Genomic DNA, 144,179 nt, shown 5'->3' on the forward strand with positions numbered 1-144,179 from the left:
GAAGCCGGACAAAGAGATGCTGTAACCGCAGACCCCGCATCCCACACTCCCAGCCAGTGATGCGCAAACCCAGCGGCCCCTTGTGGTGTCTCCAAACTGGACCCGTGAAATTGCTGTTGCGCACTGCAAATCAAGCAATGCCCACACCAACACACATGTATAGGTTTCCGGTAAACATCTGGAGAAAGAAATGGTGTTAAGACCATGATTGATAGGCACCCTGGGCATCATTCTTCCCTTTACACCAGACTTGGCCGAACATAGCCCGCTGAACAAATTCTGACACCCAACACCCCACTTTTTTGATTGCATCAGCTGACAAACTTATTGCAGCTTCTGTAGTGGCTGCCCCTATTCGTAACGCCTTCCTACATACCTGAATAAACTGATATCTTGTCACTGGCACACCATCCCTGTGCACTAAAAGCCTGCTTGAGGCCACCAGGGTAGACCTTAAGGTATTCTTTTGTGAGATCAACTGGACAATACGCTACCTGATGGGCCGCATATAATTTAACCCAAGTGCCCTTTCCCCGCAAATCAGTTTTTGACCGACGGATCCTTATGTGCACCGCTCGTTCTTCTAGTAAGACATCCGCCAGTCCCAATCCACCCTCATCTTGTTTGGATGCGGCCACCAACTCAGAGACCCGCAAGACCCAGACTGAATAACTTAACCTCATATTGACAAAGGCACACTCACTGTAGGGCCCCCCCATCCTCCCCAACCTCTCTACATTGATAGGTCACCTAGTGCCAAACGTTCCCAACCCCTGATGGCCGTTTGCACCCTAAAATCTTTAGTGGAGTCTCTAATACCATGCAACCCCGTGAAGAAAGCGATGGCAGACAATCGCCTACGTGCTGAGGAAAGTGACTTTTCTTGCTGCTTCTGTTCCACCAGAAAACCCAGAATGCCTTCCGGTGTGAATCTGTTTTGTTCTGTGCCTGTGACGAACGCCGCGCTGTACACTTCCCAAGCCTTCTCGTACATACGTTTTGTCTGGGGTGCCAATGACGTTGTAATTAGGTGTGCGGCAATGGGGCACCAAGCCTCCATAACTCCTCTGGGAAAACCGTCATCAGTTCATCTGCTTGCGGCCACCGTGCCCTGAACTCTGCCATAAACAGGTAGTAGGGCCTTCTGTTTTTTCCTCAGCTAATGGAACAGCCAGTGCCTGGGCAAGCTGCCGGAAACCTTGCAGTGCCCTCCCACGCGCCTGCTCACCCGGGAGCCCCATGAACAAGAAGTCGTCTAGGTAGTGCACCACATCGTCCGATGATACCAAGTCCTTCACCGCCGATTCCAGGTATCTTCTGAATGTCTCGAATACTGAGCACAATGTAGAACATCCCATGGGTATACACAAGTTCTTAAAGAACTGTCCCTCAAAAGTGAAACTCTGCAAGTGAGTAACCTCTGGCTGTATAGGAAGAAGTCGGAAGGCGGCCTCAATGTCTGATTTTGCCATTAGCGCCCCTTTGCCTAACTTCTGTAATTTCGCAATGGCCTTGTCAAAGGTGGTGTACTGCACTGTGCAAAGGGCCTGGTCCAAACCATCATTTACTGAGAGCCCATTAGGGTGAGACAAATTATGGATCAGGCAAAATTTGCCTGGATCCTTCTTTGGCACCAACCCCAGGGGTGAACACACAAAAGATTCACAAGGTGGAGAATTAAAAGGACCAGCCAACCTGCCCGCAAACACCTTCCCCATAATCTTGTCCCGGACCAACTCCCGCTATTACTGTACCGACTGTTGATTCTTTGGCGGGACTTATGAAGGGGGTGCAATTGGAAGGAATGCGAAACCCATCCTTGAAACCATAATACAACCTGTAAGCATCTTCATGATTATTGTATTTACTGAGTAGATGCGTGAGAACATGCATGCAGATTGGTGAAGGATGCCCGGTCTTATTGCACGGGCAATATGCTCTTAAAAGGTGTGCGCTCTCTTGACTTGCCCTGTTTTTAAAAGCACTTGTACTCCGGATGTCCCTGTCCCCCACGGAATGAGCAAATGTGTTTAAATTTACATCCTGGTCCTTTACTACATTCCTTCTTGTTGTACTTCCAACAGGCCAATTTTTTGTTCCCTAAACTTTTGTTGAAACAAAAGGACTGAGTTGTCTTCCCAGGTGCCTGAGTCATATTAAACTCAGCATGCCACACATAGATTTCCCTTTGGTCCCATGCTATCTCAGGCCTGACCACTTTCATCTGCCTAAATTTAGTGTCGTACTGCATCCATACAGACACTTGGAACCCGGAGGCCGCCCCATGTAAGAGGGATATGTATCCAAACACTTGCGGGGCTAATCATGGTGTCTTCTCAGTTAATATTGCTGCATAAATTGAAAACCCGGTCACCCAGTTCTGTTTGGACCACTCTATCCTCACCGTTTTTGGCTTAAACACACTCTCTTTAACTGTTTTGGGATGACTTGTGACTACCCCCGCATTGATCAGATCAAAAACATTCACAAATTCACCCTCGTGAATTTTTTCCCTTGTCTCCGATGGAACATGCCATGCAATCGCGGAAGGGGGCGCCAGCACCAATGACGTAGATCCAAATATTAAAGGGGTCACCACTGGTGGGGATTGGAATACACTCGCTCCCACTGCAGGTAGCGTGGTATTAGGCTGTCCTACCCTCAGGCCCGCTGTTATTGGAGTCCCACCGGTCTGTGACCATACTTGTGCCGCCATCGTCCCTTGCGGCCCTGTTACTAACTGCAGGCCGTGGGATGTTGCAGCTGCCCTCCCAACACCCCTGGGGCCCGACGGGCAACCTATGACTCCGCCACTTGCAAACCCCTTTGCATTCCTGAAGGCCCACAGACGGTACCATTAAGCCTGCCATATTGCCCGGGGGCTGTGTGGCCGGAGCACTACCTGCTGCCTGTGATGCCACTGGCGCACCCACCACCTAAGGTGCCGCCACATATGCAGCTGTTGTGGATATTGTCATGACGCTCTGCCCCACCGCCCCCACTGTCATATTGAGCACGGGCCTCTGTGCTGCTTGATTCACACTACGCGCTGCCATGTCTCGAGTGCTTGACTCACCCCCCACAGCTGCCACTGTTTTGGCCTGTGTACGTGACTTGTCTTGTTGTCCCTCCCTAAATCGGACTTTCCTCTGCTGGTTCGGTGCCCCGCTGTCCGGCTGCTGCTCTGGTTCGCCGGCCAACTTTTGGAGTGCAGCTTCCATGCCTTGCCTCTTTGTGGCCTTCCAAAGCTCATTCAGTGCGTGAAACTCCTCCTGCACTGCTGGCTTCCCAGACGCTTGGCGAGCACTTTTAGGCACCATATAATCACCTGGAGAAACTTAACAAATTTCTTTAGTGTCTTCACACACAAACCCTGAGTCTTGATATAAGTTTATAATGTTCATTTAATGATCCATTTTTGGGAAGAAACCAGCCAACGCGTTTCGTTCTGAAAACAGAACTTCTTCAGGGCGAAATAGTTGTTCCAAAGCGTGTTAGGTTCCAATCTTGAGAAATAACGGAGGGAGGAAAGAGAGCTTTTTGTCCTTATACTTCTTTTCTTTTCTTTAAGTTATAGCTCTCCCCAAGCCGAACTCCGAATTTACAAGAATTGTATATATCCCACTCTGGTATTATTCCTTATATTAATGAATAGGAGGACCGGAAATCAGTTAATTTCCAGAGATTTTTTGTATAAACTTAATAACCAATATCTTAAGCACGAGATTCCATCCTATGTCATGTGGAATATGTGTCTTTTATAATCTGAAAAAACGATAAGTAACGGAGATGGCGGCGGTTTGAAACGGCGGAACACCGCAGAGTTGATGCATCGTGATCAACAATACCAGGTGACTACCATATGAACACATATTCCACATGACATAGGATGGAATCTCGTGCTTAAGATATTGGTTATTAAGTTTATACAAAAAAATCACTGGAAATTAACGGATTTCCGGTCCTCCTATGCATTAATATAAGGAATAATACCAGACTGGGATATATACAATTCTTGTAAATTCGGAGTTCGGCTTGGGGAGAGCTATAACTTAAAGAAAAGAAAAGAAGTATAAGGACAAAAAGCTCTCTTTCCTCCCTCCGTTATTTCTCAAGATTGGAACCTAACACGCTTTGGAACAACTATTTCGCCCTGAAGAAGTTCTGTTTTCAGAACGAAACGCGTTGGCTAGCTTCTTCCCAAAAATGGATCATTAAATGAGCATTATAAACTTATATCAAGACTCAGCGTTTGTGTGTGAAGACACTAAAGAAATTTGTTTAGTTTCCAAGCTGGATGGGATTGACTTGTGAAGCGGTGCTTTTCCATATTGGCCAAAAAATTGACTGTTGAACCCAGGTTTGGGTGATGCTCTCAGGACAGGGAGCATTTGGATAGAGCACGCTAGATTTCGAAAACTAATTTTCCTGGTGATTTCAGGATTGGTGCCTTCCTTTGAATGGTCCACTGTCCAAAGTGTTGCTGTATAAACCATACAATCACCTGCTAGCAAAAACAAAAACAAACGGTTAAAATCACCAACTCAACGCGGCCCCATCCCCCCGTCCCACCCAATGGGTATCCCCAGGTTGGTCCGCCAGCATCTTCGTTAAGCTATGGTTAAAGTGACACCTGTCCACTACCAGCCGATGGCTATCAGATGATGGGCGCCCAATCGTGAGCCTGAGACAGACCTTCCAACTGGGCACCACATATCCCAGCTAATCTTAATAAATGGGAGGTAGACTGGCAGAGACCCAGTGTGCCAATTAAGCTGCATCACTCGCTCCTCCTTATCACATGATTTATTCGACATTCGCTGCAGGGGCATCAAAACCATACAAAAATGCATTGGAATCTGTGCTTGTTTAACTTAGCAATGGTCTAATATTGCATACTTTTTCTAGAAAAACGCAACTGGCTCTCTTGTACAGCGCTCTGACAACTCCGACGCTCTAGCAAAGCAATAACATAATTAAATTGCTCAAACGAATACCAGCTGCCCCGCCGGCACCGATACTGTAACTGGCGCTATTGTAAAGGGCTCTGACACATTCGCACTTTAGCACATGCACTAAGTAAATAACAGTTCTAATATGAACACCAGCTGCTCCGCTGGCACCGTTGTCGTAGCTGGCTCTATTGTTCAGTGCTTCTGACACCTTCTGGCGTGCAACTCCTGCGCTACCATTGCTGATGCTGCAATCCTCTGATCGCGCGAAGCTTCTTCCTTCACCGGTGTACAATCTTACTCTTTCTCAACAAATCCTCCCACGATTGTTGCTCCAAATTCCTCTGGTCGCTATCCCCTCTCGACACCAAACAGCTCTCAGTAATCTAGCCCCACCCCCTGGGTCACGCTGTCTCCCACCTATTGACGAACTCGATTACGAGTCCCAGAAGGCATGATTAAACACCTGGACTGGAGATGCCTTTCAAAGACCTAGCCAAAACAATGTCACTGAAAGGAACCGCGCCGGCCTCTCCGGCCCACCCAGACACACGCTATGGCACCCATCAGCCTCAGCCGTCACCGGAATGTTGCCGAAAAGAACCGCGTGGGCCTACCCGGCCCACCCAGACACACGCTATGGCACCCATCAGCCTCAGCCGTCACCGGAATGTTGCCGAAAAGAACCGCGTGGGCCTACCCGGCCCACCCAGACACCCGCCATAGCGCCCCTCAGCCTTGCGCCACAATAAATACCCACATCTCCATAATACACAAAAGGGTCTTTTATTAAGCCGTGCTGCTGACAGAGCCCCTGATATGGACATTGCCATGGCAACCGAACTCCACAATGAATGCCGGAGTACATAGTTGTGTCGAATACACATGACTGTAGCTGAGTCAAAGGGCCGCGGGCACACCTTAGAAGTGCCGCCACCCTCAAAATAAATCCATACAAACCGGTGTGTTGAGAGATAACTGAGTTTTGCGTCAGCCCGCACACCAATGAAACCCATATCTTGAACTGAGCGCATTACACGCGGTCACAGAATTAAAGGCGCATACGGGAATTGAACCCACCACGCTCTAACTAACTAAGCTAACAGTCACTTTCTAACAAGGCGAGTCGTTCTCAAATTGTCAATCAATCAATCAGGTCATTTGTAAAGCGCACTACTCACCCGTAGGGTCTCAAGGCGCTGGGAGGGGGGGGTGCCGCTACTGCTCGAACAGCCAAGTCTTGAGCTTCTTCCTGAAGGAGAGGTGGTCTTGGGTCAGGCGCAGATTGATGGGAAGTGAGTTCCAGGTCTTGGCGGCCAGGTAGGAGAAGGACCTTCCTCCTGTTGTCTCTCTTCGGATGCGGGGGACGGCGGCGAGGGCGTGGTTGGTTGATCTGAGGAGGCGCTTGGGAGTGTAGAAGTTGATCCGGTTGTTGAGGTAGCTCGGGCCTTGGTCGTGTAGGGCTTTGTGCGCGTGGGTGAGGAGACGGAAGGTGATTCTCTTGTTGACCGGGAGCCAGTGCAGGTCTCTCAGGTGTCCGGAGATGTGGCTGCGTCGGGGGATGTCGAGGATGAGTCTCGCCGAGGCGTTCTGGATCCGCTGGAGTCTCTTCTGGAGTTTGGCCGTGGTTCCGGCGTAGAGGGCGTTCCCGTAGTCCAGTCGGCTGGTGACGAGGGCTTGGGTGACCGTCTTCCTCGTCTCGGTGGGGATCCACCGGAAGATCTTACGTAGCATGCGCAGGATGTTGAAGCATGACGAGGAGACGGCGTTGACTTGTCTGGTCATGGAGAGGGAGGAGTCCAGGATGAAGCCCAGGTTGCGTGCGTGGTCCGTCGGTTTGGGTGCGGCGCCCAGGGCGGGGGGCCACCAGGAGTCGTCCCAGGCGGAGGGCGTGGAGCCCAGGATGAGGACCTCCGTCTTGTCTGAGTTCAGTTTCAGGCGGCTGGTCGTCATCCATTCGGCTACGTCTCTCATCCCTTCGTGCAGGTTGGCTCTGGCGGTGGCGGGGTCGTTGGTCAGGGAGAGGATCAGCTGGGTGTCGTCGGCGTAGGAGATTATGTTGAGGTTGTGTTGGCGTGCGATGTACCGAGAGTACAGTTATATTTTATCATTTAAAAGGAACACATCAAGAAACACTCCATTACAGCACTCCAAAATCACCATGGTTCCTACATGCACCTGCGCGGGAGAGCTCGTGTGGCAAAAGGGAACATCGAACTCCAAAAACAAAAAAACTGCAATAAATGGAGGCAGAAACCAAAGCAAAGGAAATAGCTCTGGGGAGATTATTTAAACGTGCAAACTCTATTAATCAATCCAGCATACCTAAACAGATGACTCAACTTCTACACCCCCACCCGCCAGCTCCGCTCCGCCAACCTCGCCCTTGCCACAGTCCCCCGCATCCGAAGAACGACCGCCGGCGGCAGATCCTTCTCCCACCTCACTGCCAAGACCGGGAAAACACGCTCCCCACCAACCTACGGCAGACCCAATACCTACAGGCCTTCAGAAGACTCCTCAAGACCTGGCCCTTCGATCACCAGAACCACCCCCCCACCAGCGCCTTCAGACCCTCATGTAGTGCGCTTTATAAGTGTCATGATTGATTGATTGATTGATTGAATCCCCCCTTGCCACTGTCCCCTGCATCCGAAGAACAACCGCCGGCGGCAGATCCTTCTCCCACCTCACTGCCAAGACCGGGAAAACACCCTCCCCAGCAACCTACGGCAGACCCAAGACCTACAGGCCTTCGATCACTAGCATCACCCCCCCCCCACCGGCGCCTTCAGACCCTCATGTAGTGCGCTTTATAAGTGTCATGATTGATTGATTGAATCCCCCCTTTTATCACTATGCTGGCCCCCCTGAACCCACCGCTTTGCCCTCCTTGGGCAGAAGACCGGAACCCGCACTCCTGCTGTGGTTTCTGACGCCTCAGCTTCGCAGGTCCAGGGAGACAAAGACTGGGATCTCCACGAGGCACTGCCTTAAATACCTGATCCCTTAGGATTTGGTTTGGTTTTGGCCCTCTGACCCAACTCGAAACCGCAATGTCATCGTCACCCTCCCCAGCTTTGCCTCTATAATGTCTGCTAGGTCCCATGGCGCAACTAAGGGCGCCCCTTCTCTAGGCGTGGGGGCGCCTGCTCATTACATTCATTCTGGTAATGTGCCTCACTACAGAAACACTTACCACTCCCAAAAATACACAATTCACTTTGCCCTTTTATCAGCGCACCCCAATAATTGGTGACATTTTGTATTACATGTTTTCTTACTAAATCAATTGACCTCTGAGTGATCTTTTCTGGTAGCTCAAATAGTTTTACTCTCCACCATTGACACAGTCTACTCTATTGACTCTGCTGATTGACTTCTTCTGGCTACAAATTTCTCATTGTTTTCCCTGAACTCCATTTTACTAACTCAATGCTATTCTCTCATTTGCTTTCTGTACCCATTCTCCTTCCTCTTCCTCCTCACTCGGTACCCTGGATACAAAATCCATCTTCTAGCTCATGTATTAACTCCCCCTGTGATTTTCTGGGCAACACTCTAATGTTTCCAAAAATATTGTGCATATTATAGCTTTGATTATTATGTTTCATATGCCAGGTTTCAATATGCAAAGTGACTGTATGGTATTCACTCACCATAAAATCAGTGATTCCATTCCTCATTTCAAAATGAATGTTACTCTGCCCTGATCCATGGTATTTTTTATTGATATTATAAGTATTTATTATAGAGCTCTAAGGGCTCAAGTTCAAACGTGCAAGTTGCAGATTAATCCTTGATCACTAATGAAAGCGCTTTAACCCACCACACTATGGGGCCAATTACGATGGCGGGCGGACAAAGTCCGCCCGCTATCGTTGGTGTAAAAGGGACCGCCCGCCATAGGTGCAGCGTTCCCGCAAAACTAATTAGGATGTGCCCGCCACACTGGCGGGCGCATCCTGTATTTTAACAATGCGGCGAGTGGCAGCACCCGCCACAATGTTAAAAAACATGTTTTGCATATACATGTACAACGTGGCAGGCACCGCGCGGTGCCTGCCACCTTGTGCATGCATATGTAGGGGGGTACCATAGGTCCCCCGCACGTGCAGCATCCCACTCCCCCATCCCCTGGGGGCCCGTAACGGGCTCCCAAAAGGCAATCTCGCTTGTCTATTTGCGGTGGCGTCGCCACCGCAAAAGACAAGCATTCTAATGCCAATAGTGGTGCCTGCACCGCACCGCCTCCATTGCCCCATGGTACCGGGTCCTGCAAGGCAGGTGGAAAAGGCCCGCCTTGCCGGACCATGGCGGACGGTCTTTCCGTCCGCCGTGGGACCTTTCACATTCCCACCACCATCCTAATTTGGCGGAGGGAATTTTCAGGGTGATGGTGGGAAATCCGCGACCGTCGGCCCTGTGGTCCTCACCACCGGCCCAGCGGTTGCAGATTTCCCGCCATCGTAATCGGCCCCATAGTTACTGCAGAGTTTAATATGCTTTTTTAACTGGATAACACATACGCCCATAATTATCATTTGTCACTGCCTTCTTATTACTTCCTACTCTGACACTGCACTAGAAACCCCTTCCACCTGCTACATCATTTCATACAGCCCTTCCTTTCTTACAAGCTATGTCATGAACTCTCCATTTTTAATCCCTTGAATGTAAGGCTTCCACTGGAGATTTGGGGTTTCTCCTCTGCCTGCAAAATGTATTTATACATCTTACAGGGAGGGTGATACAACCAAATTCATTTATCTACATCTAATACAATTATGGCTAGAGGGTTACAAGTCCACACAAAGTATTTTCTGTGAATTACTCATGAACTCTCCAGTGAAAAAGCAAGAGCCTTGAATCAACGGGTAGCTCCAAAATTCTTTGCAGCTAAGATGCACTTCCTTTGAATATGATAATTTATATTCAGGAAGAGTGCTGTAACCTTTGTATGAACAGCAAATTGAAGGATTTTTCTTCTAGAGCACTTCATTCTCTGTATTCAAGGTATGAGTGTTGTTTTGTGTTACTAAAATCAATAATTTGGAACCACCTTTGTTTAGTCCAATGGCCACACTCACTATCTGATTCTTATACTTATCATTTTCACCAATGAGTCAATAAATCTTGATTAAGTATACAAGGAGGTGGAAAACCAAATCTTTCATTTTTCCTGTTGAGTCAGTTTTGGTAGCCACACTCAAGTGTTCCCAGTGCTGCTGGTACAAACATCAAAAATATCTGACTTAAACAAAGCAAAGTCCTCATGGGGCAAATGCAGGCTATTGTTAACCCACTGCTAAATAAGCCTACAGTCAACCCATTTGAGCTTGTCAACTGCAGAAGGTATTGTACCATTACATTGAGTGCTGAATATGGACCTGAAACAATTTCAAGGACAGCATATCGACCTTCATAAAATACACAATGTAAGTATACATAGGTAAGGCTAGAGCCCTTGTTCCTAATTCCACTTGCATGTTCCTTGACAGTATATATATCTGCAAGGTACATAGATGCCAAGGTAAGAGTATTAAATCTATACTTACCTATACATACTTACCTTGACAATGTACTGGAGGTTGATATACTGCACTTGGAAATGTTGCTGGGCAATGTTTTGTTATTCAGTATTGTGACACACAACCCACAGAAACATCTACAACCTTCCAATTATATATGAAATAATGGACACTAGAAATCCTTCTTGACTAACCAATACCTTGCAACACAGCGGACCACAAATTTCCCCTGCAACATTTGGGAAACTTGGACTGGGTCACTAAAAAAGCTTTCCAGTGGTGTTATTCAGTCCTGTCTGACAGAAGCCAAAAGATCAACATATACCCACAATTATCATCAACACAAACCACCACTTGTGATGTCCCTCTGGGATCACTACTATAATCATTACTCGTTAATATCTACCTGCTAGCTTTGGCACCAGTGTTAATCCTTTGCCACATTCCATTCCAAATGTACACAGATGATGTTCAACTCCACATTTATGAATGTAATGATCCTAACAAGAAAAACAACATTATTAAAACATATGTTTTTCTGAGTGAAGATGTGGTGTGGAGTAGTGTGGCTCACTGGTTAGAGGCGGCAGGCCCGAGAGCAGAAGTCAGCCTGGGACCAGGGTTCAATTCCCGACGCGGCAGGGTCGTGGACCTTGGTCAGCGGACTTGATAATTCTCGCTTTGGTGCTTACTCTAATCAGGGGTTCCACTCGGCAACTCTGGGCATTAGCTTGCCTAATCTCCACAACGGCCCCACCAATTCCGGGGATGCCTGGCTCCACCTTGGGGACTCCCAGCAAGGGACCATCCCACAGGGAAAGCCAGGACGGGTTCCCCAGAGTTATACAGCGCCGGGACGCCCCGTTGCTGGGGCAGCTGTGCGCTTTACAAGTATACTACATTTACATTTACATTTACATTCCTATAATTAGTGTTACTCCCAAGTTAGAGTTTAACATTCAAATGGTCTGAGGAAACAGGAAGTACCCAAATTCTAGTCTAAGGACCTTATTATAAGACCGGTGGTCCTCTGGCTGCGATATTCACGGTGGCGGTTCGACCGCCGTATTGTGATGGCGGTGATGGGACTGCCAAAAGACCCCTGCGAGGATCCCATAGTGGTGGCAATGTGGAAAGCAGGCAAGAATCGTGGTGATGCCAATGCCAGCACTGGGCCCCCGGGCAAATCTGCCAATGGGTGTGCATGTGGGGGGCACATGATGGCACCCCCAAAAATGCGCGGTCATGTGTGCACTGTGTGACATGCACAACATGTTGCATGCTCCAGCATGCACAAATGTGCTGTAGGTGCTGTCACGTCAAACTAATAATTGGGCCCTAAATCTTGAAGAGTGGTTTAACGTTAACTTTTCGTTTGTGCATCAAATTTCACAACAGTTCTAAAAAAGACAATCACCATCTCTGCTCCATTAAAAATGCCACATAGAACCTAAGAAAGGGACCCAGAACGTCAAACAATTTCAGATACACATACAGGAGTTCTTTAACACTTAAACGATCATAGTACATCATCCTAGCACTCAAAGAAATTCATTGTTTAGTGGTTCACAATGAAGAAAGTTCAAACATATGCATTTAGAGCCTGATTACGAGTTTGACTGTGTGGTAGCAGGCTGCCAAGCCAGCGCCCCACTCCTACCATGTCAAACTTGACCGCCGTCTACCCACCAGATCACAAGTCTCCATGTGGTCTGTCTGGTGGTTCTTTGACGGTCCCACAGCAGTGCCAATTAGAGAGGCACCACAATGAAACACCATAGCCTGTTCCTGCATGGCATGGACTGTGCAGTGCATGCCATGCAGGAAAGGGGGGTGCATACACTCAGGGGGAGGGTGTGGCATGTATCCCCAGGCCCAGAGGCAACAGGGAGCCCTATAGGGCTCCTTTAGTTTCCTCATTGCCAGCTTTTTCATGGCAGGAGCACCACCATGAGAGCGCTGATGGTGAGGCAACTCAATACATGCTTGGTGGTGCCGCAGCAGCAATGCCAAGCATATTACGACCACAGTGCCACCACCAGGGATCACAGACCCCAGGCTGCTGTTGTGGTCCAACCGCCTGAGTCATAATACAGTGATCGGAGGGCTGGCACAGCTGTGCCACTGTGGTTTTGGTGACTCCTAATCAGGCCCTTAGTCTTCAAAATGTGCAAGAGACTAATGACCAGCTCAAGTTGGCACCACACTACATTGCCAATTGAAATTTTAGTTCAAGTAGAGCATACATTGTCATAGAAATGATATGCAGCATGAACAATCAGTAGGCAAAACAGCCTGGATCATGGGAATCTAGGTCGGGTACTGACTCCGATCAGACCTGAAGGAATCAACCAAACTAGCTACCATAAAATGAAGTTCTGTAAATTCTTCTCCCAACACAGAGTCAAGCTATTCTGAGTTATAACTTTTGAAAGACTCAGACCGACCTGCTTCCGACAGTCTGAAAACTAATGGTCAATAGAATCAGACTGCTGATTACACACTAGTGCTCCATAGTGACTGCTGGTCAAATGCCAATGCTAAAAAAAACAAAAAAATAATATGACTTAAGTGGTGTGTTTTGCACACCATGGCTACAGGGGATCTGCATCCCTATTCTGTTTGAGAAAGGCAGCTCTTAAAGTAAATTGACAAGTAACATGTACTGAAGAATGTTGTGTGATGGAAGGTGCAGTAGAGTGTCCAATGATATTCTATTATGGCACATTGGAAATGTGTTGGCTGCTGTGTGGTGAGCTCTATCTTCGGCATGATAACTGGGTGGTAGTGTGGTAGATTTTGGATTGGGGTGATATTTGAGGCATGGTGATAGCCAAATATTTGGCAACTCTGAGGTGATTGATTTGCTGGACAGGAAGATAGGAGAAGAAGAGTCAAGTTAGGCATATGTTGGTGGTAAGTAGGAGAGACAGAGCGAGAAATAGAGAGGGAAAGAGAGAGAAAATAAGTATGTGTAGGTGCGCTTGAACAAGAGTGTGATTGTCTGAGAGAAAGCATGATTGTCTGCCTGTCTGATATTGGACTCTGGACCTGTTGTGACAATAACGTTGATAGTAGTCTTAGAGGAATACTAGGCAAAAGAGTATCTCAGGGGAGTAGTATGTTGACACCCTCTCACCTTCTGGCAATTCCTTCACTCATACCACAGCTAGCTGCCTCTGACTGATCAATACATTTGCCTTTGGGGACCACGGGCTGAGGCGGAACCTGGTGGAAGTTCGAACCGTGGGCAACCGGTACTGTGCTCATCATTTCACTGGGTGCTCAAATTTCCCTGAAAGCAGATGTGTCAGGGTTTGAGGATGAGTACTTCTCAGGATGCTGAAGACTATGCTCTGGCACTCAATTTAAACTGGCCTCCGCTAGGCTACCCAAGTGTAGGGCCTCATCCTTGATTATCTAGTTACCTGCTCCAGTGAAGCTCCTTTGCTTTTAGGCCTAGAAGCTCAAGGGCCAGGCACAGGCACATTAGAGATGCATATAAAGTGAGGGAACTGAAGGAAGTGACCCAATTAGGGCCACCTGCGTCACTCGCAACCACCTCACAGCCTTCCATACAAATGAAGAGTCGGTCAGACAATAGAGAAAACAAACCAAGTATATTTGATTCAGGTACACTCGAGCGGAGTACAGTCGGACCAGCCTCTTAGGATTGCTGCAGAGGGACTGACTTCAGTAAACGTAGAGATACATTATGTACATTTCTGAACCACTAAAGTCCGGCCCATAATGGAATTCTACTAGCAGGAGCAGCTAAAACATAGAAGTACAGTAAGATGAGTTTCGACTCTGGGGCCGGGCACACATTATCTCTATTCCAAGGTCGTTCTGTTTGTGCTTACTGCTAGACTAGTGGGAGAAAGCCTCTATCTATGGGAAAGAAATGCATTAATAAGAATAGTGTATTCCTTAGCAGAGCAAGGCCTAACTTTGGAGAAATGGAACTTTCCACAGCCTACTTCTCGAGAAGGGAATACGCAGCTGACAACATGAATCAAATGGCGGCTACACATAAAATGGTGCAGCGAATGCTAACTTAACATAAGAACAAAACACAAACTAGATAGCAAAACATATTCATTTCATCAGACCCTCCTTTTAGCATTTGCTAATCCATTTTAAATTGTGGGTGGAAAAAGTTTTCTATTCTGAGAAGCAACAGGACATCAACACTTGAACAATCCATATACTCAGTATCAGGAATAGAAGTTGCAAGGGACGATGTAGAACCAAAAATGCTCTCATCGATATGCATCATATTATTAATTGTTTTTTTGCAGCATGACCGCAGCACTAGTATCATGAACTGGCATCTTTTGTTTGGGGTTGAGAACTTTTATACAATAGGTGCATCAAGTTGCAACACAGTGTATGCAAAGGCAACATGTGAAGAAAATGCCAGCAATCAAAGCTAGAAAAATAAGGATCTTCCAACCCCAGGATGTGAGCATATTCCAGAACCACCCTGATAGAGTCCAAGTATCATTTTCTTGGTGTATGTCAGATGAGAGTTTATGCAATTTCTGTATAGCAGCATACATGTTGGGGGCGTGGTCAGGGATGTAAACGCAACAGCTACTGCCAATGATGTGACAAGTTCCACCCCATCTGCAAGTATCATGTCTAATACCATCCTGGTCTGCAAGGTAACTATCCTCATAGCCTGAAGCACAGCAATGATGTTTGTCAGTATACCAGCTGTTGTATTAATAACTCCTTCAACAGCCCTTTTTAACTGACAAATTTTAAGGCTATTGGACATGGAGCCCCAAAAGGGTAGGAGACCCCTCAAGGCATCTTCAAACTGATGTAAGGTTGTATCTGTCTGATCTATATCCTTTGTGTCGATGGCCCTTCTGACTCAGGGCACGTATACAGTCCTACGCTGCAGCTGATGATCTTTATGGTGATTGGGCAGAGCAACATACATCGGGGGAAAAAGAAAAGAGAGGTAACATCTAACTTACCATCCCCTAGGAAGCCAGACGTAAGCTTGGGATCCACAAACAAAGTAGACATTAGGGAGTAAGATCCAAGGCGGACTATTATTCATGCTGAGTGGGTCGGTGAAATTGCATTTACTTTCCCCCACCTCTATCATGCTGTCCCTTGGACACAAAAAACAGCTGCTGAGCTGACTACAGACACTGCCATTGGTTTGCCCTTAGGGAAATTATGATCTTGGAAAGATTGGAAATACTCGGAGGTGTTAAACTCCTGAAATCAGTCATTTCCAATCGAAGCCCCATGGGCGGATCTAGCGGATCTCGCGTACGCGAACTTGCGGATTTACGGATTCGCAATCCGCGAAGATCCGCGAACTCTAGCGGATTTGCGGATTTTTCCGTTTTTTGTGTTGGCGCGTGTTCGCGCCGATTTTGGGACAAGTTCGCAACTTACTTTTCTGCTCGCAACGGCCGCGACTATGTTGTTTCTACGTCTGGTTTATCATCACAGGTTCACAGCACCCTCTGTTTCACCACTGCCACCCTCTGGGACACCCATGCCACCCTCTGGTACATCCTCACTGGCACCTATTAGGTTTATTTATCACTGTAGATTATGGTGGTTGAAAAAAGCAAGCACACCTGCCCTTCTTCAACTGCCATCAATTAATTTGTGTTTCATTAATGTGTCAGTAATTTTGAAAGTTCCAGTCTGGCTGGCACCTGCTTCCTTCCTTATCTGTAATTTGCTTTTTGTTGCAGTGACATTTTTTTTTCACAGGACCTTTATGGTGCTATTCTATGAGCCTGCTGTTTGGGTCATAGCAGGGTCATAGAATAGTTGCAAACTCTGGAGGGGCCCATCAGGAAGCACTACCTTGAATGTTACTAATGTTAAGTTTGAACTTTTGCACCTGCTCATTGCTTTCAGTTTAGCTAAAATCGTTTTTTCTGCAATTTCGCGCGTTTTTTGGGGCGCGAATCCGTGCGAGATCGATTTCGGAAGCCGCGAATACGTGCGAATACAAAATTGTTTTTGTTGCGACATGTATGTTCGCGTGATCTTGCGCGTGTTCGCGAGGCGCTTCTAGCTATACGTTTGCCAAGTTACCCTATCGGTCGTACACGGGCGCGGCCATCTTGTTGGCGTGACGTAATTCCGTTTCCGCCCGCTATGTGTAATCTCGCAAAGTGTGCTGCTCGCTAGTACAATTCCACGCGTACTCGCAAGGAAAATCTCGCGCGAACTTACCCACGCGGTCGTGAACGGGCGCGGCCATCTTGTTTCTCATTCATTGCTATGGTTCTGGGCATGCTTTCTCTATCCTCTCTCAATCTCTGCCATCCTTTGCTTGTTTGAAGTTTTTTTGATCTAATTTTACTTATTATCTATCCCTCTATTTTTCTACCTCTATATTTTTGTGTTTTCTGCAGCTTTTAGTTACTTTTAAACTACTTTTTTAAACTCTTTTCTTTTCTTCTTCACTATTCTATTTCTTCTTTATCATTTAAGTTTATTTCTGCCCAGACCATGGTAAAGGGAGCCGGGAAGCACCCTGAGAAGGGGAAGGGTCCCGCACCCCGTGCCCGGCTCCCGCGCGGGCGTTTAAGGGGGGAGCAAGTGGTCCCGAGGGAGATCTTCAGCGCGGAGGAAGTGGCGGCACTGATCTTCCACGTCCAGCGCCGCCTCCCCAAGACGATCCTGGGAGGCGGCAAGATCGCGACCGGCTATGGCATCCGGGAGCGTCGCAAGCGGTGGGAGAAGGTGTGCCGGGCCATGTACAAGATCTCTGGGGTCCGGCGCACATATAACCAGGCCACCCACCGCTGGACCGATGTCATGGACCGGGAGCGGGACTTGCTGGACGCGCTCGGCGTAGAGGTCCCCGGGCTTGGTGAGTAGTAGTAGTAGTACATTTACTACTCTGTTTTATCCTGCTCTGTTATTTGCAAATCTTTGTTCTTTACCAAGAGCAATAATGCTGCCGATTACATTGAGGTAAATTATATTTCAAAATCTTCTATGCATTTCAGGTGCACTGCTCTCCTTCTCAGTAGCCTTGCTTGCTACTATGCTTCTTTGTTTTGTATGTTGTGTTCAGAAGCATTTCATTGGCCTGAGAAATTATGTATGAGTGTACTGTAAAGAAAAGAACTGCGTAATGCTAGACAGTAAGGGTCATATTTTCAATTACCGGCGCATCCCTGCAAAGTAGCAGGGATGCGGCAGTAATTGTGTGCCATGCCACCACCACCCATTGGCCCAACACGTCACAGAAGCCTTATGCATCTGTGCCGTAAAGGCAGCGCATTGCTGGAGTTGCGTGCCAACGATGGCGCAGCTCCAGCAATGCTCTGGGGTACCCTATCTCCCCAATGCTGCATCAAGCCGTACGTCGGCTTCAAGCGCGCAGGGTTTGAGTCATGCATCATTGTCCTAAAAGTGACTGATTGACATCTTGTAGATTTCCCTCAGCCACTTTTAGGATTCGTTCCTGCGCAGGTACGCCCTCCCTTGCGCCGGAACGCCCCCTGATGGCGCAGGGCTTTACAACGTGATGCATCGCCCATATGCCCATATGTGGTTTTTTTTAATATATACGCCGCACCAACACCATGGCGAGTCTTTTGTTCTGCCGCTGCGTCAGAAAAGGCACGCAACAATGGAGGAAAATCAGCCGCAACTTCCGCAAGGGACTTCTAAATCAGCCCAACAGACTGAAGTCCAGTCCTTCCTTTAGACAGTCACATGGCTATAAGAAGAAATAGTGGCGGTGGTGGCGGGTGGATTGATAGTTTGAGTATTCACTGATCTGCAAGCAGGATGGACTTTGTCTGTCACGTGTTGCGCACTGCTGCCTGCAGTGCCAGGCCTAGGCAAACCTCTTTAGTAGTCTGTTTATTGAGTTACATAGGAACTTTCTAAGTCAACGTTCCGCAAATCAGGCAATACGAATAACGTAGTATACCACATGAGATAGATCCCGTGGAATAGTTGTCTATCTATTTGCTATTTTTGCAAAATATGTTGTTATTGTTCTTTTGAAATGTTTGATTTGGTTGAAAAATCTCATCCATGTTTTCTGGTTTTTCTTTCTTTCATGTTGTACATCAGCTCCCCCCAAGGGCAAGAGGACACAGGAGGAGGGTGCTGAGGATGCAGGCCAGGATCGGGCAGGCGAGGGCTCCTTTGCTGGCCCCAGTAAGTTTACATTTTAATAAACAGTACCTATTTTTTCCTAGCGTTCCTCATTCGATTTTTTCTAAATCGTCTTTGATCTTCTTGTAGACTGGATATAAATTCTTATCCTGCCTCGAATATGACTCCCTGTGGTATTACTAGACTATTCTTATTAGTCTGTCTGTGTAGCTAACTAAGATTGGACATTTGGCAATTCCATTGGACTCCCATTATATTCAGCAATACCTCTATGCACTGTCTCCTTACTGACTAGATAGTGTGGCAGAGTCATTCAGCTCCCGAAGTCACCGATTATAGATCCCCAATGATCTCTAGATTATCGTACGCAGGACAAGAGAGTAGTACGGAGTCACAGCACAGTCAAGAAGTGTCAGAGGCACTCATGCTTGCAAAAATTCCAAAACCTTTAGCTCATCCACTCTAGTCTAGAGGAACAAAAACCACAGAGTCTATTTAAGTTTAAAAGCTTTATTAAAAGTAAACACATTTATTAAAATCTACTTTGTCATAAAACTATTTAACTGTAAACGGAAAAGTGGTTAGTGCTGACGATTAATTGGACACATTTCTTGTGGTCGAGCCGAACTCTCACCTAGTTTGAACTTGATCCTGGTCGTGTTCTTAGGACTCAGGAGTCAAGCTTCTGTCTGTTAGGAGAAAAAGTGGTGCGTGTTAAAAATCAAAAGCAAGCATTCATCAGTTGTGCATAAAAGTGCAGCAAGACAACAGCCTTCCCTGGAAAATGGGACATTTTTACTATGGAGTAGACAGTCACAAATTATTACATTGTATTCTGTTTTTTTAACATTTCTCCTAGACCAAATATTATATAGTAGTGAGTGGTGTATTCTAACATTCTTAAATGTACTTTGTAGGTGTAACATCTGGTGACGGGGCCAGCGCGGAGGTGGCTGTGTTGGACCAGGACTCGGAGGCCTCTGGGGAGGAGGCGGCGGTAGAAGAGCTGGCGGACGTTCCTGTGGGGGATCAAACGGTGGTGGCGGAAACAGGTAAGCTATATATTCCTTACTTATTGAGATTGAAGACTGCATAGTGTGCTTTCTGCACGGGTGTATTACAATTACAAATCAACCAGGTAGTAGCCTCCTCGAAATGTACTTCGACTTAGCTGTGAAGTTTTTGGTGAGAAGAATCCCAATAAGTTCTTAGACGAACGTGATGGATGGGATGAACGAAAAGCGAAAGAAGGGTGTAAGTAAGTGGGACGCGAACTTGTATGATGGCTGGCAAAGAAGAACGATATGTGTTTGCTTGGCCCCCGAGGTGGCTGGGAAGGAAAGAATATGGTATGGTGCATGGCTGGGTCAATGATGAAGCAAGGATGGGTGGAAGGACAGCAGCCTGGGTGGGTGAAACAGAAACTGTATGTGTGCGTATACTTTGACTGAATGGATGCCTGGAGCATGGTATTCTCTGACTCTTAGATAGCACATGTGTATCTAGAGAGAGTAGATGGTCGCCAGGTGAAGTAAGTGTTACCTTGAAGAGCATGTACCACCGCACCCGCACGTCCGTTCCAGTGCAGGGAAGGCAAGGAAAAGAAATTGTAAATGTGTCCAATACTACCATGAATAGTAGCAGTACTTTGTATTGCGTTTGCATTCACAGCATATATCTGGTTATTACGGGGGACACTCCGTACCTCTCTTAATAACTTTAGTTTACTTGTAGTACGTCATTCATGTGTGGGTGTATCACTGTTCACTCAATATTAAGCAAAGCACCTAAAGTCATCTCATCTGTCATTAAATACGTCCCATGTGAAGTGATAGATAATCAAATTAGTTAACTTCTTCAGTTTCCTTTTCTAGTACTCATTTGCACTGTAGGGTGAAAGGTAAATTAATTAAGCAGTAGCCCTTGTAACAGAGTATTCTCAGTGCCACCCATAATAGAAAAGTAATAGCTTCACCACCTGCATGTACTGGACCGGTACAGTAACGCAAGTCTGTCTCACTCATCATGGTGTGCAACTTTTTTTCTCGGGTGCAAGTTCACTGTGCTGTGTCCATGTCATTCTGCCGGCTTGCATAAGATAACGTACCCATTTCCCTAAACAAGAGAGAAGAAGAAGAATAAGACTGGTGTACTGTCATAGTCGACTGTAATGGAAGTCCATAGTGGTCGTAGAATTAGTTCATTAAACTACCACTACTGTTAGAGCAAGGATGCAGAAGTGGGAGGTTACATAGATACTGTCCTCAATAGTTATGTACTGTGCTTTCAATTTGCTACTTGTACTCTGTGACCCAACTTTCGGCTCAATCACTTTGTGTTATTAATAAGGAGCATTGGTTACAGACTATGTCTTTCTTTCTTCATATAGTTGCTCCTTCCAAATCAACAACAAGGAGGGAGCAGGCTAGATTGGCCCGGCAACGGAGGCTGGAGGCCACAGTCGCCGAATATCGGCGGCTGGTGGCCCTGGAGGAGGAGGAGGACACGCAGTCGAGCGGGGCAACATCCTCGACTGTGACCACTGCATCCTCCTCCGTGACTAAGCCAGCGGGACCGAGCCGGGCTAAGAAAGACGACCGCCACCGCCAAGCAACCGAAATACCAGCTGCCCCCCACAGGAGCTGCAAGGAACGCCAACGCCGCCTACGAGTCCACATGTCCAACCTGGAGCAGGAGGTCCTGAGGTATAAGAACTTGGTTAAGGGCCTCCGCTCCGAGCTTGCCACCCTCCGCAAGGAGTATGATGCCCATGCCGCATCATGCACCAGCACCAGCACCCTCCAGTAGTGGAGTGTCCCTTGCCCTTTTTTTATAGACTTTTGGGGGGTGGGATTTGGGAGTTGGGATCGTTTTGGGACGTTTCAGAGACAATCGTTGGGGTTAGGGTGGGTGAGGGAGATTATTTTGTTAGGGCTAAATAAATATATTTTTCAACTTTATCTGACCATACCTGTTTTTTACTGCTTTTCAGTCTGGTGGGTGGGGGGCGGGGGTGTAACAGTAACTTTGTTTTCCTGAACAGTCGTAGGACTTTAGTAGTACAACCGTCAATCTCTTGTCTACTCCGAAATAATACTCCATTATACTACCTCCCACCAAACGCTTATCTTACCTGTAATTTGTGTTAGAAATTAGGGCTAGGCCCAGGGCTGGCTCCAGGTGAAATGGGGATTAACGTTGTCAATCCTGGGCGGGTGACATTTCCTCATTGCGGTGGTACTAGTGGTGTGACACAGTGGCAGTTGCATGCCTATGGAAAAAAAGAAAACGAAACCTTGTTTGTCCTCCTTACTGTAGCATTACAACGGTTACGGTACGATCGAGAAAATAGCAGGTGACAGTACACTAGAACAGTGCCATAATGTAGCCTAACAAATGGTAAAGTATTTGCTTGCAAGTATAACTAGTACTTGCGTTGAATTTATTTGACATTGGCTACTACTACTAGAAGATATAGTACTGAAGCTGAGTAAGTCTAGAAGATATCCTCGTATTCCTTCACCAGCCTGTTGCTGCTATGACCTTATCCTCCCCAGCAAGTGTGTGGAATTATTGATGTCATTTTAGTCAGACATCAAGCAAAACAACACAGCCCGGGGGAAGAGGGTTAGGGTTTGTAAAATGGATGGGAATGGGGGTTTCTTTTTGGGTAGGTTTTGTTGAGAGAAGAAAAAAAAAGCAGAGCATGGACAAACAATAATTGAAGATACAGACAATCTTTGGTTACAAACTAAAGGTAAGCACATGCAGTCACACTCATAGAATAAAAGACAACAATGGATACTGTATCTGTATTGCGTATGTTGTTGGAGTTGTCCTGTTGAATTTGGTAAGTAAGTTGCATGCAGCAAACAATTCCTCTTATTGGCGGCACTCCTCCATTCCAGCTGACGCTTCGTCCATCAATGTGGTGACCACTGACAGAAGACACCCTGTCCACTGCCTGCCTGGCGGATGTTGACTGAAACCCGGCCTGTAATTATTGAACGGAAAACAGGAAGTGCTATTACAATACCACTGATAAATAAATAAAAGGTATGTACGCTGTGTGGTTCAAAAAGTGACACTTTGATTTCCCTAATAGACAGTACAATATTTTTGAAATTGCGTGCTCTGTCTGAGTCACCTTTTTAAGGATCAATAAGTATGGCCAAAATATTATAGCGGATCTTTCCCCTCAAGGTAGGTGTACTACTGTGTTTTAGAACAAAATTTGACCTTCCCAGCAATGCTCCCACCAAGACCCTTACTAAAGCCAGTCGCAAAAATGTAGAAGAACCCCAATCATATCTCCAAAAACGATGCCTAGCAGAAAAATGGTTACAAAACGTACTTTGAAAGTAACAGTAGGCCCAAATACAGACCGTGGATTGTATTCAAACCACTTGCAAGCAAGCAAAAGTATCCATAGCCAGCATCGCTCCAACAGTGCTCTACAACAACAGAACCGCGTTGCAATAGAACCCCCCGAAACACATGCAATCCTGCTGCTAGGGCTAACCCTAACGAACCCTAACTTACAAAAAGTGCCAAAACTGGTGTTTCCTTATGGATTTTGTCCAACAAACTTCTAGCCGGTATTAGACCTTCCCAGGAATGCCCCAGGCAAGACCCGCCAACCCACCCGCAAAAAAACACCCGACACAACACCCCCAAACAGCGAAAAAGCTAAATCTCATACTTACAATGTCTCTCGGCCTTCGGTCCAAACGCGGCGCTGTGCAGCTAGGTCGTCATCATCATCAATCATCATAACTCCTGTTTTCCACCACGGATTTCCTGAAAAGCAAATGCAATCAAGATTAGACTGTCGCAGCAGTGCTTCGACAGAGACCCCGGCCGCAACCCACCCACGAACAGCAGGAAGCCCCCCAAAACGCTACATTGAGCAAGATGTCTGAAGAAATGGCAAAAAAAAGGCTGTTCCTTATGGATTTTGTCCAAAACACTTCTATCCGGTATTAGACCTTCCCAGGAATGCCCCAGGCAAGACCCGCCAACCCACCCGCAAAAAACCACCCGACAACACCCCCAAACAGCGAAAAAGCTAAATCTCATACTTACAATATCCCTCGGCCTTCGTTCCAAATGTGGCGCTGTTCAGCTAGGTCATCATCATCAATCATCATAACTCCTGTTTTCCACCACGGATTTCCTGAAAAGCAAATGCAATCAAGATTAGACTGTCGCAGCAGTGCTTCGACAGACACCAAAAATTACACACAAACCCCCGGAACCCCGCCAAAGAGCACCTCAAAGGCAAGCAAGTCAGCAAAAACGGCAAGAAATTTCCACCTCATATTTGGTCCAAAACACTTTTGTCCATTATTAGAGCCTCACAGCAATGGGCCCAAATCCGTCAACTCACCCGCAAAGAAGTACAACACCCCCACAAGTGCTGAGTCTTTCTTCATTGGGCGTAATCCAGCACTCTGCTTGGAGGGAAATCGCAGTCTGGAGGAGGAGGATAGAGGAGCATGTTCTTCAGAACTTGTGAACCTGAGGAATGTAGACTGCGGCACCTTCAAATCAATAAGCAAACAAGTGAAGACAGTTCTGATGATGGTCTTGTTTTTGGGATTAGGTGATTAAAGTTTGAATTAAATTAACTGTGCAAAACAAAGAAAGAGAGACACAAAGCACACAGGAATAAAAGTGAATAAGGACGAAAAAGAAAGTTCTTGATTGATTGTCTCATTTTCAGGGCTCGGTGTCAGGGAATAAGAACAAGATTTCGTCATCATACTCTGCGAATTCAGGCTGGATGAGGTCAGTGGCACCGAACAGAGAAAAAATCCCCTCATCTACGTTGCTGTCCTCCTCGTCTTCATGCGGCGTGCTTTCTCGTACTTTGTAATCTGGTGGTATGAGGTGCTGATTCATCTTGATCATTGTCAGCCGCTCCACATTTTTGGGCGAGAGGCGGCTCCGTTTGGGAGTTACAATGCCACCAGCAGCACTGAAAACACGTTCAGAAGACACACTTGCGAGTGGGCAAGACAAATAGTTTATAGCCAGGTTGAAGAGCTGTGGCCACAATTGTTTTTTGCCATGCCAATACTGCAATGGCTCATCATTAAGGAAGACCTCTGTTGAGTCATTCAGATAGTCCTGCACCATCGACTCAAGGTCATCAACTGTTCCTCCACTTTGCTTACTTTTTGCTGTGCCTGTGACATTTTTTCGAGAACCATACCCCATCAAACTTAGCCAATCCTCCTCCCCAGCCACTGTTAGTGTTGTCATTGTGTGTGGTGCAGATGATCCAGTTGCCGGTGTCTTTAACGGCTGAGAGGTCACTTGTGCCCCAGCCACAGGTGCAGAAGTGGATTCTTGTGACTGCGGATGGCCTGCTGATGCTGATGCTGATGTACTGGCTTCTCCTTCAATAACCTGCCGTTCTTTTTCAAACCTCTTGGCTGACCAGGCTAACCAATGTTTGTACTTTTGAACATCTGCATCAGCGAAAGGAAAGAATGCGTTGTCTGCCAGCGCCTTTTTGTAGCGTGGATCCAGAATAGTAGCACAAATGTAATGCTGATCTGAGTTGATGTTTTGAAGACGTTCATCACCACGTAGGCGATGTAATAATTTCTCAGACAAAATGAAATGGGTTTTTTTTTTTCCATCTTTTTCAAACTCAGAAGAAACCGCCATCAGTTGGTGCTCCAGTATGCACAACAATGGGATAGCTTTTCCCAAATTACAGTCCTCCTGGCAGACTGCACGCGTGAAGAACTCAAAAGGACGAAGCATGTCTGTCAGGCTTTTAACTATGTCCCATTGCGCCTTACTCATCCGCAGGTCCTCCTTCTGAGATGTAGCCTCTGTCAAGAAATAGTGATCGAGTACCGTATACTGCTCATACAGACGCTCAAGCATGTAGAAGGTTGAGTTCCAACGTGTTGCCACCTCCTGGATGAGTGCTTTCACTGGCATTCTACGTTGAAGTAGCAGTCTCTGCAGATGCTTCCGGGCCTTAAAAGAATGGCTGAAATGGTTGCACATTTTGCGGCAGGTGGCCATTACCTCGAACGCTGGACTCTCTTTATCACTCAAGAATTTTTGAACTACCAGGTTGATACAGTGCGCCAAACACGGCACTCTAACATGGTCACCAATGAACATGGCCTTAACTACATTGGCGCCATTATCCGTGGAAACATAACCAATCTTGCGTTTTAGGGGGGATAGCATTGTCAAGACCTTTTTGTTAAACTCTTCCAAAAGGTTTTCTGCTGTGTGACTTTTCTCCAAGCCAAACATGGCTAGTGTTGTATGTTTCCGAGCAGCTTTGAAAACTTGGTCCGGGTCAACACCTGCGTTTAGCTTTGCTTTAACACCTGAAAAAGAGACCCAGTGTGCAGTGATGCACATGTAATCATCGCCTGGGCCACTGGTCCACATGTCTGTTGTCAGATGTATTGTGTGAACAGCACTCTTCTGCAAAGCTGCCCCAATCGCCTGCAGCACATCTTCATGTAGTGCTGGAACCGCAACTCTGGCAAAATAGAACCGGCTCGGAACCTTCCATTTAGGGCAGAGCGTTGCCACTAATTCAAGAAAACCTACCGCTTCTACAAAAGAAAAAGGTAGAAGGTCCACAGCTAGCATTTTAGCCAGCTTAGTGTTATACAGACGCGTCAGTGGGTGGTTGCGTTCATATGGCACGTCTGAAGTAAGCATTGTTCTAATGTTGCCCTGGACCAAGCATTTACGGGCTGATAATGACTTCGTTGACCCAATTTTGCTCGCTGGTGAACTTTTGTGCGTTGGTGTCTCACTCGCTCCAACACTCTTAGTGTGCCTCACATTGGGTGTGCTGCTGACAGGGGTACTGGGTGTAAGGGAAGTGTTTGACACGTCTTCTTCCTGCTCGTCATCATCAGATGAAACATCAACGTTTCCTTGAATTTGGCCTTTCTTGATCGCATCTAGGTGCGCTAACCATCTGACAGTGTGCTTTCTCTCAAGATGACCTCTCTGGCCGCCGGTACCATAGTTGGTACCTGACTTACCACGACTAACTGCAAGCTTACAAAGGGTACAAATGGCAAACTTTGGATTTTTTGGACAAACAGTAAAGAAGTCCCAAACTGGGGACTTGAAGTGTCTGTGGGACATGGAGGAGGCGGCGATACTGGTGGTGGTGGTCATGAAGCTAATGCCAGATGAAGTGGAGGATGTGGATTGCCCAACTTTTGTACGTTTTGCACTTTCACCGCCACTAATTAAGGTCGAGGTTGACGGAGGTCTCTTCTTGCCAGAAAGAAATATGGAAGCGGGACGAGTTGGTGTACTACTTAACTCCAATGATTGTGGTGTTTCCACTGCCTCCTCATCGACAACATCATCATCACGCTCAGCAGCTCTTCGGGCTAGGGTCAAAATGTCTGTTTGCTGCATGCCCGCTGGGGCTGCAGTGACCTTTATGATGACTGGGTCGTCGTTGGCAGAGTCTTCATCAGCAGCAGTATCCGCCACTTCTTGTTGAGACTCATCACACTCCATAACTCTGAGACTTTGGACGAGCTTCCTTTTACGCTTAACTACCTTTGTTTGTTCCCAAGTTTGATCCGTATCATCAGAAGGAGGTGTGCTTGAAGAGGATGTAGACACCACCCTTGATCTCTTCCTTGCTAGGGGTGTGGAAGACAATGAAGGATCATCAGGAGGAGTGGCTTCCTCAAATGATACCTCGCCTTGATTGTCGATTTCCTGATGTGCCCCTACTTCGGGAGGAACAACTATTGTGGGCACATGTTGTGACCCTCCATGCACCTCTGCTTGCGCATCTCCTTGCGCTGCCTCTCCTTCCACATGTACTTGGGCTTGTACTTGCACATGTGATTGTTGTTGCGGCTGTGATTGTTCAACACTCGTCAGATGAGCTACAACAACCTGTGTTGATTGAGGGACATTGCTGCTGCTTTCTTGCGATGAGCCAACATCACTGGTCGATGGTGATTGAAGAAGTATACTGGCTGCCTCTACAGCACTCAAGGGCTTGGACTTAAGTTGGCGTGGTGGTGGTGGTGGCACTGAGCCCAATGGAGCGGGGGTGCTGCTGCCAGCTTGGTCCCCAGCAGATCCCGCTGCAGCTGCTGCAGGCATACTTTTTTTTTTACTCCCAAAAAAAGGGCCGGGCGGCACACCAGTGTCCTTGGTAACTTGCTTCTTCTGCTCCTTACTGGCACCTTTCTTGCTAGAGGAGCTACGGGTTACTTTTTTTGGGGCCATCTTCTTCAGAGCAGGTCAGCAGGCAGCAGTTGCACGAGTTGCAGAGGGTTCTGTGTCCAGACGTGACGTCGCGTGACGTTATGCTGCACACACCGCTGCAGGACTTCTTCCTGGCACTGGTGGTTCTATTGAGTCTTCTTGTGCACCTAAAAGCAATGGAAGACAGAGGAACATCAGTTCAGTTATACACCCCAAAAAATCGACAAAACACAGAAAAATGAGCACAATCCCATGCCATCCATGATGTTTACATTGAAGACACCCCACAGAAAGACTAGGGACAAGCAAGTATGCAACACTCACTACCCCTGGGCATAAGGGATGAAAAGTAGGCAAAATAAGTGCAGGCCTCAGACACTGCCTCTCCTCAAAATGGCCCCCTTACACCCCAAGCACATGTTGCCTGTACCAGCCAGCACTCAAGATGGCCACCACCACCACCCACATGGCCAGTCCACATCAACAGTACACCCCCAAAAAACAGAAAAACAGCCAGAAATCACCACAATCCAATGCCATCCATGATGTTTACATCAAAGAGAGTTAGACCACACCACAGGCACACTCAGTCCATGCACCACCACCACCCCTGGGCAAGCAAAAGGCCACACCAGCAGCCCCCCAAAAACGACAAAAAACAATAAAATAAGCACAATCCCAGCCCATCCATGGCCTCAATTATGTTTAAATTCAAGAAGACACCCCACAGAAAGACTAGGCCCATGCAACACTCACCACCCCTGGGCAAAGGGCCACACCAGCAGGCCCAAAAAAACGACAAAAAACAATAAAATCTGCACAATCCCAGCCCATCCATGGCCTCAATGGTGTTTAAATTCAAGAAGACACCCCACAGAAAGACTAGGCCCATGCAACACTCACCACCCCTGGGCAAAGGGCCACACCAGCAGGCCCAAAAAAACGACAAAAAACAATAAAATCTGCACAATCCCAGCCCATCCATGGCCTCAATGGTGTTTAAATTCAAGAAGACACCCCTCAGAAACACTAGGCCCATGCAACACTCACTACCCCTGGGCATAAGGGATGAAAAGTAGGCAAAATAAGTGCAGGCCTCAGACACTGCCTCTCCTCAAAATGGCCCCCTTACACCCCAAGCACATGTTGCCTGTACCAGCCAGCACTCAAGATGGCCACCACCACCACCCACATGGCCAGTCCACATCAACAGTACACCCCCAAAAAACAGAAAAACAGCCAGAAATCACCACAATCCAATGCCATCCATGATGTTTACATCAAAGAGAGTGAGACCACACCACAGGCACACTCAGTCCATGCACCACCACCACCCCTGGGCAAGCAAAAGGCCACACCAGCAGCCCCCCAAAAACGACAAAAAACAATAAAATAAGCACAATCCCAACCCATCCATGGCCTCAATTATGTTTAAATTCAAGAAGACACCCCACAGAAAGACTAGGCCCATGCAACACTCACCACCCCTGGGCAAAGGGCCACACCAGCAGGCCCAAAAAAACGACAAAAAACAATAAAATCTGCACAATCCCAGCCCATCCATGGCCTCAATGGTGTTTAAATTCAAGAAGACACCCCTCAGAAACACTAGGCCCATGCAACACTCACTACCCCTGGGCATAAGGGATGAAAAGTAGGCAAAATAAGTGCAGGCCTCAGACACTGCCTCTCCTCAAAATGGCCCCCTTACACCCCAAGCACATGTTGCCTGTACCAGCCAGCACTCAAGATGGCCACCACCACCACCCACATGGCCAGTCCACATCAACAGTACACCCCCAAAAAACAGAAAAACAGCCAGAAATCACCACAATCCAATGCCATCCATGATGTTTACATCAAAGAGAGTGAGACCACACCACAGGCACACTCAGTCCATGCACCACCACCACCCCTGGGCAAGCAAAAGGCCACACCAGCAGCCTCCCAAAAACGACAAAAAACAATAAAATAAGCACAATCCCAGCCCATCCATGGCCTCAATTATGTTTAAATTCAAGAAGACACCCCACAGAAAGACTAGGCCCATGCAACACTCACCACCCCTGGGCAAAGGGCCACACCAGCAGGCCCAAAAAAACGACAAAAACAATAAAATCTGCACAATCCCAGCCCATCCATGGCCTCAATGGTGTTTAAATTCAAGAAGACACCCCTCAGAAACACTAGGCCCATGCAACACTCACTACCCCTGGGCATAAGGGATGAAAAGTAGGCAAAATAAGTGCAGGCCTCAGACACTGCCTCTCCTCAAAATGGCCCCCTTACACCCCAAGCACATGTTGCCTGTACCAGCCAGCACTCAAGATGGCCACCACCACCACCCACATGGCCAGTCCACATCAACAGTACACCCCCAAAAAACAGAAAAACAGCCAGAAATCACCACAATCCAATGCCATCCATGATGTTTACATCAAAGAGAGTGAGACCACACCACAGGCACACTCAGTCCATGCACCACCACCACCCCTGGGCAAGCAAAAGGCCACACCAGCAGCCCCCCAAAAACGACAAAAAACAATAAAATCTGCACAATCCCAGCCCATCCATGGCCTCAATTATGTTTAAATTCAAGAAGACACCCCACAGAAAGACTAGGCCCATGCAACACTCACTCACCACCCCTGGGCAAAGGGCCACACCAGCAGGCCCAAAAAAACGACAAAAAACAATAAAATCTGCACAATCCCAGCCCATCCATGGCCTCAATGGTGTTTAAATTCAACAAAACAGTTGTATCATGCACCCATAACCAACCCTGGTCCTACTGGATACTGTGGCTACCCACAATATAATTTATTTAATTTTCTGAAAAAGTTCAAAAATTGTACTTGCAGCAACTGTAATGCCCCAAACAAACTTACTTGTGAAAGTTGATTTCTAATCCAAAAGTGATCCAAAGACAGTCAAAAAGGCCTCAAATCCAAATATCCAGCAGCACCCACAAAAAGTAATCCTTCCAGCTCCAGATCCAAATGAAAGTGACCAGGAGATGGACAAAGCACTGGGAGGAGCCTGCTGGACAGGAACAGGAAGTTGGAGACTGTGGGGCACTTCCTTCCTCCCCCCCCCCCCAAAATGGACTCCTTGCAAAAAAAAAGGCCATGCAAATGTCAACCTGAGGAGTGATTCTGATAAAAATCATAATTTTCTGAAGGTTTATCCTGTTTGCTGGTGATTTTCTTGTGCGAAATTGCAAAATCTCTATTTCGCAAGTGCGAGATTGTTCCTTTCCGCCGCAACTACGTGTTCGCAATTGCGAACTCTCGCGAGGTGTGCTGTGCAAGGTGGCAAGCCGCGAGTACGTATTCGCGGGCGACAAACTCCCGCGGGAACACGCAGCAAGATCTAAAATGGCGCGTCACTCGCAAAGAAAAACAACTCGGCAAACGCTAAAATGACGGAAAGTGAACGCCGTGCACCACGCCGCGCGCCGCAACCAAGCAAAAAATCCGCCGCGAGCGGATTCACGGATTTTCGACAAATTCGCGAGAGTTCGCGGATTGCGAATTTGCCGAAAATCCGAAAAATCCGCGAGCGGAGCGGATTTTACGCCCATGCTTACATGTGTTGTCCTTCACCTTTGCATATTTGTTCATTCAGAAATTTGGGGACAAAGTACCGTAAATCCCTTGGCCTGCCTTTCCTACGGGGGTAAACCCATGGTGGAAACGTATATAGTCTAACTCAGTGTGAGAATCAGTAGACGTCATAACCTGGGTAGAGATTTGGAAATGGTGGTGTACCATAATGAATAGTTTAAACCAACCCTCACAACTTCCAATGGCATGGACAACAAATTATCACTTTTATGAGTAACTGAGGGGAGCAATCCACAAACCCAACAATTAATTGTATTGGACACGTTATGAGCTAGATGCAACATTTGTATAAAGACAGTATCTGTGTAAGTCTTTCAGTGCTCTCCTTTGTGAGGGGTCAAAGTAACAAAAATGTGTTCAGGGAGAATGGGCATTGTACCAACCAATGAATGTATGGGATACTTCTCCTCTAGAAACCAAGATATTCCAAGTTCTGCTACTAGGGCAATCACAACTATTAATGAAAAAACTATTTTACACTTTGTAGACCAGAATTAAAGAAGAACACCCTGCCGGAGTAGGTGCCATATGGTCCTCTAAGGGAACCAGTTCAGTTAATACAGGAGCTAGATTACCAAGTATCAGAGCCAGAAATTCAGATCATACTTTTTATGAAAAATAAATCTTTTTATTAATTTTTATGCACATATTTATAAAAGGACATTCAGGGATTAGAAGTTCGAACATTTAAAAAGAATACAATCAATGTGATATTTCATGTCAGAATGATGAAAAACAACATCATCGAACATTTAAGTGTTCCATTCACTCCGGGGCAAATTAAGGGAACTCAACAGGCACTCGCATCTTCAGGGGATCATTCAAACTCAGACACATTCAGACATTTTTCACAGATGAATTTCACAAAGCCTGCAACAGATTAATGGACTTATAGTTGCATAGGCAGGGGTGCAAAAAATGAAGGGGCAAATTAGATGGTATAAAGTTGCCGTCCTTGGTAGTAGCGCTGACGCGCGTTTCGGTGTGGGGCACCTTCGTCAGGGCGATCAGATGGGGCCAGGGAGGGGAACACACAGGCTGAAATTAAAACATATTGACTTGTATTAAATTGTTCAAACATTTTCATACATTTTTATCCACAAACTTATCTATACCATTGTCATACAGTTAATTTATTAATTTCGATAATACATTTAACAACATCAGATGTAGTGGCTCTGATATCAGTAATGGCTCATATAATAAGATACAGCTCCCCAGGATCGGGGACTGGAGGCCAAGCAAGGATGAGGGCCTAGGTGAAGACGGTAAATACCACCTAACATGACCATTCAATCATTCATTCTATACATCTATCATTCAATCTTTCATTCCAGATCTTAAAAAATAGCACCTCTGATACATTTCCCAGTTAGGTAGGTTCCAGGGAATACAATATCATAATGCTTTTTCCCACTCCACCAAGTTACGAAAAAGGGGGGTCCAAATGGTCAGAGTTGTTTTTTTTTAATAAAAAAAGTCCAAAAATAAGGGTTTCAGAAATGTTGTTTTTCTTTAGTTCGTGATCTATCAGGCCCCTAATATGTCTCTAGTAGGTGAGAGGAGACATATATGTCGTAAAAGAGAAAAAAGAGAGAGGAGGGATTTTACCTGAAAGATATGGAGCTTCAAGGAGTTACCAGGCTGAGGCAGGTCCGGGTTTTCCACATGGGATAGATAAGTTCTATTTTTGTTTCCTGTGAGTCCAAGAGAGATAGATGTTTTATACCCTAAGTCTATATATGGCTGGAGTCACACGAGAGTGGGGCTTCCTATTGGTTACATCAATGTATATAAGGTTTCCTACCTTCCAACGACAGTAGAGGAAACACAAAGGTAGGGTTCCTTCTTCGGGATCTCTGGTTTAGGGTAACACTGATTTAAATATAGCATTCAAGAACTGCAAGATAAACAGAGACAATGCTCAGGGTTTTATTTTTTCATTCTCATGTCTCTATGGGTCTATCTAAATAGCGGGATTTTAATTCCTGCATAAATATCCATTCATACGGGATGATTTATACTTATGATTCCAGGGGTCCAGAGTCCCATGGGGAGAAAACTGCAGACCTTATAGTATGATTTCGGGAGCAAAAAGTTTATGTCTCTGGGGGCTGGTCGGAGGTCTTTTGACTGCACGAGGGTATTTAATTATGCTCACCATGTGATATTCTGAGTATGCAGAACCACGTCTCGTCATCAGGAGGGAGCTGAAGTCAATGATTTGCGGCTATCTCTGCCTCCCATGTGATGCCATAAAGGTCAGTTCCTACATAGGGGAGTTAGGAGCATTAAGGATCTGAGAAACGTGATATTTCATGCTATCAACTCACGAACACCAGGGTGTCAAATAAATAGATATCTCCCTGATGTTAATAATGTGAAATAGATTCACGGTCTGAGTAAATGTATTAGTACGGCAGGGCTAGGAGCACTAATCTGGAGGGTGCGGGGGTAAAATTGCCGCGTCTGTTAATCGGCCGGTGACAGCGAACGGGACGGCAGTCAGTACCTCTTTTTATTCAAGACGCCTGTTCGCGGGAAGGATGAATCCCTACCAGAGAGAAGCGAAGTCTGTTAGTAGATCAGAATTGTATTTAAAAATCAGGAGGAGCGGGGGAGGCATGCGGGTGCGTGATTTACCTGAATTGGTGGAGAATCACGGCGCTTCCAGACTGCGGGGGTTTTTTGTCCATTCCACTCTCGTCCCGAGGCGACGTGGAACCAAGGGCGATAACGTGACTCCGTAATAGGCGCGCTTTTATGTACGTCACGGTGGGATCGAACGCAGCTGTACTTCGAGTGTATCACAAAATAGGGGACGGACTAGCGTTTTCATAGGGTCCCGCCATCTTAGAGTGGTTCCTCTCGAATGGCTGATGATTCATCGAAATACCGGAGGTAGGAAACTCCATCTTGGATTGGGATCATATTGTGTAACATATGGAGAAGGCAAGCTTAAACCACATGCGAAGTGCGATCTTCATCTTAAATGTTTTTGGAGGGTCGAATCAATTGAATATATACATATATCAAGAAAGGACTATCTGATTTAGTCAGTATTTTCTTTCTCCCTTAAGGGGCTCTCTATAGTCAGTGTGTGATTTCAGCATAATACAGAGTCAAAAGGCTGGGGTCTGTAAAGTTACCGACCTTAGAGACCCGCAAAGAGAAATTCAAACTGAATAATCACTTAAGAGATAAGGGTCCAGCTTGTGTCAAAGGAGCGTAGGACATAGTTTATATGCGTAACTTCAACTTATAGTCCAATCTATGTTGTAAAAAGCAATGATCCGACAGGAGACAGATAGTGGATAGCACAAGAGTTATAAAAAAGTATTGTGCTATGGGCATTCCTCATTGAGGCCATTAGAAACAGAGTTCATTAGAAAAATCCAAAACACCTCTCTTTTTTTGCGGAGGTTAATGGGATCTATTCCAGGCTTAGCCTTTATCTTTTCTAGTATGAACCAGCGAAGATCTTGTTCGGCGTGCGCTTTTTCAATCCAATGGGACACAATGGGTGCCGAGATCTTTAAATTCCTAATATTAGATTTGTGTTCTCCTATCCTTATGCGGCATTCGCGTCCGGTTTCCCCTATGTATGGGAGATCACAAGGGCATAATACTGCATAGATTACATTACTTGTTCGGCAGTTAGTCATGGTTTCATTGCGAGCCACCGAGATAGTACGTTCGGTGGTGTTTAAGGTATCGCCAATGATGTCATGAGGGCACGCCTGACATGTGCCACATCTGTGATTCCCAAAAATCGGTTTCAGGCTGGTTATGGCACCTTGGATGCAATAGGGAGTCTCTTCTATCTTGCCTCTGATGAGATGGTTTTTAATATTTCTGTTTCTTTTAAAGGCGAAGATCGGTCTGTTTAAAGGGGTCTTGATCTTTTCCAGGTTCAGTAAATGCCAGCTGGAATTCATGGCCTGACGTACCTTGTGGTTCAGGTTAGAATGGCGAGTGATGCATACCAATTGGTCGCTGCTTTCCGATGGTTTGGGTTGAAATATGGTCTCCCGGTTGGTGTCTGGCTCTCTTAAAGGAATCTTTAACCAGTTTCGGGGGGTATCCACGGTACAGTAGTTTCTCTTTTAGGATGTCTGATTGAGCTAGGAAGTCCCGTAGGTCAGAACAGTTTCTCTGAATACGGAGGAACTGACTATAGGGGATACTTTCCTTCTGGCAGCGGGGGTGAAAACTTTGATTTTGTAAAATGGTGTTACGGGCAGTAGGTTTGGTATACAAAGATACTTTTATAGATTGATCTTGGTGTTCTATCCATATGTCTAGGAATTCAATCCTGTGCTGGTTAGAATGGCAGGTAAATCGTAGATTTGGGTCTGCTGCATTGAGCCATAGGATGGATTCGTTCAGGGTGGTTTGGTCCCCCTTCCAGATAAAGAAAATATCGTCAATGAATCGTTTCCAATTCTTGACGTTTTCATGGAAGGGGGCCATCCCATTGAAGATATTCACTCGCTCAAATTCCCCCATGTAGAGGCAGGCAAAGCTCGGGGCACAGCTTGCCCCCATGCTAACTCCCGTTGTCTGTCTGTACAGTGTGGATCCAAATTCGAAGTAATTTTCAAAGAGCACCACTTCAAGACATTGGAGAATGAATTCAGCATTACTAATCTCAGGTCTGGTGGATAGAATATTCTCGATGGTGATATACGCTTCTTGCTGAGGGATGTTAGAATACAAAGATTTCACATCTAAGGTGACCAGCAGTTCACGGTTTTCAAAGAACGGAATACCCTCAACCAGGCTGATGAAATGGCCTGTATCCTTAACATAGGATTCAAGCTCAGTGATCAATGGTTTTAGGAATTTGTCAACGGCTCAGTGGCCGATCCTAGCGTGGAAACAATGGGTCTCAAGGGTGGATCATAACTGTTTTTATGAGTTTTAGGGACTCCATAAATAATCGGTATCCTAGTGTATCTGGGAGTGAAGAATTCAGCTTCAGCCTCACTTTGTAGACCAACCCGTGCTGGATGGATGTGGTGCAAATGGCTGTTCCTCCTCATATACAGGCCGACCAAATGGATGCATTGTGAAGCAAGAAAGAAAGTGCAGTAAAAAGTGATACCAAAGGCAATTGTTCCCAGTGTCCATCTGAGCCTCACTGGTACAGGTTCCTATTGTTCATAAATGTTGGCGCTCTTGAGCACCGGCTGTGGAGCTTGCTCAGTTCAGCTCAGCTCAGTCCTAAACTCGAGATGAATCACACGTCAATCAAGATAATGTACATCCTTCCAAGGGAGCACATTCAATCTATCCTGTCCAATGTCAACCTCGCCTCTCCCTAAACTAACTGCGTTGGTACAATAGCAAAGTACACCCTAACTCACACAGTCCATCCCTAACTAATCTGATTTCTCCTTTGGTGCTCCGTTCTTCAGCCAAGGAGGCATATTGTACCTGGTGACTCCAGGCACAGAGGGGTCAAAGAAGAGGGGCTCTTTAATGGCTCGGATCTCTTGAGGGACAGCTGCATTTAGTACATTGTCGTTCTCTGCATCAGTTTGGGCCCATATAAGCTGCGCATCACCAAAAGGGACGAACTGAGGTGCTTTTTCACCCTCAGCATCCCCAATGCCGTCCCTCACCCATTGGTTATAGAGCAGGGGCAAGGGCATCTGGCGACAATGGCTGGAATGTATCCAATTATTACGCCCGGCAACCTTCACATTGGTCCAAGTTGCAAGGAGGACCCTTCCAGCGGCACTCCAAGTTATTCTTCGGCTGTAAATTACACAGCAGAATCCAGATGGATATTGTGACCAGGCCCCTCTGGAATGAGTGAGAGTGACTCGCTAATCTGTTGGTGAATTGAGCGCAAACTTTTAGTTAACTCGTGCAGGTAATCTGTCGCCAAAGGTTTCTCGATCTCTGAAAACCTACGTGGCCGCGGGATGCCCCAGACATTTGTGGGGCATCCAAACACGACCTCATAGGGTGACAATCCTATTCTAGAATATGCTGTTGTTCTCATTGACAAAAGAGCTTAAGGCAAAGCATCTGGCCACTGTAACCCTGTTGTCTCGTGAATGTTTGCTAATTTCAGCTGGAGAGTACCATTGTATTTCTCAACCAAACCTGCTGACTGGGGGTGATTTGCAGCATGAAATTTCTGTTTTATGTGTAGACACTCACATACTAAGTGAATAACCTTGGCATTGAAATGACTTCAGTAATCACTCCAGATCAAATGGGGCAAGCAATAACGAGAAAGGAACTCCTTCAGGAGTACCCTTGCAGTCACAATGGCTGTATTTTCTTTGGTGAGATAGGCCTCAACCCATTTACTGAACCAAAAACAACCAGCAGCCCATACTTCAAATTATTGACTCTGTCTATTTCGATACAGTGCATTTGAAGGACCTCTAAAGGGAAAGTCGGAGGTGCAAAATTGCCTGGGGGTGTAGGGGTATCCTTACCAGGATTGTGCATCATGCACACCATACAATATTTCACTAAATGCACAGCTGTCTTTTAAATGTTATCATTCTGTCATACGGAGTCTAAGAACTTGAAAATACACTTAGCACTGAGAAGACTAACAAAAAGAAGGTTGAGGCTAAGAAACCGCACCTAACACTACAAATGGCTACAAAGTTAGGCGATAGTGCATGAAATCCAGAAAGTGCACCCCTCTACACTCCCTGTTGGGAAAGATCCCAAAAGCAACAGAAAAAGAAAGGAATCAGCACACATCAAGTTACAATATATCTATTAATACATCAAATTGTCCATGGAATTTGAAGAGAAATGGCAGGTCCAGATTGTTCTTTGTAAATACAGTTGAATTCTTTATTATAAAAGATGCAATTAAAATCCAATGTTCACAAGATTGCTCATGTCATTTAGCCAATGCGGTTCGTCTCCAAAGAGACTTCCTAAGGGCTCTAACATATAACAGTGATCTGTATCCAAATTCCCAGCATGTAAAGGATTCTAGAACAAAGTACTACGTAGAGATTGTGTTAAAAGTGTACAAAAAGGTACTCAGAGGGCCAAAACAATTTGCGTGGTACCATGGTGGACAGTGTGGTTGCTGATTTTCCTTTTTTTTGCACTCTCTTCTTATTGGATTAGGTTGCCATGTGGAAGGGCGTTAAAAGAATCCCAATGGTAGGATCATGACTTTTGATTTCTCCATAATTTGATCGGACATCCTATCAATTATTGCTCTCACCAGCTCTAGGGTCCTAAAGGTTAGAACTATACAGTCCCCCTCTAATGATTTCTCACTGGTCCTACTCATCTGACCCTTCGAGCCATCATAAGTTCAGAGAACAAGACATTACAATTTGTTCCTGTCTTGGCATTTATAAGATGCAATGATTTATTTCTCAAGGACGGCCAGTCTTCCCCTTCCCCTGTTGTTAATGGGCATACATTTACTAAGTCAACAATATGAGGTGTAGTTTGGGGTGGCAAGTTTAGGATTGAGTCTGGACTGTCTACATGCAAATGGCGTGGGGAACGTTCCGTAACAGGGATCTTTTCTGGTCTACCTTCATTTTGGGTGTTTCCTGCCCCCGGCAATTTATCCTTAATTGTGGGGTTTATACTTTTATGGCCTTTAGGCATCCCAAGCTGTATCATACTTTGCCCCGAGCAATCCAATGTGGCAGTTTCCCCACTTCTATTTTTACCCAATTGCTTATTTGGCCCGGGCCTCGATTCAGTTTGTAGTGCACTATTGGTTAACTGTTGACTCTCTAAACATGATAACCGGTTTTCGATATCAACTAATTTGGTTAAAATAGGTTGTAAATGGGCATTCTTCAATACTTCCAACTTGGACCAAAAATGTTCCTCCATACTCTGGTGCATAGTAGGTGCAATCTGTGTAGGTGTTATATATATCAGTGAAGAATCGTGGTTCTCAGTAATTAAATCTGGTGTTGACTCAGTGGTCTCTTGCGTGCCCTTCTTTACTGGGGGTTTAGATATGTATTGTTTACGAGGTCTCTTAGTTATCTCTCCCTTTCGTTTTTTACCCAGAACAGCAGGGCTACTTCCACTTATCTGTTTAGTTTTTTGTGCCCTTGTTGTTACAGTAGATTTATTTCTTACAATCGGGGAGTCTGGAATCTCTTGAATACTGGGAGACTCTGGCAGCAGTAAGGGGCGCTCATTAAATTCTGGACCTCTTCCCACCTGTCCCTGCTCTAAGTTTGTGCTGGTAGTACTGGTGGTAACATGGCGACTCTGGTGCAATTGCGAATCTAGTGACAGCCTGTGTTCAGTTAACTTGATTTTGTTTATAATTACAGATGTAGCTTTTACTAGGAAAGCATCCAGGGCAACTACTACCCCTTTCCCTTTGCCTTCCTTTGGTTTATTCATTTTCCCCTAAATTCACGAAACACAAGGTACTGTCTAGAATAATAAACAATTAGAAAATCCCTACATAAAAAGCAGCATGCATAGAGGTCACTAAACATACAGTAGCCACCACCCAACACAATATGGACAAGATATAGATTTCAAATCACTACCCAAAATTGGTGCCAAAGTCTTACTTAGTTTTGTCAGTCAAATGTTAATGCCGTGGCCCGGCCCGGTCTCTTTTGGCCTCTGATGGCCACAGACGGCCCGCCCTTTGCCCGGGCTTAGCCCGACGCACGTCAGCGCACCTCCCTTGGGACGGAGATGACGTATTACTTTTAACACTCTGTGGGCGGAAAGGGAGGGCTGAGGCTGGCGCTGACTTCCCCCGATGATTCCTAGGGCAGGTAGTTCACAAAGCCCCCAACACACGCCCAGACACTGGCGAAGCGTCACTTTCCCATCAACTGTGCAATGGATTCTGGGGTTTGTAGTTCCTCTGAACTACAAGCAGTGTGCTGTAGTCCAACAAGCAGTGTGCTGTAGTCCAACAAAGGGGTGTGGCGACCTCAAATCCAATTCAGTGCCAAGGAATAACATCCAAAGAATTTAGTGGCAATCACACTCAATTACGCCATGCCTCAAAGAATGGCCCCCAAACAGTACACCCACTTCCTGGGCCTGACGGGCTGGCCCGGGTGAGTCCTCCATGCAATTTATCCCCCGGTGATGGCTGGCTCACGATGTTTCGCGCCGCTCCTCTCACAGGACTGCAATGTCTGCTGGGAGGTGTAGTGTCCTGGCAGTCTGCGGCCCGCGAACCGGAGGAGTGCGGCGACTTCAAGGATTTCCTGCTAGTAGAGTCCACAGGGTGAAAAAAGGAAGGCGATGAAAGTTTATAGAGCTGACCAAGTTATTGAGGGCGTCCCGCTCCTCCTATCTCTGGCTTCAGCTTCGGGCTCTGCACCTTCTTCACCTTTCACCTCTCCCATCTCCTTGTCCTGCATCCTGCCTCCGTGAAAGCTCCAGGCTCCAGGCGTTTCTCCAGGCGGTTCCCCCTGCTATGTTATGTTATGTTATGTTATCCAGATTTGTATAGCGCGCGGCTGCCCCAGCCAAGGGGCGTCCCGGCGCTGCGAACTGACCAGAGTGCAAAATGAAGGTGCACAAAAGAACGGATTATTGGAAAAGATGGGTTTTGATGGCTTTCCTAAAGGCTAAAAGATCATGCATCCCCCGTATGATTACAGGCAGGCTGTTCCATAGCTTGGCAACAAGGAGGCTGAAAGAGCGTCCCCCAACTCTAGCAAGTCTGGTGCGTGGGATGGTCACTAGATGTTGTCCCTCTGAGCGGAGAGATCTGCTGGGTGTGTACTCAGACAGGAGGGGGCTCAGCAGTGGGGGGGAGGCGGTTTTAAGGATCTTGAAGGCTAAACACAGAGCCTTAAACTGGATCCTTCTTCCCACCGGGAGCCAATGCAGTTTCCTTAAAGTTCCTGAAACAGAAGAGTGGCGAGGGAGGCCAACCAGAGCTCTGGCAGCCGCATTCTGGACTCTCTGCAGTCTGGTGATTTCGGCCAGGTTCGCTCCCAAAAGGAGAGAGCTGGCATAGTCCAGTCTTGAAAGGATCGTCGCCTGGACGATGAGCTGGCGGGTGCGGCAGTCAAAGAACTTCAGGATGGGCCTGATGTTGCGTAAAATGCCGAAGCACGTGGCGGCCACTTTCTTGGTGTGGATGGTGTATTTTAGAGCCGGGTCGATCCAGACGCCTAGATTTTTAACACAGTCTTTTGGCTTGGGGGGGAGAGCCCAAAATATCAGGCCACCAGTTATCTCCCCAGGAAGCGGTGTTTTTTCCCAAGAGGAGAATCTCGGTTTTACCGGCATTTAGTTGGAGAAAGTTCACCGTCATCCAGTTGGTGATGTCGATGAGTGTCTGTTTAAAATGACGGGCTTCCAGACCACTGTTGTTATTCAAAGCCACCACCAACTGGGTATCATCTGCATATGATACTAAAGCCATTCCATTCCTTCTGGCCACCTCCGCTAACGGGCGGACATAGACATTGAACAGGGTAGGGCTAAGGGACGAGCCCTGCGGCACTCCCTGTCCAATGCTATGCTCCTTCGAGATGTAAGGGGGGGTGGAGACTCTGAAAGACCTGTTAGACAGGAAGTCTCTAAACCACCCCAGGGCTGCCCCTGTGACTCCGATTTCCTCCAGTCTCATCAAGAGGACCTCATGTGACACCGTATCAAAGGCAGCACTGAGGTCCAATAGGACCAGTGCTGCAGTACCGCCGGCGTCAAGGATGGAACGGAGGTCCTCAGAAACACTGAGCAAGGCTGTCTCGGTGCTATGACCAGCTCTAAACCCGTGTTGGGAGTCGTCCAGAATGTTATTGGTCCGGAGGAAGTTGGACAAGATGTTATTGACGTGTGCCTCGGCCACTTTAGCGGGCCAAGGGAGCAGGGAGATCGGCCTAAAGTTTTCCGGGAGTGAGGGATCCAAGGTGGGTTTCTTCAAAATGGGGGATACCCATGCCTGCTTCCATTTGATAGGGACCCTGGCAGTGGAGAGTGACCGATTGATGAAATCACGAACGTGGTCTGTGATGAGTGCATGAGCGTCACAGAAGAGGTCAGGCTTTAAGGGATCTGCCGGAGACCCGGATTTAATCTTTCTACAAATTTTAGAGAAAGTATCACAGTCAAGTGTGGGAAAAGAAATGAGGGAATGCCTGGAAGGATCAAAGGTGACCGGTACCTGTGGGTCTTTGGGGAAGGTGTCGTAAATCTTCTTGATTTTATCTATGAAGAAATTAGCCATGTTGTTGCAGAGGTCAGGCGAGGTAGTGATGGCGTTGACAGTTTGTTTTGCCGTGAGGTCTTTCAGAATTTTAAAAACCGATTTTAAGGTGTTAGAGCTGTTGTTGATTTCACTGGCATAATATGCCGCTCTCACTCTGCAGACTTTACGGTGGTAAGATTTTTGGTGCAGGACATAATCTTGTTTAAGGCTGGCATCATAACTTTTCCTCCAGCGTCTCTCTGCCTTCTTACATTCCTTTTTCAAGGTGACAAGTTCTGAGTTGTACCAAGGGCTCGCCGTATGGGTGCGGGCCTTGGTCCATCTGGCAGGGATAAGAGTGTCGAGAGCCTGGGTAATCCAAAGGCAGAACCGGTCGTATCCTGCATCCAGGTCTTCAGCTACTTGGCTCTTACACCATTCACGCTTCAGTCGCCTGCCACCAGTATCTCCTGTTGCTGCGATGCTGGTCCAAGGAAAGAAGCTGACAGCTGTAGCAAAATTCAGACACTGCACTCTTCACCCTCTTCCGCCTGCAACCTAAACGCCACGTTTCAACCGCAGGGGGCTGCCAAAGTAAGCTCCAGACTTTCTATACTTTTTCGCCGGGCCGCAGGGTCGGACCTCCGTGCTTCTTCATATCATATCAACCACAGTCCGTTCCAGAAAGGTAGTCCGCCATTAGCTGTCGCCCGCCAACTTGCTACAAATCGGCTCGGGAAGAGGTAAGTAAATAAACTAGCAGGGAGGGGGGTATCTTTGGATAGGCACTGCTTAACGCTCACCACATCAGGACCCATTGTTATATAAATGCCTGACAGGGGAGCAATAAATCTTAGCATTTATTTTTTTTAACAAGTCCAAACACATCAAATTCTCTCCGCAATTGGACGTCAACAGGAATGGTGAATCCGCAGTGAAAGAACCAATACTCAACTCAAGGGGTTTTTAAATGGGGCTCACAACCGGTACACCAGAAAAACCTACTGATACATTATTATGGCCGGGCCGAGCCGCCCCAGGGACCAAGGAACGAGAAATAGAGCTGTTTGTTGCACCTGTATTCACCAAAAACTCCTGAGCTGAAACATGCATGTGCACACTAACATATGGACTGCGTTGAGCTACAGGTATCGGAACTGGTCCCTCACTCTGTCCCTGGCTATCCTAGCTGTAAGAGATTCATGTCACCTCGTCCGTATCATAATCATCATGATACTGTCCACCCTGAGCATCATTGGAATAGTTCTCATCTGGAATATCCTGAGAGGCCCCCGCATTCTGAGTCCTGTCCTGTCCACCAACTCCACGACCCCGTCCACGAGAACCTCATCCTCTACGGGCTGCGACCTTCTGCAACAACACAGGACACTCGCTGCACCAGTGTTCCTCCTCTTTACAGTACGCACACTGATTCAGTCCTACTGGTGTAATATTCCCGCTAGTGCGTGGGAGCTGTTGCCTGGCCATTCCATCACATCCTCTACAATTTCCCCTAGAAGCCTGCTGTAACAACACCCTTGTCTTCGAATCCTTGTGCTTCTTTTCTGACCTCTCCTTATTCTCATTTTGCCTATGGTCATATTAATGTGCCATATTCACAATTACAGAAGGGGAAGAGGTGGACCAGGTGCTTTTAGAAACCCGCAATCGGGTCCCAATCTCAGGAAGCAATTTGGAAACAAACCTAATAAACAAACAGTTGCACACCACCTTCCATCGGCAAGTCCTGTCCACTATAATCTAGAAACACACCTTCAAACCGAGTGAAAAAAACAGACACACTTACATCTTTCTTCTGACGACAAGCCGATAACGTGTCCCAATCAACCTTCCTCTGAGAAATAAGAGAATCTATATATGTAATGATATAAGCAGGCAAAGCAAGTATTTCTGCTGGAGGCTTATCACCTGGCTTTCGTTCCTGATCCCAAACTTTAATTTGATCCCAGGTGCCACCCAACTCAGCAACGTGATCCTGCATGTGCACTTGTCTCCAAATATCAACAGGGACTAGTAGACCAAAAAACAGTCCAATATCGGCAAGTGTCACTACAGTTGAAGAGGCTGCTCCTTATAATAAGCAGTAGGATTTTTTCTAGGGTCAGGTAACTGAGTCTTAAGAGACAAAACTTTGCTCCTCTTCCATGGAGTATAAACCCATTGTTATCAAAAACGTGCCTCTACCCTTGGCTTAGTCACATTATTATGCTGATCTCATAGCTCAGGTATCTCGGGATGGTATATAGGATATACCTCCCTCATCTGAAACTGAGGTGCAGGGGCGGGGTTCTTCTCCAGCAGCCTTCTCCGATAAGCAACCAACGTTGCAACATTACCAAAGACATGAGCAGGCTCTATATCAGTAACATACACATGATCTCTAATATCATATATGGTCTGCGGTGCTGCACCCTTAAAATACTGCTCCCAAAGACTAATCAGAGTAGCTAAAATGTACTTAAGGGCATGTTGCTGTACAAAAGGCTCATAATCTTTCATCACACGCCACACGTCTTCCACACTTTAAATGGAATTACAAGCCTACTGTGCAGCCTGATTATCCACCACCTTTCTCTCTGCATCTCCCACATCCAATCTGACCAGTGTCCACCCCTTGCGCTCTTTAAATTTTGTCCAATCTCTCTCCTCAGGGCCGCGTACCGGTGTCTCACTACTCAGTAACGTCAGGGAATGGAGGAACACAGTGGTGGTGACAACAAAGGGAGCAGGCACCAACGTCATTGTCGGTTGAGTCTAGGGTGTAAGAGCTAGAGAGAAAGACGCCGAAGCAATAGGCGTTGCAGACGCAATGACAGTCACAGTTGCCACAGATGGCAAGGGTGAAGAAAGAACAGGAGGTGCCATGGCCAAGGCAGTCTGATCAACAGTACCAGAAGCAGAAACAGAAGAGACAGAAAAACTGGGTCTGTGAGGGAACAGCAGAATATACCCTCTGCGGGGCATACGTAGGTGGGGGTTGAGTATCTAATAATTGATTCACAAACGTATCATTTTCTTCTTGGGCCACATATGATTTATCAATCTGTAACCGGAATCTGTTATCTTCACATTCAATCCCTATATCCTGCTTCTCCCTATCAGCTTTCTGAGTCAGTGTTTGCTTTCTCTCTTTCTGGGCCTCTTTCTGCGCTTTCATTCGCCTCTGTTTAAACTCCTTTTGTCATGTTCTGAGGAAATCAAAACATAGACTGCCTTCTTCTTCTTGCAAACAACTTCCCCTGTAAAAAGTCAATTTTTTGTTCATCGAAGGTGCCCGTCAAAGGCCATTGCAACTCGGCATTGTCCCTCGTATATTTTTGCCATAGCGTACTAAGCATAATAGAGCGAAGGCCATTCTTCACATACATATTAAAATTCGAAGTGCTTCCGGAGGCGCTGGCTGACTTTCTTCCAGTCGAGCATCAGCAGAACAACAGGAAACCAAAAATCGTCTGAACCCAGTCATTTTCAAAAGTAAGCCAAATTAGTTATGTTGCCTGGCTTACTGTTCACAAACACTTTGTATCCAAATCGGTCCTCAGACCATACCAAAGACAAACTAAAATCGGTCTGTAGACCGTGTCAAAGACAAACGAAAATCGGTCCACAGACCGTGTCAAAGACAAACCAGAGTAGGTCCTCAGACCGGGCTATAGCCAAACTAAAAAGGGTACCATATCCATCAAGAACCAGAACAAACTCACCTGGTGCACACAGGTCAAACAAATGTATTCTCCAGTGCCGTCTCTTCGGACCAAATTGCCAGATCCAAGGGTTCCACCGTTCAGGACCCCAGTTGGGATGACCACTGGGCGAGGCACCGACCGGCCAGACAGAAGGAGCAGCTGGGAGTTCAGGGAGCTGTCTTGTGCAGGGATCCCTGGTCCGCATGTCTGACCCGATGATGGCTCCGACCTTCTCACAAGTCCGCGGGTGAGGATGGGCCACCTGATGGAGTCCCTGTTCGATCGCCAACTGAAAGCAGTGACTCGATTAGGGCCACCCCGGTCACCCGCGACCACCTCTCAGACTTCCATACAAATGAGTTGGTCAGACAGTAGAGAATACAAACCAAGTATATTTTATTCAAGTACACTCAAGCGGAGTCCAGTCTGACCAGCCTCCTAGGATTGCTGCAGAGGGACTGACTTCAGCAAACATAAAGATACATTATGTACATTTCTGAACCACTAAAGTCTCACCGGTAATGGAATTCTACTAGCAGGTGCAGCTAAATCAAAGAAGTGAAGTAAGATAAGTTTCGACTCTGGGGCCCTGCACACATTATCTCTATGCCAAGGTCGTTCTATTTATGTCTACTGCTAGACTAGTGGGAAAAAGCCTCTATCTATGGGAAAGGAATGCGTTAATAAGAACAGTTTATTCATTAGCAGAGCAAGGCCTAACCTTGGAGAAATTGAACTTTCCACATCCTACTTCTTGAGAAGGGAATACGCAGCTGACAACATAATTTAAAATGGCGGCTAAACATAAAATGGTGCCGCGCATGCTAACTTAACTTAAGAACAAAACACAAAGAAGATAACAAAACATATTCATTTCATCAGAACAGCGTGTCCAATATACTGTTGGATGTCAGGCTCTTCGTCTAAAACACTCTAATGATCTCAAAAATTAAAAGCCACACCTAGAAGCAAAGTGTATGTCATCTCTAGAGTGATTTTGCATCCTACCCACATTGACGTCTATATGAATTTCATCGCACAAGGTTTGATTTTCCCTAAAAACATACATTTAGAATTTGTGATGTTGACATAAGATTTCTAGTCGTTGCGGGCTCAGATAATAGACTGCACCGTAAATAGTAACTATCCTTGTGCTAACTCTGCGTTTTATACGATGCATTTTGTTGGGGAAATTGGATTAATACATTTAGACTCATCGCTGTTAAAATGCATGCAAGGTTTAAAGAAGTGCACATCAAGTTTGTGCGTGTAAAATAATTTGTTTTTTTTGCAGTTCCATTTAAAATGTCAAAATGTTCACCAGCTCATTGAACCCCTGCTCTATCGAAGCTGCTAAGTGAGAATAGTTATTAGTATAATTTTAAACTGTAACTCTTAAAAGGACAATACGTGAACTTTTGTAACTTGATAGTATCGTCATTAATGCATTGTACCCCCGTTATCTGCAAACATTTGCAATGTGGACAAACGATAATATTCCATTGGTTACCTCTTCCTAACTCTGTTGCTCAGCCCCACCTTTCTTTCCGTTTTCAGTTTTCCGTGCCCACAGGCTGGATGTCTCGGTCTGTCAGTTCTCTCTCGGTCTAAAAAACCTCTCTCTCGCTCCTAGTCCCCAGGCCTTCAAGCGCACAGGGACTGCTGAATAAACAAGCCTCCTCTTCTTCCGTTGCTGTGGGTCATATAAAATTGATATTGAATTTAGTACAGATGAGATGACTTTGGCACGCGTCATTTCACCAGGCGGGCTACTTGGCACAGAAGATGATTTAAGTAAAACTGAAGTCATTTTCTAAATTAAAACTGGAGCGGGTCGGCGCGAGAGCCAAGCACAGTTTGTGTTGGCCCCTGATATTACCTTGGCTTCGCTCTCGGGCCACATCAACTGCATTAAATGGAAATAAGGGAGCAAGGGCGCTGGTCTGCCGCAGCACTGATGTAAATGTATCTTCTGCGCAATGACTCACACAGAATAAACCACGTGCATTTCATCATCTTAGCATTATTTCATGAGGAAAGTGGTGGTAGGAACATACGTAGCAATTATTTATGGTGTGCTCTACGTGCTCATATAAATTGTATTAGTGTAGAACTGAAGTTACTGGCTAAAGTCGAGGTCTGAATTATTGCAGTATTAATGGCACTGAAACGCAGATTTTCCCTGAACAAGCACCCTTCTCCTCGCTTCTTTAGCATGGAAATGTAAATAAAATATATTTTGGGATTGAAAAACTGCTATTTTTCCCTCTTATGAACCCATTTCTCTCCAGACAACATGTAATTGCTTTGATTCACCTAAGGCTATTACCCTTCGCCACGCAGGCCGGTAGGCTTTTTCGACCCATTATGACTTTCAGAGCAAAAATACATTTGTAATTTTTGTGGTACCTTTTATTTATCCTCCAGTGCCTTCGAGGGCAATGCTATGATATATTCATTTTAATCCTCTAAGTGGAGCGATAATGGAGCGCGCGATCTCAGCAGACTGGAGCCATGGAGCGCGTGCACGCTCCAAGGTGTTCCATCGTGCACATTTTTCTGGTTTCTGGACTCTTAACACTCAAGTTTAGCTGAAGGATTAGTAAGCCTGCATTCAGAAAGCAGCCTCGATGAGGTAAACGGTTGATCTTTTTCATACGATGACATCGACCAGGCGCACTGTCGGTTGCTAATTCCTTTTTGCAACACAAGACCCCTGCATAGGGTGACCAACTGGCATGGGTGCAAATTCAGGACGGTGAGTGTAAAAATTCGGGACAAAGGGTCAAAATTCAGGACAGGAGGTCAAAATTCAGGACATAACTTTGGGACAAAAGGTAAGTTTTACAGACACATCAGAGGAGGTTGCGCAAAAATATATAAGTAATCCCTATCTATTTCCAAACATATTCATCCATTTACAAACCTATCCATCATGTATCCTTCCATCCATCATTTCACTCATCCATCCCTCCATCCACACTTTCTTTCATCCATCCATCCACCTTTTCACCCTATCTATCCTTACACTCATCCATCCACTCTTCCACCCATCCATAAATCCAGCCATTCACCCTTTCCCATACAGCCATGCTTTCACTTACTCATCCATCCACCCAGTCACTCATCCTTCCACCCTTTCACCTTGTCAGTCATCCATCCATGCTCACTTATTCTCTCCATTGACCCTTTCACGTAGCCATCCTTCCTTCCATCCATCAACCCATCCTTCTACTCATCCACTCATGAATCCATCCATTGACCTTATCACTCATCCATCATTTCACTCATCCATCCACCCATTCACTCGCCCATCATCCACACTTTCACTCATCCATCCATCCTTTCACTCAAACATCCATCCTTTCACTCATCCATTCACCCTTTTACCCAACCATCCTTCCATCCATCTATTTACCTTTTCTCTCATCCATCCATCCACTCACTCATCCATCCACTCTTCCACCCATCCATAAATCCAGCCATTCACCCTTTCCCATACAGCCATGCTTTCACTTACTCATCCATCCACCCAGTCACTCATCCTTCCACCCTTTCACCTTGTCAGTCATCCATCCATGCTCACTTATTCTCTCCATTGACCCTTTCACGTAGCCATCCTTCCTTCCATCCATCAACCCATCCTTCTACTCATCCACTCATGAATCCATCCATTGACCCTATCACTCATCCATCATTTCTCTCATCCATCCACCCATTCACTCGCCCATCATCCACACTTTCACTCACCCATCCATCCTTTCACTCAAACATCCATCCTTTCACTCATCCATTCACCCTTTTACCCATCCATCCTTCCATCCATCTATTTACCTTTTCTCTCATCCATCCATCCACTCACTCATCCATCCATCCTTTCGCTCATTATCAACCCATTCACCCTTTCACCAATCCATCCAGCCATCCAGCCATCCCTTCACTTACTCATTCGCCCACCTTTTCAAATTAATAATGAGCTGAGCCTTTTGTTCTGCAGAGAAGCAGACAGAAGCCCATCGTGAATTTCACCCTTGCTGCAGTTCCTTAAGCAAGGGGTGGGGTGGGGTTAGGGTTTACTATGCCCCTGCACGTAGGCAGTTTGAAAAAGTAGAAGTCATGCATGATGTACCGTGCCATGCCATGAGGTGACTGAGGCATGGTGTTGTTTCTAGGGCTTTAAGCAGGACGAAAAAAGGGGGGTCTCTCCAAAGGGGGTGTTTGATGTAATTGAGGGCGTAGCTTAAAACACCCAAGCTAAAAATCTGTGCTTAGCATAGTGTGCCACCAGACTGGTATTTTGCCTCTTCTGCCATTGCATCTAGATATATAACACAAGTAACGTTACACCTACAACAAGCCAGAACAATTGGCTTTGTCAGTGGTTGTTAGTTGCATAAAATAAAAATGCAGCAACCATGGCTTCGTTGAATATTATTTTGAAAATGCACTTTTGTAAAATGATTAAACTTACTTTTTTACTTGTTTCAGCAGCTCCTTTTTATGAATTGGATTCTGTAGCAGCATTGGCGTGTTTGCTCATTTTTTTTTAATGCAGATTTATATAGCGCAAACTCGACCCGAAGGTATTGGAGCACTTTACATGAGCACTGGTTATGTTCCACAAGGACACATTCAGGCACGAGCAGGGCTGAACTGGGAACCGAAACCAGACCTGGCAAACTGCTCGGCCGGCCCCCCTCAAGGGAGAAGGGGGTGCGTCCGAGCTGTTTTCTAGGGCCGGTTTTGGCCAATTTTGTTACCGGGCCGTTCGTTATTCCTAGCCCCCGGTAACAAAACGTCCCCCCTGGGGCCCAAATCGGCCCCTACTCTGGCGGCCCACCGGGGAAATGCCCGGTGCCCGCCACGGCCAGTCTGGCCCTGGGCACGAGGAGATTACGTGATTTGGCCAGAATCACAGGATGTGGACGCGACCCGAGGTTTGAACCCTGGTTTCCAGGACCAAAGTCGGCAATCTAACCATCAGACCACATCCTCTCCCCTCATTTCGAGAATATTCCCTTCAATCAGGGGTATCAAAAATACAAGATTAGAGCAAGGAGTCCATTAGCATCATCAGCACAACCTTAACTAAACTAAAGAAACAGGTTCACCTACCAACTCTGTGAACATTATCCCTAGTGCAATGAAATTCTTACATTCAGCATGCAACCCATAACGTGCTACATCCAACCAAAAGTCTGTGACCTACTAACCCCCTCCAGCCCAAAATGAATCCTCATGAAAGAAAACAAAACAGTGGCTCTGTAACCCACCTTTATATAATAAAATAAAACTTCCAGAAAAGACAAGCGTGAAAAACCCTTACAACTGCATATTTGCAAGTGACACCCTGTGACTCAGACAAGACAGCCCATTACACCAATATCAGAGAATGTACTCACCCAATCTTGTGCTTCACTACATTTGTGACTCAAAATGGAGCGATACAACAAAGTCCAGTCTTATTCCTTTCATCTGAAAGAATGCCCTGCCCTAGAGGGGGGCAGGAGGAATCCACCGCATGCAGTAACACTCCAAAGTGGCCCATTGTCATTCTGTATGTGGCAATCATCAGCCGCAGACAGAATGACAATGGGCGGGTGGGGTTCCTATTGTGCTCCCAGGAAGAGTGCGAGGCAGCCCCATTAGGGTGCTGAAGCTTCATGCAGGGAACTGTGCTGTTCCCTGCTATACCCAAAATTACGGACAAAAGCCGTCCGTAAAAGGGATCCACATGGACAACGGACGTGAGGTCCAAATTATGGATGGTCTGTGAAATTTACAGACGTGTGGTCACCCTACCCCTGCAAGAATCGGCAGCGGCACAGAACATGGCAGTTCCACTACAAAAGTTCTCAAGGGGAGCATGCGCGGGCTTTGAAGTCAGGGCCGCTTTAACCCTAGTGGTGCCCAGTGCGACAATCTTTTTTGGTGCCCTCACACCCCATTTCCGCCTCCTCAGATTCTCTCATTACAACCGGGCGAAAGTGCCCTTCATCTCTCCAATCATAAGTTATTGTAAAAAAATTGAGCAAGGGGAATTAGTGAACAGCACTTTCTTAGAGACAGGCTAAGTCATCCAAAAACCAAGCACTAAAGAACATGAGGAACATAAATCAACAATTATAATGTTGAGTCACCAAAGTAAAAAAAAAGAATGAATGCAATCTGAGTCTTAACCTCATCACTGTGGCGCGAATTCCGCCGCAGTGCTGAACATTCCGATTGCGGGCGTGGTCATAACGGCTCCCGGCCACCATCAGCACACGTCCACCGTGACTCATGACGGCCGGGAGCCGTCATGAGCATGGAAGAGGTTAATTAACAGCTACATGCCATTTCACACCTGCAATCTAACAAAAGGACTATTGTTGCCACATCACCTTTTTTAATAGAAACATAAATTAGATATTGCAACTGTCTACAAAAATGTAGTAACCTTGATGGACAGAGGAGGCCATTCAACCATCTGCAAACCATGAAATGGACTTTAAAATATAAAAAAAAATGGCCATATGCAAATCAGCCTTGACCAAGGTTTGGCAGTTTGGGCAGGACTGTTCTCATGAGGAGAAGGGTCGCGACTGACTTGCAAATTGTTGGGTGCAAACTGGGATGGCATGGTGAGCAAAAGAACAATGGATTTAACCCATATCTTGTGACTAGGGATGAATGATTGATTTATACATTACATCCCTCATTTCTTGCCGCAGCACTTTTTTCCCCTACGTGGCTGATGAGGGGTGATATACCCTGAAACTGGTCCCAGGAGGCTTGCTTCTGTTCCAGGGAGGACCTGGCTTGGCAGTTCGGGCTGGACTATTCCCATGAGAAGAAGGATCAAGACGGATTTGCATATGGCTGGGTCCCAACTGAGGTGGTGTAGTGAGCAAAAGAACAATGGATTAAACCCAGATCTCTTGACTGGGGAGAGTGGTTGATATATTCAGCATTCCGTCCATCATTTGTTGCTGCAGCAGCACATTTTTTGGGTGGGGGCATGGCTATGCTCATTGTGGGAAGCCCCCAATACATTTATTAGTTTTGGAAAAAAACATTCCCTGGTGTCTAGTGGTGTCTTTGACCCTCCCTGCCTCATGGGGGGACTGTTGAGCCCTTTTTTAGGGTGAGGCCATAGACATGCAATTGGTGGACAGCCCTCACCCCGATATTAATATTTTGTTATTGTTTTCCATGGTGACTAGTGGGCTTTCTGCCCCCCAGTGTTCAGATTGGAGCTAATCACCCCAACCACTCCCCAGGAGTGGCAGAAAGACTGCTTAGTCCTTTTTGGGGAGGGGCATGGCTATGCCCATGGTGGGCAGCCCCATATTTTCTTTAATCGATTCCCTGGTGTCTAGTGGGCATTCTGCTCCTACCTCTGGACGGCAGATTGGAGATGATTACCTCCAACTCCCCTCACAAGGGAAGCAGAAAGAGTCCCAAAAAGAGTCCTTTTTGCGATGGGGACATGGCTTTGTCCATGGTGGGCAGCTACCACTCCTATATTTGTTTTTTAAACTATATTCCCTAGTGTCTAGTGGGCTTTCTATCCCTTGAATGGGCAGATTGAGGGTAACCACCCCCAACAAGCCCTCAATGGGGCAGAAAGACTTACATTTTTGGTAGGGTGGGGGAAGCACAAACCCTTGCCTAAGGGACTGCTCTCCCAAATTCCTGATGTCTAGTGGGTGGATCCCTGCTTGGGGATCACTCTCCTGCGAGATCCCCAAGCAGGGTTTCACTGGGCAGAGATACCATTGTGAAGGGGAGATTCTACCCTTACCAGTGATACAGCTTCCAAGACAATACGTGCCCAGTGTGAGCTATACCCCTGAGCAGTGATGCAGTAAAAGTGAAATAAGCCCTTCGGTTCATTTCACGTTTGAATATAATGATGTTGATGTGCCCTGTGCACTGATCATCAACACAAACCAAAAAAAAAGCAACTGGCTGCTCGGTCTGCTCTTTCCGAGCAGCCTGAGCTAAGAAAAGAAAATCCTCTCATGCAAAGCACTATAGAATCCTTCATAGCTCTCAGCTTTGTTGGCCATTAGCTCAGAGCCGCACTTTAGGAATAAAGGTACATAGAACTATATGTTATTACATGGAAGCAATCAGATTACTGTACCAAGTAAGGTTTTGGTGTTGGTAATCCTCTCTGACAAACTCTGCGAGTAGAAGATTGTACCTTGATCATTCTTGTCAGCCCCTTGTAAGATGCTTTGTATGTTGTTTTGTCAACCGTTATTGTGTACATATTTGTAACTTCATGAAAGTATACTTGACGATTTGCATCTAGTATGTAATACAATAGGCCTAAGTGGGCGACAAGTCAATGATAAAGGTTATAAGTTGACTGGTTCATTGGGAAATGTTATTCCAGTTGTCATAAATCTGATCTATTTACTAATTAAGGTTATAACAATGGCAGAAGGCTTGATGTACTTGTATGAAAAGCAAACAGTGAAGCCAATAGACAGGTAATGTGGATTTCTATTACACTGTGTTAAAGACTGTGGACATGGATTTGTTTTTTAAATGAAATCACACAGGGAGCTAGGATTATGGTGTTGGTCAACCCTCTGACAAACTCTGAGGATTTTCAAAATTTGAACTTTGATAATCCTTGTTAATATATTTTAGAAGGGTTGCATATATATTCTTTTGCCAGTTGTAATTTTGTACATAATTTTAATGTTTTGACTGAGTACCTGATAGTTGCATTGAGGGAAAGATTATGCTTGATACAGTAGGCCTGAGTTGGGTATTTTGACAAGCCAGAGATAGTGGCTATAAGCTTGATTGGTACATTGGGAAAAATTAAGCCTGATGCCAAAAGATCTAATCTAATATGAAATGTTAAGGCAAACACAATAGGGCTGATTGATTTATTGTGATAAACATATGCTAAAGTCAATGGACCTTTAAGGGAGGAGTGTTATTGGACCTTGTTAAAGCCTATATAGAAAGGCATTTTGCTACTTGGACTGTCACAGACTACCTTAGTAGGCAAGCATTTTAGTATGGTTACCCCATTTGACAAACCCTTGTGTAGAAGATTTGCAGTGTGATGATACTTGTTAGACTTTCTAAAGAAGGCCTAACTTGTTAAGTTTTCCTCCAGGCTCTGGTAATTGTGTGGCTATGCTCTACGCTCAATCCACTGTGAGCAGCCACTCCCCTATGCACATTACCTTTGCTCATCTGCTTCATATATGTAACCCCTGCTGTGCACTGTGTTTGGTCATATGCAGCTGGTATTGGCAGCAGCACCCATGTCCAACCCACTGTGGCGCTTAATCCCAATTGCAGACAGCCATCACCTGCCACATACAGCCTTTAGATTTGAATGGGGGCTGGCCACAGAAGCAGTCTCCCACAGGCTGCTTTTTTCATGGTTCTTTTCATAGGCTCTGCAAAACTTTAACACTTATGTTAATTTTCATAGGGTCCAGAAAGCTGATTTTGGCTTTCAGACACCAGCACATGGGTACACGTAGGACCATGAAGCTTGCTGTGGGTGCCCTTGAAACCTGAGCTGGGTTCGCGATGCCCAGTGAGAATTTACAACACATTGGGGCCAATTATGAACTTGCCAGCAAAATCAACACTTTTTTAAAATTCATGGTGGGTCCTATTGTGCCGCCCCAAATGGTCTGGGTCTCAGAGTGTACTCACCCTGGCTCTGATGTTCAGTTTCATTGTTTTCAGGCCCAAGTCCCTGCATCCTCTTATAGTAGCAGCAACATTTTCTTTTCAATATGCGACCAGCCAATAAGATAGTTACGGATTCATAGACCCAGCGTGGGTTCACAGACTCAAAATGGACAATGGTAGAAAAGCTCCCTTGTTCAATCAGATCTGAGTATTTTTTAACTGTTGGGTCTGCAGAGATGGTCAAAAAAGCTAGTTTGCAGATCTCTGCAAATTAGCTGTCTGGATATCTCTAACATGTAATCCTTTTATGCCCAGCTAGCAACAATTTTCAAATTCTAATTACTCAAAAACTGCTGAATGGATTGCCATAAAACTAAGCAAAGATTCATCCTTGATTTAAGTTCTACTTTTATGCCAGGTTCAGACTTCAGTCATTTTTCTGCCCTCACCCAAATTGAATGATGATTACGCACTTGTATAGCGCACGACTACCCGTAGGCATCTCGGCGCTTGTACGAATACCGCCGAGGAACCCTTCCTGGCCTTTCCCTGTGAGGAGCCCACTCCTGGGCACCCCCAAGGTGAAGTCAGGCATCCTCAGCGGTTTTAGGGCCGTTGTAGAGATTAAGCAAGCTATTGCCCAGAGGTGCAGAGTAGGACTCATGATTAGAATAGGCACCGAGGCGAGAATTATCAGGTCTGAGGAAATTGAGCCTGAGACCCGCCGAGGCAGGAATTGAACCCTGGTCCTGGCCAGACTACTGCATCAGGGTCTGCCGCTCTAACAATTGAGCCACACTTCTCTAAATTAATGCATGATGCATGGATTGACTTGTCACTCAGCCACCTTGTTGGATAGAAGGCAGAGGGCTGATTTTAGAAGGGGGCATTGTACCAACTCTAGGATGGGAGAGGCCCGTTGCTCACTAGGGAATAGTGTGCCTGCAATGGTGGGAAGAACACTGGCATTGTATCACATTAGAGATTTATCTGGTGTTTTTGTAGGTTGTGTGGTGGGGGTAGCAGAGTCATCCTTAGCTGAGACAAGCAACTAGGACCCTGATCCATGCATCTGGGAATTGTGATCTGGTAGATACCATGATGACCGGCAGTGATGTGGTAGTATATGGATCATCCTGTTTTGGATCAACAATCTTCTCATCCTCTGTGATGTTGTGTGCTGTGTGACTGTACCCTCCAGGATAAAAGGGGACACTCTGTTTGCGAATGGAGGCTCATCCTAAAGTTTAACATCCCCAAGTGTGGTGAAAGAGGGAGAGACTACTGGCTTGTGGTAGAGTTAGGATGTTAAAGTGCCATACTGTCATACATGACATGTGATTTGGATAGAACTGAATGGACTGTGGCGCAGAAAATTTACAATGAAAATAGAAGAAACTATTGACCCCCTTGAACTTTCCTTGTTTTTAAGTATGAAACACTCCTTATTGAGGGAAACATGAGCGATACATGAGATATCCACAGATAACCTCTGTGCTAAAGATCAAAACAAGAGCAAAACAAAGAAAACCTGACGGAACAATGTGAAGGTCACTGGTAGAGTTGGGGAACAGGTGGCGGGGGACCAGCCGGTAGTGTGCGTCCTCACATCGAGGGCGAGTGTCAAGATCTGGTAAAATGAAGGAAGAACCCACCAGACCTGAGGGAAGTACGAGGGTAAGAGGTGTGGACAGCCAAGTAAGGGAGGGGACGAGAGTTGAAGGGGAGGGGATGCGGCGGAGGGGAAGGACAATTGGTGCCTCAGGGAGTGACCAAAAAAAAAGAAGGGGGGAGGCAGGGAAGCGAAATAGGGAGGAATGAGTGGTGCACAGTAGAGAGGGGTGTCAGTCCCCAATTCTGCACCGTATCTATGAGGGGTAGGAGGCAGGTCCAAGGGAGGTGATTCGTGACACAAGCAAGCCTCAGTGGGGAAAGCCCAAGGGCACCTGAGGGGAGGCTGAGGTTTTATTTTATTTTATTTTATTTTATTTTTGAAGTTTTCTATAGCGCTGGCCAGACCCGAGGGTATCGGAGCGCTTTACATTGGCAGAAACAAGTGTGAAAAGGCACAGTAAAAAAAAAAAATATATATATATATATATATATATATATATATATATATATATATTTTTTTTTTTTTTTTGCAGGATTCATACAAGTTCAGTGTCTAACAAAGTGTTTCTTCCGCCTGAGGGGCGGTTGTGAGGTAGTGATTTTGAGGTAGTCCTGGTTCTCGGATGTGCAGTAGAGGTAGAGTTCGGGAACGCAAGGTTGAGGTAGAGTGTTTTTAGCCGGTTCTTGAATTCGGGAAAGGACGTGGTGGTTCTGATGTCCACTGGGATGCAGTTCCAGATTTTTGGGGCGTTGCCAGCAAAAGAGCGGCAGGCAGTTTTTTGTTTCCTCGTCTTCAGGGGGATCAGTAGTAGGGAGTTTGAACTTCTGAGGTTTCTGGATTGGCCCGCTTTCTTGAGCTTGGAGGCTAGATATTCCGGTTTCCCTGTGTGTAGGGCTTTGTGTGTAAGGCAGGCCGTTCTGAATTTTGCGCGCATTTCCACTGGTAGCCACTTAAGATCTTTGAGTGCGGGGGAAATGTGGTCAAATTTCCAAGCGCCTGAGACCGTTCTGGCTGCTGCATTGAGGGTGATTTTCAGTGGCGCTAGGTGGGATATGGCTGTGCCAGTTAGGGTTGCGATCCTGTAGTCCAGTCTGGACAGGACCAGTGCTTGGGTGGCTTGTTGGAGATCCTTTTGTGGGATGTGTGGTTTGATTTTGTTGAGTAGCTTCAGGTTGAGGAAGGCGCTTTTCGCGGAATTCTTGATGTGGTTAGACATAGTTAGTTTTTGATCCAGTGTGATTCCAAGAGATTTTACTGAGTTGGACAGGGTGAGATTTCCTTCGAGGGCGTCAATGGCCTTCACCCATTCAGTTATTTGGGGGTTGTCATCTTTATTGGAGATGAGGAGGATCTCTGTTTTTCCTTGATTGAGTTTAAGGTGATTCGTCCCTAACCAGTCATGGATTTCTTTTAGTGTGTTATTGAGTCTTAGAATGTCAGTGTAGGAGGTGGTTTCTATGTAGATCTGTGTGTCGTCCGCGTATAGATGGAAAGGGATGTTGGCTTTCTTCAAAATGATGGTGAGGGGAACCATGTAAATGTTGAACAGAAGAGGGGAAAGAACAGATCCTTGGGGGACCCCTCTGGTCACGGGGAGAGGATCGGATGTGAAGGATTTAATTTTTACTCTTTGGAAGCGGTTCTGAAAGAAGGAGTCAAACCATTTCAGGACCACGTCATCCGCACCTACTCGTTCTCTGAGGGCCTTGATGAGGAGCCTATGGTCAACCGTGTCAAACGCTGCTGACAGGTCAAGGAGGATGAGTAGGCAGCATTGATCCGAGTCAAGGGAGTTGCGGATGTCATCTACTATGTTCAGGATTGCGCTTTCGGTGCTGTAGCCTTTTCTGAAGCCTGATTGGTTTTGGTCTAGGAGGTTTATGTTGTCGACTTGGGTGTTGAGTTGGCGAAGTACGCATTTTTCCAAGATTTTGGCTAGGAAGGGGAGACTTGAGACTGGTCTGAAATTGTTTAGGTCGTTGGAGTCTAGACCTGGTTTCTTCAGGAGGGGAGTGACCTGGCCAACTTTAAGGCAGTCCGGAACGATGCCAGTTTTTAGGGAGCTGTTGATGATTTTACACCAGAGTGGGGCAAGGGAGAGTTTGAGGTCTTTTGCCATTTGGGCGGGGATGGGATCAAGGTTATGCGAGGAGGGTTTGGAGGTTGAGATTAGATTGCGGATCTCGGCTTCGTGGATTGGGATGAAAGAGGACCAGGCAGTGGAGGGGGAGTCTCCAGAGGTGGTTATTGTTGAGGTTGTGTTGATGATGCTGATCGGAACTGGGCTGATGTCTAGGGATAGTTCGATCTTGGATATTTTTTCGTTGAAGAAGGAGACGAAGTTGTCACATAGGGTTTTGGAGGGTTGGGCGTGGACACTGGATGGTTTGGAGGTTTGTTTTTTGATGATGTCAAAGAGTTCTCTTGGTCATTTTTTTTGCCTTTGCTAGTGCATTGCAGAAGAAGTTTGTTTTTTCATTGTTGATGTGATTTTTGTACCTTCTTCTCATTTCTCTGAGTTCCTCCCGACGGCCAGAAGAGGGGTTCTTTCTCCATTGACGTTCTGTGGCTCTAAGGAGTCTTCTCTCTTCGTTGATGTCCTTGTTAAACCAGGTTCTTGAAGGGATGTTCCTGGATGTTTTTGATTTAGGGGTGCCAGTTGGTCTAGGATGGCGGACGTGGTGGAGTTGTAGTGAGTGATGAGTTCGGTAGTTGAGAGGCCTTCCGTGTGGATCGTTAGGGAGGAGGCTATTCTTTCTTCTAGTTCTTTAGGGTTTATTTGTGCTAGATTCCTAGACCACGTGCTGGGGACTGCGATTTTGGGATGTGACTGGATCTGGAGTGTGAGGTGGAATAGGATTAGGTGGTGGTCGGACCAGTCTACCGGGAGGATGTGTTCCATGGAGATTGCATCGTTCCTGGTGGTGATGGCGTCCAGGGTTGCCCCTTTTTTGTGGGTCTCTTTTGTGCAGTGTTGGGATAGGTTGTTCGCTTGCAGAAGTTCGTTTAGGGATTTTATTGTGGCATTGTTCTTGTTGTTCCAATGGATATTAAGATCCCCTAAAATGATAGAGCTGGATTCTCTAAGGGAGCAATTGGTGATTAGGTTTGAAAGATGTTCTGTAAATATGGTGTTGTTACCGGGGGGTGGTATATTAGGTGGCATTGTAACAGGTTGTTGTCCATGGTTTTGATGTTGGTTGTAAGGCATTCGAAGGAGTTGTAGTTGAAGGAGTCGCATTCGACCACTGCATAGCTGTTTTTGTGGATAACTGCCACGCCTCCGCCTTTTTTATGGTCCTTCCTGTCTTTCTGGATGATGGAATAGCCTGGCGGGACAAGCATATCTAGGATGGGTAAGGAGGAGTCGTCTAGCCAGGTCTCGGTGATGAATGCTAGGTCTATGTTGTGATTGAGGATGGTCTCTGCTAGCTCCGTCGAGTGTTTGGTTGCGGATCTGCAGTTAATAAGCATGCAGTTGGTCTGGGGGGATTCTATTATTCTGGGTTCGGTGGGGATGGTGATGAGGGGGTCTAGGGGGTTTGCGTAGGGGATGCTCGTTTCTAAGGCTGGTGACTACCTGTATGGAGGACTGGGAGGGGAGAGAGGAGGTAGTTGTGAAGGAGGCCTCCAGGTCTGTGACGGTGGGAGGTGGAGTGAGATGGTGTGGGGTGTTGAGTTAATTGATCTAGATGAAGCGTATATGTCGGAGGTTGCGGGTTGGTGTTTAGGGAGGTTCAGACCGGGCATCAGGTGTAATCTAGGTCAATGCACCATACTGCCCTGGGAATGGTATATGGGAAGATGGAGAAGGGTTAATGAAAATAAGCAAATGGCGACCATATCAGGCATGGAAGCAGGCCAAGCCAGTAGGGAGGGCAAATGCAGATCAATGGCACAATGGCCTGCAGCAAACAAAGGAAGGCAGACCTGTAGGTGATCAAGCCAGGAGGGGACCTAGAAGAAATGGCCCCCAAACAATCATAATGGTCAGAAAGTCTGGAAAGAATATGATTGTAAGTGGCCACATGGAACAGCTCATGTAACCAGTCCTCCAGGGTAGAACATGCAGGTGACCTCCAAAGCACCAGGATGGAAATCTTGGCAGTGGCCAGGCCCAAGGCCATCCACCTAGATCATTGGTTTGTGATGAACGGGCATTGGGCAAAGTCATTTAACAGGACAGTATGAGGTGTCAGCGCCCCAGCGAGTGTACTGTCTGACTGATGGTGACATTGATAGAGGACCCATAGGCCACCAGAGCAGAGTACTAAAGAAGATGCACCTTGAAGCCACATCCCCACCGAATGGCAGATGAAAGAAAAGAAGCCCTGTGGAGTCGATCTGACCACTAATGCTAACGATGCAGGAGCCTGAAGTAACTGAATTTGAGACGGGCTTTCCTAATCTATCGATCATGGTCTGAAAGCATGGCACCCCTATCTGAATCTGAATATTGAAGCTGCAGTCTGGCCATCCATCCTAAAGGGAGTGGGACAGCGAAGTGGAGTAAAGGCCAAGATCCGGTATAACCTGTAGATAGCCCTATCATAGGTTCCCCATTTCTGCAGGTAGTCCATCAGGAGTGAGGAGGAACATTCCAGCAGGGGGCCCATGGGCTGGAGAAGGCAGCATTGCAGGCATTGGTAGTTCTAGAAATGCCCCGCCTGGAGGCCATATTGATCTCCAGCTTCCCCAAATGGCTCATAGTCTCCATTAGCAAGCAAGTTGGAAAGCTAATGTAGACCCCTCGACGCAACTCTAGCCAGTGGTGTTCCAAACAACATATCTGAAGGTGGGCATTGCACCACAGAGGGGTCTACACATAAATGATGGGCTGAATCTTGTACAGCTGGTGTGCCTTTCACCAGGCCTGGAGTGTAGACTCCAGGACACAGTGGGATGCAAGCTGTCTGTTGATGGCCCATATGTGGAGCAGGTGCAGTCCCCTGAGATGACCCAAAAGAAAGAATTTGATGCACATCCAGCTGGAGGTATCCAAAGTGGTGTGGAAAACATATCAGAGGGTTGCCTGCTGGGATGCCAACCAGTAACACCGGAGGTTTGGTAGGCAAAGGCCACCCTGGTTATTGGCAGCATATAGTTTGTCTAGCTTTAGCTACAGCTTCTGGCCACCCCAGATAAAGGCGTTCAGGGTTTTCTCCAGGGCGTGCATCAGGTGAGCTGGAATGCGAAGTGGGACATATGAAAAACATAGTTCAGTCGGGGTAACACAATTATTTTCAGGACTTGCGTGGCACCCCAAAGGGAGAGGTCCAATCACAACAAGCAGGCCATGTCTGCCTGGCCATGTCTGCTGGATGTTTGTGTGTAGTGGATCTAGGTTATGCTGCACCATTTGTCGGAGACATGGTGTGACCTCTATGTGTAGGTAGCGGGTGGAGGAGCGAGACCATTTGAAAGGTAGGTCAGCCAGAACTGTCGGGCACATGTGTGTTGTGAGAGGTATGGCTTCACTCTTGCTCCAATTGATCTTGTACCCCGAGAGGGAAGAGAAGTGGGAAATCAGAGTGAAAGGGGCCCGCAAAGTAGCTGTAGGGTGAGTGAGCGTGACTATAATTTCATCTTCATACAAGGTTAGTTTGTGTTCTCTGCTGGGGAGGGGGATGCCTTAAATGTCAGGAGATGCATGAATGGCAATAGTTAGCGGCTCCAGGGCTAGAATGAAAATGAGGGTGTAAAGAGTTCATCCCTGTCTAGTCCATAGGGCGGTCAGGGAAAAATCCACAACCACATTCCGGAGAAAGCCTCCCCCGGTGGTGTTGTAGTGTAAGGGCTGATCAGATTTGAACAGGTTGAGGACCGGAACCATGTTCCAGTCCCCCTCCAAGAGTAGCCTTGCTCTGGGATGTTAATTAACAACCTCAGTCAAGTCGTAGTATGCCTGTTTCCTAGAATGCATCGGGTGTACATGGAGCCGATTAGGAGGACCTGATCATAGCTGACTACTGAGTGATTGTGTGGGTCGTGTCAAGTCAGGATGGTCTTGGCAAGCAGGTGTTTAGGGAGCAATATAGAGACACTGCCCTTGTAGTAGAGCTGGGCAGAAGGGGCCTCACTCACTCCAGGCTGAACCTTAAAGGTGTGGTACCCTAACCCTACCCAATCTCTTCTGGACTTCTGTCTTTCCTCTTTAGAGAGGTGGGCCTCATGGAGAAGAGCAATGTCGTGCTTGAGGGAGCGGGTGTCACTAAAGACCTTCTGATGCTTCATGTAATGAAGGCCTGATAGAACGAGAAGTGAAACGGGGATGAGAAGTAAAAAGGAAAAAGAGAAGGGCACTACAAGAGGGTACTTAGCGACATGCCTTTGGGAAGCAGTTATCCTACTGTAAATGGGATAGAGGGGATGGCCAGGGGTGGTGGAGTGCAGCTATAGGATCCTCTCTTATGTGTGGTGCATAGTATGAAGATGGGAAAGGAGGAGGGTTAGCCGCCATGTTGCAAGATATATGTGAGGAGATACAGAAGAGAGAGGCATCAGTGACCAAAGGACAGCAGGCATAAGACTTCAGGGTACCACAGACTGAGTATTATAAGTGTCGGGGTATGGTGCAGTGAAAAGGCTGCTGACCTGACCCATGCAGACTCAGGAGGGTTAAGACTTGTCAGGAGGAGCAGCAGGTTCCCAAGGGGACTAGGATTTCTCCTTGGGGTGCGTGTCTTATTGAGGGAAGCATGGCATCGAGCCACATGGCCACTGATGTGTGACTTTCTCCAGGCGCAGGTGTTCCTTGGAGGGAGCCCTTATGAGGCCTCCAAGGTGGAGGGGTGGGGTGGTGCCAGTAGAGGCCACAGATGGGCCCTGGTCCATGTCAACCAGCACAACTGCTTCCAGGTAGCCCTCCAATTGACCAGGCTCAATGAATTCCTATGTCTTGTTATCACAAGGAATCAACATGACTGTGGGGTCCAGAAGGCCACAGCGACTACCAAGTTGTCAAAGGTGAGGGCGGAGCTGGAGGAAGCACCTGCAGATGGCCTGCATCTCAAGGGAGAAGTCCATAGACAGGAAGACCTTGGGACCATCAAGGTGAAAAGGGCCACACGTTTTCACCACCTGTATCACCTGATGGTCTTGTTTGTGTCATAAAAAGTAGATGATGATTTGCCTCTGACCATCTTTCAGCAGGAGAGGCTTTGACACCTCCTGTAGACCCTCTAGAACTCCAAAGAAGGTCCGGTCAGGGTGGGAAGAAATCCAGCCAAGTAGCCCATGATGCCATCACCCTACAATTACTCTTGCACCCCGGAGATCTGAACATTGTCTCCACAAGAGTGGTCCCCTAACTCCACAATTCCTCACTGGAGGTGTAAGTGGTGTAAGCTCCCAATCAATGGAGGGCACGATTTTGTCCTCAATCGGGTCCAGGCGGGATTCGGCCGGTCAGCCTGGCATTGAAAGAGGCAATGTCCTGGCAGATGCTTTAAGTGTCCACCGATGTCTTGGCGGTATTGTCCACCACTTCTGAGAGTGTAATCTTTAGCATTCCAAGTCCTTCAGTATAATGTCCATGGCATATTCAGAGGGGGGCCCATGTCTATCCCCGTCTTTGACTGTTTCCCTGCCACCGCCTTCATGAAGAGCAGTTGTCTGGTGGATTTTGACATGATGAAGGTGTGGCCAGGGTGGATCCAGGTAAACCAGGAGGTGCCCCTCACCAGGGGGGAGAGCAGGGTTAGACTGCTGGGCAAGAGCAGGATAACAACCAGAAGTAGAGTGAGCATGGTGGAGAAGATTGGCCATATGTGGGATGATAAGCAAAGTGCCTACCAAGAGCTACTCTAGAGATGGGCAGATGGGCGGGACCGCCAACCCTAAAGCAGTAGGGTAGAGCAGGAATGCTGTGGCTCCCCAACAGGCACAATGGGGGGCGGTCCACCTGGCCCCCTCACAGAAGCCTTAGAAACACACCTCAAGGCCCAGTGGGATTCTTGCATCTCACGACCTGGCCCTCCCTGGTAAAGAGGAGACAAACCGGCCCTTACATTACTCAGTTTAAGGAGGGAGGTGGCTCCTGCAACCTGAAGAGACAGGTCAGCCGAGTACAGAGGCTGGGTGGGATGGAAGAGTAACCCCAGGGTGAGATCAGACAGCCAGGGCCCCAGTAGATTCGAAAGAAGATCCAACAAAAGAGGCATTTGTCAGTGCCAAAGAACTGCTCCACAAGTAGGCAGAAAAACAGCTGGGGGTCATGGAGTGCCCCAGGATGCCCGAGGAGAGGTGATGAGAGGCAGTAAATGAAGAGAGCACCAGGTGCCTTGTCCTGCATGGGTGAGACTGTAGTGGGTCATTCAGCCCATGTTGTGTGGTGAAGCATATGCAACCTCCTACAGGGTCACGACATCGGCATCTTGGTGGGCAGGGAATGGTCCCGGGGCAGTGAAATAGTCTTTGTAGCCCATGGTGAATAGAGCCCACAGACAACCGCACAGACAGAGGCTCCTGGGTGGCAGATGTAGCAGTGTTGGGGGCCCCTGATCAGTGGAGACAAGTTAGCGGGGTTCTAACATGGGCTGCACTGTGCTCCTGGTGGTGATCCTGGGGCCCAGGTGGCTGGCTGCAGTTGCGGTCTCCGAGGGGCATTGGTGTTCTCAAGTGGGAAAAGGCACCCGTCTCGGAGTGGCGACCCTTCCTCCTGGGTAGAGGCAGGAAGAGGCATATAAGCCATGTGCCAGCAGGAGCTCTCCTACAACACTACTATCTTACCTGAGCACATGTCTCTACCACCAGCTTCATGGTGCTTTCAATGGGCACAGTGATTTCTTACCTACCAGTACCACTTGTTCTCTCTGTGTGGATAGGACTGGTTTGGGCACTTTTGAAATTAGAAAAATCAACAGAGAAATTTGGGAGGTAGTAGGCACACAATAATGGTTCACATCTGATATTTCTTAGAATAGTATGAAGACATCCGATCTAGCACATGAATGTGTTAGACCTGATGTCCTCCCTAACAATTATGTATGGCATACAAGTGCAAGTTATTGTCAACCTAAATAGGGTTTTTAACTCACTCACCTGACTGAATGATGATAGGAGCCAGCGATACTGCTTGTGGTAGACCCTGGTGCAATGTGATTGTGGTGATGTGTCCAGGAAACATTCATGGATGCCACTGTGAGCAAACACATATTGGGACCTGTAAATATTACAAGGAACATCTTTAAGAGGAGGAACAATGTATACAGAAAGCAAGGTCAAGTACTTGTAATATGTGCTTATTAGACCTGACATCCTTGGCGTGGTAGTCCCGCAAACTTTTTTTCCAACTCATTCGCTATTTCTCTTTGTTTTTTACGGTTGGGCTCGAGTCAAGACAAGCAGCAGAATTATAATGGATTTTTATCTGTCTCATAGTACAGTTTAATCAGCCTGCATCTGCTATATTGGTCGCACACTGTATCAATAATACCAGCATCGCAGTGGCCATGGTTTTCAATTGGATTGCGGCTTTGTTCTGGTCCATGGCTCCACTTCTATGATGGGGAAGCTATGCAGTAAAGTCCAGTCATGTTCCAGAAAGTGTTGGAGATCCTACTGAAAGACAGAGATGAATGGAACAAGATGTCACAAGGTAATTTGCCCGTCAGCTTCAGTAACTACCGGTCCCAGAATTCCCAGTGCAGCCCCTGGTGGAACAAGGGCGTGAGGTGGGGACATTATTAACACCAGCACTGTATAGCACCATCAGTTGTCCCACAGTGCGGAATGAGCAAATGCAAAGATGGGGCCAAGTGCGGTTCCATCTTCATTCATCATTGCCTGGAGGGGGCTGGGCTGGGCCACCTCCCTTAACTCAACAATAGGATGATTTAAGTTTCTACTTGGGAACCTGTGAATGTTTTACAGGTACAGGCCTATTGGTTTTCTACACCTTAGCTTATGCTTGAGTAAAAACTGTTGATTCCAATTTCCAACATGTTAAAGGGGACGACTGATAAGGAAATGTTTTGTAGGAGCCCTCGAAAACGCCGTAATATTAACAATAAGAATTATGTAGCAAAAGATACAACTCCCTAGACTATCGGGAACAGGGTGGTAAATCCTTAGTGTGACTTCATTGCGCAGAAAAAAATGTAGTCATGTTTAGTTAGAATGTATTAGGCACAAAGTCAAAGTTGGATGGCAAGGATTGGGGAATTTTGATAGATTCTTCTAATGTGTTTATGTTTCAAGAAACATTGGCTACTTTAGGATACAGGAACTATTAAGTGCTTGTTAAAAACCTACTGTGGGTCGGCCAATGGGTGGCCTAAGCACATGGATTAAGACGTTCTTGTCTTGTAACATGAAACAAATTGCCCCTTAGTCCCCCAACTCACCAACCTTAAAGGATTGCCTAAAAATCAATCAGACAATTATCCTCTTATTTAATGTATATAATGGAAGTACTCCTCATTCCCTGGAGCTGGCAATATTAAATTATTTGAGGAATTTCCTAAGCTCACATAGAGGGGTATCTGTAAATATAATTGAGGGAGACTTTAATACTTCGTTTGAGCCATCAAGGCTACTTATGGAGGTAGCCAAGGAAGAAAACTATTGCTGTGGTTTCCCAGATTTGTTAGCACCCCGAGAAAGAATCCTTCGAAATTGGATATGCAATTAGTTGATATCGCATTATCTTTTGTGTCTGTGCTTGTAATGAACACACTCCCTAAGACAGCAAGGAAGCCCATATGTTTAAGAGGGGATCCTAGAGAAGTAACATTGACTATATACTATTTGATGTGTTCTTTTGTTATGCAATGAAGGACTTAGCTAGACAAGCAAGTTATCATGACCCTCTAGCCTTATATTTAATTGGATCTCTAATCCCTGATTTGCTGTAAAGGAGAAGACCTATAGTAGACCCCTTGGATGTTTTTAATAACTTCTAAAATGTAAAATGTGCTAGCTTTAGGTGCAACATAATTGCAATAAACTCTTTGTATGAAGTAAGTAGTAAGAAGATGCAAATTTCCATCACCAATCTAGACAAAACAGTTGTAAGAAATTGTGTATCTTGTTGGTAGAGGTATGTGCCCTGTCAAAGCAGGAACCACAATCCTAGTCACCCTCTTTTAGGGTGTCACAGAGCAGTCAGGCTTAATTTAAGAGGCAATGTGCAAAGTATTTGCAATACAGCGATAACACCACGGAAGACTCCAAACCAGGTTAAAAAATAGAACATGATTTTATGAATAAAACAAGACAAAAACAATAAAAATCCACCAAGTAGAAGTCGAGGTATGAATTTTTCAATAATAAAGGTACAATTCAGCATTGAAGCAATAAACACTTAAATGAGATATCTGGTCACGTTGGACCGGGGCGAAGTTGAATGTTTAGGCCGACCGCGATGGAGTGCGGGCAGGAAACAGGGAACCAACTTAGACCCATTGAACCAAAGTACCTTGATCCAGAATGCGTCGTAGTCAACAAAGATGCAATGTGCAGCTGAAGCGATGCATTGGTGTTGAGCCACGCAGTGGATGAGATGCGTTGATTTTCTCCACCCACTGTGGTGATGCATCGGTTCTGAGGCACTGGTTCCGAATGCATTGCATGACTACTGCTCCTGCAGTAGGTGATCCGTCGATTCTGTCTGAAGGGAATGCACCAGGTCCACTCCATGCAATGACAAGGATGCGCTGGTTCAGACTCACGCAAAAGCAAAGCTGTGCCGGTTCCAATGAAGAAGCATAAGTTCTGTTTTAGCAGCACTTTATACCAACTTCCAAGGGCTCAGGAATGGGTTGCCACCACTTGGAAGGGCAAGACTTGCAGCATGTAAAGTCCAGGTGCTGTAGCTGGATGAGTTGAAGTCTTTGATGTTAAAGCTAGTAAGCCTTTGTTATGTTATGTTATGTTATTTAAATTTATAGGGTACACAGCTACCCCGAGGGGTTTCCCGGCACCAGCCTGGTAGGTGAAAAAAGGGAACAAAAACATTACAGATTAAACAGACTTGTTTTCAAACATCTGCAAAATCTCCCATAAACGGTTTCCTTTCATAATGAAATGGGGAGAGAGTTCCAAAGGGATGGTCTTAAGTAAGAAAAGGACCGACCACGCATTCGCATACGTTTGGTTCTGGGGACAGTAAACTTAGACTGTGCGGCGGAGCACAGGGGACATCGGGCTGTATAGGATTGGGTTAAAGATTGCAGATATTGTGGAGCCAAACCAGTTTTGATTTTGAACATATAGCTCAAGGCTTTGAATCTGATACGATTGTCCACCTTTAGTCAATGAAGATTGCAAAGAAAGCCAGAGATAGGTGCAATCTTAGGAACATGGCAGAGCAGCCTGGCAGCCACATTTTGCACCACCTGCAGTCTTTGTATCACAACTTGGTTAGAACCCAAATAGAGAACATTGCCATAGTCTAGCCTAGATGTGACAAGGGCCTGGACTTCTGTTCTCTGAGTGGAGGGGGTAGCATCCAAAGAATTTTCTTTAACCATTTAAGAATGGTGAAACTAGTTGAAGCCACTCTTGTGACTTGTTGTTTTATCAAGAAATGGTTGTTGATGATAATGCCCAGGTTATGAACCTGATGTGGGGGCCAGGGTAAGGCACCCATTTTAGGGGGCCAATGCTGGGGGCGCCAGAGATAATGTTGCTTCCCTAAGATCATAACTTCAGTTTTTTCTCCATTACGTTTGAGTAGGTTATTTTGCATTCAAGACGCAATTTACCTCAAACCAGACTGAGGAGCCGATGATTTCGATTCCTTAGATGGAAAAGGTTATCTGCATATCATCAGCAGAGGAAAATAGGGGCAATCCAGCCTCTTTGGCAACATCTTCCAGTGGCCGAATGTAAACATTAAACAACCAATGTACTCAACACATAGCCTTGTGGCACTCCATAATATGCTGTCTCATCTTTAAATATGCTGTCTCATCTTTAAATCTCTGAATGGAAGGAGTCCTAAATTTGTGGATAGCCTAATTCAGAGGCACTTACCCATGCGCAAGTTGCGCTCGGCCCACAAGCACCTTCTGTCAACCCCCTCCTTCAAACTAAAGTGCCTACGCGATGCTAGGTCTGCAGTTCTAGCTCTGAGACTCTGAGACTCTGGAACTCTCTCCCCTCCGAAATACAATCCTGCACCGGCCTCCTCAGCTTTTGGAGGCTCCTCAAGATCTGCTTGTTTAGACAAGCTTACAAGTAATTCCCTAGGGCTCCGGTACCTCTCAGAGTAGTGCCATGAATCCAATCGAAGTACGTGCGCTTTTCAAAATTCTTAACATAACATAACATAAGGGGACAGATGGGATTTAGAGCTGGCGGTGGAAGAGAAAACCTGAAACGTACAGTTAGTGAGAAAGGAGTGGAGCCACTGAAGAGTTAAGCCTTCAAGACCCAAGGATTGCAGAGATCTCAACAAAATAGTGTGAGACACCGTATCAAATGCAGCACTCAGGTCTAGTAAAATAAGGGCCACAGTGTCACTGTGGTCCAGTCGGTGTTGCATCATTTCGGTGACTCCTAGCAGAGTAGATTCAGTGGAGAACCCAGTTCCAAAGCCCGATTAAGAAATGTGAAGGAAGTTCTGGGACTCAAAAAAGGAGGACAACTGGGAGTTCACAAGTTTTTCAAGAATATTGGAAAAAGCCGGGAGCAGTGAAATAGGGCGAAAATTGGATGTCTCCGTTGGATCAACTTTGGCTTTCTCTAAGAGAGGGAGTACCATGGCATGTTTCCATTCTGGAGGGAACAAGCCCTCCTGTAAGGAGGCATGGAAGAGATCCATTATTAGCGCATGTATAGGAGACTCAAGCTGTTTCAACACTGAGATAGGAAGTAAATCACAAGGGGAGCCAGATGTAATGCTTGCCAGAAGCTGGTTGAAAGGGCTTGCTTCCAAGAGAGACCAAGCTTCCAGTTTGTTGATTGCTTTAGTATTCCTATGAGTCTCCAACATCGTGGCACTAGTTGCGATAGGGGTGGTAATGGTCAGGAGTAAAGTATTTGACAGATTGTCACTGGACAGTGCAGAATATATTTTTTCGACTTTACACCCAAAGTAGTGGCAAAGATCCTCACATTGCGTTTCATTTAGGACAAGATGGGTAGTCTGACTTTCCGACCCTGATAGTTCTTTAACCACCTTGAAAAGGGTCTTAGAGCATTTCTGAGCTTGAGCTATTTTGAGAGAAACATAATCAGCTTGAGTTGTTTTGCAAAGAGTATGGTAGTCCCTTATGGCCTTTTTATAGGACAATTTAGCATCAGGCATTTAGTGTTTCCTCCATTGTCTTTCTAGAGTTTTACATCTAGCTTTTTCATTCTTGAGCCTCTCAGTAAACCAGGTGGCTGGTGGCTGGTGGCTAATGGTTACCAAACCGTTTGTTGGATACAGTTAGGCAGGTATCTACTGATTGTAAAAAACAACTTTGGGTAGCCTCAAGATCCACAATTGCCATCTCGATAGCTGGTGTGCTGTCGGCTAAAGAATTGTTTATTGCTCTAACATTGAGCTTTGCCCAATTTCTGACTTCGGACTTTGGTCCCACCAAGGCTGTGGGGGGGCAGGGAGCGACTTTCATCAGAAAGGTAACAGCAAAATGATCCGACCAGCACAAGGGGAGAGCCGGGGGGCAACAAATATCGGGCAAGTTCGAGAAAATTGGGTCAAGCAGGTGACCTGCTACGTGAGTCAAACCTGAAATGAGGAGTTGGATATTCATTGCTTCAAGATTGGCTATGAATGCAGTGCTTTTAGTGCATGTAGGGTTATTTAGATGGAGATTCAGATACCCCAGAATAGTAAAATTGGGGGCATTCAGAAAATAAGGGGTTATTAGGTCGGGGAAGGCTGATGCATACGTTCCGGCTGGACCAGGGGGACGATAAACTTGTATACCCGAAAAGGTGAACTTGGGTGTAAGTATGATTTTAAATAATGAAGCTTCGCAATCAGTGGTAGGTAGATCCTCAAATTTACATTCAAAAGACCTTTTATAAATGATGGTAATCCCCCCCTTATCTTTAGTTTTCTGTCCTTTCTGAAGATGTGGAAGTGCTGCAGCTACATCAGGACCTGAGCTGTTGTGTAGCCAGGTCTCTGTAAGAAAGACAGCATCAGGCTGATTATTAAGCAGAAGGTCAAAAATATCCACTTCGTGTTTCGGGAGTGAACTGCACTTAATGCTTTAGAAAGTAAACTCCTTATTCAATACAGGTGTGCTTTTGAGCATAGTACTTCCCTGTAGATCCGAGTAGATGGGAATCCCTGATTCAAAATTTTTAACTCGGGCTCTACCGCTATATTCATTGTGTATTACACCAGTAGAAGAGAACCCACAGTGTAAGCACATGGATGGGGCTACCTCTAGGTTAATCGTAGTGCAGTTCTATTCTATTCTATTCTATAGTTTTGGTAAAGCGCAAAACAGCTGCCCCAGCGAAGAGGCGTCCCGGCGCTAAAGAAGTTACAGACCCTAACCTGAGAGTGAGAGGTGACGAGGAGAGTTAGGGGGAGGGGAATAGGTGAGTTTTAATGGCTTTTCGGAAGGCAGGTAGGCTTTCTATGGAGCAAATATTTAGTGGTAGATCATTCCATAGCTTGGCTCCCAAAACCCTAAAGGAGCGGCCGCCCATGCGGCAGAGTTTTATGCGAGGAACGCACAGAAGGTGCTGGTTAGAGGATCGCAGGTTGCGTGATGGAGCGTAGGGGGTGAGAAGAGGTCGTAGCAGTATTGGATTTTCAAATGTGAGAATTTTAAAGGTCATGATGAGGGATTTGAATTTAATTCTGGAGTCAACGGGTAGCCAGTGTAGTTTGCGAATTGTAGCTCTGGCCGAGCATCTGCGAGGAAGGCCGACTAAGGCTCTAGCCGCAGAGTTTTGCACGCGTTGCAGTCGTGCTATCTCTCCTTTGTTGGCGCCTAGGAGGAGTACATTGGCGTAGTCCAAACGCGAGAGGATAGTTGCTTGGATGATAAGCTGGCGGACCTTAGCATCAAAGAAGCCCAGTATGTGGCTGAGACTCCTCAGCAAGCCGACACAAGTGCCAGCGACTTTTTTGGTGTGGGTCTGATAGTTGAGTGAGGCATCCATCCACACTCCTAGATTTTTAACTAGGGATTTGGGAGGTGGAATGGTACCTAAGGAAGACGGCCACCAGTGCTCATTCCAATGGCTGGTGTTTTTACCAAGGAGTAGCACTTCTGTTTTTCCAGCATTAAGCTGTAAACAGTTGTCCGTCATCCATTGGGCTACTGCGGAAAGACCGTTTTTAAATCTAGAGGCCAAGATGGAAGGGCCTTCCGTAAGAGTGATGGCCAGCTGTGTGTCGTCGGCGTACGACACCAGTGTCAGGCCCCATTCTTTGGCCACTGCCGCCAGAGGTTGCACATAAAGATTAAAAAGGGATGGGCTCAACGCAGAGCCCTGCGGAACTCCCTGTGCAATGGGATGAGATTTAGATAGGAAAGGGGGTGCTGGGACCCGGAAGGATCTGTCCTTGAGGAAAGAATGGAACAACTTTAAAGCAAGGCCAGATACTCCGAATGTCTCCAGACGATTAAGAAGGATGTCATGGGATACCGTATCAAAGGCCGCGCTGAGGTTCAGAAGAATCAGCGCAGCACTTTGACCGGCATCTAAGATCATCCGGAGGTACTCGGTAGTGGCCAGGAGAGCAGACTCCGTGCTATGGCCTGGTCTGAACCCATTTTGAGATGGGTCCAGGATGTTATTCTGAACCATATGTTGTGACAGGACGCTGTTAGCATGAGCTTCAGCGAGTTTAGACAGCCATGGAAGCAGAGAGATCGGTCGGAAATTTTCCGGTTTAGATGGATCTAGGGAGGGTTTCTTGATGATAGGTGAAACCCACGCTTGCTTCCAGGCAGATGGTACACTAGCTGAGGAGAAAGAGAGATTCAGAATAGAGGCCAGGGAAGGTAGAAAAAAGTCAAGTGACTCCAAGAATTGAGCCGGGCGCATGGGGTCTGACGGGGAGCCAGTTTTGACTTTTCGGCACAATTTAGTGAGGTTGTCAAAAGAAATTTCTGGGATGTGGGTCAGGATAGTATGGTTAGGGAGGGGGTTAGTGACTTTAGCAAGGTTTGGGGAGTGCTGAGGGAAGGAACTGTAGATCTTTTGTACTTTGTCAACAAAGAACGTGGCGAGCTCCTCACATTGTTGCGCAGAGGAGATGCTGGGGGAGGGGGATTTGCAGTTCTGTAGTTCTTGGACAAGTTTAAAAACTTCTTTGGCAGGAGTGGGGCTCGAGTTGATTTTATCTGCATAGAAGGCGGTTCGTGCAGCGCGGATGGCTTTGTGGTACATTTTTTGTTTCAATAGATAATTATTTTTATCTTCATTGTTGTAGTCCCTTCTCCAAAGATGCTCAGCTCTTTTACAGTCTTTGCGCAAGTCTTTGAGGGTGTCGTTGTACCATGGATTGGACGGTGAGCTGCGTCCTTTCGTCCATTTCGCTGGAATAAGAGTGTCTAGCTCTCCCGTAATCCAATCATGGAACGTGCTATAAATTAAGTTGATGTCTAAGTTGGTCTCATGATGGAATTCCCCAAGGGTGGCATGAAGATCGCTGATGGATAGTTTGTGCCATGGTCTTTTTAGACGGCGGGTTGGTGCGTTTTTGTGCACAGTTTTATTGACTAAGATAGTCAGTTTAATGAGGTAGTGGTCTGTCCATCCCATCGGTAGGGGTACCTCTGTCCTAGCCTCCTCAATGTTTGTAAATACTGGGTCTAGGGTGTGACCCGCTAGATGCGTTGGGGTTTGTATAAGGGAGTTAAGTTGCAGGGCGGAGATATCGGCAAGAAGATTTTTATTAGTAGAATCATTAGGCAACTCAAAATGAAGATTGAGATCACCTAGTATGGTGAAGTTTGCAGTTTTAGTCACTAGAGAGTTCGCTGTCTCAAGAAGAGCTTCGGTGAACTTTGAGGCAGGTCCAGGTGGGCGATATATGTAGAGACCTGACATGGTGAAGTTAGGATTTATAGTGATTTTGAAGTGAGCACATTCACAGTCGGGAAGTTCTTCCTTGGTGAATGCGCATGCAAATATTTTTTTGTAGATTACAGCAATGCCTCCGCCTCTCCCATCTCTATTTAGGCTTGACATAAGGTAGTCGTCTGGGAGCGTGAGGTTAGGTATGACAGAAATGCCATCGCGTAACCAGGTTTCACAGAGGAAGAGGATGTCAGGGTTTTCATCCAGTATGAGGGTGTTAACCTCAAGGTGATGTTTGATGAGTGACCTGACGTTGAGATGGAGGATCGTGATGGGGGTGGTTTGGGGTAAGTCTTGTAATTGTCGAATGTGGTGGGGGGTGGCAGTAGTAAAATGACAGATTTTACATTGAAGGCACGTTTGACCAAGCGTACCTGTTGGGTGGGCACAAGTCCGTCCAGGGTTGCAGGCAAGTAGTTGTTCCCTGTCGTAGTGAAGGGGTGCTGGTAGAGTCCGACCAGGGGGACTGGCGAGAGGCGATGACTTGGCGATGACGGGCGAAGACGGGCTTGCCATAGGCGCGCCTTCGGCGCGCAAACGGCGCGCCCGCTGCGCGTCCGGTGAATGCACATGGTTTAATAGGAGTAATAGGGCGGGGGCGTGGCCTCGGAGTGGGCGTGGCCTCGCAGCACGCCATCAATGGCGGCAGGGATTGTTGGTGTTTGTCGCTTCTCTTAACAGCGCTAGATCCGCTGTGAGAGAGTTCAGAGGGCCCGTCCAGAAAGTGCCAGGAAAGCGAAGTGAGTGCGTTTTTTAAAATAACACAAGTTATAGGTGACACACAAGTTTAAAATACAGCTAGTCTCGCTCCCGGCTTTTCGCCTCAGGAGGGTGAGTGAATCTGTATGCAGAAGGAGAAGTCATGCAGTACTCTAGTAGTTGTTTAGCACAGTAGCTAAATCTCTTTGTCTTTGTTGGACCAGGAGCCCTGGCCCCTGGTCCTGGTCGGGCACGGACTGGCGCGGACGGGCATGCCTGTGGCGCACCATCGGCGCGCCCGCTGTGCATGTCCACTCTCGAGCCATTAAATAGTGGTCCGAGGCAAGATGGCGCGATAAAAACTAGAGCGATAAAAAGCGAAAAACAAGAGGCACAACAAAATGACCTCTCGGGGAAAGAAACCTCCATATGAAGTGCAAGTGCTCAAAGAAACCTCACAGTAAAGAATGCTGAGTATAACTCACTCAGAAGCAAGGCACAGTTTCAACAGAAAAATTTCCTAAATCAATAAAACACGTTTTTTAACATTAAAATAGTCGCTTTAAAATCAAATTAAATGTGAAAGGGGAGAGGTAGTAGATGGAGACCTACCAAGCGCTGCGCGTCCCCTCTCGGGCCATTAAATAGTGGTCTGAGGCAAGACGCCAAAATAAAAGCTAGAGCGCTAATAAGCAAAAAACGCAAGGCACAACAAAATGGCCTCCCTTTGGAGTCTCTTTGGGTTCAAATGATGCAGGTCCAGTAAACCTCGCCTAGGCAGGAGAACAGCTGTCAGCAGGGCAGCTCAGCAAGGCAAGAGACCATCAAAGCAGCAGTCAAGTGGAGTGGCGGTCTGCTCAGCAGGGTAGCAGTTCTTCTTCCTGGAAGTCTTCACAGGTCCAGAAGTGTACTAAAGTCATGGGGTCATGGGTCCAGTACTTATACACAGTTGTGCCTTTGTAGTGCGGGAGACTTCAAAGAAATCTTTGAAGTACACAAAGGTACTCACTCCCTGGCACCAGACTCACTACATGAGGGTATGCTGTCCTTTGTGTGTGGACAGAACACAGCCTATCAGGTGCAAGTGCGAGGCTGTGCCCAGCATCTCCTCCCATCTCCCAGGATGGCCCAACAAGACACCTGGCTTTCTAGAGGGAGCCCAGCCATCACCCAACCCAGAGAAGAGAGACAGGCAGCAGGCAGCAAACTTGAAAAGCCTATATCTTCACAATTGGCAACTATACTTACACAATGTAATAAGATACCCCCAATGTTATCCTGTGGGAGAGATAGACCTTGCAGTAGTGAAAAACATTTTTTTATCAACTATGTATAACTTAAAAGTACATGTCCTGCCTTTTGGATACATGGTACCCTGCCCTGTGGGTTAGACAGGGCCTACCTTAGGGTTGCCATATGTATAAATAATGAAGGTTTAGGTCTGGCAAGAGATTTATCTGCACATACAGGCTCTGCAATGGCAGTCATGAGCCATGGTTAAAGGGTTACTTAAGTGGGTGACGCAATGAGTGCCTCAGGCCCAATTGTAGCATTTAATTTACAGGCCCTGGGCACATGTGGTGCTGCGAACTCATAAGTAAATTAAATATGTCAATTGGGGGTTATGCCAATATTACCACATTTAAGGGAGAGATCACATCTGCTTTAGCACTGGTTAGCAGTGGTAAAGTCCTCAGAGTCCTACAGCCAACAAAAAACAGGTCCGAAAAAGAGGAGGAGGAAGGCAAAATGTTTGGGGTGACTAATCAGAGAGGACCATTTTCCAACACCTGCATTTTTATTACTGCACATGAACTATTGGTCTTGAAGCTAAAATAATTATTTGAAAAGAATACATGAGTGGCTAGTGCGCCAGGAAAGCTATAGATGTTTAGAAGGTGAGGAAAGCACCGGGCCCTGGTTGACTTTCTAAAATCTGAGGTATATGTATAGGTTTCATATAATATTGTTGTCTTCAATGTTATTGTTGCAAGTGCTCTAATCCCTGAAACATAGAAAGGAGCAGTAATTGTTGCAATCCACAAAAAGGGATTGCGTGCTGACCCTGGAAATCTTCGTCCCATTAGTCTAATGGACAGCCTTCAGACGATTTTCTGCAGACAGGTGTTAAATAAACTTACATCTTGGCTGACGGAAAAATGTTCAAGAAGGGTTTAGAGAAGTCATAAGCACAGTTGATCAAGTCTTCGAATTCCTTTTGATTAAATGGAAGACAGTGGATCTTCAAGGGGGCAGTCTTTATGCAGCCTGAGTAGCGAGTGTGGTGTGAGCTGAGCCTTTCCCGGTGTTGTGTAATATCAGGTATCCCCTTGGGATCGGGTATCCCCTGGCCTTCGGCAACCTCCGGAGGTCCTGTCTATTGGACACCTCGGGCGAGCCCACGGAAGCCCCGCCCACCACTGGAGAGGCGAGCCTCGGCTTTATCAAGCAGAAGCAGCAGCGTGCCGAGCCAAACTGCTGTTGGGACTTCACCTTTCTGCTCTAAAGCCGAGGAGCCATTTCTTTCACACAGGGTTAAGATGCCGTGTTGATTCTCTCAATGCAATTGTAAAAGGAAACCACCAGTTTACAAATGAACAGAAACCGTATGATTGGAAGTAGTCCGCAAACAGGATGATTAAAACAGTGCACATGACCTGAAAGGCTTGGTGGCATGTTCGTATTATTTTCACTATGAGCCCTTGTTGTACGAGTTGTTTTCCCTCTAACTTGTATTTAGGACACGCTTTCACTCATTTAACCCCTTCGCTGCTAGGCCTTTTCCCCTCCTGTGCTAAGGCTTTTTTTGGCGTTTTGGAGTAGTGCGCGCTTAGGCCCTTGTAACTTTTTGACCACATAAGGTATCTGCGCCAAATTTGCGTCCTATTCTTCCAACATCATGTGGATTCTAAAGGGGCCCAGGGTTTGTGGATTCCCTTGGAGGGGTCCCAGAAATTAACCAAAATATAGTGATTTTTTTGTTTTTTTCAGAAAAATGGGAAAAACGGGCTGCAAATAAAAGCCTCTGGGTTTTTCCCTGAAAATGGTATCAAAAAAGGGTTTGTGGGGCTGAAATCTCCATTTTCTCAGCTTTCAGGGAATGACAGTCTTTTGTCAGAGAACCGAAATTTTTCACTCAGTTTTGGCATTTTTCTGGGACATAGCCTATTTTTGCTATTTTTAGAGCTTTCCACCTCCTTCCAGTTAATGGTAGAAATGAGTTTGAAAGCAATAATGGATCCTGGAAAGCTTTACATTTTCGAAAAGTAGACAACATTCTGAATTCAGAAAGGTGTCATTTGTCTAAATCCATGAAGGTTTCGTTATAGAAACTTACAGTTAGATATTGGAATATTTGAAAATTTGTTTATATAAAACAGCCTTTTGTCTCAACGTTTTCACCTATAACTTTTTCTAATTTTTACAGCTCTTGGAAAGCAATATACCGTTACATCCGTTAGACCTTTCTGGTTGTGGGGATATATAGGACTTGTAGTTTCACCAAGAACCCGACGAACCCAGATCCAAAAACTGAGCAGCAACTTGCAATGGTATTTTTTCATTTACTGGGTATAGTGCACTTTGTCTTGGAAAATGTATACATGGAATAATCTGTATGACAGACACCTATGTATTTCTGAATTGGGTACAAATTATAGAGTTCAGAAACAGTATATAATTGCACATTTTCAAAATTGGGAATACTCATACTAGCATGAGAATTATTGGTCATTTTTCATAAAGATTTTTTTTTTACACAATGTCTTTCATTGAAAGGGAGAAACGCATGAAAGCTCAATTGGTAATAACAGTTGATTTACAAATCTGAATTACCCCAAGTGTCCCGATAAAAACGGTACCTCACTTGTGTGGGTCGGCCTTGTGCCTGCGACAGGAAACGGCGCAAAATGCAACGTGGTCACACCTAAATTTTGCAGTTACAAATTGACCCTTTTTTGGCAAAGTGCCTACCTGTAGTTTTTGCACCCTAGCTCTGCCAGCACCTAGGGAAACCTAGCAAACCTATAAATGTTTGAAAAGTAGACACCCAGGGGAATTCAGGATGGGGTGACTTGACTGCCTACCACCAGGTTTTGTTACCCAGAATCCCTTGCAAAGCTAAGATTTTGACAAAAAAAACACATTTTCCTCACATTTCTGTGGTGGAAAGTTCTGGAATCTGCGGGATCAACAAATTTCTACCCACCCAGCGTTCCCCCAGGTCGCTCGATAAAAACGGTACCTCACTTGCATGGGTAGGCATAGTGGCTGTGACACGAAACAGCGCAAAACGCAACATGGTCGCACCTCAATTTTCCAGTGAAATTTAGCACGTTTTGGACAAAAAGACTACCTTTTGTTTTTGCGCCGTAGCTCTGCCAGCACCTAGGGAAACCTAGCAAACCTATACATTTTTGAAAACTAGACACGCAGGGGAATTCAGGATGGGGTGACTCGTCTGCCTACCCCCAGGTTTTGTTACCCAGAATCCCTTGCAAACATAAAAATTTGACTAACAAAACACATTTTCCTCACATTTCTGTGGTGGAAAGTTCTGGAATCTGCGTGGATCAACAAATTTCCACCCACCCAGCATGCCCCCAGGTCTCCCAAAAAAAATGGTACCTCACTTGCATGGGTAGGCATAGTGGCTGCGACATGAAACAGCGCAAAACGCAGCATGGTCGCACCTCAATTTCCCAGTGAAATTTAGCACGTTTTGGACAAAAAGACTACCTTTTGTTTTTGCGCCGTAGCTCTGCCAGCACCTAGGGAAACCTAGCAAACCTATACATTTTTAGAAACTAGACACCCAGGGAAATTCAGGATGGGGTGACTCGTCTGCCTACCCCCCGGTTTTGTTACCCAGAATCCCTTGCAAACATAAACATTTGACAAAAAAAAACACATTTTCCTCACATTTCTGTGGTGGAAAGTTCTGGAATCTGCGTGGATCAACAAATTTCCACCCACCCAGCGTGCCCCCAGGTCTCCCGAAAAAAATTGTACCTCACTTGCGTGGGTAGGCATAGTGGCTGCGACATGAAACAGCGCAAAACGCAGCATGGTCGCACCTCAATTTCCCAGTGAAATTTAGCACGTTTTGGACAAAAAGACTACCTTTTGTTTTTGCGCCGTAGCTCTGCCAGCACCTAGGGAAACCTAGCAAACCTATACATTTTTGAAAACTAGACACCCAGGGGAATTCAGGATGGGGTGACTCGTCTGCCTACCCCCAGGTTTTGTTACCCAGAATCCCTTGCAAACATAAAAATTTGACAAAAAAAATACACATTTTCCTCACATTTCTGTGGTGGAAAGTTCTGGAATCTGCGTGGATCCACAAAGTTCCACCCACCCAGAGTGCCCCCAGGTCTCTTGAAAAAAATGGTACCTCACTTGCGTGGATAGACATAGTGGCTGCAACAGGAAACGGTTCAAATCGTACGGTGGTGAATTTACATTACCTTATTGCAAAACTACCTTGATTTTGGGGGGGGCATCTGAGTTTGTGGCCCGGGGCTCGGTGGTATTCTTTGCAAAGTAGCAAACCCAAACAGTTCTGAAAACAAGACACCCGGGGAGTCCAGGGAGGTCAGCCATGCGTGGGTCCCCCAATGTTTTCTTACCCAGAACTCCTTGCAAACCTTAAAAGTAGGTGAAAATAGCACTTTTCCAAACTTTTTGGCGTGGGATCGCCGTGCCGGCAAAAAAGTCCTACCACCCTGCGTTCCCCTTGTTCTCCCGAGTAAAAGGATACCTCACTTGTGTGGGTGCCCCAAAGCAGAACACACCAAAAATGAATTTTGAAAAAAGTAGTTTTTAGTCATATTTAAGTTTTACAAATTAAGCCCCCCAGCCTGAGTCACATGCCTTTAGCCCACCCACACAAGTGAGGTATCATTTTACTCGGGAGAACAAGGGAAACGCAGGGTGGTAGGACATTTGTGCCGGCAGTGAGATCCCACCCAAAAAAGTACGGAAAAGTGGGTTGTTTTTTGACCAAAATTTAAGGTTTGCAGGGGTTTCTGGGTAGGAAAACATGGGGGACCCACGCATGCCATACCTCCCTGGACTCCCCCGGGTGTCTAGTTCTCAGAACTGTTTGGGTTTGGTAGTTTCCAAAGATGCCCGCCAAGCCCCGGGCCAAAAGCTCAGGTGACCCCCTCAAAAAATAAGATTATTTGGCTAAAGGTAATTTTTTGGTCTCCACAGTAAGAATTGGGCCTTTTCCTAAAGCAGCCACTATGCCTACCCACGCAAGTGAGGTACCATTTTTATCGGGAGACCTTGGGGAACGCTGGGTGGGAGGTAATTTGTGTGAGCCCAGTGATGCCATGCTTTCCCACACTAAAACGTGTGAAAAAACTGATTTTTTCCAAGCAAAAAATTAGGTTTGCAAGGGATTCTGGGTAAAGGAACGTTGGAGGATCCACGCAAGCCATACCTCCTTGGAAGCCCCCGGGTGTCTACTTTTCAAAAATGTCTGGGTTTGGTAGGTTTCCCTAGATGGCTGTCTCGCACGGGGCCAAAAATCCAGGTAACCCCTCTTACAAAAGCTGGTGGACTTGACATTTTCACCATTGTTAAATTCACCAGCTTTTGCAAGAGGGGTTACCTGGGTTTCTGGCCTCGTGCGAGACAGCCATCTATGGAAACCTACCAAACCCACATATTTATGAAAAGTAGACACCCGGGGGCTTCTAAGGAGGTATGGCTTGCGTGGACCCTCCAACGTTCCTTTGCCCAGAATCCCTTGCAAACCTCAATTTTAGCAGAAAAAAATCAATTTTTTCACACGTTGTAGTCTGGGAAAGCGTGGCATCACTGGGCTCACACAAATTACCTCCCACCTAGCGTTTCCCCAGGTCTCCCGATAAAAACGGTACCTCACTTGCGTGGGTAGCCATAGTGGCTGCAACAGGAAAAGGTCCAAATCGTACGGTGGTGAATTTAAAATACCCTGGAGCAATATAACTTTGATTTTGGGGGGGGCACCTGAGTTTTTGGCCCGGGGCTGGGTGGTATTCTTTGCAAAGTAGCAAACCCAAACAGTTCTGAAAACTAGACACCCAGGAGAGTCCAGGGAGGTATGGCATGCATGGGTCCCCCAATGTTTTCCTACCCAGAACTCCTTGCAAACCTTAAAATTAGGTAAAAATAGCACTTTTCCAAACTTTTTGGCAAGGGATTGCCGTGCCGGCAAAAATATCCTACCACCCTGCGTTCCCCTTGTTCTCCCGAGTAAAAGGATACCTCACTTGTGTGGGTGCCCCAAAGCAGAACACGCCAAAAATGAATTTTGAAAAAAGTAGTTTTTAGTCATATTTAAGTTTTACAAATTAAGCCCCCCAGCCTGAGTCACATGCCTTTAGCCCACCCACACAAGTGAGGTATCAATTGTATCAAACTTTATTTCGGCCATATGGCCATAAAACATATGCAATAAAAACATATACAACCATTATAAAATCATCCTAGTAAACAATCAATACATACTTATACAATGTAAAATCGTTCCATTCTAGGAATTTCATGCTAATAAAATTGCATTTAAAATTGTGGACTTAAAATTAGATGGGAACCTGTGACTTCAGAATACGGGTGCGAGTGTGCCAAACATTGGTAAGGAATTTTGCTAGTGCAAACACAATTGGGCTTGAAACATCGGTTTTTAAAATTCTGTACATCGGGAGATACTCCCTACAACCAAGGTTTCTAATGAGTGGAAGGAGCCAATATTTCCTCGCTACCTTGTAAATTGGGCAAAACAGGACCACATGTAGATCGGTTTCCTCAGCGCCAGTACATGCCGGGCACTGCTTGGTGGAGGGCGGTGTTGACCAGGAGCTGGTAAAGGATCGCAGAGGCAATGTGCCATATCTCCATTGGAGAAACAGCTTCCTGGCCAGCACAGGGGACATAGCGTCCAAAACCCTCTCCAGCCTATATGAGTCCTTGCTTTTTGCGAATACAGATGTAAGTGACCCCTCACCCTTGGAATCCAAGGCCATGGCTAATTTCTGTTCGTGGTAGACATTGGCCAAAGCTCTCCGTGAAATATTTAGTGAGGCATTAGCAGGATCAGACCAGAGATCAGGGAACCCCAGTCTCGCACAAGATTTTTGTATATATTTTATCCAGGGGATCTGTAACGCTTTGGGATGGGTCAAAAGCTCCCTCAGTTCCGCCCTATAGGCAGAAAGTTCTTCTCTGCTCCATAGCCTTTGCCAGAAGACTATGGGTCTGAGACCTAGTTCGTCAGCTATTGGTCTCAGGCCCAGATCCATCCTCAGGGGAAGGAGCGGGGTGCTGGGCGGAAGTGCAACTATCTGTCTAATAAAGTTGTTCTCAGTTATAGACAGGCTACGGGAAGATGTATGGCCCCACAATTCCGCCCCATACATGGTGGCACCCCTAGCCTGTGCCTTATAGATCTGGATGAGTGGCCCCAACGGGCGGTATGTGGAGCCCTTCATCATCCAAGCGATACCCCCTGTAATCTGTACTAGTTTGAGGTTGGCCCTAGTCTGGTGTGGTCCCCAGAGCATGGTTTCATTAAGGGTTACACCAAGATATTCGAAGGTGGAGACTCTCTCTAGCCGTGACCCTCCCAATAGTGAGTTTGGGCGCAGTTTTTGACTTGGGTTCAGGACCATAAACTTGGTTTTTGCAGCGTTGATTTCTAATCCCCTGTCAGTGCAAAAGGCCACAAATGAGTCGAGGATCCTCTGTATCCCCATAGGGGTTTTGGACAGCAGCAGGGTGTCGTCTGCGAACATGATTGCAGGCACCCTGCCGCCGTTCAGCTTTGGGGCGTCAGTGTATTCAGTGGCATTTAGGTGGGCGATTACCCCGTTGACAAAGAGGCAGAACAGGGTCGGTGCCAGCACACAGCCCTGTCTAACCCCCCTGTCAACGGGGAATCTGTCCGTCAATGCCCCAAGTTTCCCGCACCTCACTCGAGCATAGTTGTTATGATGCAACCTCTGTAGGATTATCAGGATATCCGGGGGGACGCCCATCTCGGCCAAAACACTCAAAAGTTTCCCTCTGGGCACCAGGTCGAAGGCGGCCCTCAAATCCACAAATATTGTGTATAAGCTGCCGCCTTCGAATATCGCTGCCCTCCAATAGATGATATTCAGTCGAAAGACCTGATCCACTGTGGAAACTCCCTTCCTAAAGCCCGCCTGGTACGGACTAAGGACACCCATCTCTTCTACCCAGTCCTGAAGCCTGTTCAGCAGTATCCGACCGAACAGCTTCTGTGACACATCAATCAGACTGATTGGTATGTAGTTGGATGGGAGGAGGGGCGAACCCTTTTTGAATATGGGGACCACCTCCGCACCCAGCCAGGTACTCGGGATTTCCATGCCGCTCAAAACTCCATTAAACAGGACGGCAAGGTAGGGGGCCCAAACGTCGGGCTCCTGTTTAAACAGGTCCCCGGGTAGGCCATCCAATCCTGGCGCCTTTCCCGAAGTAAGTCCTGCTATTGCAGCCTTGACCTCCCCCACTGTTATTAGTTCCCCCTCATAATCAGGCCAGCCAATACCAGTGTCATTCGTGGTTTCACCCAACTCTGAGCTGTAAAGGGATTGAAAGTGTACCTGCCACACCCCTTCTGCGATGTTAGGCTCAATTGCCGAGTGGAGACTCCCCGACCCCCCATTTACTACTCTCCAGAACATTCGGTGATTTCTTACTGCAAGGGAATTAGTGAGCTCCTCCCATTGGTTCTCCTCCCATTCAGTTTTGGCGTAGGCAATTCGTTTTTTGTATGCCCGTCTGCTTTCTCTTAGCTTCTCTCCACCTAGGCCCTCCTTGATGTTTCTAAGAAGTTCTCCCTTTTCCTTTCTGCAGGCTGTATTATACCATGGGGATTTATATTGCTGCCCTCTCCTTGAATTCTTTACATTACTAAAAAGGTTGGGGGCAGCACCTTTTATAAGGTCCTCATGGGCCGGGTATAATTTGTCATGGGAATCTTTGTTGCCCACCCCAATGGCTAGATCTCCCACAGTCTCCAAAATAGGGATTAGCCCTGCATAAAGCCTCAGGAGTTTCTCTTGGCTCGAGGCCAGGTTTTCCCACCTGATTCTTCTCCTGTTGTTGCCCAGTAGAAGTTCAGGTTTGTTCTCCTCCCCAGATGTTACAGAGGTTTGAACGCCGGGGTGAATGAAATCAAGTTCTAGGGCATTATGATCGCTATCTAGTCTTTCAGTAACCCTGAAATCATGGATAGCTGACCAGTTCATTATCTGTACCAAGACATAATCCAAGCGAGATTCTCTTCCCGCTCTGTTATAGGTAGTTCTACTAGGTACATCGGAATTAATATGCCCGTTGCAGGCTCTGATTCCAAATTTTAGGGTGAGAGCTGTAATCTGCAATGCTACGGGAGTCCATGCCTTTGGGGGAGGAGCTTCTGTCGAAGGTACTGACCACCTGACCTCTTCTTCCATTGGGAAGCCTTCTAGAAGGCCGGGCAGTGGCTCAAAATGGGAGTTTAGGTCCCCTCCCACTACATAGGGTAGATCTCTTGGTATTTCAGCTAAGTAGTCTGAAAGTTCATCTATGGTGGGCGATTCCCTAGCGACTCCCACTGGCCTGGAGTAGATGTTTATCAGGGCGAGTTTCGCTTGATTCGGCCAGGTCAGTAGAACCACAAGGATATCATCAGATGGCACCGGTAAGCGTAAAGCCTCGCAACCTAGGTGGGAAGCCACCCAGGTAGTGAGTTCACCTGAGGGGCGACCTTTACCCTCCCACCTGGCCGGGATGGAAAATGACTGGTAACCCTGGTGCCTATGTTCTTCCCTTGCCCAGGTCTCCTGGAACATACAAACGTCCCCAGTCTCAATGTAAGTTACCCAGTCTTGAGTGACCAGCTTATTGGCCAGTCCGGCCACATTCCACCAGATTAGTCTCAAGTGCTCAGTTGGGGGGGTTACAGGGTTAAAAGTGTGGGAGGAGACAGTGCCAGATACTACACCCACTGTTACATCGAGATCGCTATCAGCAGTAAATCCAGTTGGCTCTGGGGGATCACAAGGACCATTATCCGGGGTCACAGAGTTATTTGGAAACAGTCAATCAACCCCATCCAGCCCGCTCAGACAGTTAAAACGATTGTAGTGAAAATAGGGTGTATCAGGTGGTTGGTAAAGTGGGCGTGTGACATATTCCTTATGTCTGGGTCTCCGTTCTACCCTTGTCCAATTGCCTTGTAGCGGGTCATGATGCATACGGATGGGTGGAAAGAAGAAGGAGACTGACAGAGTCTGTATGGTGGAGTCCAATGATCTATTCGCCCCGGCACAGATGTGTAAGACAGTACCTGGGTCTTGGAAAGTCACCATAATGCAGTCCCCTATTATTGTTTTCCTCGTCTTCCCCAACCAAGGCACCCTTCTGACCATAATGATCTCATTATTAAAATGGGGTGGTAAAGGTCTGTTCCAATTCAGCCATTTGATAACTTTCCTCTTGAGAGATTGGAAGTTTTCATTTTCACCCATTTCAAGAGGGGGGGCACCTGCCAACACCACCATAAGGCTGTTAGCTTCCGGTGGCAAGTCCGGTCTCCATGGTCTCGGAGCGGGCCTGCCGGGGGGAGGAGAAGGAATGCTAGCATTGGCTGGGTCCCCGAGATTTATGGCTGGAACTGAACTGTGGTGAGCTGGGGCTACTAACTGGGGAGGCATGATATTTGGTATATTGGGTGGAATTGTGGCTGGATTAGTCATGAGTGGCTGCAAAGGGGGAACAGCAACGGCGCCCTGTAAGGCTCCTGCATTAAAGGGAGGGTTTTGTATATTGGGGAGGGTTCCTGTCGCTGGATTGTGTCCAATTGTTCTTGTCTGCTTACTAGCCATGGTGTTCAGACTGGTTAGGGTTGCCTCTAAGATGGTAAGCCTAATCTCTACTTTTTTCAGACTCTCGCTGATAGGCAGCAATAATGATCTGAGTAGGAATTCTACGTTCCCCAGAGATATAGCAGGGGATGCTATATTAAGCGGGTTAACCCCTGGATCACTGTTGGCAGCAGCGGTAGTAGTGTTCGTGCCCTTAGGGGGAGTGGCGGTATACTCATTCTCTCTGGACCAGTCGGAGATGGGTACAGGCTTGTGATTTTTGCCAAAGTCTGAGTGGGGTATCCTGGATTTCCCTTGCCCCCCCTTCATCTTCCTTCTGCGCTTGTTGGGTGGAGGGCCATGCACCTCTGCCACAACAATTTGCTTGGCCTTATTTTTCTTAGCTTTGGCTACGGGGGGTGTTTGGGTAATCAGATCAACAGACAAACTGGTGGGGATTGGAAGTGGGGTAACCTCCGTAGTCTGCTCGGGCAACGTGCCGGGGTTGAGAATACTATCCCGTAATAGTAAGGGGACCCCTTCTTGGGTTGATAGATCCTGACTGCCAATAAGGGTGCTTTCCTCTTGGGAGATGGGATAAGGAATTATCTCGCTAAGAGGTCTGTTTTTCATAATTTCTATGGAGCGACGACGCTCTACCCTGCGCTTCTCTAAGGAGCTTTCCGTTCCCCCTTCACCCTTAGCCGATTTAAAATAGTTGTCCAAAGTCCCAGTGTTGCCCCCCCCCACCCTTACTGGAGTTTCGCATAGGGCTGGTGAGGGCATGACCGTGTCCTATTCCGTAGTCCAACAGCAATCAAGAAGGTGCAGGCGAAGGAGGGAAGGCCCGGCCTCCTTCGGCCCCTGACGACCACAGACGGTCCCGCCCTTGTCCCGGGCTTCTCCCGGTGCGCTCCCGCGAAGCGGTAGCACTGGTCACCTATAAGCAAGGATACAGCAGTCTCATATGCTGATGGGCGGGGGGGCGTGGCCAGCGGGGAGAGCAGCCCAGGTGTGGCAAATTGGGCGCGCAGGGACTCCTGGACACTGGAGTCCCTGCCTGTATACTCGCAGCCCCGCCGGCACTCTCACCTGCCCCGCACTCCTATCTGAAGAGCTCTCAACAGCAACAGTCAGCAGCTCCCGGCTGGTAAAAGGCGCTGCGGGACCCGCGAAGCGGGTCCGGCGAGGCGCTGGCGTTTTCCTCGCTGGGCAGGCACACAGGGTGGTGTGAAGGAGCCAAAGACCAGGTAGGGGCTATAACAAAGCACCAAAAGGATCCTGGAGGGCTGCTGGCAAGGTCCATTTTTCAATACGATGGCGGGGGGGCGTGGCCAGCGGGGAGAGCAGCCCAGGTGTGGCAAATTGGGCGCGCAGGGACTCCTCGACACTGGAGTCCCTGCCTGTATACTCGCAGCCCCGCCGGCACTCTCACCTGCCCCGCACTCCTATCTGAAGAGCTCCCAACAGCAACAGTCAGCAGCTTCCGGCTGGTAAAAGGCACTGCGAAACCCGCGAAGCGGGTCCGGCGAGGCGCTGGCGTTTTCCTCGCTGGGCAGGCACACAGGGTGGTGTGAAGGAGCCAAAGACCAGGTAGGGGCTATAACAAAGCACCAAAAGGATCCCGGAGGGCCGCTGGCAAGGTCCGTTTTTCAATCCGATGGCGGGGGGGGCGTGGCCAGCGGGGAGAGCAGCCCAGGTGTGGCAAATTTGGCGCGCAGGGACTCCTGGACACTGGAGTCCCTGCCTGTATACTCGCAGCCCCACCGGCACTCTCACCTGCCCCGCACTCCTATCTGAAGAGCTCCCAACAGCAACAGTCAGAAGCTTCCGGCTGGTAAAAGGCACTGCGAAACCCGCGAAGCGGGTCCGGCGAGGCACTGGCGTTTTCCTCGCTTGGCAGGCACACAGGGTGGTGTGAAGGAGCCAAAGACCAGGTAGGGGCTATAACAAAGCACCAAAAGCTGGTGGACTTGACATTTTCACCATAGTTAAATTCACCAGCTTTTGCAAGAGGGGTTACCTGGGTTTCTGGCCCCGTGCGAGACAGCCATCTATGGAAACCTACCAAACCCACACATTTCTGAAAAGTAGACACCCGGGGGCTTCCAAGGAGGTATGGCTTGCGTGGATCCTCCAACGTTCCTTTGCCCAGAATCCCTTGCAAACCTCAATTTTAGCAGAAAAAAATCAATTTTTTCACACGTTGTAGTCTGGGAAAGCGTGGCATCACTGGGCTCACACAAATTACCTCCCACCCAGCGTTCCCCCAGGTCTCCCGATAAAAACGGTACCTCACTTGCGTGGGTAGCCATAGTGGGTGCAACAGGAAAAGGTCCAAATCGTACGGTGGTGAATTTAAAATACCCTGAAGCAATATAACTTTTATTTTGGGGGGGGCACCTGAGTTTTTGGCCCGTGGCTGGGTGGTATTCTTTGAAAGTAGCAAACCCAAACAGTTCTGAAAACTAGACACCCGGGAGAGTCCAGGGAGGTATGGCATGCGTGGGTCCCCCAATGTTTTCCTACCCAGAACTCCTTGCAAACCTTAAAATTAGGTAAAAATAGCACTTTTCCAAACTTTTTGGCGTGGGATCGCCGTGCCGGCAAAAATGTCCTACCACCCTGCGTTCCCCTTGTTCTCCCGAGTAAAAGGATACCACACCTTAACAGAGTTACTCAAAAGTCAAACATTCAAGCACGGCTATCTATTCCTCAAAGACACACACATACAGGTTGGATTTGGCACGAGGGCGAGTGATGGTTCAGTACATAAAATTTTATTAACAAGATATTTCCAAAAAATGAAATGCTCTGTCAATAAATAAATGCATAAAAACCGAACCAGTGACTCGCAACTCGTGAGCTGTAAATCCACTACAAGGCACCTGCCGTTTTACAGGCCATTCACGCACCTTTCATACCTGATACAAACCAGACCATTGACACCATCCGATTGGAAAAGCAACACATAACAACAATCACAATAAGGGACAAGGTACACCCTACTGCAGAAAGAGAAAAAAAACAATTATTACTGCACACCCATCTAATCCGCAAGCACACACACATACTGGTTGGATTTGGCACGAGGGTGAGTGATGATTCAGTACATACAATTGGATACGCAAGTAATTTCATCAAAAATGAAATACACTGCGTATAATTGAAAGTATGATAAACTGAACCACTGACTCACAGCTCGTGAGCTGTAAAGCCACGTCAAGGCACCAACCTCTTTACAGGCCATTCATACACCTTTCGTACGCGTGACACATACAAAACATTCACACCGCCAGCCGCGGACCCATCACATTTCAACACTCACACCAGCAAACAGCGCCATTCAAGGGCCCATCACTTTCACACGCCCACATTTCTGACACTGCAACTACACAAAATGATGGACTGTGTGGAGTGTCACTCAACTAGCAGTGTGTGTAGTGACCAACAGAAAGTAAGTACTCACACACCGCCTGCCGAGCGCCAGTCCACCCACACCACCATCCAAGCACCAGACCATGCACACCGCCAGCCAAACACCACTCAGCGCACACCGACAGCCAAGTACCACTCCACACACACCACCAGCCAAGCATCACTCCATGCACACCACCAGCCAAGCGCCACTCCACAAACACAACACCAGCCAAGCACCACTCCACACACACCGCCAGCCAAGCACCACTCCACACACACCGCCAGCCAAGCACCACTCCGTGCACAGACAGCCAAGTACCACTCCATGCACACCACCAGCCAAGCGCCCCTCCACACACACCACCAGCCAAGCGCCACTCCACAAACACAACACCAGCCAAGCAACACTCCGTGCACAGACAGCCAAGTACCACTCCACGCACACCACCAGCCAAGCACCACTCCACACACACCACCAGCCAAGCGCCACTCAACACACACCACCAGCCATGCACAACTCCACACACACCGCCAGCCAAGCACCACTCCACGAACACCACCAGCCAAAGACAAATCCAAACACAACACCAGGCAAGCGCAAGAGCACGCACACCGCCAACCAAACACCAGACCACGCACACCGCCAGTCAAGCACCAGTCCGCAGACACCGCCAGACAAGCACCAGTCCACAGACACCGGCAGCCAAGCGCCAAACCATGCACACAGTCAGACAATGGACACTACACGCAAACCAACATCATACTTTAGTTTTTTTTTTAAATAAAGGAGAAACAAAAACAAATTGCAAATTGCAAATTGATACAAATCTACTAACTCAACAACTAAATCTAAAAAGACTACACAAATACAAACTTTGAAACTGAGCAATAAGTTTTACAGAATAAAGACCAACCAGTTCACTTTACCACTCATTGATACTCCCAAAAATTCTTTTGCGTGTGGTACAATCTAAAACAAGCAGGTACACACAGCCCGGGGTTTGAAGGGCAGTCGGGGCAGTACATGCGAACCTCCTTCCGCAAACCTCTTCGCCAACAGACTCTACATCTCCGACTGGGAAAGTCTTTTGAGGTTGTAGGAGGAATTGTATCAGGAAAGTGGCGATCTTTCAATCTGGCAACATCCTCCACCACTCCAACTCTAGGAACACTTGCCTGTTCCACTAAAACAAGGCTGCCTATTACAGACTCCTGAAACTTTACAAAAGTCATCTTTGACTGGGGACAAGATTTCTGGAACACAATAAAAGCATTAAAGATTGCCAAGTGGAAAAGATGAATAGCCAACTTCTTGTACCAAATGTAAGCCTTACGAAGAGCAGCATACGGTTCCAACCTCTGATCAACTCTGTCAACACCACCCATGTACTTATTGTAGTCCAGTATGCACACAGGTTTGCGCACTTCTGCAACCTGACCCCAAACAGTCCGCGGTTCAGTGCTTTCATCATGTATTGTAGTCAACATGTAGACATCTCTCCTGTCTGTAAACTTCACAGCTAGAAGCTCCTCACAACGCAATGCACTGCACTGTCCCCGAGCAAGCTTTCGACAAACAAGTTCTTTTGGGAAACCTTTACGGTTTGAGCGGATTGTGCCACAAGCAACAGTGTCCACTTTTGCCAATTCCCTGAACAACCGCACACCAGTGTAGAAGTTATCGACATACAAATGATGGCCTTTGTTAAAAAATCCACGACCAAGTTCCCACACAATTTTCTCAGTCACTCCAAAAGTCGACGGACAACCAGGGGGGTTAATCCTGGATTCCTTACCAGTGTACACCCTGAAATTAGAGACATATCCAGTCTCACTGTCACACAGCATATAGTTTGATTCCATAGTGTGCCCTCTTACTAGGAATGTATTGCCGAAATACCAAGCGGCCCTTGAACAACAGCAAAGACTCATCCACTGCAATTTCTTTCCCAGGATAAAAGATCTCAGAAAATCGATCAACCAAATGATCAATGACAGGCCGAATCTTGAAAAGACGGTCACAATCAGGGTGATCTCGTGGCAAAGCAAGACTATTGTCAACAAAATGCATCATCCGCAGCAGAAGCAAATACCTATCACGACTTATGACTGCCGGAAATATAGCTGTTGCCATCAAGGGACTAGTAGACCAATATGAAGCCATTGATGGTTTCCTAAGCAAGCCCATCAAAAAAGTTAAACCCAAAAACTTTTTCATCTCCTCCAAATTTGTGGGAGTCCACCGGGTAGCTCTAGCGTGGGGCTTAAGGCTGGCACTGTTCACCCTCAAACAATTTTCAGCATACAAATTAGTCTGCTCTACAATCTCTGCCAAAAACACATCATCCATAAACAACTTGAAAAAATCAATAGGCAAAAAGTTTTCAGTGTTCACCCTACACCCTGGAACACCAGTAAATTCAGGCAATGCCGGCTGCACCATGCCTGGTGCAACCCAGAGGTCAGAACTTTCATCGTCAAGTCTTGCAGCCGCAGGCCGCCGCCCAGCTGCCTCTTGTCTCACTACACCAACTGGAAGTCTAGCAGCCCCAGGCTGCAGCCCAGTTGTCTCTTGCCGCACTATTGGCTTATCAATGTCCTCCGCAACCACAGGCACAACAATGTCCTCCCAAACCGTAACAACAGCAATGTCCTCCCCAACCACAGGCACATCATCCACACCAAAAGTAGCTTCATCAGCACTCAAAGTGTCTTCATCATCAGATGAAGCCATGTGTAGAGAAAACTCACTACCTGAATCTTCACCTCCCACCTCTGGCTCAGAATCAGAGTCAGACTCTGGACCATGGTCAGAGGAAGAATCAAAAAGCATTCCAACAACTTGCTGAGCAGTAATCCGGCGGCTAGCCATTATCCTTACAAATAAAGGAGTCTGCACAAACAACTTAACAACCCCAACACTGCGCAAAGTAAGATAAAAAATGTAAGACTTTTTTACAAAAAACTATATTTAGAAAAAATATACAATTCACTTACAAGACACAACTACACTCACCAGCACCTACTCTGCAAAGACACAGCAAATAGGCAACGATATCCCACTAGAAAGAAGAAAAAAAACTTACATCTACAGAAGGACACATCAAAAACAAATGCAAAACATGTTTTACAATCACAACAAACAGAAACAAAACATACTCGTATTACTACACACTTTGCAAAATAAACAATTACATTACAATTGAACAAAAAAAAGGTCTCTTACCAAACACATGCAACTACAGAAACAGCAGAACAACAGAACCACCAGTAACAGAACCGCACACTGCAACAATCTAAAGAGAAAAAAAAACGATACACATTAGAAGAAACAAAAACAACACACATTACAACAGGCTATGTCACAGGGTATGTCACAAATGGGGTGTCTGTCCCCAAGGGGGTAAGATTATAAATCATTATAAATGTGGGCCCCCTGGAAGCAACCCTACGGAGGGCAGAGAGGCCAAATAAAGACACGGCAGAACATACTGAAAACAAATGGGCCCAAGGAAGCAACCCTTGGCCAAGGGGTCGCTCCCTATAAAATAAAGTGGGCTTTTCTATTCCCCCCCCCCTGGGTCCAGAAACGGTAAAAAAAACAGCCAATCTGCCCCCAGAAAAGTCTATAAAAAAATTAGGGCCACTAGGAAGCGACCCTTCCCCAAGGGGTCGCTTCCTTTCCAAATCCAAACAAATCCCTGGTGACTAGTGGGCTTTTCTGCCCCCCCTGGGTGCAGATCAGCCAAAAAAAACGCCGATCTGCCCCAGGGGGGGCAGAAAAGTCTGAAAAATAATACATCCCCCTAAGGAAGCAACCCTTGCCCAAGGGGTCGCTTCCTTTATAAATATAAATCAATCCCTGGTGTCCAGTGGGCTTTTCTGCCCCCCCTGGGTCCAGATGCGGCCCAAAAAAACGGCCGATCTGCCCCCAGGGGGGGCAGAAAAGTCTAAAAAAATATTAGGGCCACTAGGAAGCGACCCTTACCCAAGGGGTCGCTTCCTTTTCAAATAAAAAACAAATCCCTGGTGACTAGTGGGCTTTTCTGCTCCCCCTGGGTGCAGATCGGCCGAAAAAACGGCCGATCTGCCCCAGGGGGGGCAGAAAAGTCTGAAAAATATTATATCCCCCTAAGGAAGCGACCCTTGCCCAAGGGGTCGCTTCCTTTATAAATAAAAAACAATCCCTGGGGTCTAGTGTGCTTTTCTGCCCCCCCCCCCCGGGTGCAGATCGGCCAAACAAAACGGCCGATCTGCCCCAGGGGGGGCAGAAAAGTCTGAAACATTATTTGGCCCCAAAAGGAAGCGACCCTTGCCCAAGGGGTCGCTTCCTCGACAAATAAATATGCCCAAAAACAATCCCTGGTGTCTAGTGGGGCATTCCTGGTGCACGATCGCGACGCTGTGCGCGATCGTGCACCAGGAATGCCGTGCATTGGGACATCAGGGGAGAGGAAACACAGTTTCCTCCCCCCCCATGCCTCAAGGCACCGAAAACCGGCCCCCCGCCCCACCGAAGCACCAAACACGCACCTCTTTGCTGGACGCGCTGGAAAGAAATGGCTTCCAGCGCGTCCAGCGCTTCCTGATGACGTCGGCACGCGCTGTGCGCGCTGACGTCACCAGGAAGCATGGGGGGGCCAGGGGGTGGCAGCGGAAAGTCTTCCGCTGCCACCCCTGCAAAAAAAAAAAAGATCGCTGCACAGGGCTCCCCCCCAGGGCTGTACTGATGACGGAGCGGTTCCGTCATCAGCTCAGCCCAACCGATGCTGATGACGGAACCGCTCCGTCATCAGCATCGAAGGGGTTAAAAGCAACAGAGAAAATGTGGCATTACTAGTACAGTGAAATGCGTGTACCTTGCTCCAATTTTGAAACTCTCTGGCAGACATTCGTTTTTTTTTTAATTAATAGAGGGGTTTACATCTTTGTAAGCACAGCGCTATGTTGTATATTTTCATGTGTAGAATGATAATGTTTTAGTTTATTGTAATAATAAGGGCTATGGTAAAGCTCTACTAGACACCTGCCCCAGTGCGCTTTGGGTGTGGACATGTACCAGGGGCCTCATTTATGAGGCTGTGCGTCACTTTTACGCCGCCGGCGCGTCACTTTTTGTAACGCACCAGCAGCGTAAAAAATTTGCCTTTTTGCACCATATTTACAAAATGACGCCTGCGTTCCATTATACCTACGCCAGGTATAATGTATGTGGGGGGGGGCGTTCTGACGCAAGACAGAGTCATAGAAGTGACGCAGTGAAATCTAGAAGATTTCACTGCTCCACTTCTAGGACACAAATGCGTCAATTTCCTACGCCTGCCTCACAGCAGGCATAAGACTGACGCAGGCCCTTTCACATGGGGCTTGCCCCACGTGAAAGGACACATTGCTGGAGTTGCGTCACTTTTGTGACACACTCCAGCAATGCGTCACTTTTGCGCCATACAGGTACGTCAGAAATACTGACATATCTGTAACTCCTTGCGCCATGATTCGTCACACAGTTAATATGACGCATCATTGGTCTTGTAAGGAGGGCGCAGTGAAAAGTGACGCATCGCTGTTTTCACGCAGCGATGCATCACTTTTCATAAATGAGGTCCCGGGGGCACAACCAGAGGTGCAACTAGAGTCAAATTTCAGAGGGGGGGGTGGGCGAGGGGGGAGGGAGAGTGGGGGGGCTAAGAAAACATTTCTGTGGGGGTTGATTCTTCAAGCAAAAGGCAGAGGCGAGCTGCAGGGGCTCTAAGAAGGGGTGAAAAACATCATAGCCTCATTTACAAGCAAAAGGTATTTTAAAGACCTTTGAAGTACTCGGGTGCGGCTCTGTGTGTGCCCGGGAAGGTGTCTCATCCCGGCTGACACACACGACGGGGGGAGGGGCTGAAGCCCTTTGTGTCCAATGGGCGTTGCGCAGCTGGGCACAACAAGACCCGAACTTCGGGAGGCGGGGGAGGGCTGCGTTGGCACAGTGTAACCGTTTTTTTTAGGCCCCCTGCCCCATTTCCTCCTTCTTCATGAATTCCCTCACTACCACTCACCAGCAATGCACCTCATCTCGCTGTAGCACCTTTCTGACAAAAATTTCATTTTTTATAGCGATACTTATAGTTTACTTACACTCAGTTCTGTGATCTGCATGGTACATTTTCTTGGTAGCAGGCACATTAATCCTCTGCGCTGTGTGGTTGGCAGGAGTGCCCATGTGAGTGCACTGTGAGCGATGCGATAGTGTGAGAGTAGGCTGGATGAGGTGACCATATGAATTTGGGCGCACATGTTAGTGCAAAGTGGGACTAATGAATGCATGGTTAGTGATGGGCTTGTTTGAGTTAGATTGCAAAGTGAGGATTGAGGCTGAAAGGTGAGTAAAGTGTCACATAAGTGCAGGGTGTAGTGTGATTGTGTGACTGCAGGGTGAAGTACAGGGTGAACAGCCCAAGTGCATTATGAGTGCAGAGTGATTACTGTGAGTGCAGGGTAAGTGGGTGAATGTGTGAGTGCATGGTGATCAGTGTGAGTGCATTGTGATCGCTATGAGTGCAGGGTGAGCATGAAAGTGAAGGGGTGAGAATGAGGAGTGAGTTGTCTGAATGCTGGGTGCATTCCCAGACACTTGGAGTAACTCAGCATGTTATTGACAGCGGCGTAGTGTTTCAGATAAGAGTTAAACTATTGCTAATATGCAGGGCTTTGAGTGGGGTAAAAAAATGGGGGGGTCTCTCAAAGGGGCGTGGATGATATGATGAAAACATTTATGCTAAAAGTCTGTGCTCAGCATAATGTGCCGCCCAACTGGTATTTCACTGCTACTGTTATTGCCTTCAAATAAGTAACATTGCACCTACAACAAGCCAGGACTATTGGCTTTGTCAAAGGTTGTTAGTTGCATAAGATAAATATACTAAATGCATACATACAAATATGGCTTTTTGGTATATTATAATAGAAAATGATTTAGTTCTTGCGCAAGCGGTTATGGCGTAATGGCTAGAGCTGTCAACATTGGTGCTGAGTAAGCAGGTTTGAGTCTCAACGTCGGCTCAACATGTGTTATAAAGGCAAATCACTTAATCGTCCATGCCTACCAAAAAATAAATGAAGACGTCCTTGTTGGTGTTGATGTAAAGCACTTTGAGTTTGGCAATACAGAACAGCAAAAAAATAAAAGTTACATCACAACAGTGAACTGCTGCAGAGTTAAGATTTTTTTCCATTCTGAGCATGCAGGTGAAAATGTAGAGCCTTATAGACACCCGTCTCGGCACCTGCTTTTAAGAACTGCAGTGCTGAGCACCGGCAGGTACTGGCCCACGTAAAGCCCTACTATTATGGCCTTAACCAGGGATCAAGGGAGGAGGAAATAAATAATGTGCCTATTCTGCAACAAACTTCCAGTCTTATGATTAGGGTTGCCAGCTCATTATTTTGATGTCCCAGACGGTACAAAAATGAACAGTCACATAATGCTGTATTTTCAGCATTTATCTGTGCATACTTCAAACAGCAAATATATATAGAAAGGACTTTTAATTGTGTTCTAGGGCTGCCTGAATGATCCATGACTGACAATTAAAGGGAACAAACACAGAGAAGTCACATTACAAATGAATACATACTTTTTTATTTATAACCCTATTGAGGGTCAAGACAAGGTCTTTGCAGGCTTTTTAAACAACACATGGCTGGTATTTTTCTTTCTGCAACCCTACATAGCATTCCTTTTCATGAAATGCATTCTTACACTTAGACAGTAAATGTAAAATACAAATGTAAGGGGGCCCAGGGGGTACTGAAACCAGAAAATAAACGAAGCGTCGGTGACCAGTTTACAAATGTATGTATATATGCAAATGGTCTTCAAAGACCTGTGAAAAACTCGGGCGTTCCGGACACTCCAGACCCTGCCTAGCCTAGCCTACAGCAGCTTGAGCTGCAGCAGCACGGGCTGGGACACACGACGGGAAGGGCTGAAGCACTTTCAGTCCTATGGGCGCTGCGCGCCTGGCATGTACAAAATAAGCGGCCCTAAGGCTGAGCTCTTTCATGAGACGCAGGTAGACTATGGGGTCAGGGATTCTCAAGGAAGATAACATTCCAAAGCCATGAAGAACCACATCACTGATGTTTATTTGAAGACAGCAAGTCAAAATGCTGCCAGTACTTTAGAACCATTGTTCCTTTACAAAGTTATGAAGATTTAAAAAAACTAGGGTGGTGTGTCTAAGGTGCGCAGTGTGTATCTATCTATCTGTCTATCTGTCTATCTGTCTGTCTGTCTGTCTGTCTGTCTGTGTGTCTATCTATCTATCTATCTATCTATCTGTCTAACTATCTAGTCATCATGGCACAGACCACCGTATCGAGCTCAGAAGGATGGGAGACTCACCAGGCCCATCGTGCCGGTACTTTTTATTTATTTATTATTTTATTTATTTCATTTATAAAGCACAGCTGTCACCTAGAGAAGGCATCCTGGCGCTGACAGACTAATAACGACGGAGGCAGTCGGTGGTGAGCTAGGGTTTCGGGAAGAGCAGTGTTTTCAGTCTCCTCCTAAACAGGAGGAGATCGGACATATGTCTTAGCTCAGCCGGGAGGGCATTCCACAATTTTGCCGCGGCTACGCCAAACGATCTTCCTCCTGCTTTGGCTTTCTTAAACCTAGGTATTGTCACCAATCTAGTTGAAGAGGATCGTAGGCTGCGGGCTGGAGCATGCCACCGGAATTTCCTATGTAGGCCAACTGGACCCAAACCATGCAGGGCCTTAAAGCCCAGACAGAGAGACTTAAATTGTACCCTCTGTGTCACCGGGAGCCAGTGTAGCTCGGCCAAGGCCTTAGACGAAGAAGCTCTCGTCGGCCACCCCAGCGCTAGTTTGGCCGCCGCAGACTGGATTCTCTGGAGTCTATCCATAAGATAGCTCGGAGAATCCAACAGCAAAGAGTTACAATAATCTAGCCTGCTGAGCACAGTGCAACGTACCACCTCTACCCGGGCGGGGGGCGGTAATAGTGGAAGGATTTTTCTCAGGAGTCCAATAATGGCTAGGCAGCCAGCTGCCAGCTTCGATACCTGCGCCTCCAAGGACAGATCGTTGTTAAACATAACACCTAGGTTTCGCACTACCTTCACTGTACCGCTGAAGAGAAGTCCCCAGGCCAAAAGTTACAGGGTAAGGGAGTTTGCACCCTAGGCCTAGGGCAGTATAACACCTCAGTTTTCTCTGCATTAAATTGCAGGGAATTAGCCTTCAACCATCCCGCCGTGTCTCGCAGACAGTTGTGAAATTCTTCCAAGGAGGTTGAATCATCTCCCTCCAAGGAGAAAATCAGCTGCGTATCATCAGCGTAGTTGACAATTTCGATATTATATTTTTTGATGATTGCAACTAAGGGCTTCATATAGATGTTAAATACTTTGAGGCACAATGTATCAAGCTCGGAAGGATGAGAGGCTAGCTAGTCTGCTGACAATCTGGCTGTTGTCAGCATGCCGAAGATTTCCAGAACACCCATGCACACTGTACCTTGGAATGAAGGTGGTCTGACTAGCCCTTGTGCCAGCACACTGATGCACACTCCATCGAGTTCAGAATGTTAAGATGCTGACTAGGCCCTTTGTGCCAGCACTCTATTGCATACTCTATCAACTTTGGAAGGACGGAGGACTGACAAGGCCTGTCGTGCTAGCACTCTGAAGCACACTCTATCGAGCTCAGAATGATAAGATGCTGATTAGGCCCCTTGTACCACCACTCTGATGCACACTCTATCGAGCTCAGAAGTATAAGATGCTGACTAGGCCCATCGTGCCAGCACTCTGCTGCACACTCTATTGAGCTCAAAAGGATACGTTGCTGAGTAAGTCCCTCTTGCCAGCAGGGCCGGACTGGGAACCACAACAAGCCCTGACAAAGTGCTCGGCCAGCCCCCCTCCCCACTCGGGGGGTTGGAGTTGCCGCCGAGCTCTTTGCCGGGGCCGATTTTCGGCCAATTTTGGTACAGGGCGATTTTGCAGCTATGCTACAAAAACGGCCCTGTAACATAAACGACACCTAAGGGCCCAAAAACGCCCCCCACCGGTGCGCGCACCGGGGGATTGCCCGGTGCGCGCTATGGCCAGTCCGGGCCTGCTTGCCAGCACTCTGATGCATACTATATCCAGCTTGTAAGGTAAGATGTTGACTAGGCCCCTCGTACCAGCAATCTAATGCGTACTATATACAGCTTGGAAGGATAAAATGCTTACCAAGCCCCTCGTGCCACTACTCTGATGCACACTCTATTGAGCTCAGAAGGATAAGATGCTGACTAGGACCCTCGTGCCACCACTCTGATACAAACTGTATCAACCTTGGAAGGGTGGAAGGCTGACTAGGCCCATCGTGCCAGCACTCTGATGTATACTATATCCAGCTCGGAAGGTTAAGATGCTAACAAGGCCCCTCGTGCCTGCACTCTGATGCATACTATATCCAGCTTGGAAGGATAAGATGCTGATCGGGCCCCTCTTGCGGGCACTCTGATGCATACTATATCCAGCTCCAAAGGATAAGATGCTGGTTAGGCCCCTCATGCCAGCACTCTAATCCATATTCTATCCAGCTCAGAAGGATAAGATGCTGACTAGGCACCTCGTGCCAGCACTCTGATGTATACTATATCCAGCTTGGCAGGATAAGATGCTAACAAGGCCCCTCTTGCCTGCACTCTGATGCATACTATATCCAGCTTGGAAGGATAAGATGCTGATCAGGCCCCTCTTTCGGGCACTCTGATGCATACTATATCCATCTCCAAAGGATAAGATGCTGGTTAGGCCCCTCATGCCAGCACTATAATCCATATTCTATCCAGCTTGGAAGGATAAGATGCTGACTAGGCCCCTCGTGTCAGCACTCTGATGTGTACTGTATCCAGCTCAGAAGGATACGATGCTGATCATTCAGGCGACTTGAGAGATGGAGAGCAGGGGGCTGCTGCCCATGGAGCGGTGAGGAGAGGTGGCAGCGGGAGGTCTGGAGGATATTGGAGTGGTGAGGAGGGCCGGGACACCGTGACTTTGAACTTCAGGCAGTGGGGTCTCTCCGGAGGAGGCAGGTGATGAGCTGACACCCACACCGGTGCGGGCTGAGTGAGGGGAGTAGGCTCCGCTAGCGACACTGCCAGCTCCTCCCGGAACCTCCCAGATATGCAGCCAGTTCCACCCGGAGCCGCGTAGGCTGGGCACCACACTCCTGGTAGGCAGGCCCCTGCTCTCAGTCGGCGACCCGCAGTACTACGCGCACGGACCATCAGGGGCTCAGGGCCCCTCTGCCTCCCCTCCTTGCTCCTTCACTGTGCAGAGCCCGCAGCACGTGCAGTAGTCCCAGGGGCCCCCCGCTCCAAATTGGGGCCGGCTATCCGCCCGGTACCTGGCTTCACAGCGGAGGTTGCCCCCAGGTCCTCTGCACCATTTTCTCCAGCCACGTCTCCCATTCCACCTCAGCCCGGTCACCGGCAGGTCCAGCCTCTTCGTTCAGGAGACCGCGAAGTTCTGCTCATCCAGTGCTCCACCAGCTCAGATCGCCCCTCGGAGCCTCCTTGTGGGAGTGACGGTCGCCAGTTGCTCCCTCAGAATCGTAGCTCAGAGCACGGGCGCCATATTGGCTATCTCCATATTGCCTCCTTTCAGCTCTTTTCACGGTGAAGGTGAGCTGTTGCGCCCCGATCTTTGATTCCTTCCTGCTCACCCGATCTCCACCTGTCCGGGGGTGAGTTTGTTAGGTGAAGGGCCCCTCTATATTGGGCAGGATGGGCTGTAATGGGGGATCACCCGCAGGAACTCCGGTTCAGGCTCCCTGCTCCATCGGCGTCCAGCCACGCCCCCCACAGACTGATCATCTGTAATGCTGTTGGGCACTTAATCTGGTGCACAGTGACAATTAGTGCTAGCGCAGTCATTTGTTATATGGCCCCGGTATATGATATCTTTTGTTTGGTCTTCCAATTGAGTAAGCAACAGACATACTGGGAAGCTGATGCTGTGAAGTGTCACTCTGAAATGTTGCAGTCCTCAGAACAAAAAGACCGTAATGCTGCCTCTGCTGTGCCAGTCATGCCATCCCTTTGTTGCCCTCACACATGTACAAGTTGCAAGGCTCCGGAAACATGTAGCATGCCTTTTGTGTGCATGACATGCACCAGAAAGCTTACAAATAGAATAGGCCTATATTTGGCAGTCTCAATGCAACAGAGTGGCATAATTGTGTTAATCAGCAGGGCATTGTCAACATATCCTTGCAACGTGCAGAACACCACATGCAAGTGCTATCAATGGGACCAGTCATCAGACTTTTCCTTCATCAGTCATAATTAGTAACTGTCTCTTGTAAGGTTTGATGGAACACAGCATTTAAGATTTGAATGAGTTAAACAGCATCCAAGTGTAATACTGTGTTGGAAGACTGCAGATTATGCCGGCATCCAAGAAGCTGACAACTAATCATAGTTTCGGGGTAAGGGCACAAAACCACCACCAACTTCTGAATTATAAATGGGATTTTATGTTTATTGAGATCTGGGCACCATGTAGCCTGATATATCATCCAGTCTTGACCAAAGGTCCAATAAAGTACAAAACTTTCCTTGTTATAAATATTTTCCCTATGTATCCATCTTTTTCTTTCCATACCAACCATCTGTAAGTTTCCTATCCATGCATCACCTACCATCTTTTCATTCACCTGATCACCCAGACATCCATGCATGTACTCATACAGCTATCCATCCATCCAAGCATTCATACAAATAGCTATTATTCCACCGACCCATCCATCCTAACTGCACCTCTACTTCTTAAATGCTCACATTACCTGCATGGTAGCCACATAATTCCACTACACACCACATACACCGACTCTACTCTATAACACATAAATATTTACATTTTCAACGCCAATAGCTCTAACTCTCAATTTCTAACTGATCACTCCACTGCAAACAAAAACAAGCATTTGCAATGCAATAGGTCTCGCATTTGCAAGAGTTTAAGCTATCGGCATTGTAAATGACTGCCTTTTATTTATCTGTTTTGTAATTAACACATAAATAAAAAACATTGTTATTTACAATGCTAATAGCTCAAACTCTTGTAAATATGAGACCTATTTCCTTGCAAAGAAGCAGCAGCCATTGTCCCGGGGTGCTTGGAAAGTGACAGCACCCATGGCAAGATGAATGTTGCAGGAAAGCCTGTCCTGCCTGCAGTTGGAAAAACTCATTTGAAAACCAGCATCAGATTGTGCTGTGCAGCATGACGCATAAGCGTGCACCAGGTTCTGTGCGTAAAACCAGCCATGTGGGAAACCAGCATTAAAGTGTGCTGTGCAGCGTGAAACACAAGTGTGCACAAGGACCTGTGCCTTAAAAACAGCATTAAGGAAAACCAGCATTGCAGTGTGCTGTGCTGCATGAGACACGAGCGTGCACCAGGGTCCATGTATGGAAACTATCACTAGTATCTGCTTTGTAGCATGAAAGTGCACCCGGGTCTGTGTGCGAAAACCAGCCGTGTGGGAAACCAGCATTAGAGTGTGCTGTGCAGCATGAGGCATGAGCGTGCACCAGGATCCGTGCACGAAAACCAGCTGAGTGGGAAACCAGCATTAGAGTTTGCTGTGCAGCACGAGACATGAGCGTTCACCAGGACCCGTGCATTAAGACCAGCCCTGTGAAAAACCAGCATTAGTGTGTGCTCTGCAACGTGAGACACAAGCGTGAACCAGGATATGTGTGTGAAAGCCAGCCATGTTAGAAACCAGCTTTAGAATGAGCAGTGCGACATGAGACACGAGCGTGCACCAGGATAATTGCATGAAAAATACCACTGTGGAAAACCAGCATTAGTGTGTACTGTGCAGCATGAGACATGAGCGTGCACCAGAATCTGTGAATAAAAATTAGACATGTGGAAAAGTAGCATTAGAGTGTGCTGTGCAGCATCCAACACAAGCACGCACCAGGATTTGTATTGGAAAACCTGCCATGCAATGTAGAAAACCAGCCTTAGAATGTGCTGTGCAGTGAATGACATGAGCGTGAACCAGAATTCCTGTACAAGCAACCTGCAACGTAGGAAGCTGGCACCAGAATGTATGCCGTGAGCCACCAGCGTGCACCAGTGTACGAACAAAGGCAGTAGGGCAACTAGTCCCAGAATGTGTGCTGCGTAGCCTGAGACAAGAGCGTGCCCCAGTATCTGCGTTCGCAAACCAGCAATGTGAGAAACGAACATCAGAATGTGTGCCACCAGTGTGCACCAGGAACCATGTATGACAAGCATTTGCAGTGCAATAGGTGTCGCATTTGCCAGAGTTTAAGCTATTGGCATTGTAAATGACAATTACTTTTATTTATCTGTTTTGCTAATTAACACATAAATAAAAGGCATCGTCATTTACAATGCCAATAGTTCAAACTCTTGTAAATGTGAGACCTATTCAAAGAAGCGGCCACCATTATCCCTGGCTGCTCGGAAAGAGAAAGCACGCATGGCGTACTAAATGTTGCAGGAAAGCATGTTGTACCTTCAGTAGGAGAAACTCATTAAAGAAAAAAGAGCTTACAGACTAAAAAAGATGTATTGTGTAACAACTGAAGTAAAAGGGCCAGTCCTCATGCGAGGATACAAATGAAGACAAGGCAGTACTAAGGAGGGACTAACAAGATTATTAACGAATCAGAAGCCAGCATTTACGAAGGACAATGACGCAAGCCAATACGAAGGACAATGACACAAGCCAATGGCAAATATGGGAGGAGAGTGGGCGGGGCTTCTATTTCATGCTCCAATACATCATGCCACAGAGTAGCGCATGCACTGCCCAGGCTCGACCTAAAAAATAAGTAAAAAACATTGTTATTTACAACGCCAAGAGCTCTAACTTTCACAAAAGTATGAGACCGATTGCGCTGCCAATGCTTGTTGAATTAGCCTGGACACAAAAAGATAGGGCAGCTAGTAAAATACAAAGTATGTTGTATGAGTCAAACTAAACATGCACTCTTATTCAACTTATTGTGCATGTTATATGTTTGTCATTAACACCTTGTAACATATTCGTTATATGAAAATCAGAACACTTGCTTTCCCCATGTTAATACTTTGCTTTCTTCATTGCCTTTTTTTTTTTACTTTTACCCTTTAATCTTTCGCTCGTTTTGATATCATTGTTCCCCTTATTTGAACCCCTGCCGTTGTTTCTATTCTCTTCCCCTCATGTTATTTCGTTACGATTCGATATGCTTCAGCAATAGTTTCTTTGCTTTCACAATGTTTATTAGCTTAATTGCTATTTCCATTACGATTCATTCTATATATTTCTGTCTGTCTCTCTCTTCGTGCACAAGTTTCAGGTGATTTATCGCCAGAGCCGAGTGTTGCATCCTGTTGAATCATGTATCCCCTAACTCAGCCCGAGCAGTGATCAGCTGTTCTGTCTGAACCTGCCCGGGCTGAGTTTCGTTTCCGGAAAATGCCGAAGAGCAGGGGATACCATGGGCCTCATTTATGAAAAGTGACGCATCGCTGTGTGAAAACAGCGATGCGTCACTTTTCACTGCGCACTCCTTGCGACACCAATGATGCGTCATATTTAATGTATGACGCATCATGTCGCAAGGAGTTACAGATATGTCAGTATTTCTGACGTATCTGTAAGCGCAAAAGTGACGCATTGCTGGAGTGTGTCACAAAAGTGACGCAACTCCAGCAATGCACCCTTTCACATTGGGCAGGCCCCATGTGAAAGGGCCTGCGTCAGTCTTACTCCTGCTGTGAGGCAGGTGCAAGATTTTGACACAACGGCGTCCTAAAAGTGACGCAGTGAAATCTCATAGATTTCACTGCATCACTTCTACGACCCTTCCTTGCGTCAATACGCCCCCCTTGCATACATTATACCTGGTGCAGGTATAATGTGGCGCAGGGGTTTACAAAGTGACGCATCTACCTAGATGCGTCACTTTGTAAATATGGTGCAACAAGGCACATTATTTACGCTGCTGGTGCGTCACAAAAAGTGACGCACCGGCGGCGTAAAAGTGACGAATGGCCTCATAAATGAGGCCCCAGATACCGTGGGGATACCACATATTACACAACACCGGCAACACCCCCAATACCCACCCGGGCGTGCTGCCCCCAGTGGAGAGCAGGAGCCAGTGGCTTTTGCTCCAGATCCTGCCCCAGCTCTACATTCAGGGGTCACTGTGTTGCACCAAGTGCAGAGCCGCCGCCACATCTTCATCATTCCTGGGCACCTGCGGACAACCATCCTTTTTCTTCATTGATCCTCCCCAAGAGTCAACAAAGAGCCAACGAAGGCGCCGCAGTGTTGAGGCAAACCTATGAAAGGACAGGGGACTCGTTGAAGGGCTTGAGGTGGACCCAATGCTGCACCTGCTCACCTCCTTGGCCTTTCCGGCTGTCAGAGGCCCAGGCAAGCACTGGGAGACCACCGAGATTGCTGGGGTGGGACTCGGTCCCCCAGCAGGCACACTCGACATTCCGGCACAAGAGCTGACGTCACCCTCCCGACGCCTGTAAAAGAGTCCCTGCATTCCAAGAGTGCGGGACGCGCACATCAGCAGCAGGGCTGGGCCCCCCTTCTTGATATGGGTTTTGGCAACAACTTCAACTCTGCCGTCCTCTGGTCCTGCGATGACTCCTCCGGCTACGGCTTACTTCATTTTGTTGTTACTTTATCGTCTGCACGTGTAGTTCTGGTTTTATTTAGTAGCGTTTTCCTATTTGGTCATGGGGAAAAGGAAACAATGAGCTCTGCCCTAGTAAAATCCCCTCCAAAATTGCGGCAGTCGATCATCAACTTTATAACAGGGGAAATGGGGGTTATCAAGAAGCAAATATTAAGTGTGCGGGAGACCCTAACTACTTGTACTGAGAGTGGCATTGAACCTCCTAATACACATATATTTTCCTCAAATGCAGACAAGCTGCCGGATTTGCAGCCCACAAGTTCTGATAATGCGAGAAAGAATGAGCCTGACCAAAACCTTGCCCTCAGTTCACCAGGCACTTCGAATTCCATCTCCCCATCTAAACTACCCAAAATCTCCAAAATACACCCTGCTAAGGTCAATATGACAACAGGCGATGGAAAAATGAGGTTACATAAAGGCCGTCGGTGCTAAAACTGGGCCCAAGCTTAAAGTCCCAGAGAGACCTAAGCAAATTGAAGCCCTCTGTATCACCGGACTCCCTGGACTCCCTGGACTACTCTTCATTAGCGACTTCAGGGCAAGCACTGATAGACCTTATTAAATCCTCTGTGTGTAGTCTCACAGATCGACTTAAAGCTGTTGAATGTGCTGTGTTAACTTGTGCAGAATGACTGGGTTCAGCGAATCTGTGTTCTGGGAATGGGAGGGTAGGGCCAAATTACTATGGTAGTGCTGATGGTGCTGTCCCTAGAACATTTATAATCCCCCCAGTGGAACAACCTGCTATAGGGAATTGTGAGGTGCCTCTTCAGCTACTCCAACTCCCCCGACAAGTGTTAACTACAGTCCCCCAGACACAACATGCTTCTGTTGCTGACGCAGCAATGGCACACAATAGGGGAATTTCACCAGTCTCCAAGTATAATCCTCATGCGGAGAGAACAGCCTCTTCTTTCCCCCAGTCTGTCATAAATCGACTCAACCTCCCTCCCGATGTTATCCTGTATGTGGTCATTTTGGCAAATATTCCGCCCATAGAGTCTCCACACCATGAATCATGGGACTCACTGAGAAATAAATCTCTCACCTGGATACATTCTAAAGTGGGGATGGGTGGAGCACTTTTTTCCGATTTCAAGATGTCCAGACGGGTTGAGTGGGTCAAAAGGGGTACTAAAGTGTTCCAGGGTGATTGTGTGGTGCTCTCTTTCCAATCCCCAGGGCTGGTAAATAATATACTGGGCCGGGCAATGTCAATTCCCCAACCCAAAATCAAATTATAGTTCTCCCTCTTAGCTTCTTTTATAAGCCCCCTAGACAACTGTTCAGGCAGCCAAATGCTCTGACACAACGACTGCCCCAAATCCAATGTACACTGCAATAACCACTCACAAACTCAAACTATGCAAATCCCCTTTTATACTCCATTACAAACTCTAACAGGTTTGCTAGCCTCTCCAGCCTCACCGGGGTAGATTGACTAAAGGACAAACCATTGGTGGGAATCATACTGCAAATCCCCCCTCCTACAATTCTGACTCCTGTCAATAATATACAGTTAGAGACAGGTTTTAAAGTCCAAACGATTGTGGAACAATCCCCGTTGAGTAAGGAGTCGATTGTGGGCTCTATGTCCCAAGATTTCAATGACATTATATTTTTATGCTGGAACATAGCGCGCTGTCTACAGAGATTAACTCTCCAGATTGGCTTGGGTTTACAGTACATTTTTCAATTGTTTGTTTACAAGAAACTTGGGTTGTTGAACCATTTCACCTTAATGGGTTTAAGACTTTTAACTCACCTTCTATTCCATTTAGGCATGGCAGACCCAAGGGTGGTCTTTGCAAATATGGGTCAAATAAACTACCATCATCTTCAGTTATTTTTAAGTCATTTAGCACTTTTTACCAATTCATTATTATTGATTGTTTGATAACCTCTGAGCTGATCATAGTTAATTTTTACAACAAGGCTTGTGACTCAGACATATTGGCCATATTAGCCTTTCTTGATAACGATTTAGAATCAATTTTTTTGAAGGGGAATGGGGATAAAATTCTAATTCGGGTGGGGCATTTTAACATTCAACTTTGTAAGTTGCCCTCCAACAGTATTTGTGGCATATCCTCACCATTAAATGAAGACGTCACTTTTCCTACACTCAGACTATGGTAAGAAATTCAATGAGCTTATCTTCAAATATGATTTAGGCTTCAGTAATGAATTCGGGGACAGCCCAACTGGGGTATCTTGCACCTTTGATGGCACTATGGGTAAAAGCCCTATAGATTTTCTGCTTTTTCCCAAACTTTATTCAGCTCTAGCGACTAACTTTACATTACACGAAAGTGCATTGAGTGACCATTATCCTTAGAGTTTAGCGCTAAATCCTGGGCTAGTAAAAGACCTAAAGGCCTGTCATCACACTCTAGCCCTGGAGAACTTAGAACTGTCTCGAACGAATGGATACACTTTACTGTGGTCTATGATTGACCTGATTAGCTTCTTAGCGCAACTAATCCAGAGGCAAAAGAGTGCTTTTGATATTTGCCTGAATACTTTGGAGGAAGCCTCTGCTATTATGGAGTCTTCTGGCCTAATTGCCAGAGCTAATAAAGTGGGGTTAACATCTAAGCAGAAGACATGAACGCCAAAGAGGAAAGGCTGCTTTGACTATGCATGCAGTGAGTCCCACAAAAAACTTATGAGAGCTCTGAAAAACAATCATAGGAATAATGAGGAAGTTCAGCATTGGAGACGGGCATACAGGCTTACTCTAAAAGAGGAAACCTGTGAGAAACTGCATGAGGCCAGCCGTAGTAATGATTCCACCGCTTTTTGGTGTGTTATTAACTCCCCTTTTTTTAGTGAGGCTGATAAGCCAACAATAGAGGTTGCAGTGACTGAAGATGAATGGGTAGCACATTTTTCCAGAATATATTCGGCTACTACTGGCTGTGTTATTGATCATTCTGTCTCAGCTCCTACTGTAGTCCCATCGACATCCCCTCTCGCCCTTGAACGGCCTGCTCTAAACTTCACCCTGGTAGAGGTTTCCCCTGCAATAAACCACAGTAAGGAAATACAGCTCCAGGACCTGATGGGGTCCCGATTGACCTATTTAAAGCTAATATCGATATTTGGGGCCCCCTTCTCACCCATGTTTTTTGATCCTACCAGAGTGTGGGGTTCCCTTCATCATGGGCAGAGCCTCAGATTGTACCTATATTTAAGAAAGATGACTGCAACTGCCCAGCACATTAAAGACCAATCTCCTTAATAGATTTGTTGGTCAAGGTGGTTTGCCGTATTCTCTTAGGTAGACTACAAAGCTGGGCAGAATGCAATAATAAGATCTCTGACTTACAATATTAGGGTATTGGGACCATGGAGCAAGCCATCAAAATGAATTTGCTACTGAGTAAATATGCATATTTTAAAAGTGACTACCTGCATATTGTTTTTGTTGATTTATCATCAGCTTTCGATTGTGTAATCCATGATAAGCTTTAGTTCATAATGAGTTCAATGATTATTGATTGTACTATTATTAACTGTTTAAGATACCTATACTCAAACAGTTATGCAAGGGTTCGCTTTGGAATAAAGGGTGAGTGCACACACCCCTCCTGGGTAACACACTTGCTAGCATGTGCACGGACATGCCACAATTAAGCACCGGCCAATACCCGTTCTGCTTTACGCCAATGACGTGGTTACTTTTGGAACGTACCCACCTCTCATTGACAGCTTTGTTCTTTTTATGGAAAATCTGGGGTTACAAATTAACATAAGTAAGACATTTGTTATGAAAGTGGGCGATAATGCAAAAAAGTGCTGAAATGTATATATAGGAAAAGATACTTTACCTTTTACCCCGACCTATTCCTACCTGGGAATTATATTTGGCTGTGAAGGGAACTGGAAAAGTGCCATTAATTCGAGAAGGTTGCAATTTGTTAGATCCATCATGGATCTTCGCAATATTGCAAGGAAACTGGGGTGTATTCAGCCGAAAGAAATGATAACGATATATAATGCAAAATGCAGAAATATTGCAATGTACGGTTCTGAAATATTGGGCCACGCAAATGTGGAATCACTTCAGTTGATGGAAAATGCCCTTTTTAAAAAAATCTCTTAGCACTCCCTTCAAGCTGTTCAAACTTGGTATGTCACTCCAGACTGGGAGTAAACTATTTAATAGATTTGATCTAGATTCTGCCAGTCCTGCTTTGGCACAAAATATGGACCTCGTACTATATGGACCTGAACTGTGCCATAGTAAACGACTGTTGTGACTCAGAGTTTGCTTTAAAAATCCCATGGCTAAAGCTTATTAAGAATTTTTTGTCAGATATTGGACGTCCTGAATTTTATGATCAACTTGAATCTTTGATAAACATCTCGAGGAAAGTACTAAAGTCAGAATGTTTAAATCTATTGTGCATGGAATTGGCCAAACCTACTGTTCAACATAATCAAATGGTTTTGACCACCTTTTCAATGCAACCGTACGTTTGAAAAGTTTTTAATACACAGCACAGATTTGTTTTAACTCGCTTCAGGCTAAATATATTCCACCGCCTGATAAGTTTCCCAAATGTTAATAATTGGTCAAATGATCTACTGCTCTGCCCTTGTGATAACGAACGAGTCTAATCAATCAACCATACATACAGTGTTTTTTGTAAATTTTATATAGACGACCTGAGAAGAGCTTTTATTATACCTTTACTGAAATCTTTGAATTGTAAACAATGCAGGCCGGCTTTTTTACATTTGCAACTCCTCCCAAATCTTTATACATGTGTGGTACTTCCAAGGTTTCTTAGGGAAATTTAAAGGAGAAGAAAGCCTCTACATGCAGCATGCTAAAGTTTGACCTGTATTTTACTAGGTTTATTTTATTGTACCATATCTGTCTTTTAACGAATTGCAGTTCTTTTATGTACTCTTTTATGATACACCTTTTGTGAATCGAATAAAGATAACATTGACTTGATGTAGCCTTCGTAGACCTTTGTGTGACTTTCGATGTGTTCTCTAGTAGTAAATTGTGAGAAGTACTCTGAGGCTTAGAAGTCCCACCTGACCGTCTAAAAATACTTAGGTGGTTGCATTTCGATAACTATGCATGGATAGGGTGGGTATCAATGGTGAACTCACCCCTAGACTTGCGATGAAGAAAGAGGTTTGACAAGGGTGGCTCCTGGCCCCTACATTGTTTCTATCTTTCACTAATGGATGTATACACTTTTATTAAATTGTATTAGTGACTCCCCTGTCTTGGCTTGGAATAAAGGACCTGCTCTACTTTTTGAGGATGACACTTTGTTGATATCCAAGACTGAGAAAGGCCTGCAGGTCCCATTAAAAAGATTATGTTATATTGCTCCATCATGGCCTTGAAATAAACACAAAAAAGCAATATTTGTGGATATTAATGCACTTAAGAAGTTTTGTAGTAAAATAGATTTAGATGAGAGTCCCCTGGAAAAAGTAAGGAAGTTTTATTATCTTGGGAAATGGATCTCTGACTCCCACCTATGGCTGAAATAAATTGAAAAAAGCACCACTCTGTTGAAGCACAGGGCATCATCATTGATTATTTTTATTAATAAGAGACCCCTTATTCATCCTATTTTACCAGATCTAGAAGTTTATAGAGCCCAAGCGGTGAGTGTAGCTATGTATAGCTTTGAGATGTGGGTGCCATTATGATGGAACATAGTTAGGGAATGTCTTCATACTCTCTCCGGAGACTTCAACAGAGTACCCCAAGTCACCAACTCAATGAGATTTTACCCTGAAATCTAATTCCGATTCTGCGAAACTGGGGCCAATTCTATATTGAGCTTGAGTATGGATATTTAAAAATCTCCCATCCTGCAGGAAGGGCCTTTTATATATAAAGTGTATCAGAGTGTGCTTAAGGTGCCCTGGCTAAGATACGTAATGGGACCTCAAATTTGAGGACTTCCTAGATACAGCAGTGGTCTGTCAGAACTCTTTATATTAAATTTACACTAGGAACCTTGCCAACATCTCACTTTAGTATTAGATGGCTATCAGTTGTACAAGCTACTTGCAACTTGATGTCTCAGGAAGAAACAGAGGGGCATATCTCATTTTTCTTCAAAGCATATAACACACCAAGATCTAAATGGGTAAAGCCACTATGCAAATTATATGGGATCAGACATTATTATGTTGCATTAAAAATATGTAAGTATGATGTGAATTCAATTGTTGTCTTTGCAGTTTCCAAATGTTTTTATTCGCCTTGGACTATACAAGGTAAAGCTTTGAATATTGACTCTAGGAACCTCCTTCTACTGTTGCAGGGATTCTGCTCACACACAGAACTGTGCACAGAGACCCAGGACATCAGTGAATAGTGGTGGACCCAAAAACTCACCTTAGTTCCTAGAACCCCTAACTGACTAGCATCAGTGTCACATTAGCTCTTCGTCCTATAGCAAAGGTAGCAATGATTAGACAACCCAGAACATGCGACTTAGGTTACTCTCAGGAATGGTGGGAATCAAGACCACTCTTTCGTTATTTTCTCATACCAGTCCACAACATGGGTAAAGAAAGAGACACAATACAGTTTAAAATATTTATTTTAACGCCGTGCTCTAAGATGCAGTATTTTTGCGAGCATAAGCAGACATATGATTAAAAATAATACAATCAGCATTGTTACAATTCCATAAAACACAAAAGGAGAAATCATATTACATGATGGTGGGAAAAGGTTGTTTAGCACCTAGTATGCCACCCTCCCTAGCTAGGAACTATGTTTTATAAAATATAGAATGTCTCTTAGGCTTGAATAGGGGACTCCATACCTCCAAGATCAGCAGAAGTGAATCACATCAGGATCTCATGTCTCTCTGGAAATGGGCTTCCTCCAGAGGGTCTAAATCATGCATGCAGTGTGATATTAAAGACACCAGGATTTCAGTTAGCTGCAGCTGCGTGCATGTTATGTCTAGTGCATGAGTCGATCAGCCTGAACAACACCGAACATTGTTTTGATAACCTTGGAGACTCCAGCACTCACTGTGCAGACTAAGGTCAAGCTGTAAGTATAGGGACGTTGAAAACGAGCCATTCTCATGTGAAGCAATTCATGCAGCCTAACTTACAACAACAGTTACATATAGTGTTGTGTGCAAAAGCAGCAAAAAGGTAAAATGGCATTTAAACTTGTATCAAGCTTATGCTAACATATCAATGTGCACGAGTAAGGCCCAGCCCTCACTATACTACAATAATTGTATAAAGAACTTTCTAACATGTGAGGTTTCACTTTGTAGATGCAGGGGTTGTTGTTTTTTTAACCAATTAACCTGTTTTTATTTAATCCTTTTTTTTTAAAGTTAATTTCATCTTGTTTATGCAATCTTAGCCTGTTTTGCCTGGGAACACACTTTGGGCTAGGAAATAGGACTCATCTTACTTAAACTAAGTGGCTCATTTATGAGAACTAATAAATCGCTGCAGCAAGACAGTGATGCATCAGACAAAGTTGCTCTGCTGTCCAAAAGTTGACGCATCCATGGGACTGATGCGGGAGAGAAGAGTGATTCAGTAGCAGCCATAGTTAGACTAAGCTGTTTTGTAGTTCGTAAAGCTATCTTTATGTGCCACTAATCAGCTTTGCATCACATTGGATTGTGTCATGCATCAAAAATCCCTCAAAACTGACACATTGGGAAATGTTTTTTGTTTTACCAACACATCGAAAGAAAGATATGGAACAGGCAGCAGCAGTCAGGGCAAAACCCCCAACAACCCTAACACCAGCCAAAATGTCCAGACCGATCCCCAGGGGAAGAGGAAGAGTAATTTCAGTGAGGCGGAGAACCAAACTTTGATTATAGAGGTGAGAAAGAATGAACATAATCTCTTTGTCACCTCAAATTGTGACCAGGGAATAAAGAAGCCATCTGGCAGTCCCTACTGGAGAAAATAAACAATGTAGGGCAAACTAAAAGGTAATTGCCAGAGTGCCGGTATAGCTGGCATGATTATTAGTGTGTGACCAAGGAGAAACAGGCCAAGACCTGAGGAGGAGCAGGGCCTGGCCAAGACTTAAGGAGGAGCAGGACCTAAGGAACAGGAGGTGCTGGACTCCTTGGGGGAGCAGGTGCCATTAGTCATACCAGTAGAGGTGGTGGCAGGAGTAGCATGAAAGGAAGCTTACTGGGTTTGAGGAGTAGGAATATCTGCAGGTAAAGTAGCAACAAGTGACATTGGGCCAGATGTATTACCCTATTTTGCATGCGCAAATGGGTTTGCGACCTGTTTGCCAATGCAAAATCTAATAGGGCAATGTACAATCCCTATTTAGTGACTCACAATTGTTTTGTGACTCGCTAAATAGGAATTGCAAGTCGCTATTAGGAAGGGGTGTTCCAAGGGCGTCCCTTCCTAATAGCGAGTCAGAGGCCTGTGTAAGAATGTTTTGCACCCGCAATTTACTGCCCTTTTCAAGAGGGTGGTAAAGCACTCGCAAATGGGAAGATGTCCCCAGGGGACACCTTCCCCTTTACGAATGCAGTGAAAAATATTTTTTAGGGGCAGGCAGTGGTCTAAGGGACAACTACCTGCCCTTAACAAATGAAATGAAAACATTTATTTTTCTTTTTTTAAATGCATCCCATTTTACTTTAAGGAAAACAGGCTGCATTTTTTTTAAACTGCTTTATTTAAAAGCAGTCCCAGACATGGAGGTCTGCTGAACCCAGCAGGCCACCATATCTGGGAGGGCCAGCCATTCCTAATGGGGTCGTAAACTGCGAGTGCCTCGTTGATATGCATGAGGTATGCAATTTGTGACCCCATTAGGAATTGCTCACAATGTCTCAGACACTGTTGTACATGGCAATCAAGCGCAATTTGCGAGTCGCTAAATGACATGGTCGTACTTCTGGCAAAATATGATTAAAAAAGTCATGCTGTGCAGCGCAGCAAGCTATGGTACTGTGCTGCAGTGTGCCGTGTGTAAGGGAAAGGGCTAAAATGTTAAATCATATGTCACATACATTTAAGTCTTACTACCCAGTTACATTTTTTACAACCCAGTCCAGCTCTGTCAAGGTTTTCCGGTCCATGCGTGATGTGCTGCCCCAGTCCAGGTTCACCTATATATACTGGGACTTGGGGAGGAATGTATAACATGACTGACCAGGACTATAAGTCCCACAATACAAAGCTAAAAACCTGAACTGGAGCTTCACATCATGCATTGACATTTGAACCATGTCCAACCTGACTTAAAGCAGGCCCCCTTGCACCGTGATAATATTGTGAATATGTCGGGCCCATACAGCCAAACATTGAGTGTAAAGTAATGGAATTGAATGGAGTTGCCAGAGGTTTGTCTCCCCAAATGAGAGTTCCTTCAGGTGTGGAGCATGTGAAGTATCAAAATCAATAGAGAGGGTCCCCACTTTCCCAAAGGGACAGAACACAATATCAGACTGTAAAGTCAAAAATAAATATCCCTTTGGAATCACATACAAAACCATTCACACCTTTTGCACTCTAATTAGGTCTCCACTCACACTTGATATGTGATCACATGGAAATGTGAGTATCCCCACAATGATATTTTAAAACAATATTGGTTACTTTATTTGATGAAAAATTAGCAGCTCCAATCAACAAGCCTGACAATAATCACATTACAGAAAAATATTACAAAGTTAAAAATATTATTAAAGCATTTCTTAAAAAAGAAATTCATAAAAATAACCCCATGAAAAAACAATGTCCTCGTACTAGATGGGTTGTGACTCTCTCATGACTTAATATGCAATCAGAAATAGTCCTCTAGGTTTACAGAATATTCAATTTAAAAATAGAGACATATAACAAAGTAAACACAAATTGGGAGAATACAATGGACAACACATATGCCTTTTTTATCACTAATCTGTTTGGCTTCTTTTTTACTGAAGTGTATGGGCCTAGTTGTGTGGCCAACCAGGGTAGAGACATGTCACAGAATATCAGTACTACTAGCATGTGGGGTATGGCTTGAGCCATAACCCTCACATACAGGTAGGCATGTCGGCAAATTGCATATGGTTACATATATCGTTGGTGCGGGTGTCACATGACAGTCAATGTATGATCTGGGTGCCATCAGTGTGTGACAGTAAGATGAGTTCCAGGATCTAAATATGGATTGCAATAGGAGCCATGTACAAGCCCGAGTGAGGGGGTCTGAGTTCAGAGATGTGCAATACTCTGCACATAACCAACTCTGGCAGTGATGAAATGGAGTGAGTGTGTGTGGTTGCAATTGTCCAAGTTTGACTGGGTGTATCCCCCTCAGAGGTGGTACACAGTGCCTCCTATTCTGAACTATAGAGATCACTCTATGTATAATAATAATAAATGATTACACACAAACAAGTTGTCCCCTCAGAGATGGTACACAGTGCCCACTGTTCTGAACTATGGAGATGACTTTGTGTATAATGAAGCTACATGAATACACACAAATAAGTTAATCAGGGTAAGTACATGCCCTTACACATTCCTGTAATTAGTAAGGTGTGTTCCTGTGTTATGTTATGTACATACATCTCAAGTATGAGCACTTGGCCACTTTTAGCACAAAGTGCCTGCAAGAAAGCACAACAAGGCAGAGTGGTGACGTGTAATGTGTGGAAAGCAGAGTGCAGGACCAAATCAAATACATTACCAAATAGACATCACTTTCCTAGGAGCTGTGGGCTAGGTAGTAGCTAGAGAGAATGCAGGCACCCTGGTGACTTGGTGCAATGTGCACAGTAGTGAATTTCTAATCAATATAGCCATCATGAGAAAGAAAGATAATCAACATGGTAGATGTCCCCTGATTTACACAGTCATAAGGTAGTGTTGGGTACTCTTTTTGAATGCAATGTGCTAAGAAACCCTGCATAGTAGCAAATATAAATGTGATGTGCATGCATTGTAAACTGCACTTTATGACTCAAACCCTTTATTTGTTAGTTCTGTCTGAGTTGGTGAAATTCATGTGCTTATCATTTGTGAGATACTTATGTATATCCATCACTAGAAAGGCTATCTAGGAGTACTCAGTGAGATAGTATATGAGAATGACGTGTACAAAAACAATGTCTGACAATATTATTTTTCCAAGTGGACATTTTGCGACTATGGGGAATTCATTGTCTGCTCTTCCATAATATAATATCATAGTCCCTGCACCTCTTGCTCCTCCAAGCTGCTTGCTTGCATTTGATTGTAAGTCTCGCACAGTTGCTGAGTTTATACACTTTCCCCCCAGATTCTTTACACAGAGCTACACTCATGGGGAAGGTAGAGAGTACGCAATGCCCCATGAAAGTATCTGTTTTCCTACCATTCCCTTTTATCATGTGTTGGTCATTCTTGATGACTGCTTGTATAAGTACAAGGAGATGGACTGGGGCACACCATGTGATCTGCACACATTCTATGATACATATCTTCTGGCAGCATGTTACTGGTACTTGAATGTGACATGTAGCCAACAGGGCCCTCTTTAGATGGATACCAAGGCCTCTACCCCAAATAGTCCGGTAATAGCTACATTTTCCTTTATTTAGGTTAATTTCTCTGGAAACGAAACAGGCATGACCCATCCTAGATAAAACTATCCAGCCCCACTAAATACTGCCTCCTAGTCACACAAAAATCGTACTCACCAGCTCACTTCCCACCCTCCGCCCAGATCTCCTACTTACTAGCTCACTTCCGACCCTCCCCCTAGATCCCCAGAGGGCTAACTACCACAAATGTCTAAACTGACGCATATGCGTAGTAAAGGCATATGCATGGTTTAGACGTCCATGGGTAGGCCTGCGTTGTTCAGACACGCCTTGTTCTGACTGTGTGGTTTAGGCTGTTTCCCATCCTAGATGCTAAGGCCATTCCACTGACAAGAACACTCAAGGGAGTATGGCAACTTCAATAGAGGTTTTAAAAAACTGTTATCTGTAATGAGGTGAATGTTGCTCTGCAGGTGGTTGAGGTATATTTTATCATAAATAAATATTGTTGTGGCAGGAATATTATTATTCACTGTGTTAGAATTCTAGTTAATTTCATCAAAACATATAGTTTATTTGGGAATCTACAGCATAAGCAAGTTTGAGGTCTGCTAGCATGCAAATGATAAGTTGTAAAACATTTCCTTATCACTCCTTTATGCTTTCTGTTTTATAGAGTCTTGTTTATTTCCTGATTTCTTTGCAGCACTCTTCTTCCTGGGGATGTGATGATTTATAAGGTACTGCCAACAAACTCTCATGACATATACAAAAATGTCAATATTCCGTGGCACTAAAGCGAAATAGTAAAACTTTGTTTACTAAATATCAACATGTCAACGTCTGCTTCTAAAACTAACAAAATAATTTCTGGCGCGCACCTGATGGACTGTAAATAAACCAATAAAAACAAAGCGTTTTCCAGAACTCCAAGAAGCACAATATGACATCTACTAATGTAACCTCAAGAAACAGCTATGAATCAAGTCTTCAGCTAAAGTTGAATCTAAATAACATAATGACAACAAGACCTAATGTGATTTAGCATTAATAAAGGGTATGAAATTCCCATGATCAAATCTGCACCGACTGTTTGTCAACTGTTTAGACCTAATTTGAACTTAAATTGAGAAATGTGTGCAATGTTTTTAATAAATACATATTTAAACCCTATTTTCTACTGATTTTATTTTGTTTTTTAAGAGCTCTGATGCTACTGAGTCTTGTAGATGCTATATAAAACCCCCAAATTATATAAACACGCTAAAATTATTGCAGGGCCTGATTCGCAAAAGTAATATGAGACAAAATCCTGACTTTACGACTTTCGGTAGTCACAAAGGGCATTTAGGAGTAGTACTTTACTACTCTTAAACGCCCTTTGTGAATACCGAAAGTCGTAAAGTCAGGATTTTGTCTCAGATTACTTTTGTGAATCGGGCCCATAGTGCCTACTATGGATACATTATTACACTTTCCCCAGTTAGACCCTAATCGCTGGTGTTACCAGCTAGTGCAAGTGCAATTAGTGCTCTACTAATACCCGGTGCAGCAAGGAAAATCGACAACTAAACCATTTATGCCAGTTTCTTTCCATGCAATGCCATTCAATGTGGCTTTTTTTTTGTGTAACCAGAATTGAGAAAAAGAGGTAAACAAAGAGATTCTAAAATATAATCCGTTGCATGATATAAAATATATTTTCCAGCTATTTACCTAAACACATCTTGCCATTGCATAGGTATTCCTGTAATTCCGCTCCTCTAGAAACAAGACTAATATGGACTCTTGTAGACCCATAAGGGTATCTTTACAAGAGTTGCCCCTAACCAGGTTTTGCGTTCGTTAGAGGCAATTATTTTAACTCTGTCTATCGCCAAAAACTATCACCCTGTCAGAAACATATTTACAATACGTTGTTACAGCGTCAGCTAGCTGTTACAAAAACTGTCGCTAACACTAGCGTCTAGGCGATAAAAAAGTTGATGTTAGCAAGAGAAAAGTAACGTAAGTTCAATTAGTGGCAAAAAATTCCCTTTAGTCAGCCCAACATCACTTTTCAGCCTCTACAGACAAAAATAGCCATTAAATCCACCTCTAATGAAAAAAATAAAAATAAAAACAATGGAATGTTGAATGGAGCAGCCAGGGCCAAATTCAGCACATGTCAACAACACCCTCCCAAAACCCCCAACAGCCATAGTCCCATTGGAAGAAGAAATGCAGAATCAGGGCCTCATTTATGGAAAGCGATGACTGGAAGCGCAGACAGTCTCCGGGGCCCAGAGGCTTTCCTGGTCCTGCGTCTGAGACCCGAAGTGGCAGGTGTGGAGGTGCTGTGGTGTCACTGCAGCCTGATGGTGGAGGTGGGCTGCGTTGGGCCTGTGGGCTGTGGCGGTGGACATTGAGGTGTCGCCGATCGCCCTTACCTGGTGGCAAAGTCTGGCAAGTCACATGGAGAAACGTTGCTGATCTGCATGAGAAGACCACCTGGCATCACTTGGAGCTGCGATCGGTAGAGGCGCTCCTGCACACCGACGTAGGGAGGTCTCCATTGCATAACACGCACCACCACTACACCAGGGTGCATGGAGGAGATTGCCAATGGTGAGCTGCGACTCTCTGCATCACAGGCCAAAGGATGTGGGTCTGCCCGTGCGCTGTGGAGGGTGACACCACTGAGCTTTGCCGAACTTGTTTGGTCGGAGCGTTGCAATTTTATGCCATTGGGTGCCCTGTTGCATCACCTGCATCAGGAGGTCCACCAGCAGACTTTGTGGTGACTGCTGTACCCAGGCTTGTGAAATCCAGCCTGGCTGAGGTTCCTGCTGTCTGAGTCACAGATTCAGAGAGAGTGCAGCGGATTGATACATGGTATTGATGTCTAGGTGAGGAGAAGGTGGGACACAGTTTGGAGGAGGCCTGGGAGTCAAGTCAGGCCCAGGCCCTTGGGTGTGCAGCTTGATCTGCCCTCCCTCACTGGGGCACTGGGAAACCCAGAATCCTGTCGCCACAGTTAGATCAGAGGAGGAGACCGGGTGATGCTGCCTTTCCTCCCCTCCTGGTATTGAGCTCTTGTGTGTATGGGGGATTACCATAGTTGCAGCCCAGATGAAGATTCCTGTCTAGCATATACCTGACTGGAGGAGAGGGGCCGGGTGGCCACACTGCATTGCACTGCATGTCATACGTGTATGCCTGGACATCTGGCACAACAAAGGACCACCTGCAGATGGGGGCGGCATTGACATTTGGCTGCTCCTCCGTGTCAGTGGCTGTGGATTACTGGCCCCAGGGCTGCTGACAGTGGACAGCCTGGACTCCAAACTAGACTGTGTACTTGCAGGGTCTACCTTCCTGGAACAAACAGACACTTCCTATGAAGGCTGCATAAACAAAATCACAGTTGACTTCACCCTGGAGCACGCAGATCACCACAAGCTGAATTATAAGGTACACCACATTGAGCAAGAACTGGGCAAAGTCCCCCCAAGTACCCTGAGCACAGTGTTGGAGCTGTAGCAGCTAATGGCACATGTGAAGTCACTGGCAAGAGCAGTGGAGAATGTGGAGGACCACTCCTAGCGTAACAGCATGAGGATGTTGCGTCTGCCTGAGGGACCAGAAGGGGCTGATGCAGTGGCAAATACTGAGACATGGTTGCATGTTCTATTGCCAGCAGGTACAATCTCCCCATTCTTTGTTGTGGAGCAGGCCCATCGAGTGCCGGTGAGCCGGCCGCTGCAGGGGACAGGTCCTAAACCCTTTCTCTTCCACCTCCTCCAAGGATCATGATGCTGTCCTGACGGAGGTACGCAAGTTGGGGGAGGTGAAAGTGGATAAGGCTACAGTTATTTTCTTCCCTGACTACGCCACGGAGTGCAGAGGCAGAGGGGCTCATTTCTTGAAGGTTAAGCAATGCCGCAGAGAGTTGGGCATCAAATACTCCCTCCTCTATCCGTGAAGGCTGTGAGTGATCTCAGATGTTGACACTCAAATCATTGATGCCGCTGAACAGGTCTGGACCTGGCTGCAATCCACTGGTTGCCAGGTGCTGCAGACAGGAAGTGAAGGGTCTCTGTAACAAGCTGTCATTCATGGAGCTAGTCATACTGGGAGGCATAGGAGGAGCAGGAGTCCCCACCACAACTAAGAGTCAACCCCAATCTGCAGCAAATTATCCTAGAGAGGCGGAAGGAGAAGCATGCGGCGACAACAATGCATATGGCTGATTTTATGGTTGAATAACAGGCAAATATTCATGGTCCCCACACTGAGCTACATAATGAGGTTGGGGGATAGGAGTTCGCAGAGAGGGTGAGGCAGAACATTCCAAACACAGGGTCCTGTAACTTTTCTACACTTTAAGGCGAGACTTGCAACATGTCTGTATTAGCAATACATTTTGTATTCTGTTTCCTTAGCTATAATATTAGACTTTAAACAGCAGCACCAAGAGACTTCTATTAGTTGTCATTTACACTAAACAAATGTCCCTAAACAAGTACATAAATAAAATAAAAGAGGCTCCTAAAAATAGAGATGACTAGCTAGAAGAACCTTCAATGTCATCCATACAGGCTGCTCAGTGTAGTCATCGCTGTGTCTATGCTTGTCTCGTTCACACCCAGTCCCAGGACAGCTGAAGATGATGTAATGTAATATAATATCAGATTTATTGCTTGCCAGCTGGGCATCCAGAGGGATCACTCACAGCAGACAGCGAGACGTGCTGACCTCCCAGTGAACCACTCCAAGTCCAACCATTGAAGAGTCACAGGAGGTGAGGAGAGACACTTTGCATGCAGAGCCTTGTGTCACTCAACAGGGGCTGAGTGGGAGATCACACCAGCAGCGGCTGGTGCAGGTAAGCACATTAGGGTGGGGCCCTCCCCACCGTGCTTGCTTGTACCGGCTGCTGCTACAGAGGATGAAAACAGATCACTGAGTAGGTGGTGTTGCACTTACTATAGGCCTAACATATCTCAATAAATGGGAGCAAACCATAAAAAGTCTGCTGTTGCTTAATTTCGACAATACAATTAAAGTTGCATCTTAAACCAATGAAATCAAAGTTTATAGTCCCTCTCTTTATTTTAGCTTGTTTTGTGCTTTGAAAATATAGGCTCAAACAATGTAAACAGTCCCCACACCTTTAGCTGAGCAATATCCGTTGTCAACTATTAAAGTGTGAGAGCCTGTCTTGTTCCACAATCCATGAAGCTAAAAATTCCCAAAAGATTTAGAAGTTGAGTCTAGAGGGTATATGGGGCAAAATGTGCATTAAAATTGTCCAATCAAACTTAAGTATAACAGTTACGGCTTCCTTTGTTGTAGAGTTGGTAAAGATGCAAGTTGTCACTCATGATATTCATCAAATTGATGAAGAATGGCGACCAAATCTGAGGAAGAAATTTTAAGAGATCAATTTGGAGTTCCTCAATGGTCAGTTGTATTAGGATTTGCCTAGGGGCTAGATGTGCAACCCTAGCTTGCATGCGCAAACAGGTTTGTGACCGGTTTGCACATGCAAAATCTAATAGGGCCATGTACAATCCCTATTTAGCGAGTCCCAATTATTTTGCACCTCGCTAAATAGGAATTGCGAGTTGTTATTAGGAAGGGGTGTTCCAAGGGCGTCTCTTCCTAATAGCGAATCAGAGGCCTATGTAAGAATGTTTTGCAACCGCAATTGCGGTTGTAAAGCACTCACAATTGACCACCCTCTTCAAAAGGGTGGTAAAGCACTCGCAAATGAGAAGGGTTCCCCAGGAGACCCCTTCTCATTTGCCTTCTCAGTGGTCCCAGGGACCACTACCTGCCATTAAATGCATCCCATTTTCCTTTAAGGAAAACAGACTGCATAAAAAAACTGCTTTATTTAAAAGCAGTGCCAGACATGGAGGTCTGCTGAGCCCAGCAGGCCACCTTACCTGGGAGGGTCAGTCATTCCTAATGGGGATGCATATTGCAAGTGCCTCATTAATATTCATGAGACATGCAATTTGCAACCCCATTAGGAATCGCTAACAGTGTCTCAGACACTGTTGTACATGGCATTTTGCGACTCGCAAATTGCGACTCGCAATTGAGCGCAACTTGCGAGTTTCTCAATGATATGGTCATACATCTGGCCCTAAGTCAACAGTGCTAAATACATTCCCAGGATAGGAAAAGGACCAGGGCATTTATTATTAATTCCATTGCTTAAGTACATCGTAGGAGAATCCTCAGCTGAAGAGCTATGCACATTAGAAAGGAGATCCACTAAGTTTCTGCTTGAACATTCATTTCTTCATGTCTCAATGTGGTTGCAGACATCCCATTTACTGCACAAAGTTCCATAAATGTGATGAGTATCATGTTACACTGCCCCCACCATATCAAGTTAGGGTTAAAAACGTATTGACTGATCTTTTCTTTACTAAAAGAATATGGCCATCATTATGAGTGGCCCAGAAAATGAGCCTATAGTTACAGATACTGATATAAGTGGAAGGTTTAGCTTGTCTCTTTGCTGTATCATTCACAAGAAAGTCGAATACCACTGTGCACTGGAGAATATAAAGCATAACATGACATCCATGTGTACACAAATTCCAAGGCCTACAATCTTGCGAGAAGGCCTCCAAACAGTGTATTAAAAACATTACTTTTAATACATTAACTACAACAACTAGCCCACAAGGTGCTTCCAGTGAGCAACACTGTGCTGCGTTGCAGAGAGGTGGTCCAGGCCATGTCCCTTTTTACACCTTTCTGCAATGCAGCTCTGTGGCGCTTACTGGAGGTACCTGGTGGGCCAGTTGGACCCAGGGACCCTCAGGATTCAAGGGGACTTAATCCCCCAACTTACAACACGCCAACTTTGGCATCATAGATCTTTAGAACCGCGGTAATTGGCCTGGTATGTGACAAATAAAATTTTTGGGTGAGGGCTCCCGCCAGTTGTGCGTGCTTCGTAACCAGCTGGTTTGTGTGGTATTTCCAATCTAATTTAGATGATAGGGTAATGCCCAGATAGGCGAATACTTGGGTCTGTTCGAGTTGAACCCCATTCATAACCACCTTCCCCTAACGTGTTTATATTTATGTAAGACCATGAACTTTGTCTTAGTTGTGTTAATGACAAGTCCATGGTCGTCACAGAAGACTTCAAAAACATCAATGGCCCCCTGCAGGCCCTGTTGGGTTTTTGAAATTAATAACGTGTCGTCTGCGAACATCAACAGGGGGATCAGCTTACTATCCAATTTAGGAGCATCGGTTGGTTGATGTTCAAAGTAGCTGATCACCCTGTTGATGTATGGTGAGAAGAGTGTCGGGGCTAATACGCACCCTTGGCGAACTCCCCTGGCGATTGGAAATTTATCAGTTACACTTCCCTGATGGTTCCAGCGGACTCGGGCAAAGTTGTCATCGTGTAATCTAATTAAGAGGGACAGGATGTCCAATGGCATGCCCTGATCTTGAAAAGCTGTCCACATTTTTTGCGCGTGGCACCAAGTCAAAGGCTGATTTAAGATCAACAAAAGCCGCAAAGAGCGTGCCCCCCCTAAAAGCACCACCCGCCAATAAATTAAAACAAATCTAAAAACTTGGTCAACCGTACTAGTGTGGCTGCGAAACCTGGCCTGGAGAACATCATTGGCCTCAATCCACCCCTGGATTCGCTGCAGTAGTAGCCTTGCCAGCACCTTTTGTATGCAAGCTATAAGGCTGATCGACCTGTAATTTCCTGGGTCCGAGCACTCCCCCTTCTTAAAAATCGGGATAATCTCGGCACCCTTCCAGGACTCTGGTATAGGTGAGCCCATAGCGACTCCGTTGGCTAGCAATTGAATATAAGAAGCCCAGAGCTCCTTGTCATGCATAAATAGGTCTGCTGGAACTGAGTCTAAACCTGGGGCTCTAGCCTTTGGGATATTGTTCAAAATCTTAATAACATCAGTTCTGGTGAAGGATAGATGATTAGTGACCTGGGTTAAGTTGGAAAGAACCTCCCTCTCGTCACCATCTGCTTCAGTAGGCGCAAACTGGGACGCATAGTGAGAAACCCAAAGATTAGGCGAAACATAATTAATGGGTTCGCCCCTTTTGATCCCCCTTCCCCATTTGACCATGTCCGAAAAGGAGCACATTGATCTTTCTCTGCTTGCACTCAGCAGCTCCCTCCAATATTCTTCATCCCAATCACGTTTTGCATTATATTGGTTTTTTTTGTACATGACTCGGGCAAACTAAATCCTAGCCATATCTTTAGTTTTTACTGCATCTGATAGGGCCTTGAAAGCAACCCTGCAAGACTTGCCATACCATTGGTCTTCCTTTCTAACAGGCCCAATCTGCTTTTTTGTCACCTTTTTTACAAAAAAACCTCTTAACTGATTAAAAAATGTATCATGGGTCATGCCGACATTTGAAATAACTTCCTCCACAGTGGTGTTATTCTGAAGTTCCTCTATAGCCTGGACAGTCAAATCCTTCATAGCAACAATACTTTCTTCATTCGTTGCACAATTAGCCCATCTTATTCGTCTATGGTCATTTGAAAGGGCTATTTCCACACAGTCATGTTGGCCCTCGCTTTTGGGTAGTTGAAACAGCCTAAATGATAGAATTAATGGCTCATGATTGCTCTCTACCCGTTCCACTATGCGCATATCCTCTATGCTAGACCAATTCTTTTTATTAATGAGGATGTAATCAATACGGCTATGGGATACCCCATTATTAAAGGTAGAAGCGCCATGTTTATCGGAAGCCGTTCTTCCATTTAAGGCACGTAAGCCGTGCTCTACACATAAAACTTTATGTTGGAGCATGGCCTCTGGCCATCTTTTAATGGGTGGTAATATCAACTGAGGGATATTCCAGATATGAACCTCTTCCTCAGTGAGATCTATATCATAGCTGTCTAAAGGTTCAAAACAACAGTTAAAATCTCCTGCTACAATAATGTTACCCTTTGTACAGTAGAGCTCAAGGAGAACGTCTAATTGATCAATTACTTCAGTTGATTTGCCTCCCGGCAGTCCCCTGGAATAGGTATTAAAAACAAATAGATCCTTACAATCGGGGCTTTTAATTTTAATTAGCAAAATATCTGGGCTTTTGGTATCCAACTGAAAAGTGGAATACCTACTATCCTGCTTTACCCATGTGAGTAGGCCTCTCTTTGGTCTCCCCCGCAGGCTAGGATTGGCTGGAATATAAAAATGTAAATATCCTTGTTTAAATTCCGGGGCCACCTGCCATGTTTCCTGGAGAAGAATTATGTCCCTGGTGTCCAAGAAGACTAGCCAGTCCAAGGATGTCACCTTAGTTCTGAGCCCTGCCACATTCCACGAGACCAGAGTGGATACATGGGAAGAGTTGGTACTGTTGGATCGTGCGTGGCAACCAATACCAGCCATACCCTCCTTTGGTGTTATGCCACAAAGTTGACTCACCTTGGGTAAGTCATAAGTTGTGTCAATTCCACTCTTTTCTGAGCCATCAGTCCCAGAGAGGGTGATCACTTCCAATGAAATGTTTCCAGGGGAGGGAGGTTCTCTATCATTGCTAGAAGGCCATAATTCCTCGTAATCTCTACCCTCTACTAGATGAAGTCAATCATTACTATCTAGTGAATTAAAAATCTCAAATCTATTGGTGAGTGGTAGAGTACTACTAGGGGGGACGACCAATGGCAAGCCCTGACCCATAACCTGTGTTCCTAGGTTGGAACGTGGAAGATAAAAATAACCCAATGGTAACACATTTACAGAGTCATGATGGATCCTAAATGATCCAGTCTGCCTGAGAATAAGTCTGACCAGTTCCGGGGAGCTAAAATTAACAATAACACAGTCCCCCTGCATTCCCTTGCTTGAGTGGCCCAACCAAGATAGCCTGCGAACCATATTAAAATGAGCATATAAATGATCTCCCAAGACTGTTTTGTTGCTCAGAAAGTGTAGGACCTTATTTTTCAGCGCTGACCAGTGCTCCACCTCCCCCTCTGGAAGCTTGGGTACATTTGCCAAAATGATAGTATAGGGGCAAGCCTCCGGGGGTAAGTGAAGGATGACTTCCCTAGATGAATTATTCGCCTTTGGAAATAATCTCCCACTCGGACCCTTGGGAGCAGGCTTTGCTGGGGGATTAGTGTTTGGTGTTACTGCTGGTAAATCAGGGGCTGTAGTAACTATAGTATTAGTGGTCTTCAGGCTTCCCTGCACATTAGTCGTTATTACAGTAGGAGTAGCAATGTTAGAAATCGGTGCTATTGCTTTGTGAGCCCCCCTATCAAGCAGGCGATCATTTTTGAGATGTATTTCCATAGAATCTAGTCTACGTTCTATAATCTCGAGTTTCTTCATCACTGGTCGAAGAAGGGCTCCAAATAATACCTCCATGTGCCCAATCAATTTGGGCATAATTCCTTCATTTGGGCCATTTAAGGTAAGGGGCTGTATATTAGACCTGGGATTGGGCACTGGATGGAACATTTGAGGAATGGGATTTTCTAATTGTTGACCCAGCCCAGTTGTAGTGTTTTTATTTTTAGCTAACTTTGCTTGTTGGCGGCTACCTTTCGGGGGACCATTAGCTTTTCTCTTCACTGGTTGTTCTTTATTTCTAGCCCCAGGAGGTAGTCGTGACTGCCTAGTACGTGTAATGGGGGGAGAGGGTGAAGGACTAGGTGTAGGAGAGCCAATTGAGTTAGAAATATGTAGGGCTGGCACGCTATCATCCAAAGGAGGCTGTACCAGCACCTGTGGGGAATCAGGATAAGGACAAATGTTATCAAAGGCCTCTAAGGCCACGGCTTGATCGGAATTTAGATTTGAACATTGTAAAGGCTCTAGCGAGAGTCGCCTCTCAACCTGTGCTATCTCCTTATTAATTTCGAATTCAGCACGTTTAAGAAAGGCGTCCATGGTCCCAACCACACCACCACCTATCCCACCCCTTCGACTGATTTTGCTCATGAATAGTGGCAAACAAAATCCGCCTTCCAGAACCGTAATAAAGTACCCCCTACCCCAAATTAGCTTGGTCCAATAATTGGTATAGTCAATGCTGGCAGATGGTACACTTGGTTAAGCACCGAGTCCCGTTGTATCACAAGGGTCGCGATGTTAGGGGATTGGCCTGCCCCGTCCTCCTCCGTCCCCGGACGTCCACAGACGGCCTGCCCTTAGCCCGGGCTTAGCCCGGCATGTCCCGTGCGCGTTCCCGTGACGTGGGGAGTGCGCACTATTTAAAGCGCCTCTGGGCGCGGGAGATGACGAGGGCGGCTTCTGCCGCTGTGCACCCTAGGAGGCGTAGTCCTCCTCTCGGCGGCCGCTGATGTAAGGAATGCGGCGGCGGGAGGACTGGAAGCAGGAGATGAAAGTGGCCCAGTAGCGTCTTTGAAATGGAACTAGGTACGATGCAGAGTGCCCCAAAAGCAAAAGAACAGTAACACCCGCTCCACCGGGAGTGCGCGCTATTTAAAGCGCCTCAGGGCGCGAGAGATGACGAGGGCGGCTTCTGCCGCTGTGCACCCTATGAGGTGTAGTCCTCCTCTCGGCGGCCGCTGATGTAAGGAATGCGGCGGCGGGAGGACTGGAAGCAGGAGATGAAAGTGGCCCAGTAGCGTCTTTGAAATGGGACCAGGTACGATGCAGAGTGCCCCAAAAGCAAAAGAACAGTAGTTCATAATTGACTGAAAGTATGGATTTGTGGTGGATGGTGAATGCAAAACTATAAGGAAGTGCTGCAGCATGACACTGTAAGCTCTTTAGCTACAGCCTGCTGTGGTACTTCCGAATCACAGGGATGCAACATATGTACATAAATATGTTGCAAGTCTCTGCTTCCCGCTGCGCTGCTGCTTAAACTGCAGCCATGTGGTGACATAGGCACCCTTGCACCATGGTGCAAGGATATCTGTGTCGTCTGGAGTTAATTTTGTGCAAAAAGACACACCTTCCTGCACAAAACAATCTGTGAAGGCATTTTTCTCCTTCAATGTATGCTGTGCATTTTGGCATACATTCAAAGAGAAAAAATGAGGAGAAATGAAAATAATTCTCTTTCTTGTGCCTTGCTACACCAATTGGAGGATGGTGCAGCATTCACACACATATCCAGATTTATGATTTTTGATGAGTCTTGTTCTAGGAGCGTTCTGTACAACCACGCAAAGCAAAGTGGTGTGTATGATGAGGTCGTATTTACATGGAGAAGAAAAGTTACACAGAGTACCTTTTCCTCTCTTTGTAAATATGAAAGTGTTTTGCGCTATAACTATGTTACAAAAAGTGACATATTGTTGGCACAGGATGCTTCTAAATTTTCCCCGTAAGTGCTTAGGTATTAGCAGACTGTTACAAAAAGAACATATTGCTATTTCAATGTTTGAAAAATTGCATGAGAGTGACATTAGGTAGGCACAGAGTTATCTCTCCAAAGATGCTCAAAGAATAATGATTGAAATGATTGCACTTCTTCAATAGGTACAATGGGAATTATTATGAACCAATCAAATCTTATTTTTTTTAGGTCACATGATATCCTATAACAATGAGATTCCAAAACTACATAGGTATAAACTGGGTATTTTTAAGACTGTATCAATGCTTTGTAGCTTCTTGCAGATCTGCTTGCATAGTATATAAAGAAATTAATTTGTACTAGGGTTAATGGCTAGGCCAATTCTTAACTAAATAAGTAATAAGTAGAGTAATTTTAGTACTGCAAACAGAGAACAAGATACATTTATAAGTACTTACGTTTTGGCAAATTGATAGGACACGCTTATAGATTAGTGAAGGGAAGGGATGGGGCCTGATGTGACACGTGCAAACACACTCTGTGATGTGTTTGAAGTTAAAGAATTTTGGGGCACATGCATCAATGTAGGATTTTGCATTTCCTAAATTGCGAAAATTAAGGAATCGCAATTTAGGAATTGCAAAATCCTATGCATCAAGAAATCCTAATTTTTTTAGGATTTCTTAATTTTCGGAATTTGCTATTCCTTAATTGCGAATCGCAATTAAGGAATGGCATTACATTGATTCCTATGGGCCTAGAGGCCCATAGGAATCAATGCCGTTTTGCATTTCTTTTTTTTGGAATTCGCAATTTGTTGATGCATTGCAAGGGTGCAGAAGGGGGTCCAAAGGACCCCCCCCTGCACCCCTGAAATGTATTTTAAAGTGCATGTTTCACACACACATGTCCTAAGGGCATGTGTGTGTGTAACATGACACTTTCCAAAATGCATTTTTGTGCTTTTTTAAAGAATTTCGCAAATTAACACGAGGGTCAACCTCATGTTAATTTGCACTTCTATTTCAAAATTTGCATTTAAAAAAAAATTGATGCATTGCATTTAAGGAATCGCACAAATGCGATTCCTTAACTGCATTCGCATTTTTAGGAAATGCAAAAAAAAGCGAATTTTGAAAAATTGTTTCATGCATCCCAAAAACGTATTTAGGAAGCGCAAACGGACAAATTTACCCATTCGCACCGTTTGCACTTCCAAAATAGGTTGATGCATGTGCCCCTTTGTCTCTTTTAATCCTGAAATTCCCTGGGCCCTACTAGCCCACCATATCTCTCTATTGGATACCATACAGGTGTGTTTTGCTGAGAGGTGCTCTGAAGCTGTGTCCTATTTTATACCTCTCTGCAATGCAACTCTCTACCACTTTCTGCACATATCTGGTGGGTTAGTTGGCCCGCAATGACAGTCAGTATTCATGTGAACTTTATTGTGTAACTTAAAACGGCCACAGAGCATCTTTCCACACATATCTACTTCGTCCATCTCCCCATTGTTCACCTGTGTGCAAACACAGGCCATTGTGCATTTTTATACTTAGTTAAACTTACCTTTACAGTAATAGAAATAAAAAACGCTACACATTTTATTCACTTGTTTTTTATAATCTTAATTGCTGAAAATTTCATATTTTAGATTTAGGATGTGTGAATGAAAAGAAAAAACATACAGTTATAATATATAATATATATTTTACAACACAGCATCATTTTAACATTTTACAAACTATTTTCTTTGCCTTTTTCGCTATTCTCAAAATATATTGAATTTCACTAGAAACACTGCATAGGAGTTTAAAGCAGTCCATGTCCCAAGGCCTAGCTCGCTGCATGAGTACAAAGATACTGACTGAATGATTACAGTACTATAAGGAGAGACACTGGGTGAATTCATAATTGGTTGAGTTTTACTTTAGTGAATGGATTAGTACATAGTACTGAAAGACTCACTATGGCATTGCAAGAGCAGTCACAGGGTGTTTGCTTGAGTGTATGGATTATGACTGGGGAATTGTAGGCCTGAAACACAAGTTTGAAGGTGGTTAGAGCACTACATGTATAGTGCATAGGAGTTTGAAGCACTTGGTGCCCTAAAGCCTGGCTCACTGCATGAGTACATGCATACTGGCTGAATGATTACAGTACTATAAGGAGAGGCATTGGTTGAATTTATAATTGGTTGAGTTTTACTTTAGTGAATGGATTAGTACATAGTACTGAAAGAGTCACTATGGGATTGCAAGAGCAGTCACAGGGTGTTTGCTGGAGTGTATGGATACTGACTTGGGAATTGTAGGCCTGAAACACAAGTGTGAAAGTGGTAAGTCCACTACATGCATAATGCATAAGAGTTTGAAGCACTCCATGCCCTAAAGCCTGGCTCACTTCATGAGTACATGCATACTGACTGAATGATTACAGTACTATAAGGAGAGACACTGGGTGAATTCACATTTGGTTGAGTTTTACTTTAGTGAATGGATTAGTACATGGTACTGAAAGAGTCATTATGGGATTGCAAAAGCAGTCACAGGTGGTTTGCTGGAGTGTATGGATGCTGACTGGGGAATTGTAGGCCTGAAACACAAGTGTGACGGTGGTTAGATCACTACATGCATAGTGCATAGGAGTTTGCAGCACTCCGTGCCCTAAAGCCTGGCTCACTGCATGAGTACATGCATACTGACTGAATGATTACAGTACTATAAGGATAGACACCGAGTGAATTCATAATTGGTTGAGTTTTACTTTAGTGAATGGATTAGTACATGGTACTGAAAGAGCCACTATGGGAGTGCAAGAGCAGTCACAGGGTGTTTGCTGGAGTGTATGGATATTGACTGGGGAATTGTAGACCTGAAACACAAGTGTGAAGGTGGTTATACCACTACATGCATAGTGCATAGGAGTTTGAAGCACTTCGTACCCTAAAGCCTGGTTCACTGCGTGAGTACATGCATACTGACTGAATGATTACAGTACTATAGGGATAGACACTGGGTGAATTCATAATTGGTTGAGTTTTACTTTAGTGAATGGATTAGTACTTAGGGGTCGATTAGGATGGCGGACGGAAATGGCTACTGTCCGCCATGGTGGGGGAAATTTTACTCCCGGCCGCGCCGCGGAGATTCCGCGTTTGGGATTAGGATAATCATGTCACGAAACTCCGACCGCGGCGGACGGATCATAACCAACACCGTCCGCGGTGGACGGAACACATCCAACTCCGTCCGCGGCGGACCGAGTCCAATGAACAACCACTGCCGCGGACGGAAATGACCGCGGAAAATAACACATGTACCGCCATACCTGTGAATACTCCGTGGCCGCAATTAGGATTAATCCGCCCGGACCACGGAACTCACAGCCATCCACGTCCGCGGCGGAAAGAATGCTACGATAACCACAGCATCACTGCGGAAGGCCAACACGCACAACATCCCTAGCGGCAAACAAATGTCAGGAAGTCTACCGCTAGTCCAAAGCAAACATACCAACATTGACAATGCCCCCCCCCCCAACATCAAGCACAAGCCGCCATGACACGTCCCAATTATCCAATAATGCACACCAGTCAACACGCCCACCTACCACCTGACTGCCAACAACCATTGAGACACGACTATAAAATGACACACACACGCTACCACAATCCTTTGCATCACAGCATTGCTGCTAGCAAGAGGCCAAAATCGAGATACTGCAAACTCACATAGAAGACACACAACCACCACCCTACCACACCCACCACACAAACACCCACCACACAAATCCTACACATCACACACCACACACCTGCACCCCCCAACTCACTCAACTCACACACTGAGCACCACACACCATGGCACCCAAAAAAAACCCCAAATTCACGGAGACAGAGTTGAGGGTAATGGTAGATGAAATACTCCGTGTTGAGCCCCACATCTTCGGGGCCCAAGTCCAGCAGACGTCCGTGGCGCAAAAGAACCACATGTGGGACAGGATCGTCACTCGGGTGAATGCCTCGGGGACTGTGCCGAGGACGAAGCATGACATTCAGAGGCGGTGGCATGACCTGAAGACCAGGGTCAAGGGCATCCGAGCTAAAAACTTTGCCAGAGCCAATCATACTGGCGGTGGCACACCCCCGGAGCCCATACCCTACACCGATTGGGAGGAGAAGGTGCTGGTGATACTACACCCAGAGAGCCTAGACGGACTTGACGAAGGAGAAGAGACTGGTGAGTACAAACCAAGCACCACGATCAGCACGACATGGTCAGGCTCACACAACTGAGAAGAAACATCTCCTACGCCCCAACCCATGCACGTTGGACACCAACTCACTAACATGTCCATGGCTCCCAACAGGCCCCCATGCTCACGGGGAGGGTGGTGGTGGTGGTGGTGGTGGGGGGTGGGGTGTGTGAGAGGCCCAAACTACAACTCCCAACAGGCCCCCATGCTCACGGGGAGGGTGGTGGTGGTGTCGTTGGAGGGTGGGGTGTGTGCGACAGGAAACAGAAATGTCTAACAATCTACATAACCATGTAATGTCCACATCACTGACCAGCTCTATCTTGTCCCTCAGGTGACTGGGGAAACCAGTACCCGGCCGCCAGCCTCGCCTCCCACACCTACAGGACTCTCTGGTGACGAGGACACAGGCAGCTCCGGTGCGGAGGATGGAGCGGGACCAAGCACGCAGCCAGGGCCATCTGGCTCACAGGGACTCCCGGGACCGACCAACGTCGCAAGTGTGACTCCAGCGACACCTGTCTCTGTGATCTGCACAGTCCCCACCACCACCAGTACCACCAGTACCACCAGTACCACCAGTACCACCAGCACCACGACTCCTGCCGGTGCCACCCAGCATAACCCAGCACACAACGCTGGTCCATCGGCCCCACACACAAGCAGGGTGAGTGGGCCACAAACACAGGCAACGGGACATCAGCCAATCAGGCGAGCCACACACCGCCGTGCAGAGGAAGGACAGCTACCCCAGCCAGTGGCACAGTCCCTACAAGCCCTTGCCAGGTGCCAGGCGTCATACGACCGGTCCCAGGCAAACGCAGATCGTGCACACCAGGACTCAGTGGACAACACCAACATCCAGCGCGAAATCTGTGGCATCCTTGTACAGGTGTTCCTTGTACATCCTTGGCCAGATGTTGCAGATCATGGGCCAGCAGGCAACGATGTGGAGGGAATGGGTTGCCCGGAACAACCCCCCCCCCTCCACCAAGTGTCGTAGCGCCACCGCCACCGTCACCTCCGCCTCCACCGCCACCTCCGCCTCCACCGCCACCGTCACCTCCGCCTCCACCGCTGCCACCACCACCTGTGCCCCTGGCGACGGATGTGGCCCTTCAACAACCTGCCCTCCCAGCTGACTCTGTTCCACCTCAGAGACGGAGGGGCCGGCCGAGGCAGGAAGTGGCTGAGAGCAGTGTTGAAGCGCCATCCACACGCTCCAAGAGGGGACGACCATGACAATGTCACAGCCTGTGCCAGACATTCACCCAGCTAAGTATCCTGTCCCACAGACAATCATTCCCACTGGTCTGCTGGACTACCCTGACACCCCCCAATGTGGTGTCAGCACGGACATTTCATCTGCCATTACCTTCAACTCCAACTCCCTCCACCCCACTTACTTGTAAATATTCACCAGCACAGAAGCACAACCTGTAAATAAATAGCACTTACTCACACAATGATGTTTTGCCTCCATGTTTATTCACATGATTGCCTTCAGAAACAGACGTAAACAGGTTCAGGGATGACAGTCGTACATGATCATGGCGCTGCGGGAGTGACCTAGAGAAAATCAGAGACAGCAAACACACGTCAGGAAACAGATTCACACACATCACAACACAATGCACAGCAACATTACACAAACGACAACCATCACAAAAGCATGGGATGAGAGCACACACATCATGGAGACTTGTATGTCCAAAGAAATGAAGACACACATAAGCAACCATCACAAACAAGAACACCCAGCTGATTAACCCCACATCCACACAACACCAGCAAACATACATGAGGCATTGTCAACCACCACTAGAGGTAGTTACTCACATTCAAGGGAAGAAGCGATCTATGAGCTGGCGCCTCTGGTCCACACCTTCCTCCTCACCACTATCCTCATCAGTCGACATGGGTGGGATGGGAGGCCGAGGAACTCCTTCGTCTTCAGGGTCCAACAGCAGTTCAATGTCATTGCGTACTGCCAGGTTGTGGAGCATGCAGCAGGCAATCACGATCCTGCATACTTTTCCTGGTGAGTAAGGCAGGGCCCCTCCGGTCTTATCGAGGCACCGAAACCGAGACTTTAGCAGTCCAAAGGTACGTTCGATGACTCTCCGTGTCCTTCCATGTGCATCATTGTACCGCATTTCACCCGCTGTTCTCGGATTACGTAGGGGACTGAGGAGCCAGGGCCGGTTTGGGTAAGCCGAGTCGCCTATGTAGGGGGATGACAGAGACAAACATCACAACAAGATATGGTGGGTACCCCATGCAACACAGAGATCACAAGAGTCCCCACTGCACACTCACCAACAAGCCACGCTTGACCGGGTCGCAGATTAGCCATGAGTCGTGGGACATTGCTGCTCCGAATGATGTGGGCGTCATGTGCAGATCCAGGAAGTCTTGCACACACATGTGAGATGATGTTGTTTGCCAGGCACACCACCTGCACGTTCAGCGAATGGAAGTGTTTGCGATTCCTGAACACTTGTTCCCGTGCCCGTGGTGGAATGATTGCGATGTGTGTGCCATCAATTGAGCCCACAACGTGAGGTATGTGGCCCAGTGCATAGAAATCAGCTTTGACAGCTGGCAACTCTTCCGGACGTGGGAAATGTATGTAGTCATCCTTGTACAGCATCATAGCTGTTAAGACATCCCGAAGAACCGTGCTGAACATGGCCTGTGACATCCCCCCGGCATGTCCAACTGTGTACTGAAATGTGCCAGTAGCAAAGAAATGGAGTACCGCCATGACCTTTGCAGTGGGTGTAATCGACCCAGGATACGTCCTACGTGGCTGCAGATGAGGAGACAATTGAGCCACAAGCTCCAGCAACCGACGTCGATCCAGCCGGAATTTCCGAATCACCTCCTCGTCAACCATATCCTCCAGCACAGTGTATGGCTGATGCACATTTGTAAGTGCAATATTTGGGGACCCCCTCTATGAGACCATGAGGTCAGGGAAAAAGAGGAGAAAGAACACAAATTATGTGAAGTAATTTTTATATGTAAATAATATGGTCGATGAGGGAAATCTTTGATACTATTGATGCACATTTGTAGCCCTCCTGTGTGGGAGAGAGATGTAACTTAGGTCAACTTGCAAACGACGCATACGTGTACAACTCCATCACATGTGAACCTTACTGTCAATACTTCAGTCTGCACCCTAATGTTTAGTAGCCACATCACAGACACACATGCAACTGCATGCACACAAACGATAATTATACACACGCCATGTCATCAAGCACAAATGCCAACACCAATAATGAAGTACATACGGTAATTACATGCATGGTGACACAACGTACAAAACACATACACAGAATGCATGTGTACCACCACCACTGTAGTCACCTCGCCAGAACAAGACACAGACAACAGATGCATAATTTGGGCACACAGCCGTGATGTACTGTGTAGTTGTGAAGATGTAAGAACGTATGTAGGGTCACACCCGACGTCAACACGTACAAATGCACATCTGTTGCCCATTGTGTGCCGACCGATGGGCATTGCATGGACACACATGCTACATTGTATGACATATGACCTTTCCCTATCACGCTCACATCCCTCATGACGCAACTGCACACAACACATCACGGTGCAGCGTCTGACAAGATAACATAATTGGCGCCGCCATGGCGGTGCTCAACTTCCGCTACTTCCCAAAGGCCATACGCGGCCAGCGGCCCTCTTCCCATTGGCTGCATGTGCGGGGACCGTCACGGGCACACATCGGCAACCGCACGTGCAAGCCTCAGGCACGGATGCTTCAGTTGCAACAATGTACTATCACTGGCGCCTCCATGGCGGTGCACGTACTCAGCGGGGGAGGTGCAGGCCTATACACCCTGTAGATGTACGCAATGGACATGCCAGTTCATGACCCCCCTTACAGTCACCTTGCATCATCCACCGTACACCGGCCAGAGCGGCCGGGCCTAGGACGGCCGTGCCCGGCCAAGAACACAACCGCCGTGCCCGGCCATGAACACAACCGCTGTGCCCGGCCATGAACACAACCGCCGTGCCCGGCCATGAACACAACCGCCCTGGCAGGCCATGAACACAACCGCCGTGCCCGGCCATGAACACAACCGCCGTGCCCGGCCATGAACACAACCGCCGTGCCCGGCCATGCGGTTGTGTTCATGGCCGGGCACGGCGGTTGTGTTCATGGCCGGGCACGGCGGTTGTGTTCATGGCCGGGCACGGCCGTCCTAGGCCCGGCCGCTCCGGCCGGTGTACGGTGGATGATGCAAGGTGACTGTAAGGGGGGTCATGAACTGGCATGTCCATTGCGTACATCTACAGGGTGTATAGGCCTGCACCTCCCCCGCTGAGTACGTGCACCGCCATGGAGGCGCCAGTGATAGTACATTGTTGCAACTGAAGCATCCGTGCCTGAGGCTTGCACGTGCGGTTGCCGATGTGTGCCCGTGACGGTCCCCGCACATGCAGCCAATGGGAAGAGGGACGCTGGCCGCATATGGCCAATCGCAAGTAGCGGAAGCTGGGCACCGCAACAACAGGGCCAGTAATTGGCCCATTTCACGATCACGCTTCCAGGGCTGACCAATTGCTGGCGACGTATGCCACTGATACGTGCTGAGGGCCCTATATATGTGTGTTGGCCAAAATGACACTTCCTACCCTGGGGACCAGTGCTGCCTGTTCACCTCGACCTGCTGCTGCTGCTGAGCTGACCATGACTGCTGCCTGTGACCATCACCTCGACCTGCTGCTGCTGCTGAGCTGACCACCGACTGCTGCCTGTGACCATCACCTCGACCTGCTGCTGCTGCTGCTGCTGAGCTGACCACCGACTGCTGCACTAGTGCCATACTCCGTGATCTTGCCATGTCGAGAGGCAAAGAGATCTGGTCTCGACCCTTCACCGCCGCGGAGCTTGATGTCCTGGACGGTGTACTCCGCAACTATGGACGCCTCTCCGGCGCACCAGGACGGGTGGTAAGTGCAGTGTGGGACATGTTGGTGTGCGTGAGGGGGCCAAATAATGTGGCCTATTCCTATCTTAGCTGTGTAGTGTGGGCTAGACATATGTTCCTGATTGTGCATGGCTGCTGACAGTTACGTCTTGCCCCTATGTGTGTGACAGGCCACCTGTCCACTGACTTAAACCCTTTTGTCTCCCATCATGGTAGGTCAAGCTGCACCTTCGCAAGGACCTGTGGAGGAGCATAGCACGGGAAGTACGGGCATTGGGGGTGTGCAACAGACGACATACACACTGCCACAAACGCTGGGACGACATTTCCAGGCTAAGCAAGAATGTAGCGGAAGTAACACTGGGCCTGATTCCAAGGACGCCCCGTCTGGCCCGACGCTCCATGACCCCTCTCATGCACCGTATCATTGCAGTGACGCATCCTGAACTGGCCGAACGTCTGAGTGCCGATCAACAGCAAACTAGCGGTGAGCAAACTGTCTGTGTAGGAAACCTGTGAGTGCTATGCATGTATTGGTGCACAGACACACTATTGAGTTCCGTGTTGCGTATGTATGTCTGTGATGCCATTTTGGTCCCATTGGGTGGTTCTCATTTGACATCCAGGTCCGCCATGTTGACACGCCACTTGCTTAGTAGTTGAGTGTTGAAGCACATCCCCTAGTGGTCCATGGCCCCATGGCAGGAAATGTGAGGATGACTGGTAGAGGTGGGCCATGTGCAGGATGAGGGCTACAAAATCTTTGTCAGCTATGTAATTTGGCAATCCTGTTCCTTCTGTACGTCAGTCTGCCCATGACTCACACATCTTTTATGTGCATTTCAGGTATGACAGAGGACACTCAGCCACAGACGGTGGAGAGTAGTCGAGGAAATGAGTCCGACTCAGACTTCGCACACACGCAGACTGACACAGAGGAGGCCAGCGCCGGAGAGGGGGACAGGACCGTCCCTGAGGACTCGCATGTGGAGACACCATCGTCCTCCTCGTCGGACACTCTTGGTGAGCCTGCACTGTTGTCACAGACTGGGAGTGGGCACTCATCACCTTCTGTCGGAAGACAGCACACAGGGCCCACACTTCCACAAACTGCACCATGTACTGTTCGTGGCCGGAGGAGTAGGGGGAGCAGAGTGGCGTTCGGTGCAGGCACCGCTGCCCCTGCCACGGTGAGCCAAAATGCACTGTGTGCTGAGGCCGTTGATCTGCTGCGACAGCTGTGTGTGGGGCAGACCAATATGACAAATGCTTTCCAGGACCATGATAGGAAGTTGGGGCAGGTGGTGGCTTTCATGGAAGGGATGCATGGCGATCTTGCAGGTCTACACAGGACAGTGCAGTCATTGGCAAGCAGTGTGTCGTCTGCAATAGTACAGTCGCATGAACAGGGTGCTACTTCGGTTTCCCCATCTACACCACTGGATGTCTGAGGGGGTAGTGATTATTCTGAGCAGGACTCAAATACAGGTTATTGCACTAGAAGCAGCGTCAGACAGCACGTCAGGGCACGCAGGGCACAGACCCCATCCCCTAGATCAGCTAAATCTGTTCAATTAGACGACGTCAGATACACTGGAGTACACACACTGGATCCGCAAGTGTTGTTGGGGGACATGCCTTCAGGAGCTACACAGGCATTCAACACAAAAGGTACTCCCAAGGCAAGGGATACTCACATGTCCATGGACTGTACCTTGGACAAGGCCAGTCAGAAGACAAAGGCACCTACTAGGAGCAGGGAGACTCCCAAGGGCAGGCCCGCAGCAGAGGAAAGGGACACTCCCAGGGACAGTGACAAGACAAAGGCACCTACTAGGAGCAGGGAGACTCCCAAGGGCAGGCCCACAGAAGAGGAAAGGGACACTCCCAGGGACAGTGACAAGACAAAGGCACCTACTAAGAGCAGGGAGACTCCCAAGGGCAGGCCCACAGCAGAGGAAAGGGACACTCCCAGGGACAGTGACAAGACAAAGGCACCTACTAAGAGCAGGGAGACTCCCAAGGGCAGGCCCACAGCAGAGGAAAGGGACACTCCCAGGGACAGTGACAAGACAAAGGCACCTACTAGGAGCAGGGAGACTCCCAAGGGCAGGCCCACAGCGGAGGAAAGGGACACTCCCAGGGACAGTGACAAGACAAAGGCACCTACTAAGAGCAGGGAGACTCCCAAGGGCAGGCCCACAGCAGAGGAAAGGGACACTCCCAGGGACAGTGACAAGACAAAGGCACCTACTAAGAGCAGGGAGACTCCCAAGGGCAGGCCCACAGCAAAGCAAGGTCCATCTCCCAAGGGCAGGGACACACACAGAGAGCAGGTGTCTACTGGAGACAGGTGCACCACAGACGACAAGTCTGCTGGCAGGAACAGGGCGGCGACCAGGGCACAGGCTACATCCAGAGACAACACTCCACCCAAGGATAAGGCACATCCTACGGACAAGGCATCTAGCATGGACAATGGCGCAATCAAGGACAGGCATACTTCACCCCTGGCTGCACTGAGGCTGATGTTTTCTACTAAACGCCAAACTGATGTCTCCGCCGCGGAGTCCCCCCATACCTCCACTCCCATCCAGGCCAGTCAGAAGCAGAGGAGGGTGTGACCTGTTGTTGCATCCCCCATTACACATGATTCCGAGTCCAGGCGGCAGGCACAGAGCAAACGACAAGCAGGCTCCAGCACGTCCCCAGAAACCAGATCCCCGGCAGCAGATGCTCCACCTATGG

This window comes from Lissotriton helveticus, chromosome 4_1 (assembly GCF_964261635.1).
Source record: "Lissotriton helveticus chromosome 4_1, aLisHel1.1, whole genome shotgun sequence".
Lineage (NCBI taxonomy): Eukaryota > Metazoa > Chordata > Amphibia > Caudata > Salamandridae > Lissotriton > Lissotriton helveticus.